Raw genomic sequence first — 144,179 nt, 5'->3', positions numbered from 1 at the left:
CCAATTATCATACGCTTTTTGGGATTTTTTTCACCAAAAATATGTAGCAGAATAAAAATTGGCCTAAACTGATAAAGAAATTTGATGTTTTACATTTTTTTTTTATTGGGAATGTTTTATAGCAGAAAGTAAAAAATATTATTTTATTTTTTTTTTTTTCAGAATTGTCATTTCTTTTTTTGTTTATAGCGCAAAAAAAAAAACGCAGAGGTGATCAAATACCATAAAATTTTATTTGGGCACAGCGACTTATAGCGGGACTGCGATAGTATGGCGGACAGTCTGACACTAACTGACACTTTGTGGGAACCAGTGACACTAATACAGTGATCAATGCTAAAAAAAATGCACTGTCACTGTACTAATGACACTGGCTGGGAAGGGGGTAACACCTAGGGTGATGTTAAATGCGCGCCTAGCCAGTGTTTTTTCTGTGTACAGTGTGTTCCTTTTACTAAGGAATGTGCTGGATTTTATTCCCTGCTTTGCAAGGAAACAAAATCCATCACATTCCCGCTGACAGGACAGAGCTTTGCATTGTTTACAGTGGGCAGTGGTAAGTGGGCAAAGCTCTGTCCGGTGTGTCTCCTCGCCGATCAGCAGGTGAGGGAGGTTATCTATTGGCCGACATTCACTGATCGGCTTGTGCTGTGTCTAATTACAGCACAGCCGGTGCGCCTCCTACCCGGTAGTGCCGGATCACAGACTAAGTATGTGACCTGGCACAGGAGAGCCACTTTGTTGCTGTAAAACGGCGTTATGCGGTTGGCACGTGGTTAACAATCGATTCAAATTTCAATGAGCGCTTTCTAGACCCATTCAATAACACTCTTTGGCCTGGAAAACTCTGTCTCTCTTGACAGGACTCAGGAGGTTCATTTACTAAAGGCAATTAGAGTGTTCATTTTGCAGGGAAAGATGCAATTTGCAAGCAACATTGCACTTTACATGGGAATTTTCCCAAGAGCTTAGTAAATGAAGTGAAGCACCGCTGACTTCCATCATCCAATCATGTGCAAGCAAAACTGCTGTTTTTTTTATTTCTCTTGTACGTGATTGGGTATTCTTTGCAAAGTGACCGCATTCACTAAGCTCTGGGGAAACTTCCCGTGCAAAGTGCAATTTCACTTGCAAAGTAAACAGCCTATTTGTCTTTTAGTATATCAACCCCTGTGGATCTGAACTACAAACTTATGCCATCCTTAGACCTCATAATGAAGGTCAGAAACAAAAAAAAGTAGCTTTTGCTAAAGACATTTTACATCTTTGTTATTTTATTTTGTTATATTATAATATTGTTTTTTTATTATTAATATTATTTTTATTTACTTTTTGTTATTGTTACAGTATACTATTCAGGAATGCAATTGTGTACAAGTGCTGATTCTCTCCTGTTCACCGTCACTGGGAGTGAGGGACAGATACTTGGGGGACGCTGAGAGAATGGTTTGGATGGCTTCAGATGAGAGAGTGATATTTGTCAACGGTGTCTCTCAAGAAATGTGGAGATTTGATCCCACTTTGCACTGTGAGACCTGTGGCCTGTTGCCATGGAGTCTGTGACACCTAGATGTGTATTCCATGTGTTTCAATATAGTAGACAGACAGACTGTCATTGGCAGACTTGTCCTATTGTCTATCTATTGAGCTGGGGTGTGGATTGTGTTAAGTCTGCCTGTCCCAATGTTAAATGTTAATGACCTCACATTGTTCTGTCCAGATGGCCAGATAATTAGTTCAGGTTAATTCTATTTCTGTATACAATTTCATCGGCATATGATAATGTAATCAGGTAACCCCTGACATGTTTAGTAATTTGATCAGGAGGGGGATGTGCTCATGTGTGTATAAATTGAGTGTGAAATAAAGGAGAAGGTTCCAAAACTTGTACGAGCTAAGTTGTTGGCTAGCTTTGCATGAGGGCGGCTGGGAAAATCTGGGATATATGTTCATGACTGCAAAGAAGCAGTATACTGACAGAAGACCACAAGTACAGTGTGGGTCGGAGGTTCCATTACAAAATCTATTCACACCTGAGCGTATTGTTTTCAGGCGTTTTTTGGGGCCGTTTTTCAGGCATTTTTAGGCGATTTTTCAGGCGTTTTTCAGGCGTTGTTTCTAGGTGTTTGGAGGAAAGCATTGACATCTAACAAAAATGTCTTGTAATCTGCCAAAAAATGAAGCTCATGTACTTTTTTGAGCTTCAGGCGTTTTGTTTCAAGCGACAAAACGCTCAGATGTGAACGGGGGCCATTGAAATGAATAGGATTTTGCTTGTTGGGTGCTTTGAGACTTCAGAGATGAGCGTTTTACGAGCTGAAAAACGCTCAGGTGTAAACAGGGCCTAAGCTGCTCTCCGGTTTATTTTGATAGTTTCGATATACTGTATATGATTACACCACTTTATGGTTTACCAATGTTTTTCACATTGTATAATATAATATAATTCAAAATATTCAAAGGAAAAATACAACCCAGTACAATCAATCTACCACCACTGTAAAGTAATCTATATTTAGTAAACTTAAATGTGATTGGCTGCTTTGGATTACTGCACAGTACAAGTCATCACTGCTCTTTGACCCACTTTACTCAGTGGGGTTAATTTCCTAATGGCAAATAGGCTGCACTTTGCAAGTGAATTTTCCACAGCGCCTAGCAAATAAACTGAAGTTCTGCTAAATTCTTTCTCCCAATAACGTCCTTGCATATGATTGGAAATTTTCTGCAAAGTGGATTGTGACAATATTTACTGAGCTGAGGGAAGACCCTCTTGCAAATTGCAAATTCCCTTGCAGAGTGAACAGCCTATTTGCCTTTACTAAATCAATCCCAATAGGGTTGATTTAGTAAAGGCATATAGACTCTTCACTTTGCAAGGGAATTTGCACTTTGCAAGGTTTTGTTTCCTTCCTTAGCTTTGTGAATGTGAGGAGGCTGTGTTGACTTACATCAGCCAATTATGTGCAAGCAAGAATACAGTTTTTTATGCTTTTTTGCATGTGATTGGGTTTTCTTTGTAAAGAAAATTGTTACCACATTCACTAAGCCTATGGAATATTCTCTTGCAATGTGCAAATTCCCTTACAAAGTGGAACAGCCTATTTGCCTTTAGTCAGTAAACCCCAGCGAGTCTAGATCAGTCTTTCTCAACTTTCTTCTAAACCCAAAGGAACCCTCAAAATAACTTTCTGGTTTCAGGAAACCCTTATTTGTAATTGCTATAGCTACAGCTCATAGTACATTAGTGTGATGGCCACTTAGAAGAATGCTAATTACATTTGTGGTCATTGGGAAGAATGTCCCTTCCATTGGTGTTTAGTTAGAAGAATGCTGCTTACATTGGTGGTCGGTGGGAAGAATGTTCCTTACATTGGTGGCCAGAGGAAAGAATGTCCCTTACATTGTTGGCCAGGGTGAAGAATGTCCCTTACATTGGTGGCCAGTGGGAAAAATGACCCTTATCTTGGTGTCCAGGGTGAAGAATATCCCTTACATTGGTGGTCAGCGGGAAGAATGTCCCTTACATTGGTGGCCAGTGGAAAGAATGTCCCTTACATTGGTGGCCAGTGGGAAGAATGCTCCTTACATTGGTGGCCAGGGTGAAGAATGTCCCTTACATTGGTGGCCAGGGTGAAGAATGTCCCTTATATTGGTGGTTAGTGGGAAGAATGTCCCATACATTGGTGGTCAGTAGGTAGAATGCTCCTTACATTGGTGGCCAGGGTGAAGAATGTCCCTTACATTGGTGGCCAGAGTGAAAAATGTCCCTTACATTGGTGGCCAGTGGGAAGAATGTCCCATACATTGGTGGTCAGTGGAAAGAATGTCCCTTACATTGGTGGTCAGTGGAAAGAATGTCCCATACATTGGTGGCCAGTAGAAAGAATGTCCCTTACATTGGTGGTCAGTGGGAAGAATGTCCCATACATTTGGTGGTCAGTAGGTAGAATGCTCCTTGCATTGGTGGCCAGGGTGAAGAATGTCCCTTACATTGGTGGCCAGTGGAAAGAATGTCCCATTCATTGGTGGCCAGTAGAAATAATGTCCCTTCCATTGGTGTTTAGTGAGAAGAATGCTGCTTACATTGGTGGTCGGTGGGAAGAATGTTCCTTACATTTATTGGCCAGTGGGAAGAATGCCTCTTACATTGGTGGTCAGTGGGAAGAATGTTCCTTACATTGGTGGCCAGGGTGAAGAATGTCCCTTACATTGGTGGCCAGTGGGAAAAATGACCCTTATCTTGGTGTCCAGGGTGAAGAATGTCCCTTACATTGGTGGTCAGCGGGAAGAATGTCCCTTACATTGGTGGCCAGTGGAAAGAATGTCCCTTACATTGGTGGCCAGTGGGAAGAATGCTCCTTACATTGGTGGCCAGGGTGAAGAATCTCCCTTACATTGGTGGCCAGGGTGAAGAATGTCCCTTATATTGGTGGTTAGTGGGAAGAATGTCCCATACATTGGTGGTCAGTAGGTAGAATGCTCCTTACATTGGTGGCCAGGGTGAAGAATGTCCCTTACATTGGTGGCCAGAGTGAAGAATGTCCCTTACATTGGTGGCCAGTGGGAAGAATGTCCCATACATTGGTGGTCAGTGGAAAGAATGTCCCTTACATTGGTGGTCAGTGGAAAGAATGTCCCATACATTGGTGGCCAGTAGAAAGAATGTCCCATACATTGGTGGTCAGTGGGAAGAATGTCCCATACATTGGTGGTCAGTAGGAAGAATGTCCTATACATTGGTGGTCAGTGGGAAGAAGGAGGAGGACACACCCAAAGAGCTCTCTGTGAGAACCAGCCCTTTTCAAGCCTGGGCCTTGCTTGCTAGCTTGGCCCAGGAACAATGCCTGATCCTGGGGGAGGCCCTGGGAGGGATCCCCCTGATGACACGGGGCCTAGTGAGGAGGAGGTGGAGGACCTGTCTGTGGGTCCAGGCCCTGGTGAGAATGCGGATGTCTTCAGCCAGAAGATTATCAATCGTTTTAGGGCGATTGGGAGAGCGGAAGAAAAACTTAAAGTTTTGAAGGCTGAACACAAATCCTTCAAAACCAAGTATTTCCAGGCCTGGAGTAAAAATCGCACAGCCATGAAGCCTGAGTTACAGGAATTGGAAGAAAGGGTAAAGGAACAAACTTTATTATTGGAAAGGCTGAAAGACAGAAGTGGAGCATTTAAAGAAAAATTTGACAATGAGAGGCGATTTACCAGCCAAGCATCAGCAAGTTCTGTGGATCAGCAGCCTCAGTTAATGGATGACCAGGCTCCATCTGCCTCTGCACCTCTCCCCCCATGCCAGAACTGGGAATCACCAGCGGCAACCAGCCAGGGGGTTGAGAGTGGACATGGATCCCTGACATTCATCCAGCAGATGGAGTCACCCCTGAAAGCAGACAGGTTTGTATTTTCTGATGATCCATCAGAAATCCCTGAGGATGGGCAGAGGAGATACAGGCCAGCAAAGCCAGTAATGGTGGAGAAATCCCAGTACACCATGCTGCCATCCAACATGTCTGCCCCATCTGCTGTAGTGGATGGTGTCCCAGGTGAGAAAGAGCTCTGCATACAGCTACCTATTGGAGTTACCGCTGTGGAGAAACCGAGTGCAGACATGCAAGCCCCGGACCATCAGACGAATGTGGATGGACCTGCATTAAACACCCCAGGCATGGATTTTGCTGGTCTGGCTGAGACCAGTAGTCCCACGGCAAGCAAAATGGCTGCCAGCTCCAAAGAGCCTGCTTCATGTTCACCTGAGCCTCCCAGTCTTCCAGTGCTGATTGCTGATGGGGGAGGGGATCAACATAGTTCTGGAAGTGGAATGGAAGTAGCAATGGAAATATCCTGCAATGCTTTACCTGCTGCTGTGTTAAAACAGAATGCTATTTCCACAGCTGAAAACCCTGTCCTAGTGGAAGAGAAGATGACAGCTGGAGTTCTTACCAGTGCAGCACCAACTATGGATTCTGCTGTGAAGACAACAGCAATAATAAATATCCCAGCAAGTATAAAAAATGACATTAATGTTAAAGCAATGAATGTGGTGGGTGGTGGTGAAGGGGTTAGTAATGCTGGGAAAAATAAAAATGACATTTCTCCTCCTGCTCAGCAGAGGAAAGATTCGATTGCACAGATCAATCCCGAATCTGTGCAATCGTTATCTGCTAAGTGTGTGTCAGATAATTTAAAAAAAACTGATGGATTTTCTGCTGGGAGGAATGTTGGAAGCTATGCTTCAGCTTTGGGGAGTCACACCAGGGTGGGTGGTGGGAATTCTGTTATTAGTAAAAATTCAGGGAGGTTTGGTGGGTATAGGAGGAGGAATGTGGTACAGTTGAGATGGGTGGGGGATGGAACTCCGCCAGTAAGGGGGAGGGTGGCTGAGTTGATTTTGGAAATGGGGTTTAAAGCTTGTGATATTTTTGCTTTAATTTGCCCGGTGGGGAGTTATGAATTTGATTTGTCGTTTGTAAAACCTGAAAGTTTGGATCTCTTCTGGGAGAGATTTAGGAGGTGCAAGGGCCTTCAGCAGTGGAGTGGTTTGGTGCCAAAAGTGATTTCAAGGCAGCCTCTGATAAAATCAGTGACCATTTTGGTGCGTAACGAATCCATACCAGAGGCTGATTTATTAGTATGGCTACGCCGATATGGCGAGGTCCTCACTCCACTGCGGAAGGTCCTTGATGAGCATGGGATATGGACAGGGGCCTGGACAGTGTCACTAAAATTGGGGGTGCTGGGCGATGTAGTTCAGCACCTTCCCTGCTCAGCCTTTCTGGGTAGGGATAGGCTGACCATTTTCTACCAAGGTCAGCCTAAGGTGTGCAATAAATGTGGTGATAAAGGCCACTTTGCATCGTCCTGCACCCACAAGAAGTGCTCACTGTGCCAGGATTTAGGCCATTTGGCCAGAGAATGCACCCAGATTCGGTGCAATTTGTGCCAGCAGCTGGGTCATCCATATAGCCAGTGCCCAGAGGCACTGCATAACTTGCCAGGATTGGAGACTGAGCTGCAGAGGCTTGATAAAGAAGATGAAGCAGCTGAAGTTAGAGAGGAAATTGTTGTTGCCCCTCCTGTGTCTGTTGTGTCAGATTCTGTTTCTCCTAGTGATGTGGTCCCTGAGTCTGTGTCTGTTGTGTCAGATTCTGTTTCCCCTAGTGATGTGGTCCCTGAGTCTGTCCCTCCTGTTGTTCCTACATCTACTGTGCGTAGATCCTCCAGACTAGCGGAAGCTGCTGGGGGGGCGGGTATAGTGGATCTTCCCCCTCGGCCTACTCCACCTCCAGTCCCTGTCTCTCGACACCGCAAACGCGGCCAAGAGGGTGCAGGGGTGCTGGATGGTGGTGGGGTCGATGGGGTTGAGGGAGGGGTGTCCATGTCCCATGTCTCACCCTCTGTTGTGGAGGATTCGGATGATGAGGGGTGGGAGAGGACAAAGAGGAAGAAAAAGAAGAAGAGGAAGACCAGTAAAGCGGTCACTTCTTCCTTACAGTTAGAGCCAGGAGGGGTTCCTCTTGGCAACACATTTTCGGTTTTATCAGGGGAGGAGTTAGTATCCGATTTATCTACTTTATCATCTATGGATGAGGGGGAGTCACATAGTGTAAAGAGAGCTGTTTCGGGTGATGAGAGTGTGGTGGAGGTTAAGAAACGACTACCCCAATCATCCTGATGGCAGTGCCCGCTCTGATAAAGGTGGCGACCATTAATGTCGCCAGCGTGAAATCTGCAAGAGCTCGTGATATTGCCTTATTTTTGCTCAGTGAGTTTGATGCTGAGATTTTATTTTTGCAAGAGACCTGGCTCAATACTTTGGCCGATGTCCATCTAGCAAAAAGGGAGTGGAGATGCGGTCCCTCCTTTTGGTCTCTTGCGGCTGAGCCTTGCAGCGGAGTTGCGGTTCTTTTTAAAACCGATATGGTAACGTGCCGGCGGATAATTGAGGTAGAAATGGGGAGATGCATGGTCTTAGACGTCTCTGTTAGGGGGCAGGACCTGCGCCTGATCAATATCTATGGACCGCAGTCAAAATGGGACAGGAAATGCCTCTTCACAAAGATCAAGCCCTTCCTTTTTACATCCCAGCAGGTTGTCTTTGGAGGTGACTTTAACACCATAATTAGGCCTGAAGACAGGGGGGTCTCCATAGACAGGCTGGGTTATGATAGCGTTTTTCTTAGAGATATGGTTAGACAAGCAGGCCTGGTAGATGTGCACATTAAGCACTGCCCTGGCAGCACGGGATTCACGTTTCAGAGAGGGAATAGTCAGAGTAGGATAGACAGGTTTTTTTTAAAGGAGAACTCTGCTTTCTCGGCTCCTGAGTTGAGGGCGGTGGAGTTCTCTGACCACTGTATGCTGTCTGTGACTCTGAATGCCTCGGACACTCCACCCAGGGGAAGGGGTACCTGGAAACTGAATTCGGCTCTCCTGGAAGATGTAGAGGTAAGACAATCCTTTGAGGATTTTTTTCAGGCACAGGTTTCTATTCTGGACTTTTGCAGCAGTAAGTCAGAGTGGTGGGAGCTTGTGAAACAAAGGGCGATTGGACTTTTCAAGGCCATAAGTAAGAAGAAGCAGCTTGGTATGTATATTGCCTACCAGCATTTGCGGAGGAAGCTTGATCGTCTTGTCTCGTATGGAGGAGATCCAGGGGAGATCTCGGAGGTAAAGCTTCTTCTTAGGAAGTGTCAATACGACCGGCATGCCTCCTTGGTTCTGGAGAGAGATTATGGGAAATATCACTCGCCTGATCCTTACCAGAACTGTAAGCAAGGCATAGCAGTTAAGACGGTCATAGGTCTGAGGGATAGTACGGGTTCCCTGGTGAAGTCCAGATCAGGGATCCTGGAGATCTTCAGGTCATATTACGCAGACCTTCTGGGAAGAAAGGACCTTAGTCGGGACAGGATGGAAAGCTTTCTGGATTCTACTCCAGGATTGGGAAATGATACATTGCCTTTGATGGATTTGACAGAACCAATTTCAGCGGATGAGGTAGTTCGTGCTATAGAGAAGCTGGCTACCAAAAAGTCGCCTGGGCCAGATGGGTTGACAGCTGAATTTTACAAGTGTTTTAAGTCCATTCTGGCTCCCTTTTTAGCGGAGGTTTATAACAGCTGTTTAGAAGAGGGTTCTCTCCCTCCCTCCATGAGGCAATCCGCTGTGATTCTTCTGTCAAAAGGTAAAGACCCCTCAATAATTGAGAACTGGCGCCCCATCAGTCTTCTCAATGTTGATAGAAAGATCTTGGCGAAGATTCTTTTTTGGCGCTTGTCGTCAGTAGCAGGCGATTTGTTGTCCAATCATCAGCACTGCTCGGTCCAGGGCAGAAGTACCTTTTCAGCAATTTTAGCTGTCCGGGAGGCTTTGGAGCGATGCAGGGCTGCTGGATGGAGAAAGTACTTGCTGGCATTGGATCAGGCGAAGGCTTTTGATCGAGTCAATCATGAGTACCTGTATTTGCTACTTGGTAGATACGGCCTGCAGGGGAGGTTTATTGATTGGCTGAAAACATTATATAAAGGGGCTGAGAGCTTCCCACTTGTTAATGGTTGGGTTGGACGGCCTTTTGAGGTTGGCTCTGGTGTGCGCCAGGGGTGTCCTTTGAGCCCCCTGCTATATGTATTCGCAATCGACCCCTTCATAAGAAGGTTAGAGAGTGGATCGTTGTGTGGGGTGCCTTTGGGCATTGCTGGTGTGCCGCCTTTGAAGGTCGTGGCCTATGCCGATGATGTGTCTGTTATTATCTCTGGGATGGAGGAGGCGCAGGAGGTGGTCTCTGTGATAGAGCAGTACACTGAGGCTTCTGGCTCTAAAATCAATCATGAAAAGAGTGAAGTTTTCTGGATGGGTGAGGAGGGTGAAAGCTTCGAACTTCCGGATGCCTTCCCAGAGCCCCAGCAGGAAATTAAAGTGTTGGGCATCAAATTTGGTCCTGGTGACTATGGTCATCGAAATTGGGAAAGCAGGTTGTTAAATGCCAATGCCAAGGTGGCAAGCTGGAAGAAATGGAAACTTTCCTTGAGGGAAAGGGTTGACTTGATTAAAACTTACCTGATCCCAATCTTTTTATATGTCAGCTTTGTCTGTATCTTGCCGGAATCTCTCTATGCAAGGGTGTACAGCTGCTTTTTCCAACTGTTATGGGGAAATAGGCTGAACCTGATCAAACGCAATGTAACTTACCTGTCCAGGCGGGAGGGTGGTCTAGGAATGGTCAACCCTATAGTTTTCTTTTCTCTGCTTTTTTTAAAGTATAATCTTGGTAATATGTTAGCAGAGACCCCGCCGGGATGGGTGGGTATTTTTCAATCTTGGTTTAGGCCTTTTCTGCGATGCTGGGAAGATGGCGGGCCAGTGAAAAGTCTGAGAGTCCGACATGGCAAGCTTCCGGCTTATGTTGCCCCGTGTCTGAAAATACTTAGGCAGTGGCAGGTGACAGTGGGGGATATCAAGTCCCTCCCCAGAAAGCTTCTGGAGAAGAGGATTTTGGGCTCTGCTTTCAGTGTGTCGCTGACCTTAAGGGATTGCCCAGGCCCCGTAATGAGGGAGGGGTTGCGTTTAATTAACTTAGGAAGAATCCCTTTGAAGTTTAGGGATCAAGCCTGGCTCGCTTTCCACGGAAGGCTCTATGTGAGAGGGAACCTGAAGCATCGCCCTGTGGATGATCGGGATTGTCCTAGAGCGGAGTGTGTTGGTAAAGTGGAGTCTATGGACCACTTTTTGCTCCAGTGTCCCTTTAACATAGAGGTGTATAAAAGGGTGGGGAGGGCTCTAGGCATCCCCTTTCTCTATCGCATGAGTTATGCGGAGTGGGTGTACGGGGCATTCCCGACTCGCTGGGATTTTGATTTGGATACACTTTTTCTAGTTAGTATAGTTGTCCGTTACTTCACGTGGAATGCACGGTGCCAGATTACCCTGCGGAAGAAAGTCCTCCCTGTCGAGGTGGTGGTGTACGATATTCTGGGTGAGGTTGGGAAGATTCGGGGTCTTGAGAAGGGCAGGGAGCCTCGAGCGGTCTGGATAAGGGCGTGGAGGAATATCAGACCTGCTTTTGGTGAACTGTCCATCTCTGGGTGAAAAGCTTTTTTCCTATGCTATTTCTTTCACGCCCTTAGCTTTTGTTAGTTAATATCTTCATTTTTGAAGAAGGGCTGCATGCATAATGGGAGTGGTTTTGTTTCTTGACCTCGCAGGTTTGATGTCTGGTGTGGTGGTGTGAGTCTTATTAAGATTATTTTTCCCGGTAATGATGTGTTTCATGATGTGAGTTTTGTTTTTGCTGTAAAGGCAGTCTTTATTTGAGAGCAGAATTTGCTATGTATTTTTTTTTTCCCCCCTTTTCATGTAAATATGTATATATTTATTTATGTATATTGATTTTATGCTTATTGATTGCAAGACTTTTAATAAACAAAATTGGGAAGAATGTCCCATGCATTGGTGGTCAGTAGGAAGAATGTCCCATACATTGGTGGTCAGTAGGAAGAATGCTCCTTTACATTAATTGTCCCAGAACATGGCAGGTTTACCTACTTTTTTCTGCACATTTATTTCTTCTGGGCCGAACTTTTGAGCAAAGGCGTATTCTGAGAACCCCCCATAGGGACCCTCTCCATGTGCTAAAGCAGAACTAAACCCTTTTATCCTTTACAGCCAACAAAGCTGTCATCTTAGCCTTAAAAGTGGCAAAAGTGGCGTTTTTGACGCCCAATGTGCACGAGGCCTTCATGAGTACTGAGCTGTTTTATGTTGTATAGTTTATATCTAACTAGAGTTCAGCTTTAAAATGATGCACAAAGGTTGCTCAAACCCATGACAACTAAGCAGAGGTTTCTTTTTAGTGTTATCCTTGTAAAAGAAATGGCAGTTTTAATGCATTCGGATGCCATGAATACAGCATTTTTCAATATTGCCATTTATATAATTGCATTGAAACGCCAACAGTCATGCTGTTATAAATCTATACTTCTATTTAACTTGCCAATAGCCGATCTTTATAAATTCTCCCTGCTATTTATGGTAACTCATTACCAAAGTGAAAAGATAAAGAGCAGATAATTGCTCTGAGATTGGAACGCTCTGGTTTTTATGTTCCACGTTTATTAGTTGGCCTCATAACTACGCTCATTGTTTGCTATAGTATAACTCATTATAGACTTGCATAGTTCTCATTCTTTAGTGCGCAGTTTAAACAAGAAAACGGCAATCAAATCGTCAAGCGTGGCTTACTAAAAGCTCACGGGTACAGAATTGTTGATGTAGCATATAGAGAGCCTCCAAAAATAGATAACATGCACCCATGTAGCATACCCTAAATACAAAGGGTAGAAAATCTATGACAGGTACATGTACAGAAAATCTGTATTTTATATATATATATATATATATATATATATATATATATATATATATATACACTCACTGGCCACTTTATTAGGTACACCCGTTCAATTGCTTGGTAACACAAATTGCTAATCAGCCAATCACGTGGCAGCAACTCAATGCATTTAGGCATCTAGATGTGCTGAAGACGACTTGCTGAAGTTCAAACGAAGCATCAGAATGGGGAAGAAAGGAGATGTAAGTGACTTTTGAACGTGGCCGTGCTGTTGGTGTCAGACGGGCTGGTCTGAGTATTTCAAAAGCTGCTGATCTACTGGGATTTTCACACACAACTATCTCTCGGGTTTACAGAGAATGATCCGAAAAATAGAAAATATCCAATGAGCGGCAGTTGTGTGGACGAAAGTGTCATGTTGATGTCAGAGAAGAATGGGCAGACTGATTCAAGATGATAGAAAGGCAACAGTAACTCAACCACTGTTTACAACCAAGGTATGCAGAATACCATCTCAAGGATAGGAACATTCAGGGGTATGAGAGATGATTACGGCCACAGACACCTACACAGGTTGAACTGGATGGACTATTGTCTTTATTCAACCTCACCTACTATGTAACTATGAATGCACAAAACACTGAACCCTGAAGCAGATGGGCTACAGCAGCAGAAGACCACACCGGGTGCCACTCATGTCAGTTAAGAACAGGAAACTGAGGCTAGAATTCGCACAGGCTCACCAAAATTGGACAATAGAAGATTAGAAAAATGTTGCCTGGTCTGATGAGTCTCAATTTCAGCTGCGACTTTCAGATGGAAGGGTCAGAATTTAGCGTAAACGACATGAAAGCACGGATCCATCCTGCCTTGTATCAATGGTTCAGGCTGGTGGTGTAATGGTGTGGTGGATATTTTTTTGGTACACTTTGGGTCCCTTAGTACTAATTGAGCCTACCTGAGTATTGTTGCTGACCATGTCCATCCCTTTATGACTACAGTGTACCCATCTTCTGATGGCTCCTTCCAGCAGGATAATGCACCATGGCACAAAGCTCAAATCATCTCACCACTGCTTTCTACAACATGACTATGAGATCACGGTACTCCAATGGCCTCCATAGTCACCAGATCTCATCCAATAGAGCACCTTTGGGATGTGATGGAACGGGAGATTCGCATCATGGATGTGCAGCTGACAAATCTGCAGCAAATGTGTGATGTTATCATGTCACTATGGAGCAAAATCTCTGAGGAATGTTTCCAACAGCAGAATTAAAGCAGTTCTGAAGGCAAAAGGGGGTCCAACCTGGTACTAGCAGGGTGTACTCAATAAAGTGGCAAGTAAGTATATACAGTGCTTTGCGAAAGTATTCGGCCCCCTTGAACTTTTTGACCTTTTGCCACATTTCAGGCTTCAAACATAAAGATATAAAACTGTAATTTTTTTTTGAAGAATCAACAACAAGTGGGACACAATCATGAAGTGGAACGAAATTTATTGGATATTTCAAACTTTTTAATAAAAAAATGAAAAATTGGGCGTGCAAAATTATTCAGCACCCTTAAGTTAATACTTTGTAGCGCCACCTTTTGCTGCGATTACAGCTGTAAGTCGCTTGGGGTATGTCTCTATCAGTTTTGCACATCGAGAGACTGAAAATTTTTGCCCATTCCTCCTTGCAAAACAGCTCAAGCTCAGTGAGGTTGGATGGAGAGCGTTTGTGAACAGCAGTTTTCAGTTCTTTCCACAGATTCTCGATTGGATTCAGGTCTTGACTTTGATTTGGCCATTCTAACACCTGGATATGTTTATTTGTGAACCATTCCATTGTAGATTTTGCTTTATGTTTTGGATCATTGTCTTGTTGGAAGACAAATCTCCATCCCAGTCTCAGGTCTTTTGCAGACTCCATCAGGTTTTCTTCCAGAATGGTGCTGTATTTGGCTCCATCCATCTTCCCATCAATTTTAACCATCTTCCCTATCCCTGCTGAAGAAAAGCATTCGCGTTTACTAATTATGAGAAAGATTTGTCATTTTTATTGTTTTTTTTTTTACTAGTAATGGCGGCGATCTGCGATTTTTAGCAGGACTGCGACATTGCGGCGAACAGATCGGACCCCTAACTGACATTTTTGACACTTTTGGGGGACCAGTGACATTGCTACAGTAATCAGTGCCAAAAATATTCACTGTGACTGTAATAATACTGGCAGGGAAGGGGTTAACCCTGTTAGTGATCAAGGGGTTAAATGTGAACCTAGGGGAGTGATTCTAACTGTGGGGGGGTTGGGCTTGTGAAATAATCACAGAGACCTGTGATCCTATATAGCAGGATCGCATGGTCTCTATGATCACTGCAGGCAGAAGGACGGACGGCTGTGTTTACATCAGCCGTCCGCCCTTCTCTGTCAGCAGGGAGAGAGATTGTATGGCTGAATTCGCATCAGATTCGGACACAACTTGCACAGGACCCTTTTTTGGATCCGCAGCAGAATCGGATCGCATGGGTGTTCACACCTATGCGATTCGATTCATGCCCGAACTGACAGTTCGCACTGCGATTTGTGAACTGATCTGGGGGTGTCGTTAACTTTGTATTGACACCCCCAGCGATTCACATATGGCAGTGTGAACTGCCTGCAAGCTGAGTGCGATGCGGGAACCCGCAGAGGATTTGCAGGGTTCCCGCATCGCATATGTGTGAACCGCCACTTCATTTTTTTTTTTCCCAAATATTTTATTTAGAAAGGCAGAAACAGTGAGAAAACATTCCAGCACTAAATTTACCATTGTTCAATAGGTGCAAAAAAATGTCTGGTGATTATGCCAGAAATCCAGTCAGCTGACAACTTCCTGTGCTCTTTGTCTGTGCTTCATGTTTATTTATTTTTTTCCTGTCTCTCTCTTCTAATGTTTTTCATCATGTTTTTAGACCATATTGTAGACCTGATGAAGAGGGCAAAGTGTGACCCGAAATGCGCTGGCTATCAAATTTATTGTTCAAGTTGTTTGGAAAAAACACTCTTTTTTGGATTTCAACTTTTTGGCGAATTCTGTGATTCCATTAGAAGTAATTAAGCCTTAAGGAATATCTCACCAAAAATAAAATTCCTTTTGCAGCTGATGCCTAAAATCTCACTTCTATCACATTAAGAGGAAGTAAACTTCCTCTGCAGACATTTACCTATAGGTATGCCTATGATACGGCTTATCTATAGGTAGTGTAAATATCTCTTAAACATGCACCGTTTAGGAGGTATTTACAAACCCAATTCCAAAAAAGTTGGGACACTGTACAAATTGTGAGTAAAGAAGGAATGGACTAATTTACAAATCTCATAAACTTATATTTTATTCCCAATATAATATAGATAACATATCAAATGTTGAAAGTGAGACATTTTGAAATGTCACGTCAATTATTGGCTCATTTTGGATTTCATGAGAGCTACACATTCCAAAAAAGTTGGGACAGATAGCAATAAGAGGCTGTAAAAGTTAAATGTACATATAAGGAAGAGCTGGAGGACCAATTTGCAACTTATTAGGTCAATTGGCAACATGATTGGGTATAAAAAGAGCCTCTCAGAGCAGCAGTGTCTCTCAGATGGGCAGAGGATCACCAATTCCAATAGTGGAGCAATATCAGAAAGGAGTTTCTCAGAGAAAAATTACAAAGAGTTTGAAGTTATCATCATCTACAGTGCATAATATCATCCAAAGATTCAGAGAATCTGGAACAATCTCTGTGCATAAGGAGGGTCAAGGCTGGAAAACCATATTGGATGCCCATGATCTTCGGGCCCTTAGACGGCACTGCATCACATACAGGAATGCTACTGTAATGGAAATCACAACATGGGCTCAGGAATATTAAAAAAGAATAGCGCGCAAATGCAAAAGAAATTACTACCAAATCTGAAGAGAGTCCATAAATAAAAATGGGGGTTTGGTCCCACCATATGGCCATATCGTGCTCAAGCCCACTACTGCGTCAAAGTACCCCATTATCAGTGGGTCCTACACTATCCATGAAAAAGAGATGAATCCAGCCTTTCTAACCCTTGGAGATAACACTCCTTGCTGGGAAAGATGTGCAAATGCACTACAGGGGACTCCTCCTATATCCACTTGATGGTGGACACTGATTGAGTACAGGTGTGTGTGGGGGGTGGGGAGGGCTGCTCAACCTCGATAGTCTGGTCAGACCGAATACATAATAAACAGGCAAAAAATTTGGGGGAGCATACCCATGTATTTCCAAAGCTGCTGCAGCTATGAACCAAAAGACATGTATATTAAAAAAGAATAGCGCGCAAATGCAAAAGAAATTACTACCAAATCTGAAGAGAGTCCATAAATAAAAATGGGGATTTGGTCCCACCATATGGCCATATCGTGCTCAAGCCCACTACTGCGTCAAAGTACCCCATTATCAGTGGGTCCTACACTATCCATGAAAAAGAGATGAATCCAGCCTTTTTTGCCTGTTTATTATGTATTCGGTCTGACCAGACTATCGAGGTTGAGCAGCCCTCCCCACCCCCCACACACACCTGTACTCAATCAGTGTCCACCATCAAGTGGATATAGGAGGAGTCCCCTGTAGTGCATTTGCACATCTTTCCCAGCAAGGAGTGTTATCTCCAAGGGTTAGAAAGGCTGGATTCATCTCTTTTTCATGGATAGTGTAGGACCCACTGATAATGGGGTACTTTGACGCAGTAGTGGGCTTGAGCACGATATGGCCATATGGTGGGACCAAACCCCCATTTTTATTTATGGACTCTCTTCAGATTTGGTAGTAATTTCTTTTGCATTTGCGCGCTATTCTTTTTTAATATACATGTCTTTTGGTTCATAGCTGCAGCAGCTTTGGAAATACATGGGTATGCTCCCCCAAATTTTTTGCCTGTTTATTATGGGCTCAGGAATACTTCCAGAAAACATTGTCGGTGAACACAATCCACCGTGCCATTCGCCGTTGCCTGCTAAAACTCTATAGGCCAAAAAAGAAGCCAAATCTAAACATGATCCAGAAGCACAGGCATTTTCTCTGGGCCAAGGCTCATTTTAAATGGTCTGTGGCAAAGTGGAAAACTGTTCTGTGGTCAGACGAATCAAAATTTGAAGTTCTTTTTGGAAAACTGGGACACCATTTCATCCGGACTAAAGAGGACAAGGACAACCCAAGTTGTTATCAGCGCTCAGTTCAGAGACCGGCATCTCTGATGGTATGGGGTTGCATGAGTGCATATGGCATGGGCAGCTTACACATCTGGAAAGGCACCATCAATGCTGAAAGGTATATCCAAGTTCTAGAACAACATATGCTCCCATCCAGACGTCGTCTCTTTCAGGGAAGACCTTGCATTTTCCAACATGACAATGCCAGACCACATACTGCATCAATTACAACATCATGGCTGTGTAGAAGAAGGGTCCGGGTACTGAAATGGCCAGCCTGCAGTCCAGATCTTTCACCCATAGAAAACATTTGGCGCATCATAAAGAGGAAGATGCAACAAAGAAGACCTAAGACAGTTGAGCAACTAGAAGCCTGTATTAGACAAGAATGGGACAACATTCCTATTCCTAAACTTAAGCAACTTGTCTCCTCAGTCCCCAGACATTTGCAGACTGTTATAAAAAGAAGAGGGGATGCCACACAGTGGTAAACATGGCCTTGTCCCAACTTTTTTGAGATGTGTTGATGCCATGAAATTTAAAATCAAATTATTTTCCCTTAAAATGAAACATTTTCTCAGTTTAAACATTTGATATGTCATCTATGTTGTATTCTGAATAAAATATTGAAATTTGAAACTTCCACATCATTACATTCTGTTTTTATTCACAATTTGTACAGTGTCCCAACTTTTTTGGAATCGGGTTTGTACACTGCATGCAGCCAGTGACATCACTGGCCCATTCGCTCTTAAGGAACAACCACGGGTGCTGTTCCATCCAAACCATATGCTGTGAACAGCACATGCGTAGGAGGGAAGTCATTGTGGCTCCAGCCGATCGCAGCGTCAGAGCACGCGAACCCGGAAGAAACTCTGGGGAAAATGTCAGTGGTGTGCGGGCGCCGCTGAAACAGCCTAGTTCTAAGTTAGGTATTACATAATGATGCGATGCATACTAGCTCATTTTGCCTTTGTCTTACAGGGTTTTTTTTTTTTTGCAGAGTTTACAACCTCTTCAAGGACCACCCATGCAGAATGTACTGTGGTGTGGACCTCATGCGCCCCCTCCACCTCCTATCCCCCACCCCACCCCCCCCCCCCCCGCCCTTCGGGGCTGACAGCAGATCCTGGCCAATGATTCTATTGTGTGTCCAATCACAGCTTATCAGGGATAAGAAACAAAGAGATCTTTAGTAAAAAGCAGCACATAATACACACATTACACATTGTTAGGCATACACCTAGCCCCCTGATCGTCCTATATGTAAACCCCTTCCTAGCCGGTGTGTAGCACCCTCCTAGGTAGGTGCTAGAGAGTGAGTATAGTTTTTTGCTCTGTCTGCCTATCAGAGGAGCAGCAGGTGAATTGTATATTGCACTCTGTTCAACAAGGAGCAGGATCTGTGAGTTAGGTCTGCTCAGTGTGCTCAGTGTGTGATTCATGTGGTCTGGGGGAGTGTCCCAACTTGGCCAAAGGGGATGCACGTTGGATAGTGGAGGAGGCCTGGCCAATGGGTACACAGGCTTTGATACAGCCCCAGTGATTGGCACAGACTGGTTGTCTCAGTGCATTGTGGGGTGTGGTATAAAAGCCAGGAGCACATGTGCTGCGAGGTCTTTGGCTGGTGAGCAGAGTCCTGGAAGGAGGGTGGTGCTGCCTCCTCTTCTGCAGCAGTTGGTGTATGGTCACAGGGAGTTGGCCTGGTGAGCCAGAAACGAGGAGCTGAACCCAGAGGTCAAGAAGAGCTGACTAGGAGGAGTTGAGACACTGGAGAACCTGGAAAGCAGTATCGCGAGTACAGGGGATCGTGTCTAAGGGCCTGACCAGGAGGGGGGCCACTCCAGAGTAGTGTAGTCAGAGGACGGGTGTCAGCTGGTGGAGTGAAAGGGGGTGCTAGGCGAGTACCCTGAAGATAAGTGCTAACCAAGTGTTTATTCAGGAACTTTACCTCAGATTCATCCAGTGGCAAGGTGAATCTACGGTCTTGCTGCATTCTCAGACAGAAGTCCTCAGCATTGTGAATAGTTCAAGTGTTGGAGTATCCCACTCATCCCTTCTCCCATCCCCATATAAAATAAAAACAACAAAAGCAACAACCCCTAGACTGATTATTGACTGAGCCGGGAAGTAAAGTGTTAAGTTTCTGCATGCAGTTGCTACCGGTAACCCGAAAAGGTGAGAAATCCAGAAACCCTCAAGGGGGCAGTGCTACAAGTGTGATTAGTACAGTGACAGTGTATAGTATGATCACTGTATTAGTGTAACTGATGAAGTCAGATGCAGTTATTCAGTCCCCCCCCCCAGCATCAGTTAGTGTCAGATTGATTTCCGCACTACCATTATAAGTTGTCGATCACCTCCAATAGTAGTATATAAAAAAAAAAAAAAAAAATATACCATAGTTTGTAGACACTATAACTTTCACACAAACCAATCAAAATACACTTATTGGGATTCTTTTTCTTTCACCAAAGACATGAAGCAAAATACATTTTGGCCAAAATTTAGAAATTTAGAAATTAGATTTTTTAACTTTTTTTATTGGACATGTTTTATAGCAGAAAGTAAAATTTATTTTTGGTACAGCATTGCATGACCACACAATTACCAGTTAAAACTGCACAATGCTAAATAGCAAAAAATGGGCTGGTCATGAATAGGGATGCACCGATCCAATATTAGGATCAGATATTGGCCTCAATACTGGCAAAATAGCTGGATCTGGGATCGGTAAAATTAACAGATCCACGGGCCGATCCGGTTTCGTCGCAGCAGAACCTACGTCAGGATTTTGCACTTTATATTTTTTACAGGTTTACTGTTTGATTACTATTGTATGTTCAAGCAATAAACTGTTTTTTTTTTTCTTTTGGCTACATTTTATTCTTTTTAATTTTGAGTTTGACATTGATTACATAATATTTTAAATTTTGAATGCACAATTGTATAACAAAACAAAAGTACCAGACCGGTATCGACAGATACGCAAAGCCAGGCATCGGTATCGGTACTAGAAAAGTCGGATCGGTGCACCCCTAGTCATGAAGGGGGTACAACCTTCTGGAGCTGAAGTGGTTATATTTCCAGCGCTGATCATAGATCTGATCCCAGCCCCTTACCACGTGATCAGCTAATGACAGCTGATCACGTGATGTAAACAGAGCCAGTAATCGGCTTTTTTTTGTTCCTTGCGCGAAAAAAAAAATCAGTCACCGGCTTTTGGTCCTGAAGACAGAAAGCCACTGCCTCATCTGTGCCCACCAGTGCCACCTACCAGTGCCCACCAGTGCCACCTACCAGTGCAAGTCAGTGCAACCTACCAGTGCCCACAATTGCCACCTATCAATGCCCACCAGTGCCACCTATCAATGCCTATCAGTGCTGCCAATCAATGCCTCATCATCAGTGCTGCCTATCAGTGTCACCTGCCAGTGCCGCCTATCAGTGTCACCTATCAGTGCCACCTATTAGTGCCCTTCAGTGCTACCTATCAGTGCCCTTCAACGCCACCCATCAGTACCACCTATCAGTGCTCACCAGTGCTGCTTCATCAGTGACTACCAGTGCTGCCTTATCAGTGCAGCCTATCAGTGCCCACCAGTGCCGCTTCATCAGTGACTATCAGTGCCGCCTTATCAGTGCCCATCAGTGCCGCCTCATTAGCGCACATCAATGAAGGAAAAAATTACCTGTTTGCAAAATTTTATAACAAACTATAAAAAATGTTTTTTTTTTTTTCAAAATTTTAAGCCTATTTTTTGTTCAGCAAAAAAATAAAAACCCCAGTGATGATTAAATACCACCAAAAGAAAGCTTTATTTGTGTGAACAAAATGATAAAAATGTAATTTGGGTACAGCATTGAATAACGGCACAATTGTGATTCAAAGTGCGACAGCACTGAAAGCTGAAAATTGACCTGGGTAGGAAGGGGGTTTAAGTGGTCAGTGGGCAAGTAGTTAAAGGGATTGTAAAGTCTCCTTTTAAAAAAAAAAAACATGTTATACTTACCTCCTCTGTGCAGTTGGTTTTGCACAGAGCAGCCCGGATCCTCCTCTTCTCGGGTCCCTCTTTGCTGCTCCTGGCCCCTCCCTCCTGTTGAGTGCCCCCACAGCAAGCAGCTTGCTATGGGGGCACCCACAGCTCCGTGTGTGCATTCAGACACAGGGCTGCCGTTCGGCCCCACCCCCTCTCTCTCCTGATTGACTAACTGACTGTGATTGACAGCCGCGGGAGGCAATGGCGCCGCGGCTGTTTCTCAGCCAATCAGGAGGGAGAGTCCTGGACGGCCGAGGGACTCATGGACATCGCTGGACAGAGAGGGGGCACAGGTAAGTATTGGGGGGGGGGTGCTGGGGAGGCTGCTAAACACATAAGGCTTTTTATCCTAATGCATATAAGATGGGCAAATACCAGCCGGAATGAAGATCCTGGTGGCGGCGAGGGACCTCACAGGTATCGGTCCATTGGAGCAGAGATGAGTTTTCGTGCCTTTATTTCTGCTTTAAAGGCAAGCTGATTGCCTCCCTGTAATATATTAAAAATAGAAACGGAAGATATTTGGAACCAAGGGTGATGTTATGATATAAATAAATAAATCAGTCTTTATTAAATGGTAATTATTCCCCACTAAGCATTACTCTAAATGCTAAACAAGAATAAATCAGACAACGTTGTCTAGACTAAGCTCTGCACAACCAACAGAAGAAAATCAACAGGGTAACAGCTGCATAAAACAATACCACATTAGGAACATACTGTGCCAGATAGATTTCAAGGAATAATAAACTGAAAAGATCTTTACAAGTCATAATAAAACAAATGTAACTGAGCAGTTGGTTAATAATAAATAATCCAGGACTTTGTTAAAAATTGAAATGATAAATCTTTTAAAGACACATATATCTTGTGCGCCTGCTGGCATGCAGGCCCGTTTACAGCAGAGGACAGGATTGGCCAGAATAACACATTTGTGAGAATAACATTTTTCTTTTTTTGAGAAGTTAAAACTTTGAAATCTTTGGCTCCCCCTGGTGTCCACTCTTGTGAACACAAATTTCTATAAAGGCCTCATGCACACTGTTTAACCACTTCTGGACCGGAAAATTTTCCCCTTTAATGACCAGTCCATATTTTGCGATTCGGCACTGCGTTATTTTAACGGACAATTGTGCGGTCGTGCGACACTGTACCCAAATAAAATTGATGTCCTTTTTTTCCCACAAATAGAGCTTTCTTTTGGTGGTATTTGATCACCTGTGCGATTTTTTTTTTTTTTGCGCTATAAACAGCAACAATTCTGAAAAAAAAGACAATTTTTTTTACATTTTGCTATATAACATTCCCAAAAAAAAAATAAAAAATTAAAAATCTAAATTTTTTAACATTTTAGGCCAATTTGTTTTCTGCTACACATTTTTGATAAAAAAAAAAAAAAAATCGCAATAAATGTATCTTGATTGGTTTGCGCAAAATTTATCGTGTCTACTAACTACGGAAAAGGTTTATGTCATTTTTATTGTTTTTTTTTTTTTGTTTGTTTTACTAGTAATGGCAGATCGGACACCTAACTGACATTTTTTACACTTTTGGGGGGACCAGTGACATTACTACAGTAATCAGTGCTAAAATCATGCACTGTTACTGTAATAATGACACTGGCAAGGAAGGGGTTAACACTGGGTGATCAATGTGAACCTAGGGGAGTGATTATAACTGTATGGGGGCGGGGCTTATGGAATTGCGATAGAGACCTGTGTTCCTATATAGAAGGATCACAGGTGCTCTGTGATTATTCCAGCGAAAAGAACGGTCAGCTGTGTTTACAATAGCTGACCGTCCTCTCTCAGCGGGGAGCGATCGCGGGTGTCAGGCGGCAATCGGAGCCACTTGCCCCGTGCATCAGAGTCCCCGCTGCCGAGTGGGGGCGGGAGCGCGCCGGCGGTGGTGTGCGCTCGCCCCCTAGCTGCCGGCAAGCGACCGACGTAGCCCTACGTCGGTTTGTGCAGGAGGGCCAGCCTGCCCCAGTATATATGCGGTGGGTGGTACAGTGGCGCTGCGCGCTCGCCCCCTAGCTGCCGGCACGCGACCGACATAGCCCTACGTCGGTTTGTGCAGGAGGGCCAGCCTGCCGCAGTATATATGCGGTGGGTGGTCCAGTGGCGCTGCGCGCTCGCCCCCTAGCTGCCAGCGCGCGACCGACGTAGCCCTACGTCCGTTTGTGCAGGAGGGCCAGCCTGCCGCAGTATATATGCGGTGGGTGGTCCAGTGGTGCTGCGCGCTCGCCCCCTAGCTGCCGGCGCGCGACCGACGTAGCCCTACATTGGTTTGTGCAGGAGGGCCAGCCTGCCGCAGTATATATGCGGTGGGTGGTCCAGTGGCGCTGCGCGCTCGCCCCCTAGCTGCCAGCGCGCAACCGACGTAGCCCTACATTGGTTTGTGCAGGAGGGCCAGTATATATGCGGTGGGTGGTCCGGAACCGGCTAACAGGCATTTGACTTTTTTTTTTTCTGCCTCTAAACACCCCTCCACGTTAGCCTAGGTGCCCATGCATGCATAGGTGCTTACATGAGTTTAGAGGCAGGAGCATTTAGAGGCTGAAAAAAAAAAAAAAACATTATGCAATCAAGAGAGAAGTGTTTTAGCTGAAAAGATGTGTGTAAACGAGCCTAGGCGTATTTAGCGTTTGAGCATTTATTTATTTCATAGTAATAGAAGCTATCTGCACTAAGTGTAAATATCTTATTGCTTATATAATCAATAGTAACGACAGCGGCATTCCCAGTATTGCACAAATCAATACTAAATAAATATATAAAAAGAAAAATGCTGCGCTGTCACTAAAAAAGTACTAAATTGAATTGAAAATTCCACTAAAATGGAGAGCTATCAAAAAAATCAGTAATCATAAAGTGCATAACATGCAAAGACAATAAATTTTAATTTAGCATGTGTAAATGATAAATAAATTCATCAAATCAACATAAAGTAAAGTTTCAGTTCATATAGTCTGTGTTATCATGCCAAGAGTAATGTGCAAAATCAAGAGATTAATTATGCCGATAATACACAGTTCCAACAAGATGATGATATAAAAGTAGTGCTCAACACATGCACTTCCTAATTTCTTAGTGCTGCAAGTGATCACCCAATAGTGCTCCACTCCGAAAATGTGCAAATTGGCCTCTTACCAGGAATTAGGACCCTACTGGGGTCTAGCCTAGCTTTAAAGAGAACACCCCTCACTATAGCTATGGAACACAATTCCCATCAAAAGGCCCATATGGCTCTCAGGATCTCTCTGCAAAATATTAATCCCTCAGTGCCGGTTCACATTTATGCGATGCGGGAACACTACGAATATACAGCGTGTTCCCGCATCGCATCCGCAGCACAGGCAGTTCACACTGCCATATGCGATACCCTGGGGGTGTCAATTCAAAGTTAACGACACCCCCAGATCAGATCGCATATCGCAGTGCGATCTGTAAGTTTGCACAGAATCGGATCGCACTAGTGTGAACCACCATGCGATCCCATTATGCTGCGGACCAAAAAAAGGGTCGTGTGCATGTTTTAGTGCGATTGCGGTGCGAATACAGTAATCAGTGCTAAAATCATGCACTGTTACTGTAATAATGACACTGGCAAGGAAGGGGTTAACACTGGGTGATCAATGTGAACCTAGGGGAGTGATTATAACTGTATGGGGGCGGGGCTTATGGAATTGCGATAGAGACCTGTGTTCCTATATAGAAGGATCACAGGTGCACAGCTTATCTAAATACTTCTTCACTGCATAGCCAAGGTGAAGCAGCGGCCTTGCCGCATTCAGTTATTCAGCAGTCCCAGAAAATTGTGCAAAGTTATGGGATAGTAGGCAGGATATTTAAATGTTATATTAAAATTAAAAAATTTGCATAAATCATAATACATTAATTAAATAAAAGCAGACCCCAATTTTGGAATAATTTGGCTGCGGCCATTTATTACTGGTTTAAAATCCAAGTTAAAATTATTTATTCAATAAATATCAATAAATAAACATACTTTAAAACAGCCCAGCCACTACGGCTCAGGCTTGATCAATAAATAAATCATCAAACTTCAATAAAAAATCCAACAACATAAAAATACCACTAGTCCCCTTTGTAAACAAAGGTGACCCATCATGTAAAAACAGCCATGACAATAGGGGAGGGGGGGTTGGGGAACACAACAGCTTGCTGCCGTCTGAGGCGAATGAGCCCCACTTTTTTTAGTCCAAGAAGCACACCGACCAATTCACGCTCCAGTCTAGGTCTCTTTTTTTTAAGTTCTTTGCAGGCCGTAAATAAATGTAGGTAGGAGAGTTTAAAGTAGAACTATATGCAAAACTTTTTTTTTCATTTTGGATAGAATAAGGAGGGTCATAGCCCCTGTCAGTTTATTTTTTACCATCTGTATCCCATTGGGGAGATTTCCCTTAACTTCCTGTCCCATAGCCAAAGAGGAAGTGAGAGGAAATTCCTGCAAATTAAGGCCCCTTTCACACAGGCGGACCGTTCAGATCCGCCTGTCCGTTTTTTTGGCGGATCTGAACGGTCCCCCCATGCATCCCTATGGGGCATCGGATGTCAGTGGAGACATGTCCGCTGACATCCAATCCGATCCATCAAATCTGGACGGATGGATACCCTATTTTCCATCTGTCGATCGGATCCGATCCGATTCCCCACTAACAAAGTGAAAGATTTTTGTCATTTTTGTTGTTTTTTTTTAACGCGTAATGGCGGCAATCTGCAATTTTTTTTGCGGTACTGCGACATTGGGGCGGACAGATCGGACCCTTGACTGATATTTTTGACACTTTTGGGGGTACCAGTGACATTACTACAGTAATCAGTGCTATAAATATGCACTGTTACTGTAAAATGACACTGGTAGTGAAGGGGTTAACTTTATTTGAAAGGAAGGGGCTGTGTGTGTCCCTAGGGGCGTGATTCTAACTGTGATTGGCTGTGGCTTGAGGTGTAGGAACAATGATCAACGGTCCTACATAGTAGAACCGTGTGATCACTGTTTCTACACTGGGGAGAATGACAGGCGGCTTGTTTACATTAGCCGCCTGCCTTTCTCCCGCTGTCACGGACGATCGTGAGTGAGCGGCGGACATCGGGTCCGCCGCTCACACGCGCTGGGGGGTCCGGCAAGTGGTTAAAGGATTTATTTCGTCTATTTATCAAGTCACCTGGCCAGCAAGGATGTTTTTCAAAAGAACCAGTTCTCTTCTATATGTATCAGTTTGCATAGATGAGACAAACCCTTAACCAATAACAGGGATGCTTACAATAATTAGTTTTATTTATTTATGAAAAACCTTTATTTTTAAGGGGAAAAACTGTTTGCTCTAACCAATTATAAAAACAAATAAAAATATAGACATGTGCTGTACAAAATGTAAACATTTCATAGAGTTTCAACAAGTACATTATATTAATGCAACCCCCCGCCAAACAAAAATCTGTCTGTCAGGAAGAGGTTAAACATCCTGACTAACTATGCTACAAATAACATTTGTACATATACAGTATATACATGAAATAGACAATAGATAACCTTTCAAAGGCATGAAGATTCCCCTGCAAGCCTGTAAAGAAAGAAGAGTGAGCATGTAGTAACTCTACATCCTAAATACTCGGAGTGAGACTGTCCTCTCCGCAGAGGCGACCTTCTCACCTGCAAAATCTCTAGCACTAACTTTCCCGTAGAGACTTCTGATGCATCCTTCCCCTAAGGGCTCGCTTGATTCGTCGTCCTGTTGTGTTCCTGTAATAGACAAACAGAACAACCTGCCAATCTAACTCACTAGACATTTCTGTACTTGTTCCATTTGGGAACCATATGACTGGCAATAGGCACAGTCCCTCTCAATCACCAGGGCACTGACTCTTTCCTATCCTAGTCAGACCCACAAGTTAGGATGAAGAAGTGAGGAGTCCACCCGATAAGTGTTCACAGTGTCCTTCTCTCTGTAACACCAAGACAACATCTCCTCCTGGCGGAAGGCTATTATTGCTGGAGCCTGAGCAAAACTTGCCTACTTGTATCTGTAAGAACTGTCCAAGTGATCCTTCACTCTGGCATCTCTCTGTGAAGAGCCAATGAGCCGATAACCCTTTGATTGCATCTGCCAAGCAGGAACACGGATCTCTATCTTCCCCCAATCAAAGCATCACACAATTAGAAGGCACTCCCTAGGAACACACTTAACCCTTTGATTGCATCTGATGTTAACCCCTTTCCAGCCAGGGTCATTAGTACAATGGCAGTGCATATTTTTTAGCACTGATCACTGTATTGGTGTCACTGGTCCCCAAAAAGTGTCACCAAAGCCCGATTGTCGGCCGTAAATATTCGGCCGATGACCGATCGGCCGATTGTAGGCTTGTTAGTATGATGCTTCCGACAGCGCATTTTCGGCCGAACAGAATCTGTCGTGCAAGCATTAAAATTTTTGTTGGCCAACACCAGAACGGCCGATTGTTCGCCAGTCAGTACAGATTTCGGCCGACAGACAGCAGATTTGCAAGACTGGGCATGCTCAGAAAAGAAAAAACACAGGGATAGTTAACCATCACATGACATCACTTCTGCAGTCGGCTGTTGTTGGCCGACAAAATTCGTGTGCAGTCTTTTGCAGTTTTCAACAGACACGACAGCCCTGGACAAAAGACGGCCGATCGTGACGGCTTTAGTGTCAGATTTGTCCACTGCTATGTCAAAGTCTTGCTAAAAATTGCTGTTCGCTGCCATTAATAGTAAAAAAAAATAAAAAATTCCATAAATGAATCCCATAGCTTGTAGACTCTCCAACTTTTGTGCAAACCAATCAATATACGCTTATTGGGATTTTTTTTTTTTTTTAACCAAAAAAAAAGCAGAATACATATTGGCCTAAATTTATGAAGAAATTTTGGGTGTGTTTTATAGCATAATATAAAAAAAAATATATATATATATTTTTTTTTTTTTCAAAATTGTCGGTCTGTTTTTTTCTAGTGCAAGAAATTAAAACCGTAAAGGTGATCAAATACCATTGAAAGAAAGCTCTATTTGTGGGGAAAAAAGAACATACATTTTATTTGGGTACAGCATCGCACCACCACGCAATTGTCAGTTAAAGCGGAGTTCCACCCAAAAGTAGTACTTCCGCTCATTTGCTCCCTCCCCCCACCTCCGGTGCCACATTTGGCACCTTTTTGGCAGAATGGGTACCTGTTTTTGACAGGTACCCTTCCCCACTTCTGGAAGACGGCCCTGTGACGCTGTCTCTTGGAAGTTTGGCACCCTCCTCCTTGCCCCACCGCCGAGCCAATCCGAATGTGCAGCGTGGTTCGCGCATGCGCATTAGGGACCCGCCCGTGAAGCCGCAAAGGCTACACTGCCGGATTCCCTTACCAGCAGTGGCGGCAGCACCCGACAGAAGCACCCGGTGCCGGCATCGCTGGACTCCAGGACAGGGAAGTGTCCTAATATTAAAAGTCAGCAGCTACAATATGTGTACAGTGTGTGTAGCTGCTGACTTTTAATTTTTGGAGGGGGAGGATGGAACAACTTTAAAGTAACGCAGTGCCATATAGCAAAAAATGGCCTGGTCATTAAGGGGGGTAAACCTTCTGGAGCTTAAGAGGTAAATATATATTTAAAATAAATAGATAGGTTACAGGGAGCCTATCAGTAAGTACAAGTCCATAGTTGCCAACATTTAAAAAAAATTTCCAGGGACACTTTGCAGCACAGCTATCAATTACCACACCCACTTCCCTGAAGCTCCACCCACTCTGCATAATTAACCACTTGCCGACTGCCGCACGACTATTTACGTCGGCAGTCAGCCCCTCACAGGCAGAGCGACGTAGGGATACTAGCCTGTAAGGGTGTGGGGGGCGAGTGCGCGCTGCCGGAGGCGCGCTCCCGCTCGGTCACGGACCCCCCCGCACGTGGGCACTCGCGATTGTCCGTGACAGCGGGAGAAAGGCAGACGGCTGATGTAAACAAAGCCGCCTGTCAGTTCTCCCCTGTGTAAGAATGGAGATCAAACGGTTCTGCTATGTAGGACCGTTGATCACTGTTCTTACACACACAGCCACAGCCAATCACAGTTAGAAGTACGCCCCTAGGACACACTTAACCCCTCCCTCTCCAATACAGTTAACTCCTTCACTGCCAGTGTCATTTTTACAGTAACAGTGCATATGTATAGCACTGATTACTGTAGTAATATCACTGGTACCCCCAAAAGTGTCAAAAATGTCAGTCAAGGGTCCGATCTGTCCGCCGCAATGTCGCAGTCCCGCAAAAAAAAAAATCGCAGATCGCCGCCATTACGCGTTAAAAAAAAACAACAACAAAAATGAAAAAAATCTTTCCCTTTGTTAGTAAACGCAATAACTTTTGCGCAAACCAATCAAAATACGCTTTTTGCGATTTTTTTTTACCAAACATATGGTAAAAAAAATTTGGCCTAAAATGTTAAAAAATTTTGATTTTTACATTTTTTTTGGGGGAATTTCATATAAAAAATGTGCAAAATATTGTTATTTTTGCAAAATTGACGCTCTTTTTTTGTTTATAACGCATGATCAAAAAATCGCACAGGTGATCAAATACCTGTTTGTGGGAAAAAAAGGACGCCAAATTCGTTTGGGTACAGCGTCGCACGACCGCCGTTAAAGTCACGCAGTGCCGAATTGCAAAATAGGCCCTGGTCAGGAAGGGGGTAAAATCTTCCGGGGCTTAAGTGGTTAATCTTGCCTACTTTTCAGATTATAGAGTCTACTCAATATAGAGAGAATTACAGTAAATTAAAAAAAGGGAATTTCAAACTTAAAGAGGTTGTAAACTCATACACACTTTTTTTTCGACCTGAAAGAGAAACACATAATGAGCTAGTATACATCGCATACTAGCTCATTATGCAATACTTACCTTAGAACGAGCCCCCGCCGTGCAGTCCGCTTACCTCTATGGGCATGTCGCCCGTCTTCCGGGATCGCGAGATCCGGCCATCTGATTGGCCCGGAGCCGCGGTGACGTCACTCCCGCGCACGCGCGCGGGAGCCGACGGTCACGGCATGGGGCTCTGAAGGAACGGCACGAGTGGCCGTTCCTTCAGAGCGCATGCAGCCAGTGACGTCACTGGCTGCATGTAAGGTAAATATCTCCTAAACAGTACATGTTTAGGAGATATTTACAGTACCTATAGGTAAGCCTTATCATAGGCTTAAAGCGGAGTTCCACCCAAAAGTGGAACTTCCGCTTTAGGGAGTCCTGACCCCCCCGACATGCCACATTTGGCATGTCATTTTTTGGGGGGGGGAGCGGGTACCTAGTTTTGATAGGTACCCGCTCCCACTTCCGCTCGGAGCGCCGCGGCGCCCTGAGCGGAAGTTCTCCTCTCCCCCTCCCTCCCTGCAATCTTCTGGGACACGTCAGAGGTCCCAGAAGATTGCCGGCCAATCACGGCGCGCAGCGCGACTCGCGCATGCGCAGTGGGTACCCGGCTGTGAAGCCGCAAACTGTAACAGCCGGGTGCCCACAGCAGTGATGCCGGCGCCGAGGGAGAGGATCGAGGCTTCTGGCGGCCGCATCGTTGGACCGTTGGACAGGTGAGTAAATGGCTGGAACTCCGCTTTAACTATAGGTAAAAGTGTCAGAGGAGGGTTTACTTCCTCTTTAAGAGGTAAATATATATTTAAAATAAATAGATAGGTTACAGGGAGCCTATCAGTAAGTACAAGTCTGCAGGGATTTAACAGGGACAGAACTCCATAGCCAAGGGCTGTCCCTGAATTCCATACAGGAAGTGTGATATTCAGCTGTGCCCAGCAATGCCAGGCGGAAACAAAGAATCGTTCCTATGTTCCCGGCCGGACGGATAAGCAGCGTGCACCCCACTAGAGGGCGCTGCGGGCTGTGTGGATAGAGATGGTGCTGTGGTCTCCAGTGATGGGCGCTCCTCTATAGGACATCCAGCGGAGGGATTGCCGTTCTCCCGGTGTGTTGAGGTGAAGGGCCGGTTACCGGGGGATTGTATTGTTCCTATGTCTGTTATCAGAGCGGTGCACATTGTATTCCTGCAGGAGGCAGCCCCCCCCCCCCCCCCATGGCATTGTGTGTGATGTCTGGGGGGAGGATGGGGTTTTCCTCTGCACATCACCCCAGTACAATGTGTTCCTCTATGTTCCATGTCAGCCTGGCTCATCCCTCTCTGTGTCATCATTGTATATCTTATACATTGTATGAGTTTTCTCCTCTGTATTCTCCTTTGTTGTATCTCCTGCTGATCTCCTGCAGCCTCTTTGTAGTCATTTCTGTCCCCAGACTGCACTCTGATTCTCAGGGGGGATTTCCAAGTTGTGATAACAGAGGACCGTGTTTGGTTAAAGCGGACCTCCGCTCAGGTTTTTTGCTTTCTCCATCCCTGCCCCCACATCCCCCCTTCCCCAGCATTGTCCCCTAGGGAGGAGGAAGGACACACAGGATCCTCCTGCAGACTCTGCTAAGTCGCCAAGAGTCCAGGGAGCATCGTGTTGTCAGGGGGCTGGGCAACATCAGTTTGTCATAGGGGCAGTCCTTTTGTTGGGGGGGCGGCCATTCTCACTTTGTTGCTGGGGGGGGGGACGCCCATTTTCACTTTGTTGCTGGGGGGGGGACGCCCATTTTCACTTTGTTGCTGGGGGGGGGGACGCCCATTCTCACTTTGTTGCTGGGGGGGACGCCCATTTTCACTTTTTTGCTGGGGGGGGGGGTCGCCCATTCTCACTTTGTTGCTGGGGGGGGACGCCCATTCTCAGTTTGTTGCTGGGGGGGGGGGGGGGGCGCCCATTCTCAGTTTGTTGCTGGGGGGGGGACGCCCATTCTCAGTTTGTTGCTGGGGGGGGGACGCCCATTCTCAGTTTGTTGCTGGGGGGGGAGACGCCCATTCTCAGTTTGTTGCTGGGGGGGAGACGCCCATTCTCAGTTTGTTGCTGGGGGGGGACGCCCATTCTCAGTTTGTTGCTGGGGGGGGACGCCCATTCTCAGTTTGTTGCTGGGGGGGGGACGCCCATTCTCAGTTTGTTGCTGGGGGGGGGACGCCCATTCTCAGTTTGTTGCTGGGGGGGGGGGGGGAACGCCCATTCTCAGTTTGTTGCTGGGGGGGAGACGCCCATTCTCAGTTTGTTGCTGGGGGGGAGACGCCCATTCTCAGTTTGTTGCTGGGGGGGAGACGCCCATTCTCAGTTTGTTGCTGGGGGGGGACGCCCATTCTCAGTTTGTTGCTGGGGGGGGGACGCCCATTCTCAGTTTGTTGCTGGGGGGGGACGCCCATTCTCAGTTTGTTGCTGGGGGGGGGAGACGCCCATTCTCAGTTTGTTGCTGGGGGGGGGGGGCCCATTCTCACTTTGTTATTGGGAGGAAAGCCCATCCTTTGTTGGTGGGAGGGGACGGCCCATTGTCACTTTGTTGGTGGGGGGACAGCCATTGTCATTTCTTCGGTAAGGGGGGGGGCAGCAATTGCTAGGTCCTTTGGGCTGAGCAGAAGGCAGCCTTTGTGGGTTTGTCAGGGGGGCTGGGCAGAGTCTGTTCATCACATGAGTGGTCGGCGCAATCCAAAATTAAATATTAATACGTGAATAAATTACTATAATAACCCAATGGTTACATACATTAAGGCTACGTTCACATGTTAGTGTAGCGGACCGCGGACAGAATCACTGCGATTCTGCCTGCGATCCGGAAATCATTGCAAATTGCGGGACGCCTGTGCGTTGCCGTTGATTTGCAATGGCACCCCAAACACTGTGCGATGTTGCCGTGATTTCCGCCTGCCGAATCGCGGTAACATCATGCAAACAAAACCGCGGGTCGCATGATGCCCCAAAGAAGCTACCCCCCCCCCATTGCGCAATTGTATTCCGATAGCAGGGAGACCCCCCTGGTTTTAGAATACCCAGATCAGCACTGCAGTCACTGATCAAAGAGGCTTTTATCTGGCGGGCGTTTGAACCGAAGTCGATCGGCTGATGGGCTTCTGTTCAACTGCAAGGCAGTTCCGGGACTAGGTCATCCAGCACCCAGGGTAAAGATGCCAAAATGTGCCCCCCCCCCCCTTCCCTTAGGGCTAGGTTCATGGCCCCCCCTATCCCTGCATTAAACCATTGTGCTCAGGGCAACCCCTTGTCCTGGCCCTGCTGCAAGGCCACACATAAATCGATATTTGGGTGGTCCCTGCTGAACTGGCTAAATTATCCTTCTTTGGCCACTTTTAGCATCCTTTTCAAGTTGTTAGTGCCCATTCACACTACCGCGACTTGTCAGGCGACTGGTCGCGGTCCATGCAGTGCTACGGGTACCGTTCTAGTAGGAGCGTCTCAAGTCGCTCCGACTTAGAAAGTAGGCGGGGCGTCATCGGAGCGACTTGCATTGACATTCATTATATGAAGTCCGTGCAAGTCGTGCCGAAGTCGTGGTGCATTCGACTTCACAGGTCGCCCCCCGAAGTCGTGCCGCGGTAGTGTGAACCAACACTAAATCAAATGTTAATATGTAGTAGCCAAGAGAGGAGACTTGCCACATTGTATCGTGTATGTATTGCTGACAGATGTCTTTTAGGCTTCCTTAACACTTGGGGGACTTTTCTTGCATCACAAGTCACACACCATGTTTTTCAGTGACAACCATTCAAATGTATGCAACTTAAAAAAGGCTCCTGCAATACTTTGGTCTGACTTTAATGTGATTCACGTGCCATAGACTGCAATGTAAACCCTCAAAAGTCACATCCAAATGTTATACATGCGACAGTTGTGTAACAGTTGTCCATTATCATTGGTCGAAGTCGCACCTATCCAAAGTTGCATCAAAGTTACACCCTAAAGTCGCACAAGTGTTAATGGAGCCTGAAGTAGTGAAGAGGATGTCCCTTTGTTTTTGGTCTCTGCAGTAATGGTTTTTATTTACTTTTTTTTGAGGCATTGGAGTGAGCGCTGTGTTAGGGTTGTATATTTTTGGGAGGATTTACCTTTAAAGTGGTTGTAAACCCTTACATATACCCATTATAATGACTGGCATCAGGTGGTGCACTGAGATGTAACAAATCCTCCATCATAACCTGTTTATCTGCAGTCTTCTCTACACCTGTTCAAAGTCCAGAATTTATTAAGCTTGTCTGAGACATCAGAAAAAAGGAGACAGAGCTGAAGCTACACACTTCAGAGAGCCCTGAGAGCTGATTGAAGGGAAGGGACCCCCCCCCCCCCATTCCCACTTCACACAGGAACAGAGCTGAGGCTGTCAATCACAGGTTGTGTGCTGCCGCCTCTCCTTTACCTTTTGCTCTTGGTGTCTGGAAAACTTGTCAGGAGTTACTCATGCTGATAGCAGAGGAACAAAGCATCAGACAGAAATGACACTTAGTGCTCTGGATTGAGAGAATTACACACTATAGAGGGGTATACTTTGTCTATATTTCATTTCTGGTGTTTACAACCAATTTTTTGTACAGCATTAACCGGTTGCCGACTGCCGCACGACTATATACTGCGGCGGTCAGCCCCGGCCAGGCAGAGTGACGTAGGGGGTACGTCACTCGCCTGTCACTGACTTGTGAGCCAATTGCGGGCGGGCGCGCCCGCCCCGGCTCATTCACTGACATGTCAGTGCGTGTGACCGGCGGACCAGATCATCCGCCGGTCACTCACGATCGCTCCGGTGAAGGGAGAAAGGCAGGCGGCTAATGTAAACAAGCCGCCTGTCATTCTCCCTGGTATAAAAATGGAGATCAGACGGTTCTACTATGTAGGACCGTTGATCTCTGTTTTTACACCTCAAGCCATGTCCCATCACAGTTAGAATCACGCCCCTAGGACACACTTAACCCCTCCCTCTCCAATACAGTTAACCCCTTCCCTGCCAGTGTCATTTTTGCAGTAACAGTGCATATGTATAGCACTGATTACTGCAGTAATGTCACTGGTACCCCCAAAAGTGTCAAAAATGTCAGTCCAGGGTCCAATCTGTCCGTCGCAGTACCGCAAAAAAAAAATCTCAGATCGCCGCCATTACGCGTTAAAAAAAAAAACACCAAAAATGACAGAAATCTTTCCCTTAGTTAGTAAACGCAATAACTTTTGCGCAAACCAATCAAAATACACTTATTGTGATTTTTTTTTTTTTTTTTTTTTTTTTCCCCCAGACATAGGTAGCATAAAACAAATTGGCCGAAAATGTTAAAAAATTTTGATTTTTACATTTTTTTTTGGGGAATTTCATATAAAAAAAATTTGAAAAATATTGTTATTTTTGCAAAATTTACGCTCTTTTTTTTGTTTATAGCGCATGATCAGAAAATCGCACAGGTGATCAAATGCCACCAAAAGAAAGCTCTGTTTGTGGGAAAAAAAAGGACGTCAAATTTGTTTAGGTACAGCATCGCACGACCACGCAATTGTCCGTTAAAGTCACGCAGTAAAAAATCGCAAAAAACCCCCTGGTCAGGAAGGGGGTAAAATCTTCAGGGGCTTAAGTGGTTAACATTTCTGTTATCTGTATTTCAGCTCCAGTGTTTCCCGATGGGTTCCAAAGGCCAGCCGGTTCGTGCGGAGGAGACAGCCGTGCAAGTGGCTGTCAGAGTTCGTCCTTTGCTTCCTAAAGAAGTGCTCCATGGACAGCAGACTTGTGTTCACATTGAGCCTGACCAGCAAAGCCTAACGCTGGGTACCAACAGACACTTCCACTTCCAGGATGTTCTGGATGAAGGGTGCAGCCAGGAGACGGTGTACAGCCACTGTGTCCAGCCTTTGCTGGAATCTTTCTTTCAAGGGTTCAATGTCACTGTAGTAGCCTATGGGCAGACGGGATCAGGGAAAACCTACACCATTGGAGAAGCAAGCATATGTGAGTATGTCTGAAGACACTTTATAGAACTATCCTTGAATCATTATTTATTATTTTTTGTAAGGGAAGCCTGTCCGTCCCATGTTTACTGAACTTCTACCCTCTCCATCAACTAAACCCCCCCCCCCCATAGTTACTACCCTATGCATTCCTTATATTACTTACACCTCCCTTTTAGATTGTAAGCTCTCAAGAGCAGGGCACGCATAGATGGTATTTTTTTTTTTTATTATTTTGTTCCTCCATCCACACCACAGAGGTAGATGAATGAAACACCCGCGCCCCCCCCCCCCCCTCCATGCTGGGACATGCCTTTGACAAAAGCACTCCCCGTTGTCAGAATAAAATAATCAGCGGTTGCAGTTGATTGGCTGCAGATGCTGATTGACAAAGGTTTTCAAGCGTGTCCGTGAATGGACTGCTCCTGACATCATCACGCACATAGACTGACTCTGGACATGATGACAACAGAAACCAACCACCGCTGGACATGGGGGGGGGCATGGTTTCCCAGAGGATCAAAGGATCAGGTAAGTATAATAGTTGCTGTGTATACTTTGGCACTAAAATCAAGTATTTTATGAAGGAAGAAAATGGTCGCACACCACCACGGAATCCAATGAAGAAAATTTCTTTATTCACATAAATGGTACAAGGTACAGCAGGGTAGAACATCACATAAGTGGTACAAGGTACAGCAGGGTAGGACATCACATAAGTGGTACAAGGTACACCAGGGTAGGACAGTAGACGCGTTTCACACGACTGCTACGTGCTTGTTCATTAGATAGTGAACAAACATGTAGCAGTCGTGTGAAACGCGTCTACTGTCCTCCCGTGCTGTACCTTGTACCACTCATGTGAATAAAGAACTTTTCTTCATTGGATTCTGTGGTGGTGTGCGACCATTTTCTTCTTTCATGCTTCTCCTGGTGGCGAGCTGAGGTTCAGCACCCCCCTTGAATCGTGGACTTTGACTAGCCTGAGCGGTGTTATCTCTCTTCATTTATCAAGTATTTTATACTTAGCACCATTTTCAGCTGAATGCCACATAGAAACAGAAAATAAACAAGTATCTAAGGATGCCCATACACAGTACAAATTTCTTTCTTGCAACCATGGATTGAAATTTGCTTGATTCTCCCATCAACACAGACAGTGCTGACAGGGGAATCAGCAATTGTCCTCGCCGGCAGAAGACAGTGAATATCGCTAGTGGCTATAGCAGGTCCTAGTGATAATCTGGCAGGCTGGTTGTACCCAAGTTGATCGATCAGTCAACCTGGTACATTTAGCTTGCCCATTAATGGTTCGAATTTCGGCCGGTTCCTGCTAAACTGGATTAGATTCAAACCATGTATGGCCGGCCATAAAGTTATCTGAGCAAAAGTATGGTTACAGGATGTATATACATCTATAGTACTGAAATTATGCCTAGTTTGTTCCTTTCCACATCATGCCAAAATTCCAGAAAGGCAAAGATATATGTGTACAGTATATTGTCCGCAGATACTTGGAAATGCTATTGGTGAGATTTACTAAAACTGGAGTACTCCAAATCGGGTGCAGCTGTGCATGGTAGCCAATCGGCTTCTAACTTCAGCTTGTTCAGTTAGGCCCCTTTCACACACTCCGTCCGTTGGACGGAGTCCGTTTATCTCAGCGGGGGATCGATCCGCCGATCCTCCGCTGAGCAGGAGGATGACAGCTGTGTCTCTGCGCTGTGTGCCCCATGCATCTCTATGGGATAAATCGGATGGGAACGGACCGTCCGTTCTCATCCGATCCCATCCAGATTTGACGGATCGGATCAGATGTCAGCGGACATGTCTCCACTGACATCCGATGCCCCATAGGGATGTATTGGGGGACCGTTCAGATCCGCCAAAAAGACGGACAGGCGGATCTGAACAGTCCGCCTGTGTGAAAGAGCCCTTAAGCTTTGACTATAAAACCTGGAAGCTGATTGGTTTCTATGCACCAGATTTTGAACTCTCTATTTTTAGTAAATCAACCCCTAAGTGTCATTGAACATCTTTCATCAACATTTCCCAGCAATTCAGATGCTTATTTCTATTTTCTTTCTTTAAATTACAATAGTTGGAAATGGTTATTTTTCCCCTTTGTGTACTGAATTGTTGTTATGCACAACAGTCTCATTCTTGGGATCTACTGAATAATATGCATGGCACTTGTTGGCGTCAGCGGTGACATTTCACATCTTCTGTGTTGATCAGCACTGCAAAAGATGCCGTTAATTCTTTCATTTCATTGACAAATGTTCTCCAACTAATGTTTGTTACTGTAATAATTTTTGTTTTGTTTCAGCGTCTATCTCAGAAGATGAGCAGGGTATCATTCCACGTGCTATGGCTGAAATCTTTAAACTGGTTGATGAAAACGATCTGATTGATTACACCATCCGAGTCTCCTATCTGGAGGTCTATAAAGAAGAATTCAGGGATCTCCTGGAGGTGCAGACCTCTAGTAAAGACATCCTGATCAGAGAGGATGACAAAGGCAGTGTAGGTAAGTCACAGTAATAGATTTGACCTGGTTTGATTTAGCATGGTTCAGTATGAGTTGTGAGCAGAACGTGCCTTGGGCTTCAGATACGCACTATAAAATCAGGTTGCGTTTGTATAATAAATTTCCTTTTTTTTTTTTTCTGTTTAGTTTAATAATTATATCTTTATGTTCTCCTGTATATTTCTCTTATTTAGAGGTAGCATTAAACACATCCCCTGAAGAAACAATGTCTGGTGAAACATGTCGGGATTGTTACTCTGTGACAATACCGCAAACAATCTATGTGACATTTGAAAAATGTATACAGGCGTTTTTTAACAATGTGGTCATTCTGTTATTTTGACATTTTTGATGAATGAAAATTTATATATTTTTTAGACAAATGTTATGACCAGAGTTATTTGGCACCTTAAAAATCCCTAGCTCTCCTACCCATGGCTTCTTTTCCTCTCTTGTATGTTACAATTGGGATGCCGTGCCCTTGAGCAATTTTTCCTAGCATCATTCTTATAAAATGTTTTTGATGTGTTATATGTTTAAAAGAAGGGAAAAAATTTAAAGGCATCATAGGCTAAGTTCACCTTTCAAAAAAAAAAAAAAATGCCTCCTGACCCCCCTGGTCTCATTTTCTTCCACTCCTGCCCACCCCAGGCAAGCATTCCCCATCTATTTCTTCTTTTTCCTTGAGTTATATATTGTTTTTTTTTGTTTTTTGCAATAATATTTCTTAAAGGGCTCTTTCACACTGTCCGCCTCCATAGGCGGATCCGTGCTGCTCAGCGGGGATCGATCCGCGATCCCCGCTGAGCCGGCGGATGACAGCTCCATCTCCGCTTGCAGTGCGGAGAGGGAGCTGTCACAGCCCCCGCTGCTCTCTATGGGGAATCGGATGAGAGCAGACCGCCTGTCCATTCTCATCCGATCCGATCCCCAGGACGGATGGAAAATAGGGTTTCCATCCGTCCGGATTTCACGGACAGGATCAGATGCGGGTGTCAGCGGACATGTCACCGCTGACATCCGCTGCCCCATAGGGATGCATGGGGGATCCGATCAGATCCGCCTAAAAAACTGACAGGCGGATCTGATCGTAACGCCCGTGTGAAAGAGCCCAAAAGTATTTTCTTTCCAAAAAGCGTTTTTAAAAAAAAACACTGCGCAAATACCATGTGCCAAAAAAATTGCAACAACTGCATTTTATTCTCTAGGGTCTCTGTTAGAAAAATATAAAATGTTTTTGGGGTTCAAAGTAATTTTCTAGCCAACAAAAGGCCTGGTCAGCAGGTGGTTTAAAGTTCAACTTAATTTAAAATACTCTGCAAAAACGAAACCAAAACCGCTTTCATTTTACGCAAGTATTATAATCTGCCTGCTGTGAGAGTGAACGATGACACTGTATGTAGGTTTTTGCTGTACTCGGCTATAGATGTTTTTAACTTCTTTTCTTTGTCTTATTCTCCTTCAGTGCTGTGCGGTGTGAAGGAGACGGAAGTGGAAGGACTGGATGAGGTGCTCAGTTTGTTAGAAGTGGGTAATGCTGCTAAACACACAGGTGCCACACAAGTCAATACCCATTCCAGCCGCTCACATACTATATTTACTGTTATTATGGAGCAGAGGAGAGGTGTTGGACGAGTCACCAGAATGACCGACGGGGAGAATGGTTCAACCCTTGCTTTTGGTCAGGTTCTGTCTTCCAAGTTCCACTTTGTAGATCTGGCAGGATCTGAACGTATATTGAAAACCGGCAACACTGGAGAGCGGCTGAAAGAAAGCATTCAGATTAACAGTGGACTTTTAGCACTGGGCAATGTTGTAAGTGCTCTGGGTGACCCAAAGAGGAAAAGCAGCCATATTCCTTACAGGGATTCCAAGATTACCAGGTAAAATTATGATGCAGGTTTTCTGCACTCCCACTCCTATCTCTACTGCTCCCCAATACAGCTTAAAGCCCATCTCTGGGCAAAAGAAAAAGTTTCCCCAAGCAGTGGGGCTGTGCCCGCACTGCACGGGTTAACTGCTCGTTTTTGTCAAGGGGAGAGGAGACCATCACAAGACTGGTTAGACACCCCTGCACTCCAGCTGTCTTGAGTTGTGGACTCTTCCTGATGTCATCAAGCCCAGAGCAGGCTCCATAGACCAGGAACAGTCCACCATTGGACCGAATGGGAGTGCTGGTGGAACGAAGGATCAGGTGAGTATATGCTTTCTCTTTACCTCTAGCCAAAATGAGCAGTGGACCCGTGGAGTGCGGGCACAGCCCGACTGCATGGGAAAACTTTTTTTTTTTTTTATGCCCAGAGTTGGGTTTTAATGCTAGGTCTGATTTATGTTGTAATCCTTACATTGATGATCCAGCTTGGACCACTGTAAATATGCATATCACATACCTGAGCGATCGCTGTGGAAGCTGCAAATCAGTGTAGTAGTTGGGGTTACTATAGTGTTAGCGGTAATCTTCTGGGTTCGTATCTATTTTAAAAAAAAAAAAAGGCGGCATATAAAAATAAAGTTTATTCTTTGGATTAAAAAAATAATAATTTTCTGGGTTCTGTGCCAAGTGGCTTCCCTTCTGTATATAAAAAACAGTGTAGCTCGCTTGGCACTGCCTTCATCCACAGGATTTCTTTATTTTTATTTTTTCAACGAATACAAGCCATTCTATGACTGATTGATCTGGAGATGGTCAAGCCTTTTCCCCGCCTCACCACATCATGCAGAAGAAGAGCAGCTTATCACAGGACCTGGAAGAGTGCTGCTATTGTTGTAGCGCTGACTGCTACAGTGATTTGTTACTTCCACAGTGATTGCTGAGGTAGGAGATAGGCATACTTTCATTGGTCCAAGCTAGACTAGAGTAACTGTGCAAATAAAATTATATGTAGAATTCAGCTTTAATTTCTTATTATTTGTTGACAGATTTTGCCTGCGCTGCAAGCTCTACTGCGATTGGAATTCAGATAGAGTAGCCTCTTCTCCATGCCAGTATGGCTCTTTGAGCATTGTTCAATCCAGATGTTGCATAGTGATGATATAAAAACATCACTTTTAATTAGGACGGAATAAAACAAACCTAGCTTGCAAATCATGGAGATTGTCTGTACACAATTGGCCCCTGGCATGTTTATCTCCCCCACTCCAAAAAGTGGCAAAAATGGATGATGGGGGGGACATAAAGCAGAACTTCCCCTTTAGGGTGCAGTTCCGCTTTAACTTTTTTTGAGTCGCAGAACCCAATGAAAGCTATGGACTCCCTCGCCATAAATATTCACATAAAACTCAACTTTGCTTGCAATGAATATATGTACGTTATTTTATTGAAATGTATTTGCTTAATACATATATGAACGCAATTTTATTTGGTGTTGGTGATGGGATATCCGTATCAAGATTCACCTTTCTGTTTTGGATTACTCCACTTGCACTTACCATTGTGAACTCTATATGGACTTCCTTGATTGTATTCAGTTACAGATTTTCACATTAAGAGCCGGTTCACACTGAGGCGATCCGACTTCGAGGGGCGACCTGTGAAGTCGCGGCGCGACTTGCAGGGACTTCACATAATGGAAGTCTATGCAAGTCGCTCCCAGGTCGCCCCAAAGTAGTACAGGACCCTTTTTCTAAGCCGGAGCGACTTGTGTCGCTCCTATTGGAACGGGTCCTGTACTACTCGATGGCGAGCGACCGACCGCGACTTGTCAGGCTGACAGGTCGCGCTAGTCTGAATGGGGTCTTACTGATCACATATGTAATTGTATTTGCTTGTATTGAGAACTGTTGCAGTTCCTCATCCATTAGCGCTGCACTTTTATTTTATTTTCCGTTGCATCAACCTTTTTGTCAGTTGTTTGTGTCAGCAGCTTATACACTTGATTGGTTAGCGCAGTTTATGCACCCCTTTTTTCCACTAATACATATATGACACACACAGTTTGAATAAAGTAAACCATCCTAACAAAAACTCAATCCTTTTCATACAAAAGTAATGGCCACTCATTACGAGAATGAAATACTGTCATTTTAGTTAAATGAAACAAAACCATTTTTAATTCTGCTCTAATGTACTACTACAACATTTTTCTTGTACTTCTACTAGAAAATGAGAATTGGCACAAAGATACAAATTTAAATTGTAAATGTGGACCAACAGCGAGTCAAGGATGCTTAGTGGTCGGCGCTATAAGCAGTGGCAGGGTGCATTTTCCTTCATTTTCTTCATAATGGGAAACCATTGGTTGGGACAAGGGGCAGGCTGTATAGTGAATGTAAATGTTATTTTTTAACTGACCCCCTGAAACCCATACATTGACATCTTAGGGGTCCGTGGACCCCAGGTTAAGAACCCCTGCCCTATTGAGTAAAAGAAGGCGTAAAAAATGTGTAGGCAGTGCCATTTCCTAACCACCCCATAGCATATATACTGCTACAGATTGGCCGTTCTGTGCGGAATCATGTGCATATAATATGTAATTCTGCACTTCCACCTAGGGGGCGTGACGCTTCTGCTGTGATTTACTCACAGCTGAAGCCTATCCGCTGGTGCCAGGCAGTGGAAGCCCGCCAATCATTGGGAAGAGAGACAGAACAGAGCTCTTCCTATGTAAACAAGGCAGTACTCTGTTATGACAGGGGGGGATGGATTGGGAATAAAATCTATTACATCCCTTAGTCAAAGCACCTCACACAGTACACAAAAACACTGGCTAGGCACACATTTAACCCTTTTTTCGCCCCTAGATGTTCAACCCCTTCCCAGCTAATGTCATTAGTACAGTGACAGTGCATACTTTTAGCACTGATCACTGTATTAGGCTGGGTTTCCACTAATGTGAAGTTGATATGGGTTTCCCCACATCCAATTCGCATGTCAAGAGATTGTGACCGACTCTCTATGGAATCGGTTCACATATCTCTGGAGCGGCTCTGGTGCGAATTGCACAGGACTCCAAAATTTTGGACTGAAATTAGACCTGAAACGGTGAGCAGTGTCGCACCGGACCCCTGCTGTAAGCCGCTCTGTGCAGCAGTGTGAACCCAGCCTTAGTGTCACTGGTTCCCACAAAGTGTCAAAAGTGTCAGTGCCCAATTGTCTGCCGCAATATTGCAGTCCGCTATAAGTCGCTGATCGCCACCTTTACCAGTCTAAAAAAAAAAAAAAAGTTCCTGTGTGTGTGTGTGTGTGTATGTATGTATGTGTATATATATATATATATATATATATATATATATATATATATATATATATATACCTTAGTTTGTACACACTATAACTTTTACGCAAACCAATCAATATACGCTTATTGCAATTTTTTTTTTTTTTTATATAAAAAATATGTAGCAGAATACATATTGGCCTAAACTTAAGAAGAAACTTGATTTCTCTATCGCTCATTGACAGACATAGTCTTCTTGATTCACAAGAACTGGGTTATGTTGTCTCCGCAGGAGTAGGACTAGGCAGAAAAGAAAAAAACGTTCTGGCTCCACCCTAGGGGCAGTCCCAGAGGGTATATCCTCCCTCTCTCTGCTACAAGGCATCAGTTTTTTTCTGTCTAGTCAGGAGTAAGGACCTAAGTTCCTTGCTGGGATCTCTGGTCCTGGCAAGATTTTTTTTTAGAAAAAATATTTTTTAGGTAGTTTTTCTCCAGTGTTTTTTCCTGTGAGATCTTCAAGCAAATACGCCGGACTGGGCGACACTAGTGGTCACCCCAGCCGGCCTACGAGCGCGCGCAGACCATTGCATTGCGCTTGGTCGGCCGCGACACATTCAAGTAAGTATGCGGGGCCGGGCGACGGGCTGGATGTTGAGATCCAGTGGTCACCCCGGTTTCTGCCTACGAGCGCGTGCAGACCAGAGCTCCGCGCTGGGTCGGCCGCGACGGAGTCCCATTGGAGGGACTGACCTTGCGAGTTAAAAGTCTCGCTTGGACGCCAGGAACCAGAGAGTCGAGGCGTCCGGAGTGGTCCACAACCCCCCACCCCGGTGGAGAGGGTATTGTGAAGAGAGGGTGCCTGTCGGTTCGGTATGGTGAGTAAACGTCCCCTTTTTTCCTCGTTATGAGGCAGTATGAATTATGGGCCCCTCCATACATGGTCAGTATCTGTCTGACACTAAAAGCGAAGTCATAAGGTCAGGGTACAAGATCGAGTTTCGATCTCTCCCACCGGCGCGATTCTTCCCTTCCAATATCCGACTATCCCCGAATCGTCTAGTAGATCTGCGGAGAGCAGTCACGGATTTACTACAACAAGGAGTGGTAGTCCACGTTCCTTGGACAGAACGCTTTCAGGGGTTTTATTCAAACCTATTTACAATACCCAGGAAAGAGGGCAAAGTGCGTCCAATTCTGGACTTAAGGGCACTCAATTCCTTTCTCAACATAAGAAAATTCAAGATGGAATCCATTCGCACAGTAGCAGCCTTTCTGCATCCAGGGGATGTCCTAGCGTCCATAGACATCAAGGACGCCTATCTTCACATTCCCATTTTCGCAGGACATCAGCGGTTTCTACGCTTTTCCGTAGAAGAGAACCACTATCAGTTTGTGGCGTTACCTTTCGGTCTCGCCACGGCTCCTCGGGTCTTCACGAAGGTGTTGGCCCCAATGTTGGCACTACTGCGCCAAAGAGGCATATCGATTCTAGGTTACCTAGACGATCTCCTGCTTCATGCAGAGTCTCCTCAGACCCTGCTACAAAACATAGAAATTACTATAATTTCTTTACAGGAATTCGGGTGGCTGGTGAACCAGCAAAAGTCATTTCTGGTTCCCACCCAGAGGCTTGAATATCTGGGTCTAATTCTAGACACAGTCAGGACAAGAGTTTTCCTTCAGGTAGGGAAACTCCAGAAGATTCAATCAGCAGTCCAGTTGTTACTATCCAACAGCTGGTCTTCTCTTCGAACTTGCATGAGGGTTCTGGGGTTGATGGTGGCTTCCTTCGAAGCAGTCCCATTTGCCCAGTCCCATACCCGAATTCTTCAGCAAGAGATTCTTCTCAGATGGAATCGGAATCCGGAATCCCTGGACAATCGGATCCGATTGAGCAAACAGACCAGAGAGTCTCTGGTCTGGTGGCTTCGCTCTCCGATGCTCAGCCAGGGAAAGTCATTTCTGCAAATATATTGGACGATAGTGACCACGGATGCCAGTCTATCCGGATGGGGAGGAATTCTCGGTCAGTTATCTGTCCAGGGACTTTGGTCCCCGGAAGAATCCAGGTTGCCGATAAATGTATTGGAACTGAGAGCGATCAGACTTTGTCTGATTCACTGGACCGAGCAGCTCCAGGGGAGCCCGGTTCGGATCCAGTCGGACAACGCCACGGCCGTGGCTTATGTCAATCACCAGGGGGTCACCAAGAGTGGCCGAGCGGCCAAGGAAGTGGCTTGCATTCTTCGCTGGGCGGAACGATTTGTTCCAGCGATCTCTGCGGTGTTCATTCCGGGGGTGGAAAATTGGCAGGCAGATTATCTCAGCCGTCAGACTCTGGATCAGGGGGAATGGTCCCTCCATCCAGAAGTTTTCCACCAGTTGTGCCTACGTTGGGGCACCCCGGATGTGGATCTGTTGGCATCACGATTCAACAGGAAAGTACAGAGATTCGTGGCTCGCTCCCGCGATCCTCTAGCAGAGACCGCAGACGCACTGATCGCCCCGTGAGGGCAATACCAGCTAATGTATGCCTTCCCTCCTCTCGGGTTACTGCCAAGACTTCTTCGCAGGATAGAGGAGGAAGGAATTCCAGTAATCCTGGTAGCTCCGGACTGGCCTCGCCGAGCTTGGTACGCCGACTTGGTCAGACTGGTGGCGGACGTCCCGTGGAGACTTCCTCTCAGGGAGGACCTACTGTCTCAGGGACCGATCTTCCATCCTGCTTTACGATCGTTGGCTTTAACGGCCTGGCTATTGAGACCCAGGTGCTGAAGGACAAGGGATTGTCAGCTTCAGTTATTCCTACTCTAGTTAAAGCAAGGAAAGCGACTTCCAGAAAGATTTATCATCGCACATGGAAGTCCTACATTGCATGGTGTGAACCTCTGGGGTTCCGTCCACGGTCTTTATTCGGTTAGTCGAATATTAGCTTTTCTGCGACAAGGGGTTGAGCAAAAACTGGCCTTGAGTTACTATCAAGGGTCAGGTCTCAGCATTAGCTATCTTCTTTCAGAAGCCTTTGGCTACTCATTCCTTGGTGCGGAATTTCATCCAGGGGGTGCGACATCTGGCTCCGCCAGTGCGCGCGCCGTTACCACCCTGGGATCTTAATTTAGTATTGTCGGTTCTTCAGAAACCTCCCTTTGAAGATATTAGGGAGATTCCTCTACCTACGTTGTCCCAGAAGGTGGACTTCTTGGTGGCTATTACTTCTGCACGCAGGGTGTCAGAACTGGCCGCTTTATCTTGTCGTTCCCCATATCTGGTGGTTCATAGAGATAAGGTGGTTCTTCGTCCGAACCCATCCTTCCTACCAAAAGTGGTTTCAGAATTTCATCTGAATGAAGAAATTGTATTACCTTCCCTGTGTCCTAAGCCCAGTCATCCTCGGGAGTTTGCTTTACACTCCTTGGATGTGGTCCGGGCGATCAGGGTATACTTGAAAACGACAGACTCGTTTCGCAAGATGGATTCACTTTTTGTGATCCCGGATGGACCCAAAAAGGGGTTGCCTGCATCTGCCGCGACTATTTCCAAATGGATCAGACAGACGGTGGTACAGGCTTATTCTATTAAGGGTCGGGAGCCCCCGTTCCCTGTTAAGGCGCACTCCACTCGGGCACTTAGTGCGTCATGGGCCTTTCGCCATCAGGCGTCAGTGGTCCAGGTGTGCAAGGCGGCTACCTGGTCGTCGGTGCATACCTTTACAAAACATTATAAAGTTGATGTAATGGCATCGTCTGATGCCTCGTTTGGCCGCAAGGTTTTGCAGGCCGCCATTTTGAGGAGACCAGTGGTCTACCTCGAGGGTTTTTTTCCGTTGGAATTTTTATTTGAGTCTCATTCTTTGTTTATAATGAAATAATGAACTTTAAAAACTTCTAGTTTGGCACCGGTTGGGCCTTCTAGATTGGATTTTGATTTCTGTCAATCCCACCCCTCATTTGTGGCACTGCTTCTGGATGTCCCAGTTCTTGTGAATCAAGAAGACTACGTCTGTCAATGAGCGACAGAGAAAATCGGATTTTTGTAAGATCTTACCGTAAAATCCTTTTCTCTTAGCTCATTGACAGACGTAGTACCCGCCCCTCTATCATTGAGTTGGGTTGGGTTAAATTCTCTGTTGCTGCTTTGTGAAAGAACTAATGCCTTGTAGCAGAGAGAGGGAGGATATACCCTCTGGGACTGCCCCTAGGGTGGAGCCAGAACGTTTTTTTTCTTTTCTGCCTAGTCCTACTCCTACGGAGACAACATAACCCAGTTCTTGTGAATCAAGAAGACTACGTCTGTCAATGAGCTAAGAGAAAAGGATTTTACGGTAAGATCTTACAAAAATCCGATTTTTTTTTTTTTAATAATTTATTTTTTTGGATATGTTTTATAGCAGAAAGTTAAAAAAAAATACTTTTTTGTTTTTTTTCAAAACTATAGGTCTTTTTTTGTTTATTGCACAAAAAATAAAAAACCCAGTGGTGATCAAATACCAATAAAAGGAAGCTCTATTTGTGGGGAAAAAATTACATACATTTTATTTGGGTACAGTGTCACTTGACTGCACAATTTTCATTTAAAGAGGAAGTAAACCCTCCTCTGCAAGTTGTACCTATAGGTAAGCCTATGATAAGGCTTACCTATAGGTACTGCAAATATATCCTAAACATGCACCGTTTAGGAGATATTTACCTTACATGCCGCCAGTGACATCACTGGCGCATGTGCTCTGAAGGAACAGCCGCTGGTGCCGTTCCTTCAGAGCCCCGTGCCGTGACCGTCGGCTCCCGCGCGCATGCGTGGGAGTGACATCACCGTGGCTCCGGCCAATCAGATGACCGGATGCCGCGATCCCGGAAGACGGGCGACTGGACATGTCGCCTGTCATCCAGCTAAGCGGGCGGCACGGCGGGGGCTCGTTCTAAGGTAAGTATTTCATAATGAGCTAGTATGCGATGCATACTACCTCATTATGTGTTTCTCTTGCAGGGTCAAAAAGAAAAAAAAGGGTTTACAACCTCTTTAAAGTAACGCAGTGCCGTATCGCAAAAAAATGTTTGTAAATCATCCAGGGTTCAATGGGTAAATTAAAAAAAAAAAATGTAAAACTGTCAATTTTGGTTTTTGGCCAAGTGCATCATTAATTTTCGGTTTTGGGACCGGTATTTTAATTTCAGTGCACCACTACTGTATTGTTATTGTAAATGTTATTTATCTGGACACCATGAAACCCATCAATGGACCCCTCTGCCCTATTGAGTAAAAAAAAAAAAAAATAAAAAAAGGCCTAATAAGCAGTGCCTTTTTATACATGACTCAAGCGGCTGCCGTAGGTGGACCTAGCTTTACATATATTTTGTTGCATGCATTTAGTACCTCCCACAGATATATTGTATGTCAAAATATATAGATCTTTTCATAATATGTATTGGTAATTATAATGTTTTGGATATTGCCAGTATATTTCCATTCTTTTGGAAATGTGTTTTTTTATTTGATAGATTTTTTGACTGTTTAATTTGCTGTTCTGTTTATAGGATTTTGAAGGATTCCTTAGGAGGAAATGCCAAGACTGTTATGATCTCTTGTATAAGCCCTTCAGCTTCCGACTTTGACGAAACCCTGAATACACTTAATTATGCCAACCGAGCACAGAACATAAAGAACAAAGCAACTATCAATTGCAAGAAAGAAGCGGAGCGAGTGGAAGACCTCCAGCAACAGATAAAGTCCCTGCAGCGAGCTCTAGAACAGAGACATCGTTCAGAAACTCGGATCCTCAACAGGTTTGACCCAGCCAAGTCTGTTCCCCGGAGATCTACAGAAGATCATGTGTCCAGGCTAATGGCTGAGTGTGCCCATTACAGGACATGTACAGACACGGGATATCTCCTTCTTATGGATCTTCTGTCAGAAGGAGGCCTCTCGCCTGCTCAGATGCAAAGAGTGAAGAATTGGATGTGTACTGTAGAAGAGGAGAGGAGTGAAGTTACATCAGCATCTGGTTTGGACAGTGGAATTGAAAGCTCCTCTGTTGAGGAATCCACTGCAGAGCTCAGCAGGAAGCAGACTAAAAGTAAGGTATGGATCAGAAAATAAAACTAAATTCTATTGCAGCAATAAATTATTGCTTTAACCCAGGGGTGCCTAACCGGGGGCCGCATGTGGCCCGCAGAGCCCTGTGATGTAGCCCACAACCTCCTACTCTGGGATGGCAGGTTGGACAAGCCCAGATTGTGGGTTGCCGACCCGCAATCCCAGAGCATCAGCGTTGTAAATGGAGCCAGCGGTAGAGGAAGCGAGTGGCCGCATAAGCCGATGCTTGCTGTTTAGCATTGACAAGCAGAGTGATACCAAATGCACTCTGCCTGGGGCAGCAACAGTCAGGGGGCGTGGCTAGTGAATTAACCACAGAGACATGCGATCCTATATAGCAGGATCACATAGCCTGTGAGCTTACTTCAGGGAGAATGACAGACGGCTGTGTTTACATCAGCCGTCTTTCTTCCTCTCCTGCGGGAGATTGCGAGTGGCCGGGGGCCAATGGAGCCGCCGGTCGCACGCGCTGGCTCCCCAGGGAACGAGCGGGAGCGTGCCGCCTGTGGCGCGCGCTCGCCCCCTACAGGCTCGTGGCCGAGCGACGTAGGTCTACAGAGTGCCGCAGTAAATCTACGGTCGTAAAGTGGTTACAATTTTATGTGATCACTTTCTGTAACTGCATTCTGCTTTCTTCTGGTTACAGAATTCTAGACATGTATTGAGGGTCATAAAGGCCTTCTAGAGGCCACCATGCCCCTGTGTCTTTTTAAATGATATTCTAAACAAGAATTATGTGTGTGTGTGTGTGTGTGTGTGTGTGTGTGTATGTATGTATGTATGTATGTGTGTGTGTGTATATATATATATATATATATATACACACACACACACACACCCATATAGTAGAGCTGCATGATTCTGGATAAAATGAGAATCCTAGTTTGTTTGCTTAGAATAAAGATCACGATTCTCAGCATAATATCTTTTACATTATACAAAAAAATTGGGCTAACTTTTTACTGTTTTTAATTTTTTTTTAATTCATTAAAGTGTATTTTTTTCACAAAAAACTGCATTTGAAAGACTTCTGCGCTAATACAGTGTGACATAAAAGATTGCAATGATCGCCATTATATTCTCTAGGGCAGTGATGGCGAACCTTGACACCCCAGATGTTTTGGAACTACATTTCCCATGATGCTCAACACACTGCAGAGTGCATGAGCATCATGGGAAATGTAGTTCCAAAACATCTGGGGTGCCAAGGTTTGCCATCACTGCTCTAGGGTCTCTGCTAAAGAAAAAAAACAAATATATAAAAAATATATATATATAATGTTTGGTGGTTCTAAGTCATTTTCTAGCAAAAAATACTGATTTTAACTTGTAAGCAACAAGTGTCAGAAAAAGGCTTAGTCTTTAAGTGCCGGTTCACATATGTGCGGCTGCGGAGATCGCATGTAATTCAGAAAGCGCACTGCTCCTTCATCACATGCGATCTCCTGTGCGGATGCAAATTCAGCCATACACTTTGTATGGCTGAAATTCGCACTGCACCCGCACCAAAGACTCACAGGAGGCATTTTTTCAGCCGCATCAGGATCGGATCGCACAGTGGTTCACACTTGTGCGATCCGATCCTGTGCGAACTGTCAGATCGCACTGCGATATGCGATCAAACTGGGGGTGTCGTTAACATTTAATTGGCAATGTGAATGGCAGTGTGAACTGCCTCTTGTGCGGATGCGATGCGGGAACAGGCTGCGTATTCGCAGCCTTCCCGCATCGCACAAGTGTGACCCGGCCCTAAGCCTCGGTTCACATTAATGCGATGCGGGAAGGCTGCGAATGCGCAGCCTGTTCCCGCTTCGCACACGCACCCCCGGCAGTTCACACTGCCATATGCGATACGCTGGGGGTGTCAATGTAATCTTAACGACACCCCCAGTTTGATCGCATATCGCAGTGCGATCGTGCAGTTCGCACAGGATCGGATCGCACAAGTGTGAACCGCTGTGCGATCCGATCCTGATGCGGCTAGAAAAAAGGGTCCCTGTGCGTATTTGGTGCGAATTTAGCCATACAAACTGTATGGCTAAACTCGCACCGCACAGCCGATCGCATGAAATGTCAGAGCAGTGCGCTCCGACATTACATGCGAACCCCGCACACGCACAAGTGTGAACCGGGGCTGAGAGGTTAAACTGCCCTCTCTTACAGATTCTTTTGATCTAAAAGAATGAAAAGATACATTGTAAAACATTGTTTATAGTTGTCTAGCAGCCTTAACAATGTTGATAAATATTTGCCAGAGGCTTTTTTTTTTGGACAGCTGTGAGTAAGACCAGCTCTGTAAGAATCGAGAACATGCTGTTTTAAGATCGTGAGGGGGTGAATTGAGATATATATATATATATATATATATATATATATATATAATGTCAAAATGGGTGGTGCGCTTTATCAATAAATGTGAATGCATTAACTGTGCATGAAACTGAATGTGCAAATCAATATACAGTAAAACCTTGGATTATTATATATTATAATTCGTTCCGGAAACATGTTTGTAATCCAAAGCACTCTTATATCAAAGCGAATTTCCCCATAAGAAATAATGGAAACTCAGATGATTCGTTCCACAACCATTTATTCATAAATCCTTCAGTTTATAGTCCATATAAAAAGATTATAGCATTGCGATAGGTTATATAACCATAAAATGTCCATCCACAAATAGCCGCTTCCACAAGGGGATTAGAAGCAAAATCCAGCAGGAGCCTACAGAGTATCAAAGAGAAGAGAGGCGCCTCTAAGTGTAGCAATATGGTTCCATTTAATGAAGGTACAACATTTAGCAACTCACATGGTTGATGAATAAAACAGGCACATCTAAGTATGCAGGCATCCGGGGTAAAGCTGTCCACATAGACTATCTTCTGCACCGCCGGCTGCCGGTCTGTAATCCTGACCGGGAAGACCACCCTGCAGTAAAGCGATCTGAAAGCGAAGGGCAGCATGGAAGGGATGACGTAGATGGCGGTGCGGAGGATGGTCTATGTGGACAGTTTTAGCCTGGATGCCTGCATCCTTAGATGTGCCTGTTCCAATCATCAACCATGTGAGTTGCTAAATGTTGAACCTTCATTAAATTTAACCATATTGCAACACTTAGAGGCGCCTCTCTTCTCTTTTATAGTCAGCTGTGACTTGAGCCTACTTGTATATCAAGACATCGCTTGTATATCAAGTCAAAATTTATTTGAAAATTTTGCTTGTCTTGCAAAGCGCTCTTAAACCAAGTTACTCTCAAACCAAGGTTTTACTGTACAAACATATATGGCACATATAATAAAATCAAAGTCCCAAAGATTTCTTGTTGAAAACAGGTGTGGCCATGGGAGCCAAATTCGCCCCAAGTTTAGCCAACCTGTTCATGGCTCTTTGGGAAGATCGCAACATATTTTCCAATCGAGCCAAGGAATTAGTCATTTGGAGGAGGTACATCGATGATGCACTGTTGGTATGGAAGGGTGACGTAGGCTCTCTTAAGAGTTTCATGGACAACTTGAATTGCAACAGTTGGGGCATCAGGTTTACCTACCAATACAGTAATACCTCCATTAATTTCTTGGACTTGGTCATCTATCGGAAAGATTCGGGCTTTGCCATCCGATCATTTTTCAAGCCCACAGATAGGAACGGCTTCATAGCCAAGGATAGTTGCCATCATCCCAACTGGCTTAAATCGGTACCGAGCAGCCAGTTTAGGAGGATTAGAATGAATTGTACAGAACAAGGAGATTTTCAACAACAAGTGGGCACTCTCAAACAGAGATTTGTTGAAAAAGGATACGATGTTTCAGAGTTGAATGAAGAAATTGAAAAGTCACTCCAATGGAGCAAAAGAGCCTTGTGGAGTATAAACAGAAAACTAAAGGGATCTCTCCACACTTTGAATATGCATTTACTACCAAATTTTCTAGTAATTACAAATGGCTCAACTATGTCTTCAAGAAATACTGGGGGGTCTTACAAGAGGACAGAATCTTGGGTCCAGCTTTGCCCACCCAACCAAAAATCATCTTTAGGAAGGGGACTAATCTGAAAGAACTAATAGCCCCAAACCCTGTCGAGAGACCGCTCAAGACAGATGTATTCCCGAATATGAAAGGCTTCTATCCTTTCAAAAGATGCAGGATATGTACTGAAGCAACTACAGTGAAAACAAAGAAATTCACCTCCACAGTAACAGGGAAGGAATATCCCATAAGAGAGTTTATCTCTTGTCATACTAAAGGGGTCATTTACCTGTTACAATGTGAATGTAACCTCCAATATGTAGGCAGAACCATAAGGACAGCGAGCATACGTGTTGGAGAGCATTTGACCAACAGTCATAATGGTTTCCCAGGGCACAGTGTGTCACAACACGATGCCAATTGTCACAATAAAGATTCCAGGAAACTTAAAATCACTGTTATTGAGAAACATGTCCCTCATTGGAGAGGCAGTAATTTAGAAAGGTCCATCTCGAGACGCGAGACTTTTTGGATTTACGAATTGAAATGCTTCAGGCCGAGAGGCCACAATAAAGAATGGGATATCAATTCGCATATCAATAACAGTTGAACACATAGCCAGTATATTCCCTCTATCACAATTCACATTGGATATCTAGTACCTTTATCCATTTTATTCCGTTTGTTGTCATTTTATATTAGATTTATATGGTGTTCACACATATTTTTATGGAACCTTATGTAATATATACCGGTCAATATATGTATCTCAGACCGTGTGGTCTATGTAGTACATTGAGAGACAAGCATTAAGCAAAACAGTTGTCCCCTTGGAAAGGAAGTAGAATGCTGGTCACTTCCGGTGTCACTGTGCTAAAACAGCTTGCATAGGATTTTACGCCATTTATTTTATCCATTGATAGAAGTTGGTAAGGTGGAAGTGGATATATTTGTCCCCCACATTTTTAAAGTTTTTATCACAATTTTAGCCATTACTTAAAATATATGCACACTAGCGGAAGTTAACAGGTGGCGACGATACAGGATGAGCAATCTTAATACTCCTTTTGCAGTTGAGAATAAATTGTCTCATAAGTAGGCGCTACCCCAATAATATACATCCGCATTTTGGAGAAGATAGAACGATTAGACAAGTTCTAAACTATGGAGAGCCGTGAGATACTTCCGGAGCTTCCATTGTTGACACCGGAAGTGACGCGGCTCCATTAAAAATAAAAGGACGGAAGTGACGGCGCGCGGGAACCTCCTATCTCTGAAGATAACCAATCGGTGGAAACGCGTTAGACAGGAGGCGTGCCGTCACGACGTCGCTCGGGATCTGAGCTACAGCCGGACCCCGGGCTCATTAGAATTCCTCATCGCTCCTCTACATTTATTTGCTGTGTCTAATCCGCATACTTGTAAGTGTATCTTTCTTTTAATAAAAAGTTTTTAAAAGGTAATGCACTATAGCGGTCATTCTCTTACATGCAATTGTTGGATGATACCATCTTCCTGCTGAGTCCTCCCTACGGTTGCTTGGACATTCTGAGAGACAGCCATTGTGGTCCAGGAGGTTGTGGCAAAGTGCTTTTTCCATACCGATCTGGTAAGGGGCCAAGCAGGCTTATAAGCATGCACGGTGGTGAGCACGGATCGTTTTTTTGGGCTTGAGCACAGACATCATATGTTTATATTTGTATAGAGGAGCACTTATTCTATCCGTCCGGTAAGGAGGAATTCACACAGGTGGAGGGAATCACTGTTACCTTTGATTTGTCACCATCTGTTTACATCAGTCACTGAATATTCATTTGGATTTTCAACAAGAAATCTTTGGGACTTTGATTTTATTATATGTGCCATATATGTTTGTATATTGATTTGCACATTCAGTTTCATGCACAGTTAATGCATTCACATTTATTGATAAAGCGCACCACCCATTTTGACATTTCACATTATTTTTCTGGTAGCAGCTTATCACAGACCTAGCGCACTTTCTTTTTTCACATATATATATATATATATATATATATATATATATATATGCAGTGCCTTGCGAAAGTATTCGGCCCCCTTGAACTTTGCGACCTTTTGCCACATTTCAGGCTTCAAACATAAAGATATAAAACTGTAATTTTTTGTGAAGAATCAACAACAAGTGGGACACAATCGTGAATTGGAACGAAATTAATTGGATATTTCAAACTTTGTTAACAAATAAAAAACTGAAAAATTGGGCGTGCAAAATGATTCAGCCCCTTTACTTTCAGTGCAGCAAACTCTCTCCAGAAGTTCAGTGAGGATCTCTGAATGATCCAATGTTGACCTAATTGACTAATGATGATAAATAGAATCCACCTGTGTGTAATCAAGTCTCCGTATAAATGCACCTGCACTGTGATAGTCTCAGAGGTCCGTGTAAAGCGCAGAGAGCATCATGAAGAACAAGGAACACACCAGGCAGGTCCGAGATACTGTTGTGGAGAAGTTTAAAGCCGGATTTGGATACAAAAAGATTTCCCAAGCTTTAAACATCCCAAGGAGCACTGTGCAAGCGATAATATTGAAATGGAAGGAGTATCAGACCACTGCAAATCTACGAAGACCTGGCCGTCCCTCTAAACTTTCAGCTCATACAAGGAGAAGACTGATCAGAGATGCAGCCAAGAGGCCCATGATCACTCTGGATGAACTGCAGAGATCTACAGCTGAGGTGGGAGACTCTGTCCATAGGACAACAATCAGTCGTATACTGCACAAATCTGCCCTTTATGGAAGAGTGGCAAGAAGAAAGCCATTTCTTAAAGATATCCATAAAAAGTGTCGTTTAAAGTTTGCCACAAGTCACCTGGGAGACACACCAAACATGTGGAAGAAGGTGCTCTGGTCAGATGAAACCAAAATCAAACTTTATGGCAACAATGCAAAACGTTTTGTCACATGCATGCCCCCGAATGCCTGACGAAGGGGCATGCATGCCTCGAACGCTAGCACCACCCCGCTTCCACCGGATTTGATGAGGGAGAAGCTGTGACGCCAACAGGACACCAGGAAGTGCCAGAAGCCACTGACACAGCCAGGACCCAGGGCTGTCTACACCTCTCCTGCCTCCCCTGCAGTGGATCGGATGACTTGCTGTAAAGCCTGCTTTCCTATCACTCATGTGAGTGCATTACCTTTTATGCCAATAAAGTATTGTTTTAATATCTTTATGTTTGAAGCCTGAAATGTGGCAAAAGTTCGCAAAGTTCAAGGGGGCCGAATACTTTCGCAAGGCACTGTAAATATACCCTTTAGAAAAAATGTTACAGTAATGCTACTTTTTACACTTTGGTGCTGTCCTTCTGGATGAAAGAAAACTTGTGAAGAGTACTGTGAGATCTGTGAAAAGTAATAAATACCTGATTACGGTATGTTACAGCCCAAATTTTTTGTACCCATGCAGTGAGGCTGTGCCTGTACTGCATGGGTTAGCTGCTCTTTTTGTCTAGTGTGAGCACAGAACCTATACTCGCCTGATCCTTCGATCCTCCGGAAAACGGCGCTCCCCCATGTCCGGCAGTGGATTATTCCTAATGTCTTTAGTTCCAGAGCCAGTTTATGGCCCCTTTGACACTGGTGGAGTCCACCAGCAGATCTGCCCGCTCAGCAAAGAATCTATCTGCTAATCCCAGCTGAGAAGGCAGATGACAGGTCCATGCCCACTCTGCAACCAGTCCACTGTCCTCTATGGGTTGTCGGATGGAAAAGGACCGCCTGTCCATTTCTTTTCGAATGTCATTCCATCAGTTCTGCCGGACACATGTCCGCTGACATCGGCTGCTCCTTAGATAGCAATAAATGGTCTGATTGGGTCCGCCTGAAAAACTGACAGGTGGACCCGATTGGTCCATCAGTGTGAAAGGGGCCTTTGGGCATAATGCAGCAGCAGGAACAGTCCAGCGCACAAGACCACCGAACTGCAGGGAGGCAGAAGCCAAAGGGGGGACTATCTTATGCTGGGAGGATCGGAGGTTTAAGCGAGATATCTCGGCTTTCTAGAACCCTTAAACAAAGATGAGCCCCACTGCATTGGGGGAAAAAAATTCTGTAGTTGTTCGCTTTTAGGCTTCCACATTATTTAGTATGCATACCATGCACATAAAAAAAAAATCTGAGTTGAAAGAGTTATTTTCATCATTTGATGCTTTTGCTAATTTAGACCCCCTGAATGCAAATTTGAACTTACCTCTGAAACCAGGTTTGGAGATACGTTCAAGGCCAGCTTCAACCAGATTAAAAAAATGATCCCTTGTGCCCACACCGCAAGGGTTAATAGCTCATTTTGGACAGGGAAGAGGAGAAACCTTTCCCCAGGTTGGGTGTGCTCCCCCCACGATGCGGCATTGGACTGTCCTTCAGTGTCTTAATGTCCAGGGCTATTGCTATGGACTGTGCTATGGTCTTGACGTTTGGACACTAGAGAACAGCGGTTAAAAGCTGCTGGGACCTGTCAAGCTGCAAGGGGGAGAAGAGGTTCAGATAAGTTTATCTCTTCTTAGGCCTGTTTCACACGGGCTTCAACTTGTATAATAGCAGTGTAAACAGCAAGCTATGACAAAGCATATGCGCAGCTTTCAGAGGGTTTTGAAGCTTTTAAAGTACCATTCAGCTCCAGTTTGTAAACACTGAACACAAATCCTAATGGGAGTTCTGGTTGCCCCTTTAAAAAAGCTGATGGCAGGCTTCAGCACTTTTTATGCTTGCTAACAGCTTGCTTAACCGCTTGCCGACCGCCGCACGACTATTTACTGCGGCGGTCAGCCCCTCACAGGCAGAGCGACGTAGTACTACGTCGCTAGCCTGTGAGGGTCTAGGGAGCGAGCGTCCCTGGAAACCCCCCCCCCCCGCGCGTGTGACCGGCGGACCCGATGTCCGCCGGTCACTCGGCGATCGTCGGTGCAGAGGGAGAAAGGCAGGCGGCTTGTGTAAACAAGCCGCCTGTCATTCTCCCCTGTGTAGGAATAGTGATTATACGGTTCTACTATGTAGGACCGTTGATCAGTGTTCCTACACCTCAAGCCACAGCCAATCACAGTTAGAATCACGCCCCTAGCGACACACTTAACCCCTCCCTCTCAAAAAAAGTTAACCCCTTCACTGCCAGTGTAATTTTACAGTAACAGTGCATATGTATAGCACTGATTACTGTAGAAATGTCACTGGTAACCCCAAAAGTGTCACAAATGTCAGTCAAGGGTCCGATCTGTCCGCCCCAATGTCGCAGATCACCGCCATTACGCATTAAAAAAAAAAACCACAAAAATGACAAAAATCTTTCCCTTTGTTAGCAAACGCGATAACTTTTGCGCAAACCAATTTTTAAAATACGCTTTTTGCGATATATTTTTTTTTTTTTTTTTACCAAACATATGTAGCATAAAACAAATTGGCCGAAAATGTTAAAAAAATTTTGATTTTTACATTTTTTTGGGGGGAATTTCATATAAAAAAAAATGTGAAAAATATTGTTATTTTTGCAAAATTGACGCTCTTTTTTTGTTTATAGTGCATGATCAAAAAATCGCACAGGTGATCAAATACCACCAAAAGAAAGCTCTGTGGGAAAAAAAGGACGTCAAATTTGTTTTAGGTACAGCGTCGCACGACTGCGCAATTGTCCGTTAAAGTCACGCAGTGCCGAATCGCAAACAAAACCCTGGTCGCAATGGGGGTAAAATCTTCTGGGGCTTAAGTGGTTATAGTGGCGATCAACACTCTCTCATTAGGATGTGTTCAATATTTACAAACTGATATTTGAAAAGCTTCAATAAAGCTCTGCAAGGCAGTCATGTCAAAGATTGCTGTTCAGTGTTTTATTACAAGCTGAACCTGTGTGATACAGGCCTTATTGTTCCCCTAGACCAGTGATGGCGAACCTTGGCACCCCAGATGTTTTGGAACTACATTTCCCATGATGCTCATGCACTCTACAGTGTAGTTGAGAATCATGGGAAATGTAGTTCCAAAACATCTGGGGTGCCAAGGTTCGCCATCACTGCCCTAGACCTAAACGAGCAATTAACCTTTGCAGTGCTGGCACAGCCCCAGTACAAGAGAGATTTTTTTTTATTTGCACAGAGTTTGGCTTTAATTTGCTTTTTTGAAAATTCTTTCCATCACTACTGCTCTTGCTTGTGAGAGTGTTAAAAGCACATGTTGGACTGACATATCATACTTTTTGGTGGCTCCCAAATAAACAGGGGAAGAGAGAGGAAGTAGATTTTAATTGAAAATATTCATTAGGAAAAAAACTTTACATGCAAGGAACCAGAAAAAAAATACATTAGTTTGAATTTTGTGTCAAGAAGATATGTATAAATTATTAGAAGAGCATACAGCATACAAACATATGTATGTGCAGTTAGTGCCAGCTGCATATGTCACTTGTAATTCCTAAACATTAACATAATGGATCGACCGATATCATTTTTTCAGGGCTACTACCAATTTTTCTGGCCTCCCTTCAGGCTGATAGCCGATTATTTTGTACATTTAAAGTTTTTTTTTTTTTTTTTTTTTTTTTTTTACACTGTCCTTCTTTTTTTTTTTTTTTAATCACTTTATTGCTGTCACAAGGAATGTAAACCTCCCTTGTGACAGTACTAGGCAGTGATAGGTACTCTTTATGGAGCCCAAATCCCTCCTCTGCACTTAAAAGCATTCAAAACACCAAGTTTGGCTGTTTTTGAATACTGTCATTTTTTTTTTGTTAAATTCTGGCACCTTTAGGGCTCAAGTACCCGGAAGCGATGTCATGACATCGCTTCCAGGTTACTACATTGGAGACCTGATCAGAGCCGATTCCGGTGGGACGGGAGACCCGGGTGGAGCAAGGGAAGGCAGCGGGGGGAGGGGGATGTCCCCTCCCACTGCTTGTAATAACGGCCGAGCGGCTGATTAGCAGCATCGGTTGTTATTACAAGAAAGCCAACCGTCGATTGTCATAAACGGTATTGGGGTGATACCTCTAGCTGCAGGCATCACTCTGAAGCAATATCGGCAAATTTCTGACCGATACTTAAAAAAGAAAAAAAAAGTAAATATCGGCCCCACCAATAATCGGTCGATCCCTACTTAAAATGCATTCATTCTTTATACTCATTGGATGCCTCTGTGGCATAGTTTGTTTTCCTGACTACATGAATGTGTAGAGCAGGGGTATCAAACTAAATTTCAGGAGTGACCTATGCACATAGTGCACAGTTCAGGAGTGCAGTACGTACACAGTGTAGAGTACAGGCGTGTACCACATACAGAGTGTAGGGTTGAGAAGTGTGCTACATACAGAGTGCAGGGTTTTGGGTTGAGCTACATACAGAGCGCAGGGTTTAGGGGTGTGCTACATACCAAGCGCAGGTTTTAGGGTTGTTCTACATACCAAGCGCAGGTTTTAGGGTTGTGCTACATACCAAGCGCAGGGTTTAGGGGTGTGCTACATACCGAGCGCAGGGTTTAGGGGTGCGCTACATACTGAGTGCAGGGTTTAGGGGTGTGCTACATACTGAGCGCAGGGTTCAGGGGTGCGCTACATACCGAGCACAGGGTTTAGGGGTGCGTTACATACCGAGTACAGGGTTTAGGGGTGCGTTACATACCGAGCGCAGGGTTTAGGGGTGTGCTACATACTGAGCGCAGGGTTCAGGGGTGCGCTACATACCGAGCACAGGGTTTAGGGGTGCGTTACATACCGAGTACAGGGTTTAGGGGTGCGTTACATACCGAGTGCAGGGTTTAGGGGTGTGCTACATACTGAGTGCAGGGTTTAGGGGCACTGATAAGCTGCACTGACATGTGGCACTGATGGGCACTGATAGGGGACGCTGGTGAGGCTGCGCTGATGGGCACTGATAGGCACATAGGTAGCCTGAACCTTTGAGAAAGCCCATTGGGTGCTACGCGTAAGGTGGGTGGTAACGTAATCACGCTGGGGCTAGGTGGAGCTGTGTATGCAGAGGATTGTATTGTGAAATGCTTGTTTTTTTACTGCTGAAATGTCAGTGGATTTTTATATGGAAATGAATACTTTTTATTAGCGATTTGCACTATGGTTCTTTCCTCTTGCCTCCTATATGGTTGACATGCTGCTGAGAGGCACGGATTTCGCATGTACAACCAGTGGGAGCGGTGCCACTTATAAAACTGCAAAGAGCATATAGACCGCCTTTTAATTAGTGAGGTCCATTCAAGCAGGTGAGAAGACACCCAAAAGTGGGGTGACGGGCACTGTGGTGATCAGAGGCAATTACTGAAAAGGTTTCTGATGTATGGGACTGTAACCTTTTTTTTCACGGACATTGAATCATTTAAAATATATATATATATATATATTTTTTTTTTTTCAAAAGGAAATATATACAGTAGATTTTTACACTGTTTAAGGATATTTATTTATGCACTATAATTTGAATGCACTTTTATGTGACTACTGATAGGCACAGATGAAGTGGCACTGATAGACGGCACTCCCCGTCCACTCAGCAGCAGTAAGGAAAGGTTGACCTATCAAGCCCAGCTGTCAACCTGGGAAGATGATGTGGGAGGTGGGCGGACAGTGAGAGCAAGCCGTGCTCATCACAGTACCGTCCACCAGAGGGCGCCAGTTTGCACATAGAAGCGTGTATCCCACTTCAGCAGGCCACAAAGCCGCTGCCCCAATTATCAGCCAGCCCGCGCACCCGTGAGAGGGCCACATGTGGGGATCCCAACCAATGCTGCGGTGAAACCCAGCCGCCAGGATGCGATTTCCAGTCGCTATTGCAACCTGGCACCTGGGTTTTGTTGAGCCCTGCATTACGAGGAGGTTTATAGGTTAAATCTCAGATTGCAGTAATATACAGTTTAAAACATTTATCGGGTGTGCTGTATCACCCACTGTTTTGCTCTTGGACAAAATTACAGCCTCTCAGAATAACGGCTCCCCCTAGAAGAAGTTTTAATACAGCAACCAGTAGGGGGGTGGTTAAGAAACCATGATCTAGGGGTATGTGCTAAGATGCCTACAGACATGCAAATCATCGATCAGCACCTTCCCCCAAAAAACTAGAGGTGCACCGAAATTTTGGGGCTGAAAACGCAGGATGCACTTTTGCGTAAAACCAAAAATTACAGTTTTAAAAAAATATATAATTTTTTATATATGATTGTGTTATATTTAACTTTTATATTAATATCATGAATTTAAATGAATATGAATTTATTGTTGGCCAATATTGGCACCTTTAGCACAAGAAAAGCTCCAGTAAAATGCATCCCTTCAAATTCTATGTATGTCCGTTGCGCTTCTGTTGTGGTGTTAAAAATCATGCTTGCTGCAATTTTGTTCCGTTATAAAAAAAAAAACGCACCAAAAATGCACCTTCTGGTTTGAAATGCATTCAAAATGCAGCAAGAACATATAAATGACGCACCTGTGTTAGGTTTTTGATGTGGTTTTTGAGTCATGTGACCTATGAAAAACACACCATAAGCACAATAGAGTCGGCGCCATTATCGGCACCTTTTTCTCTTATCGACAAAATGCAGATAACACCATTTTGGGCTAATATGTTTCAGGGGCCGAAATTTGGTGCATCTCTAATAAAAAAAAAAAAAAAAAAACATATTAGTCAGCAGTCATCCAATATCTAAAGCAGTGGTTCTTAACCTTGTTGGAGGTACTGAACCCCACCAGTTTCATATGCGCATTCACCGAACCCTTCTTAATTGGAAAAATAAAATATGATTTTTTCAAATTCAAAACATAGGTATATATTTAGGTATATATTTATTATACATAGGTGCACAAAATGAACAAAACCATTAAGAACAAAGAACAAAACCATTAAAACTTGATTTTCACACAAAAACAAAAACATAATAATGAATATTTACTGCAAATCAGTGTGACAGTGCGGCATACCATGGGGTGTCAGGAGGGCACACACTGGGGGGAGGTGTCAGGAGGGCACACACTGGGGGAGGGGGGATTGGGAGGGCATACCATGGGGTGTCAGGAGGGAACACACTGGGGGGAGGTGTCAGGAGGGCACACACTGGGGGAGGGGGGGTTGGGAGGGCATACCATGGGGTGTCAGGAGGGCACACACTGGGAGAGAGGTGTTGGGAGGGCATACCATGGGGTATCAGGAGGGAACACACTGGGGGGAGGTGTCAGGAGGGCACACACTGGGGGAGGGGGGGGTTGGGAGGGCATACCATGGGGTGTCAGGAGGGAACACACTGGGGGGAGGTGTCAGGAGGGCACACTGGGGGAGGGGGGGTTGGGAGGGCATACCATGGGGTGTCGGGAGGGCACACACTGGGGAGGAGGTGTTGGGAGGGCATACCATGGGGTATCAGGAGGGAACACACTGGGGGGAGGTGTCAGGAGGGCACACACTGGGGGAGGGGGGGTTGGGAGGGCATACCATGGGGTGTCAGGAGGGCACACACTGGGGGGAGGTGTTGGGAGGGCATACCATGGGGTATCAGGAGGGCACACACTGGGGGGGAGGTGTTGGGAGGGCATACCATGGGGTATCAGGAGGGCACACACTGGGGGGGAGGTGTTGGGAGGGCATACCATGGGGTATCAGGAGGGAACACACTGGGGGGAGGTGTCAGGAGGGCACACACTGGGGGAGGGGGGGTTGGGAGGGCATACCATGGGGTGTCAGGAGGGCACACACTGGGGGGAGGTGTTGGGAGGGCATACCATGGGGTATCAGGAGGGCACACACTGGGGGGGAGGTGTTGGGAGGGCATACCATGGGGTATCAGGAGGGCCCACACCAGGGGGCATTCACAATGCTTTATTGAGCTAAATGAAAAGGACATGCATTTCCATTTGTCAGCTAACAGCACCTCCATGCTAAGCTGCAGTAACTCAGCAGACTTAGCATAGAGGTGCTTGTAAACGAATCCACCATGTACAGCTAGCTGAGCTAACCTCCAGGAACATTCACTCGGCTCCCTCTGCTCAGCTGCTCACACTTCCCTCTTCCAGGCGGGCGCCATCTCTGTGGTCAGGTACATCCCCATCCAGCCCACTCAAGCAGCCTGCAGGAGATAGGCTGGAAACCTGCTGGGGGAGGTACAGGGGCGGAGCGTCAAGCGTCTATGTGTAATGGCTGTAAGTTGTCCCGACCGCAGCTCTGATTTCCCGGAGTGCGCTCGGCCTCACAATCAGTAATATTTTCTCGGGGGGATGAGCGGGGCATGTCATCACGAATCATATGAATCGGGTGTGTGTCTTGACCTCCGCCGAACCCGCGAGACGGAACCCAGGTTAAGAACCACTGATCTAAAAGTATCCTGATTTATTTATTTTGGGATGCAATGGGATGGATTTACTAAAACTGGAGAGTTCAAAATCTGATGAAGCTCTGCATAGAGACCAATCGGTTTCCTTTTTTTTTTTTTTATCAAAACTAAATGGAACAAGCTGAAGTTAGATGCTGATTGGCTACTATGCACAGCTGCACCAGATTTTGCACTCGCCGGTTTTAGTAAATCAGCCCCATTGTTTGTAATTTCCAAGGTCAGAGATTGACCAACACATTTCTATAGTAGTATTGTAATTTCTTTGCTTGTTAACCTGCTGTTTATCCTAATGGTAGGGATCACTGAGCTTTGAGTGCCCAGGTGGAATAGAGAAAGACAAATGCATTGAAGATCTGAGAAGTAAAATTCAGAAGCTGGAAGATGAAAATCGAGATTTCCTGTCTGCTTTGGAAGATGCCATGGAGCAGTACAAGTTGCAGGTAATCCTCTGCAATCATTATGTAACGATTATTTCTTTTATGTTTTTCTTTCTAATTTTTGGGTACTTCTGTATGAAGAATGTGTGTTTCTAATAGCAGCCTATACACATTTTTGGGTAATTTTCAAAGCTGGACAGCAGAAATGACAATTGGAATCTGATTGGTTGCTATGGACACAATCTTTGTACATTTTATTCTCTTTTGCATTTGTGCTCATTATATTATTGATATGTATGAGAATGTACGGGTAATGTAATGCAGTTGCAGGCACTTGTGGAGCATGTCCCTCTCCCATACCTTTCACACAGTCATGGAGAACTAAACTTTCCCACACGTTAAAGGGTCACTCTAATAATTTTCATTTATAGATAATAAAACAATGGTATGTCACTAGCTTTCCATTACTAACATATACAATAAGTTTATAGTGCAATATCTCAGTAGGCGATCGTTTTAGGGGCCATTCAGGGTCCCTTTCTCAAGGCGACACGGTGACCACACATCCCTTTACCGTGACACACATTATAGTCACTACAAGCACCCATCTGTTACCAAGTTCGAACACCAAAAGGAGGCGGTCCTCATCCTTTGATTTGCGGGAGAGTTCATTATAGATCTCAACCCAAGATTAAACTGGAACTTTCTTTTGAAAGATTGAAAGTGTTCCTAGCTGTGGGTAACATAGTTTAGCATTGAATCACCTTTAATCTGGTTTCCTGCAATACTCTGGACCAGCCTTCTTCAACCAGGGTGCCTTGAGGTTTTGTTGGATAGCGTGATGGTGTCCTCAACCTGGTATGGCTTACGCGTTTCGAGGGAGGACCCTCTTCCTCAGAGCCAAAATTGAGTGGCAATTTTGGCTCTGAGGAAGAGGGTCCTCCCTCGAAACGTGTAAGCCATACCAAGTATTGAGGACGTCATCATGCTATACAGCAGTAGAGAAGTGTTCTGGAAGCAAGCGGTTTCCATTTCCTACATGCTTGTACATATCCTATGTTTGTGAGTATATTGTACGCTACCCTTCTTGATTTTAATAAACTTTTTAGTGGTAATGCACAAGGTCGGTGCGCCCTTCTCTTGACGTTTTCTTGTAGTGCTCTTTGGATAGCCTCGGTCCTGAGAAGGGGCAGCAAGACCACTTCATTTGTGCCAAAAAACACCTAGAACACTTACCTTCCCGCATACCACTCGAGCGCAGGAGAGATACTGTCTTTTGCCTTGAGGTTTCTTCAGGGGTGCCTTGGCAAAATGCCTAAAAATTGTATACAAGCCAGCAGATGGAGCAAGCCTGCCTTTTGTTTAGACAAAACCACAGGTTTTTATTGTGCACCAATACAACCTTCTAGCTGCCGGTGTCCTAATGACAAATGGCATCAAGGAGGATGTCAGTTGCCTGTATAGCATCCTTGTTTGACCCTCCCCTACCCCTCTTCATCAGTGTTGGGGTCATATTAGCTGAGTGATGGAGAAAAACTGAGGAAGAAGAGAAACATTGGACTACTAGTCAGTACCAGTTTGCAAAAGTGTATTTGCTTTGGAACAATAAATCACCTTTAAAGTTGGGTGTCCTACTTGGACTCGTGCATGTTGCTGCATTATATAAATCTATTAGAATAGCTTTTATGATTTAGAATAGGGTGCCTCAAAACTCTGTCCATCATTTTTAAAGGGTGCCTCGAGACTGTCCATTTTTAACCACTTTACCACCGGAGGATTTTGCTGTCTTACGTCCAGGCCACTTTTTGCGATTCGGCACTGTGCGACTTTAACTGACAATTGCGCAGTCATGCGATGCCGTACCCAAACGAAATTTACGTCATTTTTTCCCCCACAAACAGAGCTTTCTTTTGGTGGTATTCGATCACCTGTGCGATTTTTACTTTTTGCGCTATAAACAAAAAAAAGCGTACATTTTGAAAAAATAATAATATTTTTCACTTTTTTTTATATGAAATTCCCCCCAAAAAAATGTGAAAATCAAAATTTTTTAAAATTTTTGGCCAATTTGTTTTCTGCTACATATGTTTGGTAAAAAAAAAATCACAATAAGCGTATTTTGATTGGTTTCCGTAAAAGTTATTGAGTTTACTAACTAAGGGAAAGATTTCTGTCATTTTTGGTGGGTTTTTTTTTTTTAACGAGTAATGGCGGCGATCTGCGATTTTTTTTTTTTTTTTTTTTTTTTTTTTTATTGCGGTACTGCGACATTGCGTCGGACAGATCGGACCCTTGACTGACATTTTTGACACTTTTGGGGGTACCAGTGACATTACTGCAGTAATCAGTGCTATAAATATGCACTGTTACTGTAAAAATGACACTGGCAGGGAAGGGGTTAATTTTATTGGAGAGGGAGGGGTTAATGCATGCCTGGTGCTTACTAACGTGTGTGGGGGGAGGTGACTGAGTGACACAGGGACAGATCGCATGTTCAGCTATGCTGAACCCTGCAATCTGACCCTGTCTGGCACTTAGGAGATCCGCCCGCTTTGTGTACACAGCAGGCGGATCTCCAAACTAGATTCCCCAACGATCGGGGAAGAGAAGCGGCGATCGCCGCTGCTCCTCCCCTGGCCCGACTCCCGCTGTGACTGAATACAGCGGGAGCGAGCCTCCGGTGGCGCGTGAGCGCCGCCCACAAGGGGAGGAGTCCAGCGACGTAGGTCTACGTCGCTGGACAGGAACGAGCCACTTTGCCGCAGTAGAGGCACAGTGAGCAGGGCTAAAGTGGTTAAAGGGTGCCTTGACTGAAAAAGGTTGGGAGACACTGCTCTAGACCACCATGGAGTCCTCCAATTCTTTTTATTGCATTCTCTGTATTTTAAAATAAACATAAAATGTAACAAAAAGAATGGACCACCAATACAGCCACTGTAAAATTGTTCAACTCGTCAGCACTTAACAAACATGAAATTGCCTTTTCAGGTGATTCCATCGCTTGCTGGTTTATCAGTTTTGGGTGGACAGGATTCCATCCTTTGGCAGAGGCTTTTGCTTCCCTATAAGTCGGTGGTCTCCAAATTATTCAGTAAGAGGGCCACATATAGTTCTACATATTCGCGGGTTGAAAAAAAAAAAAAAAATCGGTTTCATAAATTAATGATTAAACATATTTCAAGAAATAACTTCTCAGCAAAAGCCCCCCCCCCCCTTCACACGAGTATTCCCACCTTACATCAGGGTCCCTCTCTTACATCAGGGTCCCCTTCAAGAGTCCCTCTCTTACATCAGGGTCCCCATCAGAGTCCCTCTCTTACATCAGGGTCCCCTTCAAGAGTCCCTCTCTTACCTCAGGGTCCCCGTCGGAGTCCCTCTCTTACCTCAGGGTCCCCGTCGGAGTCCCTCTCTTACCTCAGGGTCCCCGTCGGAGTCCCTCTCTTACCTCAGGGTCCCCGTCGGAGTCCCTCTCTTACCTCAGGGTCCCCGTCGGAGTCCCTCTCTGACCTCAGGGTCCCCGTCAGAGTCCCTCTCTGACATCAGGGTCCCCGTCCGAGTCCCTCTCTGACATCAGGGTCCCCGTCAGAGTCCCTCTCTGACATCAGGGTCCCCATCAGAGTCCCTCTCTGACATCAGGGTCCCCATCAGAGTCCCTCTCTTACATCAGGGTCCCCATCAGAGTCCCTCTCTGACATCAGGGTCCCCATCAGAGTCCCTCTCTTACATCAGGGTCCCCATCGGCAATCCCATCAGAGCCAACCTTGCATCAGAATAATCAATGAGGTTTGAGGGGTAGAAGCAGAGACCAACTGATCTAAATCCTTAGTCTGTTCACAGAGTATGAGGATGTGCCACTGACACTAGCTGTGAGCTGGATAAAATGTCTTAGGCTGGGCATACATATATGCAAATTGGATGCGTTTTTTTACCGCATCCAATTCGCAAAACATGTGATTCGAACCGGCTTTCAATGGAGCCGATTCCTACATGTCCAGGATGGCTGCGGGACACTTTTAAAAAAGCGTCCTGTTTGATTTTGGGTGCGGTTTAGGTGCGAAGTCAGGTGAGTCGCGACCTAAACTGGTGAACAAAACCACCCTGGGCTCCGGACTGCGAACCGCATCTGGACGTGTGTCAACCCAGCCTTAAGGCCCGAACACACGATAAGAAAATCTGTAGAGAAATTTCGTCCGACGACCGATCTGTCGATTTTCGGATTGTTAGTATGTCACCAGACATTCCCCTCTCTCGGCGGCGCGCGCATGCCGCCGGAGGCTCGCTCCCGCTGTTTTCAGTCACAGCGGGAGTCGGGCCAGGGGAGGAGCGGCGGCAATCGCCGCTGCTCTTCCCCGATCGTCGGGGAATCTAGTTTGGAGATCCGCCCGCCTGTGTAAACAGAGCGGGCGGATCTCCTAAGTGACAGGCAGGGTCAGATTGCAGGGTTCAGCATAGCTGAACCCTCGATCTGTCCTTGTGTCACTCAGTCACCTGATTACTGTAGTAATGTCACTGGTACCCCCAAAAGTGTCAAAAATGTCAGTCAAGGGTCCGATCTGTCCGCCGCAATGTCGCAGTCCCGTAAAAAAAAATTGCAGATCGCCGCCATTACTCGTAAAAAAAAAAACACCAAAAATGGCAGAAATCTTTCCCTTTGTTAGTAAACGCAATAACTTTTGCGCAAACCAATCAAAATACGCTTATTGTGGTTTTTTTTACCAAACATAGGTAGCAGAAAACAAATTGGCCAAAAATGTAAAAAAAAATTGATTTTTACCTTTTTTTGTGGGAGGAATTTCATATAAAAAAATGTTAAAAATATTGTTATTTTTTTAAAATAAACGCTCTTTTTTTGTTTATAGTGCAAAAAGTAAAAATCGTATAGGTGATCAAATACCACCAAAAGAAAGCTCTGTTTGTGGGAAAAAAAGGACGTAAATTTTGTTTGGGTACAGCATCGCACCAAAGCGCAATTGTGAGTTAAAGTCGCACAGCGCCGAATCGTAAAAAGTGGCCCAGACGTAAGACAGCAAAATCCTCCGGTGGTAAAGTGGTTAAAATGCCAGTTTAATAGGAAATATATTCTATGTACTCCTGTGTTCCCAATGTACTATTTGTAAATCCCAGTGTGATCCTGCTCCTACTTCTTGTACCTACCTGGATGTTAGGGCTAAATGCTAGGCAAGGAGTAAACTGGCTGCAGGTCCTTTTTGCTATTGCTGTATTATTTCATTAATAGTTTATAAGTAAAGTAACTATCCACTCTTTTATTTATACAGAGTGATAAGTTGCAAGAACAGCAAGATGAAATTTCTAGATTGCAAACCCACGTGGAGCATCAGAAGAGAGATTTGTCTGTGACAGCCCTACTGGAAGATGTGCACTTGTTAAACATTGGGGGCCGACCAAATACAGCTCCTCTGATTAAAAAGCATTCACATACTGTTGATCAGAGCAAACTCTTACCCTTGAAGTACCCCAACCAAAGAAAGGTAATAATGAAACGTTGGAGAGATGGTGTACGGTGGTATTACTTAATAAACCCAGCATTTCATATTCCTGATATGAGCCTGCTGTACCATGTACTTGTATGAGAAACTCTTCTGTTCTCTTTCTATTGCTTCCTTTGTGTGAAATCCCTGGTGATCCTGCCAGTCCCTCTGGCTTTCCTATTAAAAACGGACTACACTAAGAATGAAAACGGAGCGTGGTCAGTTTTCTGGCAGCCATTCACTGGGAAGACTAGTGTGCTGCTGTTTCTCCTCCCCAAGCTCTTATGCAGCTAAGAACAGAGGGTATGTGATCACTTAAAAAAAAAAAAAGTATTTACAATTTTTTTTTTAAATCTATAAACAAATGTTTTGCCTTTCATTTCTATTTTTTACAAGGTGATCATTTACATATACTTTAAAGGATAAGTTCATCTTTGGGAACATGTTAGATGTTCCACCTGTTTTTAGGGTGTAACGTAACCTGTTCCCACTGCTGCAGCCGCTCGCTGTTCATTTTAAACAAAAGTAATGAAGAATACTGAGCTAAAACCAAGTATTTTTAGTGGAATGCTGACTTATCAGTGTGCTACTTCTTGATTGTTCAGCGATCAAGTTGAGGATAGGTTGGTGATCATGATTGTATTTCACAATTTTGGTGAGGGCCACACCTGTGCAATGTGACAGATGTGTAAATCTCAGAGCTAGCCTAATAGAAATTGTACATCATTTGACAGGTAAAGCAGTATATATATATATATATATATATACACTCACCAACCACTTTATTAGGTACACCTTGCTAGTTGCGGGGTTGGACCCCCTTTTGCCGTGTCATGGAACTGTCCCTCCATGTCTGTATGTATCCTCTAATACAGACATGGAGGGACAGTTTCATGACACGGCTTTGGTGAGTGGATTACACATGGAGCCTTATTACGAGTTGGATCCGGATTGCAGCTGATTTGATGTTCAATCATTTGGGATCTGTCTGAGATATTTAAAGGCTTGATCTTTGCAGCAGTCTGGTGAGTGTCCATTTTGACAGGTAGCACGTTTGGATGGTGGAGGTTTTGGGGTGTTTCTCAGGAACCCTCTCACACCCTTCCATTGACATTCATTCTGGACTGTTAAATTATTTCTCAGCTGGGACTGTGGCTACATGCATGCGGATTTTTACTCACATTTATTTTGTTTTATGTATATGCAATTAAGTTGTGATATGCACAATATAGCGCTGATAGTGTTTTAGATTTATTTATATATTTTAGAATGAATCTATTGCACCTATATATTATATTGAAATACATGATTAGAAAACAGCCAAAAATTGTCAATATATTTTATCTTGTCCATATCTGGCAATCATAGAGGCTCTACGCGTTTCCTGGACATGGTCCACTTCCTCAGGAGCCAATGATAACAGTTTGTACAGCATACAATCTAAATGAAATGACAAAATACATTTTATGTTTTAAAAATTTATACATAATTAATTTTAACACCATCAATACTTGTGCGGCTCCAAAGTTATTTTAATACAGGGTTTATATAGCATAGACAGTTAACGCAGCGCTTTACAAATTGAGGTTAGACAGTACAACTACAATACCCTTTAATACAGTAGGAATCAGAGGGCCCTGCTCGGTAGAGTCTTCAATCAAAGTTGTACGTTTTCATTGCGACTTTGATGTATCTTTGGATGGGTGCGACTTTGGCTTTGTTGCACAACTGTCGCATTGATGACATTAACCACTTAAGTCCCGGAAGATTTTACCCCCATTCCGACCAGGGGGTTTTTTGCGATTCGGCACTGCGTGATTTTAACGGACAATGCGTTGCGTGCGACGCTGTACCTAAACTAATTTTACGTCCTTTTTTTCCCACAAACAGAGCTTTCATTTGGTGGTATTTGATCACCTGTGCGTTTTTTTTTTTGATCATGCGCTATAAACAAAAAAAGAGCGTAAATTTTGCAAAAATAGCAATATTTTTCACATTTTTTTTTATATGAAATTCCCCAAAAAAAATGTAAAAGTCAAAATTTTTTTAACACTTTTGGCTAATTTGTTTTCTGCTACATATATTTGGTAAAAAAAAAATCGCAAAAAGCGTATTTTGATTGGTTTGCGCAAAAGTTATTGCGTTTACCAACTAAGGGAAAGATTTCTGTAATTTTTGGTGTTTTTGTTTTTTTTAACGCGCAATGGCGGCGATGATTTTTTTTTTTTTTTTTGCGGTACTGCGACATTGCGGCGGACAGATCGGACCCTTGACTGACATTTTTGACACTTTTGGGGTTACCAGTGACATTACTGCAGTAATCAGTGCTATACATATGCACTGTTACTGCAAAATGACACTGGCAGGGAAGGGGTTAACTTTATTGGGGAAGGAGGGGTTAAGTGTGTCCCTAGGGGCGTGCTTCTTACTGCGATTGGACATGGCTACTGGTGTAGGAACAGTGATCAACGGTCCTACATAGTAGAACCGTATGATCACCATTCTTACACAGGGGAGAATGACAGGCGGCTTGTTTCCATCAGCCGCCTGCCTTTCTCCCTTCACGGCGGACGATCGCGAGTGACCGGCGGACATCGGGTCCGCCGGTCACACTTATGCACTTCCCAGGGAACGAGCCGGGGCGGGCTCACAAGGAAGTGACAGGCTAGTGACGTACCGGTACGTCACTTTGCCTGGCCGGGGCTGACCGCCACAGTATATGTACTTGCGGCGGTCGGCAACCGGTTAATATGCGACTTTTGAGAGTTTGCATTGCAGCCTATAACACTCAAGTCGCATAAAAGTTGCATCATAGTTGCGCAGGAACCTTTTTTATAGCCGCATAGATTTGAACGACTTCCATTGAAATACATGAGCTGCGACTTGTTATGCGACTGTGTCAAGTCACATGACACATTGCATAAGTGTGAATGGAGCCTTTATATGCAGTTTTTTTTTTGTTTTTGTTTTTGGGGGGGTGTCCCTTTTTAAAATATTTTGCGTAATATAGTTTTTCATTATTTTTATATGAATATTGCATATCTGTTTTCCAGATTTCAGACAGTGTTGTATCCTTGTCTAAGGCACTCAAAAAGAACTTTCAGAGCGGTACACAGAAGCTGGTCTCCAGTCTGGAAGAGGCGGACAGTGTGCTCTACAGACATTTCAGTGAAGATTCTGATCTCACAGCAGACTCTGATGAAGACCGGAACAAAGAGAATGATGAGTTTGAGAGAGAATCCAACAAATCTCGCCCATCACACAGGTAAATGTATCCTATTTCCGGCATGTGCTTAACATGGCCTTTTCTGGAACATTATAAATTGTTTTACATAAGAGTCTATTTCTCTTTCGTTCATTGACGGACACAGCTCCTGATTTTCTTAACCATTGGGTTATACCATTGGGGAGTAGGACACTAGGCAGTAAAAAAAGTCTGACTACGCCTATGGGCAGTCCCAGGGGGCATACACCCTCTTTCTGCTATAGGTACTCAGTTTTTTTTTTTTGTCTAGTCAGGAGTAAGGACCTAGTTTCTTGCTGGGATCTCTGGTTCTGGCAAATTTTTTCTTTGTAGATAGATTTTTTTTCTCCTGGATTTTTCCTGTGAGATCTAGAATCAACTGCCAGACCGGGCGACGGGCTGGATAATCTAGATCCAGTGGTCCCCCCAGCCAGCGAGCGCATGCAGACCTCAGCTCTGCGCTAGGTCGGTCGCGACATAGCCCCATCGGAGGTGGCCGGCCTGCAAGTTAAATGTCTCGCGAGGTCGCATGCGACCAGGTCTTGGCCCGAGTCGCAGCGTTCCTCCTGACCGACAGCTCCCCCAGTTCGATGGCGAAGGGTTCCGTCTGGAACGGTGCTCGCCTGGTTTCTGGTATGGTGAGTAGCTGTCCACCCTCTCCCTCTGGAGAGTTTTGGGGTGGACGTGGGCCCCTTCATTGGAAGGTCAGACCCCCAGGTTCCACTCCTTCATGTCAGGCTCCCCCTTTTTTCTGTCCCCCCATCCAATCACCCCCTCCACTTATGCTGGTGCTGTGTGGGTGGTCTGGTCCACCTAGGGTGGGGACAGGGCGCTATGTTGGCAATGGGGGCGGGGGAAGTGCGCGCCAGTGACGGGCGATCGGCTGTGGGGGGGGGGGGGCTGTACCTAGTGGGGGCTGTTGCCTGGGCCTTTCCTAGAGGTCCAGGGACCCCTCCTGGGAGCCTCTTGGTGCTGCCATTTTGTTGTAGCCTTGTGCTGCAATGCACAGCGGCCATGTTTGTGTAGCCCGTTGGCATTTTACAGTGGTCTGCCATAGAAAACAGTGACGGCCATGTCTGTGGAGCCTTCTGGGCGGCGTTTTCAGCGGTGGGAGCCCCTCCTCATCCCCTGGTGCTGACTCCTGGATCCTTTAATTTCCTGATCGCCGCTCGTGCAGTGCAGATTCCTGGTGGCTGGAGGTGCCTGGTTTCTGCAGGTCGGTGAGTCTGTTGTGGTCCTCTCCCTCTCTGCTGAGGTGCTCTGTGCTCTGGTGCTCTGAGCGCTGGGGGTTGCCCCTTAGCAGTGTTTTACACTTTTTGTGGGGTCCCCCTGGTAACTCATTGATTCTTTGGAGCAAATCTCCCCACCTGAGGCTACAGGTTCAGATCCTGAATCTGATTCGGCCACCACGGACGTGGTGGGTTATCCTGCTGGGTCTGCTACCATGGGCCCTAAATTCTTAGATAGTGAAGAGGATTCCTCCACTTCTGCAACCACGCACGAAAAGGCGCTCATGGACGCACTGATTGTATCTGTGCTTGAGACTTAAGGATGAAGGACGCAGCTGCGGCTGCGACAGAGGCGCAGGTTCCCTTTTGGCACTCACAAGCCATCCAGAGTGGCTATTGTCACTAAAGAGTGGGGTCAACCAAAGTGTGTCCTTGGGGTCCCTAAGTGAGTTGCTAGGCAATACCCCTATGAGCAGTCCCTTCTTAAGAAGTAGACTGTTCCACCGGTGGTGGACCCCCTGGTTTCCAGATTAAACAATGCAACCATGATTCCAGTTGAAGAGTCCCCTGCCTTTAAGGACCCGGCTGACAGGCAGGCGGATGCTGTGGCCCACAATATGTACACCCTGGCTGGTTCGGCACTGAGGCCGATATTCACCATTGCCCTGGTGTCGCAGACTCTGATAGAATGGGCTTAGCTTTTGCACCATGACCTGGAGAAGAGTAGCTCCCCCCTGTCATTGCTGAACTGGCGGACCAGCTGGTCCCGGGGCTGCAGTTTATCTGTGTTCCCTTTTTAGATGCGGCTCTCTTGATGGCTCGGCTCTCTGTTTCGGCAGTTGTCCTTCGGCATGTCTTTTGGCTTAAATGCTGGTCTGCAGACCAGATTTCTAAAAAGGCCGTGACTGATCTTCCCTTTAAAGGAGACCATCTGTTTGGTGCCCTGGATGACATTATTAAAGGTCACACGGGGGGGGGAGAGTATCTTTCTTCCGCAGGCTACTAAGGGCAAAGACCCTTGTTGTAGACGGGGGGCCCTTCTTCTCGGCTCATAAGAAGTTTTTTTGTCCCTCAGGGTTGACTGTCTTGGTCTGCAAATCAAGAGCGGGTTTCTCTAGATCCGCAGACAAGTCTCCTTCAGCAGGAAGGAGCGCCCTCACCTGTATCTGGGGTGGGGGGACATCTTTGCTGGTTCCTGAGCCCGTGGACTTCCCTGGTACAAGACAAGTGGGTCCACGGTGTCATTTGGTCCGCCTACAGGATCGAGTTTCGTTCTTACCCTCCGGTAAGGTTCTTCCTTCCCACATGCAACTGTCCCCGTTCCGCTTACAGGCTCTCTTTGGGGCGGCTGGTCCCGGTTCTGACTTCGGAACATTTTTAGGGGTTTTTACTCGAACCTGTTTACAGTCCCCAGGAAGGAAGGCAAGGTGCATCCAATTCTGGACCTCAAGGCGCTGAACTGCTTTTGCGGGTGCAGAAGTTCAGAATGGAGTCCACCGGTGGTGGCTTCCCTGCACCAGGGAGATTTTCTTGCCTCCATCGACATTAAGGATGCTTACCTTCACATTCCAATACATGTCGGTCACCAGCACTTACTCCGCTTTACTGTGGGAAAGGAGCATTATCAGTTTGTGGCATTACCCTTTGCTCTCACCTCCGCTCCACGGGTCTTCACAAAAGTTTTGACCCCGGTGTTAGCATTGTTACGCCAATGGGGGATCGCGGTGCTGGGCTACATGGATGACCTCCTTCTGCGAGCAGAGTCTCCTACTGCTCAGGTGGAAAACCTGGAAACCGCCATACGAACTTTGAGGGAGTTTGGCTGGATTCTGAATTTTCAGAAGTCTGCTCTGGTTCCATCCACAAAGCTGGACTATCTGGGTCTGACTCTGGACTCGGCTTTAGCCAGAGTGCTCCTTCCTCTGGACAAACTCCAGAAACTGCAGGCTGCAATTCGTCTCCTGCTGTCCAGCAGATGGTCATCCCTCTGAACTTGCATGCGGGTGCTGGGCCTAATGGTGTCTACCTTCGAGGCAGTTCCATTTGCACAGTTCCATACGAGGTCCCTGCAAGGGAGATTCTGGCCAAATGGGACAAGAATCCGCCGTCTCTGGACAATCCGATCCGGTGCTTCGGCTGGCCAAATACTTCCTCCCCTTGTATTGAATAGTTGTCACCACAGATGCCCGCCTGTCCGGCTGGGGAGGCGTCCTCTGCAAAAATTCTGCTCAGGGGATCTGGACACTGGAAGAGTCCAGACTACCGATCACTGTCTTGGAACTCCAAGCGATCAGACTGTGCCTGGAACATTGGACAGATTGTCTTCAGGGATGTCCAGTGCGCATTCAATTGGACAATGCCACGGCCCTGGCTTATGTCAGTCACCATGGGGGAACAAGGAGTGTCCTGGCAGCTCTGGAGGTTGCCGGCATTCTAAGGTGGGAAGAACGATTCGTTCCAGCCCTATCCGCCGTACCAGGGGTGGAAAACTGGCAGGGGGATTACCAAGGGGGGTGGTCCCTTCATCCGGAGGTGTTTTTCATCAGTTATGTCTCCGGTTGGCATCCCCACGGTGGATCTATTGGTGTCTCGGCTCAACAGAAAGGTGCAGAGGTTTATGGCTCTGTCACGGAATCCTCTGGCGGATGCCACAGATGCACTGGTGGCCCCGTGGGGGTCAGTATTTTCTGTTTTACGCCTTCCCTCCTCTCAAGCTTCTGCCAAGACTTCTAAGCAGGATTGAGGCAGAAGGGATTCTGTTCATCTTAGTGGCCCCGGAATGGCCTCGCTTGGCTTGGTACGCCGATCTGGTGCGGCTGGTCACTTGGATGTTGAACACTGGGTGCTGATGGATAGAGGTTTTGTCTGAGTCGGTGATTCCAATGCTCTTAAAAGCTAGGAAATCTACTTCTAGGAAGATCTACCATCGTTGCGTGATGTGAGTCTCTTGGGGTTCATCCTCACACTTTTTTAGTGGACTCAAACTGGCCTTGCGTACTATCAAGGGTCAGGTGTCGGCCTTAGCGTTCTTTTTTTAATGGTCCTTGGCAAATACTCCCTGGTACATACTTTTCTTCAGGGAGTTAGGCACTGACCCCTCCAGTGCGGTCTCTGTTGCCGCCTTGGGACCTCAATTTGGTGCTCTGTCTTCCAGAAGCCTCCTTTTGAGAATCTTTGGGAGATTCCTCTGCTTACGCTGTCCCAGAAGGGGGCCTTTTTGGTGGCTATCAGTTCTGCAAGCAGGGTGTCTGAATTGGTGGCCTTAATCTGTCTTTCAGCTTACTTGGTGGTTCACAGAGATAAGGTGGTTCTTCGCCTCTGTCCATCATTTCTTCCTCAGGTTGTCTATGATTTTCATTTGAATGAAGACATTGTGTTGCCTTCCGTGTCCCAAGCCAAAACATCCGAAGGAAATTGCTTTCCATGCCTTGGAGGTGGTCCCGCAAATTAGGGTGGAACTGGCAGCTACAGAGTCTTTTAGGAAGTCAGTCTCACTATTTGTGCTCACGGATGGGCCTCGGAAAGGGTTGTCTGCTTCCTCTGCGACCATTTCCAGATGGATCAGACAGGCGGTGGTTCAGGTCTATTCCATCAAGGGTCAGGTTCCTCCTTTACTTGTCAAAGGGCATTCTGCCTCCTGGGTCTTCCGTCATCAGGCGTCAGTGACGCAGGTTTTCAAGGCGGCCATCTGGTCATCGGCGCACACTTTCACAAAGTTCTATAAAATGGATGTGTTGGCATCTGCGGATGCTTCCTTTTGGTCGCAAGGTTTTTCAGGCTGCTGTTTTTTTCAGGTGAGCTCAAGTTATTTTGGTTGAGCTCCTGTTTACCTGGTTGGCTATAGTTAGCCTTGGGAGTTTCTTTTTCGCTGTTCCCACCCCTCATGTTTAACGTTTCTTTGGGACATCCCAATGATTAAGAAGATCAGGAGCTGTGTCCGTAAATGAACGAAAGAAAAAATGTGATTTTTGACTTATCGTAAAATCCATTTCTCTGATGTTCATTGACGGACACAGCACCCACCCCTCTGTGGAGTTGTAATTCTTCTGACACTGCTTGTAACAAAACGGAGTACCTTTAGCAGAGAAAAAGAATATACCCCCCCCGGGACTGTCCGTAGGCGTAGCCAGACTTTTTGTTCTGCCTAGTGTCCTACTCTTGTAGGGAGCAGTATAACCCAATGGTTAAGAAGATCAGGAGCTGTGTCCGTCAATAAACATCAGAGAAATGGATTTTACTGTAAGTCAAAAATCCCATTTTTGCTTAACTTTCCTTCAATCAGTTCCTACAATGTGTTTTCAATTACAAAATGTTGAGGTCATCTGATGTGATTTTCAATATGAATTTCTCTGTTAGTGTAGTCATCGAGTGTTTCTTCTTATTTTAGAAGCATGTTCTTTATTATATATGACAGGTAAATACATTTTACGGTATCTGTTATAGGAGTAAAAAACTTTCCAGACCTCAAAGTGGAAATTGTCCTTCATCTCCCCAGAACAGTGAGGAGGACGAAGAAACTATGTTGGACATAGATACAAATGAAGGTAAGTCGAATTTCATGTAGCTGATTCATGCTTCTAACAACTTTTGTAGTTTACTCTCTTGTTCCTAACCCTTTCCCGTCTGCCACAATGTCCATTTAAGTCCTGAACAACTGGGGGGGGCAGGAAGGATTTGCTGCCACAGTTGTTACATGATCAGGAGCCAGTTCGTACTCGCTGCTGTAAGCGTGCTCTCAGTACAGAGACATTGGCTGCCAAGTGACACATACACTATATTGTCAAAAGTATTGGGACGCTTGCCTTTACACGTACATGAACTTTAATGGCTTCACAGTCTTAGTCCATAGGGTTCAATATTGAGTTGGCCCACCCTTCGCAGCTATAACAGATTCAGGCCACTCAAGTTCCTCCACCCCAAACTCGTTCATCCATGTCTTTATGGACCTTGCTTTGTACACTGGTCCAAATCATTTGGTGCAGGGGGATTATGGTGTGGGGTTGTTTTTCAGGGGTCGGGCTTGGCTCCTTTGTTCCAGTGAAGGGAACTCTTAAGGCGTCAGAATACTGAGACATTTTGGGCAATTTAATGCTCCCAACTATGTGGGAACAGTTAGGGGATGGGCCCCTTCCTGTTCCAACAAAGCAAGGTCTATAAAGACATGGACGAGCAAGTTTGGGGTGGAGGAACTTGACTGGCCTGCACCTCAACCTGATAGAACAACTTTGGGATGAATTTGAGTGGAGACTGTGAGCCAGGGCTTCTCGTCCAACATCAGTGCCTGACCTAACAAATGCATTTTTTTGAAGAATGGTCAAACAGTCCCAGAGACACACTTCTAAACCTTGTGGCCGGCCTTCCCAAAAGAGTTGAAGCTGTTATAGCTGCAAAGGGTGGGCCAACTCAATATTGAACTTTACAGACTAAGATTGGGATGCCATTAAAGGAGATGTACAGCCAAAGCTCGTTTGGCTGTACATCTCCTATGGATCACAGGAGTGCAGTTGTTCTGCTCTCTGCTAACGACACAGATGTCAGTCCAGGCCCCGTGTCATCATGACCACGGAGTCAGGATCCGCCAGGTGCCTGGACTGACACCCAACTCAGCGAGCCACTGAGAGCCTGAGCCAGCCGCTCCCCACCCCTCCACAGCTCAGCGCTCCAATGAGCGAGGAGAAGACAGAGAGGAGCTGTCAGGACCGAGCGATCGGCAGTGTTCAGGCGCCATGGGACAGATGCAGCATCGGACCTGCAAAGCAAGAACTCTGTGTCTCTGCAAAGCAAGAACATGAATCCATGACTTCCTCTAGTAAAAGCACCTCCCACACTGTAATAAAACACTGGCTAGGCACACATTTAACCCTTTGATCGCCCCTGATGTTAAACCCTTCCCAGGCAATGTCATTAGTTTTGTGACCGTGTATATTTTTAGCACTGATCACTGTATTAGTGTCACCGATTCCTAAAAAATTGTCAGTCAGTGTCCAATTTTGGGACTGCGCAATATCGCAGTCCCAATATAGGTTGCTGACCACCACCATTACTAGTAAAAAATAAACACAAATTCCATATATATATCCCATAGTTTGTAGACGCTATAACTTTTGTGCAAACCAATCAATATACACTTATTGTTTTTTTTTTTTTTACCAAAAATATTGTCCCAAACTGATGAAGAAATTTAGATTTTTTTTTTAAATAGATATGTTTGATAGCAGAAAGTAAAAAAAATATTTGTTTTGTTTTTTTCAAAACTGTCGCTCTTTTTTTGTTTATTGTGCAAAAAATAAAAACCGCATAGGTCATCAAATACCACCAAAAGAAAGCTCTATTTGTGGAGGAAAAGGACATTACAGTGTCGCACAACTGCGCAATAGTCAGTCAAAGTAACACAGTGCTGTATCGCAAAAAAAAGGTCTAGGCGTGAAGAGGAATAAATCTTCCAGAGCTGAAGTGGTTAAAAATCTGTCCCCTGTCTGTGCAGCGAATAGTGCAAATTGCATCAGATTCATGTAACTGTCAAGTGTAGGATTGCCTGAGACGCAATACTTACACGTGCCACACAATTTACTCCACAATGGAAGATGTCCTATTTTCTGCCACTTTCTTTATCACCGATATGGCTGTATTTTTTTTAAATGAATTTGTTGCAGCCTTAATGGCAGAATGTAAAAAGTTTCGCACATAAGAACCACTTAAATTTATTGCACGTGTGAAAAAGCAAGAAAGCTGTTGATGTGGCCAAAACAACAAAAAAAGCAAGCAAATACGTTATTGATAAACATAAAGTGCAAAAAATACTTGCAGCGCAGTCAAATTGTGAATAACATTACTTGAAAAATATCAACTCTAACAAAGTGCAATAAAAAAAGTTCCCTGTATAAGAACTCCACCACAGTGTAAACCTAAAGTGACAGTTCATACTTTTCTTTTCTTTTTTTTTTTTTTTTTCTTTTCTTTTTTCTTCCAATGTGTTTGGTGCCCACCACCTTCATAAAAAGTGCCTGCTTACCTCCAGTATTTGACCCCACTACAGAGTCATCTTGGCCTTCGTGAAGTCCACACTAGATGGTATTGGAACACTACTTCTACTATCGCCCCTGAGTCCTGCTACTCAACTCCTTCGTTCCCGATCATCGATAAAACATGTCATAGAATATAAATAGAGAAACCATAGGGCTCTCTGCTTCCAAATATTTATTAAAAATGAACAAGGGATTAAAAACACCCACATGAATATATATATATATATATATATATATATATATATATATATATATATATATATATATAAATAAATAAAGCAAGCATATATTCAGCTTACCATGCTGACACAAATGGCAAATAGAGAAACCATAGGGCTCTCTGCTTCCAATTATTTCACACATGTATCGTATTATGATGGTGGAGAGAGGAGTGTGAGGAGGCGACCACCCTATTCCCTTCAGTGTGTCAGCGACACTGCGGATCTGGCCATTTTTTACCTGAAGCACCTTTATACAGAGGGAGGACAGGAGGAAGTTACCTATCCACACCTACTAGCACCTGTGTGTGCAAAAAGCAGGTTTGGCTCATTATAATTGTGAGCCAAACCAGGAGGTGAGCGGCCAGCGTTACCATTTATGCACCAAGGCACTTTTTAGTTATTCAAGCACCAGCACTTGGTCTTTTGATACTAACACAGCTTAGAAAATATCACCCATTTTTTATGGACTTCTGTGCACCTATTTCTATTTCACACTAGTGGATGCATATGCGTGACTTTTTATTTGCACGGGCACTCGTTGTGACAATAGTCATTTATTATAACCATTGTTTTATCCACTGATATAGTTTGTATCACCTGAAATAATTGTTTTATCACGTTAATTAAGAGCACTTGCACTTTGATTGTGATACATTTTTATATGTATTTATTCATTCACAGACATATATATTTTTGTTAATTGACACATTTTGTGTATATTGAATGTATTTATCCTTTGGCGCTACATAATTTTATATATTTTTGAATCATTTTTGGTGTTGGGTGAATGCACTTTTATGTTGGCAGCCATTGGTCCCCTTATCTGGCTATTTAGCTATTAATTGGGGTTCTAGTTTTTTTCATTGGTTAGCGCTGAATAATCACTTTTTATCAAATAAAAAAAAGTTCCCTGTGTAAGAACTCCACCACAGTGTAAACATAAAGTGACAGGTCATACTTTTTTTTTTTTTTTCCCTTTTTGTTTTTTTTCTTCCAATGTGTTTGGTGCCCACCACCTTCATATACATTGCCTGCTTACCTCCAGTACCTGATCCCACTACAGAGTCATCTTGGCCTTCGTGAAGTCCACACTAGATGGTATTGAACACTACTTCTACTATCGCCCCTGAGTCCTGCTACTCAACTCCTTCATTCCCGATCATCGATAAAACATGTCATAGAATATAAATAGAGAAACCATAGGGCTCTCTGCTTCCAAATATTTATTAAAAATGAACAAGGGATTAAAAACACCCACATGAATATATATATATATATATATATATATATATATATATATATATATATATATATATATATATATATATATATATATATATATATATATATATAAATAAATAAATAAATAAAACAAGCATATATTCAGCTTACCATGCTGACACAAATGGCAAATAATGACGTCATGGACTCCCTCCACCTATACGCGTTACACCCTCCTCATGGGCTTCTTCAGCAGGACCTGGGAGAGGTCATTTTGTTCACACAACTAGAGGTTTCTTTTGGTGGTATTTAATCGCCACTGGCTTTTTTACTGTTTGCTACATAAACGAAAAAAGATTAAAAATTTGGGGGGGGGGGGGGGACACGTTCTTGGTTTGCTTTAAAATTTTGCAAATAAATGTTCTTCATAAATTTAGGTCAAAGTGTATTCTGCTCCATTTTTTGTGATGGAGGGCGGGAGTTGCAAGATAGTGATTGGTTGCTAGGACTGCCCTTCATCCTTGGGATGCATGTGAGTGCATGTGATTAGCACAGGGCCAATCCATACTTTCCAGACAGAGGGTCAGGGGTCCTACAGCCTTATAGAACAGTCAGAGGAGAATGAAGACTGCTCTAACTACTGGAGAAAAAAAGATATTTAAAAGTTTATAATTACTAAAACGATTGCATTTCCATGTTCTGCGTACTGTGAGAGTCCAGTTCTAGTGAATGCTGGCTCCTGGGTTTAGTAACACTTTAAGAACTGGTTTAAATGTAAAATATTTTTCCCACACAGCTAAGCATATAAAGAGAGAACAACTTATTCTGAGGGACAGCCCTACCCATGAAAGAGACTCTAAATGGAGGTTGCGTCAGGCTGAGCAGAAGATCCGGGAACTCGCTATCAACATCCGAATGAAGGAAGAGCTTATTAAAGAGCTAGTTAAAACTGGTGAGGCTCAGGATGTTTTTATCTCACAGCTGTCATTTGCATAGTAAGAAGAATTGCCTATATATGTGTGCTTAAAGAGGAGCTCCAGTCATTTTTGTGTTTATTAAATGTCAGCAGCTGCAAAAACTTTGGCTGCGGACTTTTAATAAACGCACACTCACCTGACCCCCACCCCCCCGTCTAGTGTACCAGAGTTCGACTTTAATCTAACCAAAAATGTACAAATAAAAGATAGACTATGTATGTATTCTTAAAGCAGAGTTCTACCCAAAAGTGGAAGTTGCTTATCTGCTTCCTCCTCCCCTCCAGGTGCCATATTTGGCATCTTTTTTTGGGGGGGGGGGGGGGGTTGTACCTGTTTTTGTTTCCTTCGAAAGTTCGGCCCCCCTCCTCTCTCTGCCGCAGGGCCAGTTAGAAAGCGCATCCCGTTTCGCGCATGCACAGTAGGTAACTGATAGCCGATCTGAATAATGTCTTGGGTGCTGACATTGTGGAATACTAAGTTTTCTAATATTAAAAGTCAGCAGCTACAGTATTTGAAGCTGCTGACTTTTATTTTTTTCATGGGGGGGGGGGCAAAACTCCACTTAAAAGAATATATAAACACATCATGTTATATTCCTGATATGTGCCTGTTGTACTTTTGTGAAAAAAAGTATCTTGTTGTCTTTGTATTGCTTCCGTTGTGTGAAATAACAGGTGATCCTGCCATTCCCTGTGCCTTGGATCACACTAGGCATGAGAACACACCGTGTTCAGCTTTCCCCCAATGATCAGACTTGTTCTGACAGGACACCTGTCCCAAAACCAGGTACCCCCCCTAAAAAAAAAGTGCCGTTTGGGGAAGAGGAAGGGCGAGGTGGCCTTAAAGCTGAACTTCCCTTTTTGGGTGGTGCTCCGCTTAAGAGAAGTATGGGATTGCTTGTTTTTTTTTTAAATCATATTTGTCTAGCTGGATGCTGCATCTGTCCCCTGCCAACTCTAACACTGAGAACTGAGCGATCAAATCCCACTGATCGCTCATTTCTCACAGAGACTCCCTGCTGTGCACCCCCGCACTCACTGGAGCACTGGGCTATGGAGGCAGGAGCGGCTGGCTCAGGCTCTCAGCGGAGGCTTGCTGAGAGGCTGAGCTGGATGCTAGTCCAGGCATGTGGGTGGATCCTGACCATATGGTCGCAATTTATTCCTGAGCTCAGACCTCAGCTCTGTGACATCAGCCAACAGCGGACAAAACGGGTCACAGGAGTGCAAAACGAACTGCACTCCTGTGATCCACAGAAGAAGTAACAAGCTTTGACTGTACTTCTCCTTTTAACATCTTTAAGTATATGCAAGCCCTCAGCTTGTAAAACAACCCATTCAGTTTAAGATAGAAATGAAAGGCAAAACATTTGTGTATATGGGTGATATAAAAAACAATGTAAAGACCAGAACAAGTCTGATCATTGGGGGAAAGCTGGCCACAGTGTGTTCTCATGCCTTGTGTGATCAGGAAGGTACAGGGAGTGGCAGGATCACCTGGTATTTCACACAGAGGAAGCAATACAAAGACAACGAGATACTTTTTAAAGAGGTAGTATACCGTTTTTTTTTACTTTTAACTACAGGTAAGCCTATAATAAGGCTTACCTGTAGGTACAATTGATATCTCCTAAACCTGCACGGTTTAGGAGATATTTGCACCTCATGCAGCCGCTGACGCGAGCGGCGCATGCGCTCTGAAAGTCCAGCGGACCTTCAGCTTTCCTTGCCGGGAGCTTGCCGGAAAATGCCGGCCAATCACAGCGCCGGAGCTTCCACAACGGTGTCAAGGGGTCCGTGTCGGGAAGTGCCGGAAAATGACTTCCGCGCGCAAGAGCGGGAGTGACGTCATCGCGGCTCCGGCCTCTCACAGCGCCGGAGCCTCCGAACCCGGAAGAGACGCCGAGGGATCATGTCAGCTCCCACAGTGGTGTCCGGGGGTCCGTGTCGGGGCTTCGTTCTAAGGTAAGTATTTCATAATGAGCTAGTATGCGATGCATATTAGCTCATTATGCCTTTGTTTTGCAGGGTTTTTTTTTTTTAATTTTTTTTAAGCATACTAGCGCTTTAATAAAAGTACAACAGGCACATATCAGGAATATGAAATGTTGAGTTTACATATTCTTTAAGAATACATAGTCTGTCCTTTCTTTTTACATTTTATATTATTTTTGATAGATTGAAGTCCACCTCTGGTGCAATATGCTTACTATACTGTGGGTCTGAGCTGTACTTACATCTGTATGTAAACAAAATGATTTCCAGAATCAAAGTGTACATTAAGGCAAGTGGCTTGTGAGGAAATGGAATGCTCACAGCATTTAAAACTAGCTTATTGTGCCTAGAGTTGGGCTTTTTTTTTTTTATTTTTTTTTTATTTTTTTTTATAAATTTTGGGCTTTCAACTGTGGGTACAGATCTAAAGAAACAAAACCATACGTTTAACCACTTAAGGACCAGGCCTATTTCTGACACTTGTTTAAAATCAGTATTTTTTGCTAGAAAATTACTTAGAACCCCCAAACATTATATACATTTTTTGAAGACTTTGGAGAATAAAATGGCGGTCGTTGCAATTTTTTTTTTGTCACGCAGTATTTCTGCAGCGGTCTTTCAAATGCAATTTTTTTAAAAAAAAAAAAAATTTCACTGAATTAAAAAAAACTAAACCTTAAAGTTAGCCCAATTTTTTTTCTATATTGTGAAAGGTTATGCAACGCCGAGTAAATAGATACCTAACCTGTGTTACGATTTAAAATGGTGCAAACTCGTGGAATGGCGACACGATATGGTACTTGAAAATATCAATAAGGGCGACACTCTAAAACTTTTTAATGGTTACCAGTTTAGAGTTAGAGGAGGTCTTTTGCTAGAATTATTGCTTAAGCTCTTGCGATTGCAGTGATACCTCACGTGTGATTTGATCACCGTTTACATTTGCGGGCACGACTTATGTATGCGTTTTTCTTTGCTGTGCAAGCTCACGGTGATGGGGGCGCTTTGAAAAAAAAATGTTTCTCTTACGTCCTCCGACAGTCGCCGCCTCTTCATATTCGTCACATATGGGGTATTAGACTTTGCTCCGAAGGAGTAGCTAGGCAACAGAATATGTTAACATTAAAGCTTTTAACATATCCCACCCTCAAGGGGTGGTCCCCTCAGTCAATACCCTCCTACTTCCTGCAACCATATCTCAGTTTTAATGTCTAGCTTGTACTTCGGCTCGCAGAGTGTCGGAGCTGGCAGCTTTGTCCTGCAAGTCTCCGTACCTGGTTGTTCATTTGGATAAGGTGGTCTTGCGACCTAATCCTTCTTTTCTTCCGAAACGAGTTTCGGAATTCCATCTTAATGAGGATATTGTCTTACCTTCGCTGTGCGCGAAGCCTAATCATCCAAAGGAGGTGAGATTGCATTCTCTGGATGTTGTTCGGGCGATAAGGGTTTACCTTAAATCGACTGAGTCTTTTCGAAAGACGGACTCCTTGTTTGTTCTTCCAGAGGGTCCTCGGAAGGGCATGGCGGCTTCGGCCTCTACCATCGCCAAATGGATCAGGCAGACCATTGAACAGGCCTATGCTTTGCAGGGGAAGGTTCCCCCTGTGCCTGTGATGGCGCACTCTACTAGATCTTTGAGTACGTCTTGGGCCTGTCGTCATGGGGCTTCTGTAGCCCAGGTGTGTAAGGCGGCGACCTGGTCGACCGTACACACGTTCACAAGATTCTACAAAGTAGATGTTCAGGCATCGGCGGATGCTTCCTTTGGCCGCAAGGTTCTTAGTGCGGCAGTTCCCTAGGGTCCCTTGTTGGGGATCTCTGGCTGTTGGGATAAGTTTTATATCCCCTGGTTTTTTGTCTTTTCCTGGGTTGTTGCTCCTGTTGAGCACTTGTTTTTTTTTTTTTTTCTGTTGCCCAGCTGGTTTCCTTCCTTTGGTAAGGTTCCTTTCTTTGATGCGGAGACTGCGTTGCCTTTTTGGCGCGGATGCGTTTCCCACCCCTCATGTTTGCACTGCTTTGGGACGTCCCCATATGTGACGAATATGAAGAGGCGGCGACTGTCGGAGGACGTAAGAGAAAACGGAATTTTTGTAAAATCTTACCTGTAAAATTCCTTTCTCTGAGTCCTCCGACAGTCGCCGCCCCCGCCCCTCTTTTGGGGTTTGGTTGTATACTCTACTGCTATTTCACTGAAACTGAGATATGGTTGCAGGAAGTAGGAGGGTATTGACTGAGGGGACCACCCCTTGAGGGTGGGATATGTTAAAAGCTTTAATGTTAACATATTCTGTTGCCTAGCTACTCCTTCGGAGCAAAGTCTAATACCCCATATGTGACGAATATGAAGAGGCGGCGACTGTCGGAGGACTCAGAGAAAGGAATTTTACAGGTAAGATTTTACAAAAATTCAGTTTTTTCCCTATTTATATTATTTTATTTTTAACACTGTTTTAAATAAATCTGATCACTTTTATTGCTGTCGCAAGGAATGTAAACATCCCTTGTGACAGTAATAGGCAGTGAAACGTACTCTTTATGGAGAGATCTGGGGTCTAAAAGACCCCAGACCCGACCCCTCCACTGCACTTCAAAGTATTCAAAACACCAAAATCTGCATTTTTGAATACTGACACTTTTTTTTTTAAATCGGCCATTGGCAGCCGAGTAAACCTGAAGTGGCGTTGCTTCCGGGATACATGATCGGAGGCCCGATCGAAACCGATTCCGGCTTCTTTTGGGACTCTAACCAGCTAGGGGATGTGTCAGCTTGTTACTCGGGTCTCCCTGTGGGACGGAAGAATCGGGCAGAGAGGCGGGGGGGGGGGGGGACACCCCGGGGGGACACCCCCTCTCACTCGGATAATGGTTGAGCGGCTGCATCGGTTGTTATCTCCAGAAAGCCGACCACCGGCTCTAAAAACTGGTACCGGGGTGATGCCTCTAGCTGCAGGCATCACCCCAGGACAACTATTTCTTCAAGCCGACGTACAGGTACGTTGGTTTGCGGGAAGTGGTTAGAGCATAAATACAACATTGCTATGCGACAAATATGCTGTTCTCTATGGAGAAGTTGGATGGAAGCGGACCACCTGTCCTTTTCCATCCGATCTGCCGGACAAATGGCGAACGTTTCCCCATACGTCTGTTTTTAGTGGATCCGATGCTGGTGGGTGTCAGCGAACACATGTCCTCTGACATCTGCCACTCCATAGAGAGCGATCGATGGCCAGATCAGATCAGCCTGAGAAACAGAGCAATAACAGAACAGCTAACATCCCCTTGAGTTTTGTGCATGTGTTGTGACACATTGGGTTATGATTGGCACCATCTAGCTAACCACTTACATGTAGAGATGGGGAACCAAATATAGTATATGGAATGCAAAGTTCATGCCCCATATTGAAGACTGTTGGCTATGCTTTGTTGCATTGGAGACCTGATTACTACCCAAAGGGGGAAAAGACCCTTCTAATCTTGAATCTGTTTACCGTTTTAACCGATGAGGAGGGATCATTGAAGTATACATTTTTTTTTTTTGCAACACCAGAGTAAACATTCGCACTCCATTCTTAAAGTAGAACTATAGGCAAAACATTTTTTTTTTTTTTTCAGAGCAAGGAAGGGTTATAACCCCTGTCAGATTTTTTATTTTTTTTGCCTTTTTTGTCCTATTCCAGAGATTTACCTTCACTTCCTGTCCCATAGCAACACAGGAATGTAATGGAATTCTTTGGGAATCCCCAGGTTACCAGAACTAGTATACCCATTGGAAGATTTCCCCTCTATTACTTTTCTGGGGAAAACCCAAAATTTGGGGATTTCTTTTAACTTTCAATGATAACCTCAAACAGGACAAATAGAGAGGATGAATCTCCCTAACAGGGACGCAGACAGCAGTAAAAAACTGACCGGTGTTCTAATCCCTCTGAACTCCATCAATACTATATAAAAAGTTTTTTGCCTTTAGGCCCCTTTCACACTTGTGCGACTTGTCCTGCGATTTGGGACTGCAAAGTCGCATGACAAATCGTACTCCATGATTTCCAATGAGTACCGTTCATATCTGTACGACTTCAAGTCACAACGACTTCAAAGTAGTCCCTGCAGTATTTTGGGACAATTTTAATGCGTTTTGAGGTCCATAGACATAGGCATTGCTTCAAGTCCAGTGAAAATTGTGGTAAAATTGCGGCTGTAAAATCGCGTGACTTTGAGGTCGCATAAGTGTAAATGGGGCCTTAGTTATACTTTAATAAATCTACTTGGAGGAATGTTTGATGTACTGTTGGCACTCTGGTGAGTAGTTCCCCCAATAAAAACTGGTAAGCCTGTGCTAGTTCTCAGGTCAGAGAATCTAATATGGGATTATGCCTGTATTTCAGATGTTTTGCAATAACTACAAAGAGCTACAAAGATTTATGCAATAACTACAAATTGTTGACTGATCTGAATGTTTATCAACTGATATAATCAATATTGTGTGCTAGGAAGGGAAGCGCAAGCCATGAATAAACAGTACTGTCTGAAGATCTCTGAATTGGAGACGGAGGCAGAACAGGTACGGATGGAGGTCAGTGAGAACCGGCGCCATCTGCAGGAGTTGGAAGGAAAAGACACACGGGATCCAGTGGAAAAATCCAGGCTGCAGGAATACCGCAAGAAGATAGCAGCCGCTGAGAGTAAAGTGCAGGTGTGTTGGGCGGGTTCACTGCAAGGGTAGTTATAACAATTCCAGAGCTTTAAATAACTGCATTTGTAATCACACTTCAACATTCTCTTTCTGCTGTATAATATTATGGTGCTTTTTTTTAATCACTTGCTACCAAATCACGTACCTGGTACATCATTTGAGTTCAAGTGGTTGTAGCGGGATGATGCCTGCAGCTGGAGGCATCACCCTGGTACCGATTTTTAGAGCCGATGATCGGCTCTTTTGTTATAGCAATTGGAGTGGCTAACTAGCCATTTGATTACTATTCCAAGCAGCGGGAGGGAATGCCCCCCCCCTTCCGTGGCTCTCTTATCCCACCAGGAGACCCGAACTACTAGCCAACATGTCCGCCAGGTAGTCGGAGACCCATACAATGCCGGAATCGGCTTTGATCTGGTCTCTGCAATGTTAATCCGAAAGTGATGACATGACTTCTGGGTTGCCTGGCTGTCAAAAAACAACGCCATTTTTTTAAAAATCAAAAGTATTCAAAAACACCAATCTTAGTGTTTTAAATGCTTTCAAGTGCAAAGGGGGGATTTGGGGTCTTATTGACCCCGGGTCCTTCCATAAAGAGTATGTGTCACGTGCCTATTGCTGTCACAAGGATGTTTACATTCCTTGTGACAGCAATAAAAGTGATTTAATAAAAATTGAAAGCGACAGTGTAAAAAAAAAAAAAAATTAAACATTTGTGCAAAAAGCGCAAAAATGGCTTTGGCAGAAAAAGGGTTGAACATTTGTTATGTTTTCTATATGAATAAAATAAGGGTTTATAACATTTTGCAAATCATTGCTTTCTGCTTTTATGTAGATTGTACACAGCTCCCCAACATTTTTGGAATTGGGGTTGTTTATTACTCCCTCCACATGCAGCATAATACACTCTACACTGCCTTCCAACTATTGTCTCTGCTCCCTGTGAACACCAAATACCTTATCCCTTTCCTGGCACAGCATGCCACATTGACACATCTACTATACTTCTCTTTAATTTTAAAGTCAAGATAAGTAACCAGGTTAACTACTTGCGGACCGCCCCCGCCCGCAATGTACTGCAGACAGGAGGCCTGTATAGACAAGGCAAAGTATAGGTACATCACTGCCTGTTCCCAGGTTTAGGACGCTTGCCAATGATTCATGGCTGGAACCCCGCTGACTGACTGACTGTCCAATCACAGCCCAGAGCCCTGTGTTGATTATCAACACAGGGCTCGGTACAGAGAGAACGATCTCTGCTTCTTATGTCTGCAAAGCAGGGAAAGAAACAAATTTGATTTGTAGTAAAAAGCATCACACATTACATAAATTAACACTTGTTAGGCACACATTTAACCTCTTGATTACCCAAGATGTTAACACCTTCCCACCCAGTGTTGTCAGTACAGTAACCGTTTATAGTATTATCACTGATCACTGTATTCTTGTCACTGGTGAGGTCTGTGGCAGTCAGTTCCCACCCAGTGTAAGTAAGTGTCAGATTATCCACCGCACTATCACAGTCCCATTATACCATTATACACCACCATTAGTGGTATAAAAAAAAAATTCCATTTTATATACCATAGTTTGTAGTAGGCTTGTGACGGTATCAGATTTTCATGCTGCGATTAATTGATTAAGGTTTTGCCACGGTATACGGTATTATCACGGTATTCTATTAAATTTAAATTATTAAATTTCCACCTCACTTCAATTTCATTGCTGAATTTAGGGGCTTTGGTTCACTTATGCACATTATTATATAGTCAGTCAGTACAGACTCTGTGAACCAGGCCTAAAATAGGTCATCAAGCAGTGTCTGGCCTAACTGGTGATAACTGGTCCTGGCGCTCGGCTCCGATCCGATGGCCTGGTCATTAAGAGGGAAAATCCTTGTGGTCAAGAAGTGGTTAAACCTGAAGGAGGTGTTGTTTATAAATGACTTTACTATTGCTTTAGGCCTGGTTCACATGTATGCGGGTTGGGGGCCCACATTTGCACAGGCATAGCAGCCCATTGATGTGAATGGGCTTGAGCTGCTATACCTGCGTTTTCAGCTGAAAAAAGGTGCATGCAGAATTTAAAAAAATGCAGTGGCCATGAAATCCATCCTTCTTTTGCACCATGCGACTTACCTGCCGTTGCTGCACACGCAAACTGTTTTTAAATGCCGTGCCCACGTATACAAAAAATGCAGAAAGCTTGCCAGAGCAGGAACTGCAGGTTAGTCGCATGGTGCAAAAGCAGGATGGATTTCAAGGCCACTGAATTTTAAAAAAATGCTGCATGCACCTTTTTTCTGCGGAAAATGAGGGCATAGCAGCCCGTTCAAATCAATGGGCTGCTATGCCTGTGCAAATGTGGGCCGCCAACCCGCATACATGTGAACCGCCAACCCGCATACATGTGAACCGCCAACCCGCATACATGTGAACCACCAACCCGCATACATGTGAACCGCCAACCCGCATACATGTGAACCGCCAACCCGCATACATGTGAACCAGGCCTAAAGCAATAGTAAAGTCATTAATAGATAAAAACACCGGTCCTCCTGCAGGTTTAACCACTTCTGGATCACAAGGATTTGCCCCTTTAAAGACCAGGCCATCGGATCAGAGCGCCAGGACCAGTCATCACCAGGTAGGCCAGACACTGCTTGATGGCTATATAATAATGTAATGTGGGCTGCTATGCGTGTGTGTGTGTATATTAGACCTGCACGATTCTGGCCAAAATGAGAATCACGATTTTTTAGCTTGGAATAAAGATCACGATTCTGTCACGATTCTCTGTGTAACAAAAAAAAAAAAAAAATTGGGATAACTTTACTGTTACGTTTTTTTTTTTTTTATTCATTAAAGTCTATTAATTGCGTTTGAAAGACTGCTGCGCAAATACAGTGTGACATAAAATATTACAACAATCGCCATTTTTTTTCTGTAGGGTCTCTGCTAAAAAAATATATAAAATGTTTGGGGGTTCTAAGTACTTTTCTAGCAAAAAAAAACTGATTTTAACTTGCAAGCAACAAGTGTCAGAAAAAGGTCCAGTCTTTAAGAGGTTAAACTTCCTTTCTCCCTGGCAGAGGGAAGGAAAAGATACAATGTAAACATTTTTGTTTATAGTTACTGGGAGAGCTGAGTGAGTGAATGAGTCATCCAGCTCACTGAAATGTATCAATTCTAAAGTCAGGCAGACTTGACAGAGAAACTCGGTATTTTAAAAATGCCACAATAACAATACCGTGGCTATGCAATACCGCGATATATCGAATTACCGAAAACCGGCATATGTCTAGTTTGTAGGCACTATAACTTTCACACAAACCAATCAACATACACTTAATTGGGATTTTTTTTTTTTTTACCAAAGATGTAGCAAAATACATTTTGGCCTAAACTTATGAAGGAATTGTATTTTTTTTATTGGATGTTTTATAGCAGAAAGTAATAATAATAATAGTGATATTTGTTTTTTTTTTTTTTTATTTCAACATTTTTGGTCTTTTTTTTTTTTGGTTTAAATAATAAAAACCCAGTGGTGATCAAATACCACCAAAAGAAAGCTCTATTTGTGTGAAAAAAAATAATATTCATATTCATTTTGTTTGGGTACAGTGTTGCATGACCGTGAAATTACCAGTTAAGGTAGTGCAGTGCTGAATAGCAAAAAAGTGGGTAAAACTTTCTGCAGCTGAGGTGGCTAAACCTTGTATGGTCACCTTAACCTCTCCATGACCGCGCTATAGCTTAATGACGGCTACAGTGCTCATTGCCGAGGGGGCGGGCATCTGTCCTTTGGACACAGCTAATCACAAATCAGGAGGTTAAGAGCCAATCGCAGTTGCTCTTTACCACATGTTCAGCTATGTCCAATCACAGCTGATCACAGTGTAAACAGGTTCAGGTTTTGCCAGTTATCTGCATTTCTCTCCTCACGCTGACAGCGTTAGGAGAGGGGAGCCGATAACTGGCAAATCCACACAGGGGTCATCTACACTGATAATCAAAGCACTGATCATCAGTGCAGCTTGTCAGTGCCCATCAGCGAAAGAGAAAAAAAATGTGGTCTTTTTTTTGTTTAGCAAAAAAAATAAAAAGCCCAGTGGTGATTATATACCACCAAAAGAAATCTCTATCTGTCTCCAAACAATGATACAATCTTTGTTTGGGTACAGTGTTGCATGACCGCGCAATTGTCAATCAAAGTGCGACAGCTGAAAATTGTCCTGGGCAGGAAGAGGGTAAAAGTGCCCATTATACAAGTGGTTAAAAATCTTTTTTATACAGTCGAGAGGGAAGGGAGGCAGCAGGGGTGGCTTAGTGATTAACATTATGACATTGCAGTGCTATGATTTTGCCTCACGCTACGGTAATTTACATTTGAGTTGTCATCTACTACTTAAATTGGCCTTTGTGTTTTTGCATGGTTGCACAGTGGGTATTAGATTGTGTGGTTCTGTGTACTCTGTGCAGGGTTGCAGAATATATAGGCTGTCTGTAAATAAATGAAAATGCAGCGATCTATAGTGGCCATGGCTCCCTTCTAGTGTTTTGAAAAAACAAGATTTCATGCATATACCCAAATAATTTTTTATAGCAATCTCTTGTCATCTTTTACATACCAAGATTCTAAGAGTGAGGTGCATCTCTGGGAGATAATCAAGCTCTGCTGCATGTATGTGTGGTGGTGAAAGAGAATATGCTGACGGAGGAAAGAGTACAGTGAACAGACATCACTGTGTTGATGCTCAGTTCCATTGTCCAGTCAGTAGGCTGCAGCAGAGAGGTGACACCTCCTGTATTTATTAACTTAAAGGCGAAGTTCACTTTTAAGAAAGAAATATTAAACACATTTTTGCAGGAAATAAATGTACATGTATTATATTTTTGCAAAATAAGCCTTTAAGGCTTATTCACTGTGATCAGTGAATTGTGGGTGCAATGTCAGGCTCCTGCAAAGTTCATTCTGCTCTTTGCCCATTCCTCCGTAAGACATTCATTTAGAAAGCTAGAGAAAGTGTCAATAGACCAAAAGTTTACTGATTACCACTTTCGTGGGAAGATCAGAGCAGAAAAACCACTGCACGCCCTGCCTGATCCTGATAATACAGGTATGTATGGCATCCTCAGTCAACATTGCTCTGCAAACCACGCCCTCGGACACGTTTTGCCCCACCCATCGGGGCTTAGTCATAGAGGCCTTTATGACTAAGCCCCGATAGGCAGGGGAAACGCGTCAGAGGGACGTGGTTTGCGCGGCAGCGTTGACTGAGACTGTCCTACATACATGTATTCTCAGGTTTGGGCTGGGCGTGCAGCGTTTTTTCTGATCTGATCTTCCCACACCTTTTGGATGAGAGGTACCTCACATTGGCTCCCCAGTTCCTGAGGACCACTGGGACAGAACATCTCTGCTTAGAGCGGCACCACTAAGCCAATGCAGATTACCACATTTGTAGTCTATTGAGAACTACAAGTCTGCCTGCCATGGTGTCAGAAGGGACTTGTAGTTTGTTTGTTTACTGGTACTAATATTTATTTAAAGAATAAAGTTTAATTTGATTTTGAACAAAGCCGACACATTGACTCGAAAGTAAAAAAGGAATTCCAGAAAAAGAAAGCACTTCTGTACATACAAATAAATCCACAGTACAAATTATGTACAGAAGTAGTACTTGCATCATAGGTTGGTCTGGGCACAAGATATCACAATTGGTCAAGTCAATTTACTAACTGGGCTAAAACCCAAGTGCATAAGAAACCAATGCCTAGAAGAGGAGAATAAGTAAAAGAAGATAGAATAGTAGGAGAAATTCCCAACCAGGAGATTACCAGAGCTGCCAGCAGCACAGTGGAAGTTCTGCGGACTGTTCTAGGAAAGTTGAAGTTTAGATGAGGTAGAAAAGTCCATCCTCTACCCATTCTCTATTTTGGAAATAGTACTCTTCTTCTATTGTCTAGGAATGAGTGCACGCCCTCCTAACCGAAGAAAATGGAGGATACCTTTTTTAATCTTTGCAATTGACCCAGGTATGACAGGGAGAAGCCCCATTTCTGGGGTTCCCAGCCACACACAGCCTCTTACCAGAATCAGAGACCTTAAATTATAGGTGGTCTATACCAACGGTGTGTGGACCTTGCATCAAATGATCTTCACAACCAGAGAAACCACAGAGCGTGCTCACAGGGAATAAGGCTGTGTATCTCCTCCACGCAAATGGTAACAAGCCAGCAATTGAAACAGATGATAGCATCCAATAGTGTAAAACCACAATGTTTATTTGATAACAAATTATATATCTACTTGCAATGTTTTCATTATAATGCGCATATCAATTCAACAACCTGGTACCAGCTCCAGCATGCATGATGACCTCAGCACAGGCTCGGCCCCTGTTAGAACAGCTTAAAGATGGAATTTCAAAAGGGCCAAAAGCAAGAGCAGGCCCAACATGTTTTGTAAAGTACCCTCTGATTCTCCACACCTCCAGCACCGGTTAGATATTGATGGGATAATCTTGCGTAATGTGGTTGGAGTTCTATACCATCTGGTGAGAAGTTCTTCTTTTGGGTTTGGCTAGCTATGCTCGTTGGGAAAGGATTTATCCCAGTTCCCTCTCCCAGTCTCGAGGAAAAAAGTGGGGTTTTCTAAAAGGATTGGAATAAGAGTATATCGTAAAGCAGAGATACTATGTGAGGATAATGCAAGTCATGTATGCATAATACCTTCAAAGGGCCTCAGGTCTCTGTGTAGTCACAGGTCCAATTTTTAAAAGTGACAGTGGCTGCAGGGGAGAGGAACCCAGGGCCGATCCTAGGGTCACAGGTGCCTGGGTGCAGAAATTTTTCTGGCGCGTGGGCGTAGTCATCTTACTAACTCCTCCCCTTTACAAATGTTTCTATGGCAATGGCTCAAACACAGAGATGCTCCCCTAAGACGTCTTCCTTACCGCGGGACCCTCCCACGATCTCTTAACAATAAACAAATTACAGTAAGAGAAGCAGAGTACTCTAATGGGAACTGGAGGGGGGGTCTCTCTAATGGACACAGAGAGGGCATCTGTTAGAGAGTCTGTTAGACAGAGCCCCCAAACAGGAGATAAGAGACTGCAGACTTGATACAAGAGATCAATGCATCAATGCAGACTGATCAGTGCCCGCCAAATGCAACCTCATCAGTGCCCACCAAATGCAGCTTACCAGTGCCCACCAAATGCAGCCTACCAGTGCCAACCAAATGCAGCCTACCAGTGCCAACCAAATGCAGCCTACCAGTGCCAACCAAATGCAGCCTACCAATGCCCACCAAATGCAGCCTTATCAGTGCCCACCAAATGCAGCCTTATCAGTGCCCACCAAATGCAGCCTTATCAGTGCCCACCAAATGCAGCCTTATCAGTGCCCACCAAATGCAGCCTTATCAGTGCCCACCAAATGCAGCCTTATCAGTGCCCACCAAATGCAGCCTTATCAGTGCCCACCAAATGGACATGGTACAGGGGGAGATGGTTTGAGGCTGCGGACATGGTACAGGGGGAGACGTCTGAGGCTGCAGGCATGTTACAGGGGGAGATGTCTGAGGCTGCAGGCATGTTACAGGGGGAGATGTCTGAGGCTGCGGACATGGTACAGGGGGAGATGTCTGAGGCTGTGGACATGGTACAGGGGGAGACGTCTGAGGCTGTGGACATGGTACAGGGGGAGATGTCTGAGGCTGTGGACATGGTACAGGGGGAGACGTCTGAGGCTGTGGACATGGTACAGGGGGAGATGTCTGAGGCTGCGGACATGGTACAGGGGGAGATGTCTGAGGCTGCGGACATGGTACAGTGGGGGAGATGTCTGAGGCTGCGGGCATGGTACAGGGGGGAGATGTCTGAGGCTGCAGACATGGTACAGGGGGAGATGTCTGAGGCTGCGGACATGGTACAGTGGGGGAGATGTCTGAGGCTGCGGGCATGGTACAGGGGGGAGATGTCTGAGGCTGCAGACATGGTACAGGGGGGAGATGTCTGAGGCTGCAGACATGGTACAGTGGGGAAGATGTCTGAGGCTGCGGGCATGGTACAGGGGGGAGATGTCTGAGGCTGCGGGCATGGTACAGGGGGGAGATGTCTGAGGCTGCGGGCATGGTACAGGGGGAGATGTCTGAGGCTGTGGGCATGGTACAGGGGGAGGTGGTCAGAAGCTGTGGAGGGGTCTTACCTGGCCGTGATGAGAGGCGCGCGCCACTGCTGGGCCACTGCAGTTTACTTCAGATTTAAAAATGGCGCCTCGCCGGCGCCATTACATCACTGCTGACAGAGAGGACAGGAGGCGGGACTGCTGATTACTTAGCTGAGAGGAGACAGGACGGAGAGGAGGTGGGGCGGAGGCGGGACGAAGTTCTTAGCTGGGAGGAGGCGGGATGGAGAGAAGACAACCTCGGGTCTGAGAGGAGGTGGGGCGGAGGCAGGACGAACTGCTTAGCTGGGAGGAGGCGGGATGGAGGTTGGGCATAATTGTAATAATGCAGAGCTTGCTGATTAAATTTTTTCTCTACCTCCGTCCCGTCTCCTCCCAGCTAAGCAATCCGTCCCGCCTCCTCTCAGACCCGAGAATGTCTTCTCTCCATCCCGCCTCCTCCCAGCTAAGCAACGCAACCAGTCCTGCTGCCTCCTCTCTGTCAGCTGTGTATTAAATTTTAGAACACCGGCCCTGTCACTGGAGCTTCGGCGCCCCTCCTCCGCCTCAGCTTGCGGCGCCTGGGTGCGATGCACCCCGTGCACCCGCCTCGGACCGGCCCTGGAGGAACCTCTGCACTCTGTCACAAGAAGGGGGTGGGGGAAGCAGGTGATTAGGAACGTGTCTCACCTTTAAAAATGGCTGTAACCTGTAATGGGTTCTTAAAGGTGAACTTGGCCTTTGGTCATTTTTTAGTTTGCACCCCATGGCTATTACACAGCCATTCATTTTTCAATACCAGTCATGGATGGGAGCAGGTTGGGAGAGGATCGGGCCACCTCCAAGTCCACCTGTTTCCCATCCATCCATTAGCAGTCATGTGCTTCAATTGTGGAGACACTCAGGTTGAGTAGTGTTAGGACTGCAAGATACACAGGGTGCCGTGGAGAGGCCTTGCAGCTTACACATGCGTTTGCCAATGTGTGTTAACCAAACCCCTGTTTTTAACCTACATTGTTAGACAGGTTTATTTGGTTTGTTAGCAGACTGGTGGGTGAGTATATCAAGCTTGTGCCGGCTGTTTTCCACACACCTCCTTTTAGTCCCCTTTTTCTTCAGTTTTTTGTAACTTGTAATGTGTGCCTAAAAAAAACACAGAAGTGCTATCATCCTTTGGGCCTTTAATCTTTAAACCTTATGAACTAAAGGGTGACTGGCATTATTCATTTATAAAAACAATGGCCAGCAGTGTTGTCCCTTGTCGAAGGATTCTTTTCAATATCAATCGTGTAACATGAACCATTTTCCCAAAGTGCCTTGAGATATTGTTCTCCGCAGGTTTTAAAAGAGAAGAAACAAGCCACAGAAAAGCTGGCTTCTCTTTCTATCCAGAGTGAGCGACGGGTTCAAGATCTGGAGAAGAATATCTTGCAGATGAAACAACAGCAAGGGCAGCTACAGAAGAAGCTTAAAGAGGAGACTGAACAGAAACGGAGACTGGAGACTGAAATGCAGAAAAGGAGACACAGAGTGAAGGTGACTGGGACAACTTTGTGCAGATTAAAGAAATGTCTTTTTCTAATGGTGTTCATTCAGCCAAGGAACATATGTATATAACAGACATGAAAACCACAGCCTAATCTGCTAAACATTATGCTTCAGACACATGCAATGCAAAAGACATTTTGTTGGAATTAATCATTAAAAAATGCAAAGTTGCCCTTTTTTGTTTTGTTTTTTTTTTATTCAAAGGCTTTAGTTGCCTTATTGTGATATGAAATGCAAAGTGAGCCTGGAGGAACTCAGCAGGTGGCAAGGTAGTAAGGAGACCAATTAACAAAAGATTTCCTGGCTTGCCTTTAGGAGCTTGAGTTAAAGCATGAACAGCAACAAAAGATACTGAGGATCAAAACTGAGGAAATAGCAGCTTTTCAAAGGAAGAGGAGAAGTGGGAGCAATGGATCAGTTATCAGTCTGGAGCAGCAGCAGGTAAGCTTCATGGATTTCACAGCATCTTCTAGTATACAACTGTTTGATGAAAACCGGTTGTAAAATTGTTCTTTCATCACCAGCCAAACCAGTTTGCTGCTGTTATCTGTTTAGCTGTGTTTTGTGCTTTTTGTGTAGATATAAAGTAAAATAAGCAATTTGACTTTCATAAAAATGAGTTGGCAAATCCCCCTGTTTAGCATAGCAGTCACTCCGAGCGTGTATAATCTATCTGCATGCGTCTTTTATTTGCTAGAAAATTGAAGAGCAGAAGAAATGGCTGGACAGTGAGATTGATAAAGTCCTGGAACAGCGCCGTGCCTTGGGCGAGTTAGAAGAGGAACTCAAGAAAAGGGAAGGTATATTGATTAAGAAAGAAGCACTTCTACAGGAGAAGAATGATTTGGAGATCAAGAGGCTTCGATCCAGCCAGGTGAGTGTGTGGGTTTTAATACCATACTAAATGAGATTTGCCAATAGAGACTGAAATAAATTAAGGCTAATCGCTATCCATTTGAATATATGCATTAGCAAGTTGTTAAGAATTCTAAAAGTGTTATATGAAGGCAGTTGTGCGTATGAGGATTTATCTTGTACCTTTATTCCCACCATCTGGAGGTCTCAAGCACTTCTCCTCCCAATAAACATTGTATTTCTAATCCTTACGTTAGGTTAAAGTTGTAGGCTTTGGATGTGTTTGCAGGGCTGCATCGATGGAGATGCTCATTCTAGTGATGGATTCCAGCTGCAAGCACTGGATGGAACATCATGACTTCCTGTACATGTAGAGCAGTAGTGTTGTTGTAACGTAAGTGTGTAGGAATGCTTACAGTGAAGGTTGCCTTTATTAACTGAAAAGGTTCTGTTCATGGGATACAACCTACTAAAGTTTGGGAAACAAAATTATTGAAATGTGTTTGGGACCAGACACTGGGCTGGAGGAGAGCATTTGAAGGATATGCCCTCAATGGGAATTGAAGGTGTTTGATCAGGGTCAACTTGGGTGAGTTTCTTAAACTGATATTAAACCTTCGGGTTTTTTTTTTTAAACTAAGAAACATGTCAATGGTTTTGCACAGAGCAGCCCCGCTCCTCCCTTTCTGGAGCCCCCCGCTGGTGCTCCAGGCTCCTCCACTTTTGCGAGTGACCCCAGGGAAAGCCATCATCCCTGGGGGCACCCATGCATGCTCGCTCCTAAGCCTCCCAGTCTGCGTCTATTGACATAGACTCTAGGCCCTGCTTCCTCGTCACAGCTTTTGATTTTACAGCAGCGAGAGCCGAGGGAGACAGTGGCGAAAAGCCGCTGCTCTCATGCACATCGATTGATCAGATCAGCCTCAGGTAAGAATGGGGTGGGGTCTGGGGGGCTTCTGCAGCACAGAAGTTTTTTGTACCCTAAAGCAGTGGTCCTCAACTCCGGTCCTCGGGGCCCACTAACAGGCCAGATTTTAAGTATTACCTTGGGGGAGATGCAGACTAGAATACTGCAATCACTGAGCAGCAAATGAGATCACTTGTGGTGTAATTTAGTTATCTTGCAAACCTGGCCTGTTAGTGGGCCCCGAGGACCGGAGTTGAGGACCACTGCCCTAAAGCATAAAAACCTTGAGGCTTTAGAACCACTTTAAAACACTGGTGAAGAGCAAAAACAAAACATATATTTAGGTACCTTTATGACTTTGCGAAGTAACGCATATGGAAAACCAGAATAAAGGGGAACTACTGGTAAAATGAATTTTAGATATCAATTGTATTGCCCAGTTATTAGTCGTATCCTAATCTTATAGCTGCGGGTTTCCTCTTCGTGAACAGTTTGACATGCCCTCTCTCCTTCCCCAACATCATAATAATTGTACTTACTCATGTGCTGGCTCAGGTTAAGCTGGCCGTAGCTGGATCGAAATTCGGTCAGTTCAGCAAAGACCGACCAAATTTCAATCCATGTGTGACTACTCTCGCTCGTAACGACTTCTGTTAAATGGTGTTGTTAAAAAAATCTCTTGATCAATGGCTGCAGCAGCTGATTAGTGTATTCTGACAGCAGAGAGCCCCTGCTGTCAGAATACAGTGGCACAGAGGGGATTCCTCTGTCCATCTTGTTTGTTTTTTTTTCGATCAGGCTGCTAGCTAATTAAAAGAAAAATGAGTCCTCTATGGCCAGCCTTCGTCAACTCTCCTGCCACATCATGTGATCAGACCATAAAGGAGCTGCAGCACTTTGATGGTCATCTCTGAGCTCACTTGAAGCAATATTAACTGAAAAGGCTACCCTCCTTTTCCTAATTTGCTATGCAGGAGATTGATTTTTAAGAGATTCTGGTACAAATTCTAGCTCTGTGTGAAATATATATTTGTTTTCTTTTTCATAAACTTGTAAGGCCCTAGTCACACTAGCGCGACTTGTCAGGCGACTTGGTCGCCTGACAAGTCGCGGTGGGTCGCTCGCCATTGATTAGCACAGGACCCGTTCTAATAGGAGCAACACAAGTCGCTCCGACTTAGAAAAAGGGTCCTGTACTACTTTGGGGCGACCTGGAGGCGACTTGCATTGACTTCAATGATATGAAGTCCGTGCAAGTCGCGCAGAGGTCGCGGTGCACGCTGTGCACTGCAACTTCACAGGTCGCCCCTGTCTGAACGGGGTCTAAATGACTTGGTGTTTTTGTTGTGTTTTTTATTTATTTATTTTATTTTTTATACATTCGCCTGGAGATTTATTTTGAATTTACAAAGATTTTCTTTTTCAGCTTTATGTTCATGGCCATAATTCTGAGGCTGACTATTCATAAAATCGAATTCTATTTTATTCTTTAGGCTCTGAGTAATGATATTGTCAGGGTGTCCAGCCGCATTGAGGATTTGGAGAAGGAGCTGACTGAGAAGAATGGACAACTCCGCCAGGGCAGTGGAAATGACCAACAGCGAATACGAGATGAAATTAATAACCTGAGACAAGAGAAGGATTTGCTGTTAAAGCAGAGGGTGGACATAGATGAGAAACTACGACAGGGAAACCTTCTTTCTGCTGAGGTAAATTGTTATTATTGTGTAGTACAAGAAACAAGAATTGATTCATAAGCTGGCCATAGACGAGTCGCAAACCAAAACTTCCGTTAAAACGAAAAACGAAAATGGTACATACAATTGTACCATCATTTGTTTAGTTTTTCCAAAAAGAAAAATCCAGCATGTTGGATCAGTTACTTTCCATTGCGACTCGAAAATCACATGTTGCAGCTGTCACCGGAATGATGCGAAAACCGAACGACCTGTCAAGCGACAAGAATTTTTTTCAAAATTGCCACTCATCTTTGGACTGCTTTACACCATTGGCTATTTGCCTCTAAGTGATTGGACACTGGCAAAAGCCTTGTTGGAACCACCCTGTATGTTTAACATATTTAAAACTATAAAACTATTGGTTTTGTTTAAAGCCCAGAATCATGTTATCTTCTGCATTTGGAGCCTATTTTGTCATTAGAGTTTTCTTTATTACTGCTGGGTGTAGCCAGTTTCTCTGCCCTTTCATTTGAGGTTCTCATTACAGTCATGCAAGCATTTATTGCACAAATCGCCCATTTATTTGCGGGCTCTGACTGGAGAGACCAAAAGTTTGATGCTGAACCTTCTCTGCAGATTCTCTATCTAACTTACCCTCGGCTGCCCGTGACTACTTCTGAGCTAATGGCTGCAGAAACTCTGCCTGAATCTAAATAGTTTTAGTGTTATTCTGATGAGCTTGCCCTTGAGTCTACTGTTAACACTCCCAAACTGAAAAAGACTGCTTCAGTACTCTAAAACTGGCCATAGACGGAGCGATTTTGGTTGCAGGAAAGAAAATCACTTGATTCCCCCTCAGCACAGTTGGTGTTGATGGGGGAATCGCTCCAGATGAGCCATTGTGTTCTATCGGCGGGAGAAGCCGTCCCCACAGTGAAAACATTGATTATTGCTAGCAGCTAGCTATTATCGCATTTAAAATCGGACCGGCTGGTTTTGCCCAAGTTGATCAATTGATCAGCTTGGGGAACATTCAGCCTGCACATACATGGTTCGAATCTCAGCTGGTTGAACCTGCCCAATTTCGAATTGTCTATGGCTGGCTTAAAACTACTAGAGAATTAGGCTGTTGCTTCTACCATACAATTTCCAGTCTTGGATCCTTTAAAGTTTCTAAGGCCGCAGCGACTTATCCATTGCACCAGCTTTTGGAGAAGAAAGTAAATGGGGAATTTTGTACTTGGCGTAAAATCCTTTACTTGGAGACTTGGAGTCCAAAACTGAGATATTCTGGTAGTAGGAATATTCAGGGCTAGCCTCCAGTTTTTTGGGGATTTTTTTTTTTTGCTTACTTGTGTACAATCCTTTAGTTGGCAGTATGACCCAAAGATGAAAGACTTGTGTCCCGAAGTGGACTCCATGAAAAGTATTTTACAGAGATTTCAAAAATCTTAATATTTTGCGTTGCACTGCCATTTTTAATTTTTAGATCGAGTTACTTTTGCTTTGTGTGCAATTCATTTTTTTTAAACTTTTTGTGCCGTCTATTTTTTTTTTTTTTTCAATTTATTAACTATTTTTCAGTAGACTTACTGATTACAATAGACATATGATCCACATGCAAGAGCTGATTGAAGGTTATAATAAAATGCTAAACATGGATATAAGAAGGCATAATACATATTCAACTCGTATAGCAAACTGCAACTCACAGATATCAATTATGCTTGGTCTAGTCCGTGGTAAGATAGCAGATGTACTGGCCTGTTAGGGGGATGCATTCCTGCCAACGTGGTAAAAAACCCTCCCCCATACCCCCCCCCCCCCTCCATGTTCCTATATAAAGAAACGCATGAGTAGTAGAGGGCTGCAAGTTGTGGGGTAGAGAGTGTAAATAGAAGGAATAGAGAAAAAAAAAAAGAAATTATATCTAGTAGTATCTAACACAGGAGAGGAGGGAAGGGAGCAAGAGGAGAGCAAGAAGAGAGAATGAATAGATAGATTCAGGGCCAAAAGCCACTCAAAACCACACACTGTCTGTTCATTTGGTTAACTCTTACTAGCCATAGGATATGGTAAAATGTATGTTGTAAATTCAGAGGACATTATAAAGTGAGACCATACAGTCCAGTTTATTAACGTTTTTGTTTTTCTTTATATATTTCCCCTATCTTTTACTAAAGATATTTCTTTGAGGAACAGTGTGGACAGTATTTTTTTATTTTTTTTTTTTAACGGAGGTTGTAGTTTTAGTTTAAGGAGGTTGAATACAAATGTGGGAATATTGAATTGGGAAGTATGTCTTCAATCTTTGACTGTCTTCAGCATATCTGCAGTCTCTGATAATCTACTTCTGAATGTCTGCAGTCTCTATCATTCTCCTGCAGCATTGCGTGCAGCCTGTCCCCTACAGCATTGCCTGCGGCCTGTCCCCTGCAGCATTGCCTGCCGCCTGTCTCCTGCAGCATGGCCTGCCCTCTGTCCCCTACAGCATTGCCTGCCGCCTGTCTCCTGCAGCATGGCCTGCCCTCTGTCTCCTGCAGCATGGCCTGCCGTCTGTCTCCTGCAGCATGGCCTGCCGTCTGTCTCCTGCAGCATGGCCTGCCGTCTGTCTCCTGCAGCATGGCCTGCCGTCTGTCTCCTGCAGCATGGCCTGCCGTCTGTCTCCTGCAGCATGGCCTGCCGTCTGTCTCCTGCAGCATGGCCTGCCGTCTGTCTCCTGCAGCATGGCCTGCCGTCTGTCTCCTGCAGCATGGCCTGCCGTCTGTCTCCTGCAGCATGGCCTGCCGTCTGTCTCCTGCAGCATGGCCTGCCGTCTGTCTCCTGCAGCATGGCCTGCCGTCTGTCTCCTGCAGCATGGCCTGCCGTCTGTCTCCTGCAGCATGGCCTGCCGTCTGTCTCCTGCAGCATGGCCTGCCGTCTGTCTCCTGCAGCATGGCCTGCCATCTCTTTCTCCTGCAGCATGGCCTGCCATCTCTTTCTCCTGCAGCATTGCCTGCCATCTCTTTCTCCTGCAGCATTGCCTGCCATCTCTCTTTCTCCTGCAGCATTGCCTGCCATCTCTCTTTCTCCTGCAGCATGGCCTGCCATCCGTCTCCTGCAGCATGGCCTGCCGTCTGTCTCCTGCAGCATGGCCTGCCGTCTGTCTCCTGCAGCATGGCCTGCCATCTCTTTCTCCTGCAGCATGGCCTGCCGTCCTTCTCCTGCAGCATGGCCTGCCATCTCTTTCTCCTGCAGCATTGCCTGCCATCTCTCTTTCTCCTGCAGCATGGCCTGCCATCTCTCTTTCTCCTGCAGCATGGCCTGCCATCTCTCTTTCTCCTGCAGCATGGCCTGCCATCTCTCTTTCTCCTGCAGCATGGCCTGCCATCTCTCTTTCTCCTGCAGCATGGCTTGCCATCTCTCTTTCTCCTGCAGCATTCCTGCAGTCTCTGTCTCCTGCCAGTGTTAATATTGACGTCAAATTTTGATTATTACGTTTTTATAACTAAAACCAAGTTTCCTAAACAAACAAAAATATTGCTTTTTGAAAAGCAGAAGTACAACTTGAAAATAATAACCCCAAAAAACTGTAAACTCTGTTTGTAATACCATTGCACATATTACCCGAATATATTACGAACATTAAATATTGAAAAAATATAAGCTTTTCTTAATAAAGAAAAACCTTTTTTCTTATTTTTTTTTCTTTCAGCAGCTTGGTAGGTGACCCCTACATATTATGTGGTAGTGCAGTGTTAATTTTGACGTCAAATTTAAATTTAGTTTTAGTCAGTCTTTTATCAGAGTTAGAGTGTTTTTCCAGCTGAAAAACTCCTCTTCAAACCCACTAGTTCTGGGTTTTTTCCCAGCAAGAAAACGCCCCCTGTCAAAAACTTCTGATAACAGCCTATGTGTGCATGGACACATAGGATAATATGCCGGGGAGTTTACTGGTTGCAGAAAAAAAACATCCGACGCCAGAAAAAGCCGCTGTAAAAATGTCCAGTGTGCATGAGGTCTAAGGGTTGGCTTTGGCAGCATGTCGCCAGTCTCCAGCTGTCTTCACTGCTGTATTTACATTTTAAGTGGAACACGCACAAAAATAAGTGTGAATCACATCTACTAGAGCTGCACGATTAATTGTTAAAAAAAAAAAAAACACAATCTTGATTCACCCCCCCCCCCCCCCCTCTCACAATCTTAAAACGGCATGTCCTTGATTCATACAGAGCAGAGCTGATCTCTGCTCACTCACAGCTGTCAAACATATGCCAGAGGCTTTTTTTTTTTTTTATCAACATTGTTAAGGCTGCTAGATAACTATAAACAAAATGCTTTACAATGTATCAGTTCCTTCTTTTAGATCAAAGGAATGAACTTCGGTCTGTAAGTTGCGGTTCACATATATGCGATGCGGGACCCCAGCTGCGGGTTCCTGCATCGCATTCAAATCACAGGCAGTTCCCACTGCCATATGCGAATCGCTGGGGGTGTCAATACAAAGTTAATGACACCCCCAGATCATTTCTCATAACGCAGTGCAAACTGTCAGTTCGGACATGAATTGGATCGCATAGGTGTGAACACCCATGCAATCCAATTCTGGTGCGGACCCAAAAAAAGGGTTCTGTGTAAGTTGTGTCCGAATGCGATGCAAATTCAGCCATACAATCTGTATGGCTGAATTTGCACTGCACAGACATCGCATGTGATTTGCAGAGCGGTGTGCTCCGATTTACATGCAATGCCTGTCATCGTATATGTGAACTGGCACTTACTGAGGGCAGTTTACCCTCTTAAAGACTAAGCCTTTTTCTGACACTTGTTGCTTAAAAGTTAAAATCAGTGTTTTTTTCTAGAAAATTACTTAGAACCCCCAAACATTATATATACAGTAAACCCCCCTCTATTGCGGGGGTTACGTCCTGGACCCAGCCGCGAAAAGTGAAAATCCGCAAAATAGAAAAACCCTATTAAAATGCATTGTAGGCATGATTTTTTTACTTTCACTGTACGTGTAAAAGCATTTTAAGGTCTTTAAACACACTTTTAAAACAATAGAAACTCATTTAAACACATAAAAGATACTGAGAGACATAGCAAGAGCTATGAAAAACACAAAAATATTTCATTTTTAACCACTTTACCACCGGAGGATTTTGCTGTCTTACGTCTGGGCCACTTTTTGCGATTCGGCGCTGTGTGACTTTAACTGATAATTGCGCGGTCGTGCAACGCCGTACCCAAGCGAAATTTACGTCCTTTTTTTCCCACAAACAGAGCTTTCTTTTGGTGGTATTTGATCACCTGTGCTATTTTTACTTTTTGCGCTATAAACAAAAAAAGAGCGTTTATTTTGAAAAAATACAAATGTTTTTAACATTTTTTTTATATGAAATTCCCCCCCAAAAAAATGTAAAAATCAAATTTTTTTAAAATTATTGGCCAGTTTGTTTTCTGCTACATATGTTTGGTAAAAAAAAATCACAATAAGTGTATTTTGATTAGTTTGCGCAAAAGTTATTGCGTTTACTAACTAAGGGAAAGATTTCTGTCATTTTTGGTGTTTTTTTTTTTTAACGAGTAATGGCGGCGATCTGCGTTTTTTTTTTTTTTTTTTTTTTTTGCGGGACTGCGACATTGCGGCGGACAGATCGGACCCTTGACTGACATTTTTGACACTTTTGGGGGTACCAGTGACATTACTGCAATAATCAGTGCTATATATATGCACTGTTACTGTAAAAATGACAATGGCAGTGAAGGGGTTAATTTTATTGGAGAGGGAGGGGTTAATGTATGCCTGGTGCTTACTGACGTGTGGGGGGGGAGGTGACTGAGAGACAGAAGGACAGATCGGATGTCCAGCTATGCTGAACACTCCGATCTGTCAGTCCCTGTCACTAAGGAGATCCGCCCGCTCTGTTTACACAAGCGGGCGGATCTCCTCACTCGATTCCCCGGCGATCGGGGCAGAGCAGCGGCGATCGCCGCCGCTCCTCCCCTGGCCCGACTCCCGCTGTGAATGAAAACAGCGGGAGCACGCCTCCGGCGGCGCGCGAGCGCCGCCTACAGGGGGAGGAGTCCAGCGACGTAGGTCTACGTCGCTGGACGGGAACGAGCCACTGTGCCGCAGTAGCAGCACAGTGGCTGGGGGTAAAGTGGTTAATGATTTATATAGTAAAAAAACATTACAAAAAAAACCCGCAATATACCGGGACCGCAAAAACTGAACCGCGATGCAGCGGGGGTTTACTGAGTGTGTGTGTATGTGTGTATGTGTGTATGTATGTATGTATATATATATATATATATATATATATATATATATATATATATTTAAATTTTTTTGTATAATGTAAAAGATGTTACGCAGAGAATTGTGATCTTTATTCTAAGCAAAAAAATTGTGATTCTCATTTTATCCAGAATCGTTCAGCTCTTATATCTACCTAACTGTGTGCAAGTACTTTTACATGCTTTCTCACAGTTTAGCGTTTGATGCCTGACTGCTGTTATAGGTAAGTCCTTAGCTTGTGTAATCTTTGTGTATGATCCCAAGTTAGACAGCGATTTTAGGGGGACAGGGCTCTGCCAGGTAAAAAGAGCAGTGAAGAGGCATTCAGGGTTATAGGCCCCAGACTATGCTTGCTATACAGTTAAACTCTTACTTTGCTGTAAATAGCCAGACAGTGGCAGAATTAGGTTGCTTTAGGTATGGTCATTTGTCTCCATCTGCACAGTGACATCAATATATTAAAGACTTGTCATGGAGCAACATCTATGGTTAAACGATGACTAAATCTGGGTTAAAAATCAGTTTCAGCTTTGAGTTATAAATATTATTAATATAATAATTTTTTTTCCCTTTTCAGGAAGAGAGGATCCTGTTCCAGTTGGATGAGGCAATAGAAGCTCTTGATGCAGCAATTGAATACAAGAATGAATCTATAACACGCAGGCAGCGAGTTCTTCGAGCCTCAGCTAGTCTGCTCTCCCAGTGTGAAATGAACCTCATGGCAAAGCTGAGTTATCTGTCCTCCTCCGAAACCCGGGCTCTCCTCTGTAAATATTTTGACAAGGTAAATGTTCCGCTGAATAGGCTACAGCCAAGGCTGCTCCATGGAATAGTACGTCAAAGAATGCCGAGAATGGAGTGTATATATGTATGGCCCTGCCGCAGACTGTACTGAATACAATTTAATTGAGGTTAGAACTGTGTTGAATTAGCATTTAACCACTTCAATACCGGGCACTTTTACCCCCTTCCTGCCCAGGCCAATTTTCAGCTTTCAGCGCTGTTGCACTTTGAATGACAATTGCGCGGTCATGCAACACTGTAACCAAACTAAATTTTTATCATTTTGTTCACACAAATGAAGCTTTCTTTTGATGGTATTTATTCACCACTGGGTTTTTTATTCTTTGGTAAATAAATGAAAAAAGACTGAAAATCTTGGAAAAAACAAGTTTTTCTTTGTTTCTGTCATAAAATTAAGCAAATAATTGTTCTTCATGAATTTAGCCCAAAATGTATTCTACTACGTTTCTTTGGTAAAATAAACCAAATCAGTGTAAATTATTTAGTATTCAGAGAAAGTTAATCAATCCTTATGTACTGATGAAATCTCATTTCTTGTTGCCCTAAAATGCCAGGACAGTAGAAATTAGCCCCCAAATTACCCCTTTTTGGAAAGTTGACCGTCCATTGTATTTAGTAAGAGGCATGGCTGGTTTTATAAAGTTGTAATTTGTCATAATGTTTTGGAAAATTAAGAAATTTAATTTTTTTATTTTTTTTTACATACTGTCACCAGTGCAGTACAGCGTCATCTCCTAACTGGTGTGGCAGTGATCAGGGACACTGACTGGTGATCGTATGGAAAAAAAAAAATTATAATTTTCTCTTTCGTTCATTGACGGACACCGCTCCTGATCTTCATAACCCTGCCCCCCTACAGGAGTAGGACACTTGGCAGAAAAAAAATCTGGCTACGCCTATGGGCAGTTCCAGGGGGCATACTCCCTCGCCCTGCTATAGGTACTATAGGTTTTTTTTCTGCCTAGTCAGGAGTAAAGACTTAGTTCCTTGCTGGGATCTCTGGTCCTGGCAAATTTTTTTAGATAGAGATTTTTGTATCCTTTTTTTTTTCCTGTGAAATCTACAATCAACTGACGGAATGCGCGACGGGCTGGATAATATAGATCCAGTGGTCACCCCTGTCTAGCCAGAGAGGGCGCGCAGCCCTCAGCTCCATGCTAGGTTGGCCGTGACATAGCCCCACTGGACAGGGGCTGGCCTGCAAGTTTAACGCCTCGTGAGGTCGCATACGACCGGGTCTCGGCCTAAGTCGCATCGTTCCTCCTGGCCAACAGCCCCCCATTTCGATGGCAAAGGTTTCTGTCTGGAGGGGTGCGCCCACCTGGTTCTTGGTATGGTGAGTAGCTGTTTTCCCTCTTCCCCTGGAGGGTTTTGGGATGGACGTTGGGACCCCCATCCTTGGGACGGTTGGACCCTTGGTTTCCCCTCCTTCCGTCAGGCACCCCCCTTTCATCTGTCCCCCATCCTACCCCCCCCCCCCCACTCCACTTATGCTGGGGCTGTGTGGGTGGTCTGGTCCAGGGCGTTGTGCTGGTGATGGGGGCAGAGGGGCTGCGCTGCTGGCAGGCGGAGGATCGTCTATGCGGGGGGGGGGGGGGGGTTGTACCTGGTGGAGGCTCCTGCCAGGGCCCCCGGTGCTGCCTGGTCTGTCCATGAGTGGAGTGCTGACTATCATGGTGGCTGCAGGTGTCTGTTTCTGCTGGGTGGGGAATCTGGTGGGGTTCTGTCCCTCTCTGCTGGGGATAACTTAGTGCTTTTGCCTGGGGACCAGGTGGTGCTGCCAGCGCAGTGGGGGTTGTCCCTTTGTAGTGTGTTACACTTTTTGTGGGATCCCCTTGGAGACTCATGGAGTCTTTGGCGCACATCTCCCCAACTGACCCCCTCTCTATGGCTGCGGGGCCCTCCGGGTCCCAACCAACCATCGATGCACTGACGTTGGTCCTGGAGTCCTTTGTGTTCCGGGTGGAGGTGGTTTTCAGGCGGCGGGCATGCAAAAAGCCCCCCCTGCCTCATCAGATCCTAAATCAGATTTGGCTGCCGTGGACGTGGGTTACCCTGCCGGGTCTGCGACCACGCGCCCGGAATCCTCAGATAATGAGGATTATTCCTCCACATTTGCAACCGCAAAAAAGGCGCTGGTGGACATGTATCTGTGCATGAGACCTTGAAGATGGACGCAGCTGCGATGGAGGCCACTCACAAGCCATCCAGAGCGGCAAAGGTGTTTCCTTTCCCCGCCTATTTTGACAGAATTGTCGCTAAAGATTGGGGACAACCAAAGCATTCCCTTGGGGATTCCGAAGCGATTTACTAGGCGTTACATAGTTGGTGAGGTTGAATAAAGACAATAGTCCATCCAGTTCAACCTGTGTAGGTGTGTGTGACTGTAATACTCTAACATAGCCTTTAATCTCCTGATCCTTGAGATGCAAGTCTAAGAGTCTTTTGAAAGTCACCATACTACCTGCAGAAACCACCTCTTGTGGTAGACAATTCCACAATCTTGTAGCCCTAACAGTAAAGAACCCCCCACGTTGCCTGAGGTTAAAACGCTTCTCCTCTAATTGCATTGTATGTCCTCGAGTCCTCATGCAATTCCTTCGAATGAACAGCTTTTTTTCTAAGCTGAGATCCCCATTAAGATATTTATAAATTGCTATCATGTCCCCTCTCAGACGTCTCTTCTCCAGGGAGAATAAATCAAGCGATTGCAGATGCTCCTCATAATCAAGGTCCTCCAATCCCCTAATTAGTTTAGTTGCCCTTCTCTGGACTTTCTCCAGCTCCAACACATCCCTCCTGAGGACTGGCGACCAGAACTGGACAGAATACTCCAGATGCGGTCGGACCAGAGTTTTATAAAGTGGAAGGATTATAGTCTTATCTCTGGAATACATCCCTTTCTTTATGCATGCTAATATTCTGTTGGCTTTGGAAGCTGCCGCTTGACATTGCATGCTGTTGCCTAATCTATCATCAACCAAGACTCCCAGATCCCAAGGGTTCCCCTCCTAACGTGTATTGTGTTTTTATGTTTTTAGTCCCCAAGTGCAAAACCTTACACTTCTCCACGTTAAACCTCATTTCCCATGTCGTTGCCCACTCCGTAATTTTGTCCAGGTCATTCTGTAGGATATCTGCTTCATGCTGTGTAGTTATTGCCCTGGCCAATTTTGTGTCATCTGCAAAAACTGATAACGAACTACTGATCCCGTCCTCAATGCTGTTTATGAATAAATTGAACAAGGTTGGTCCCAAGACTGAGCCTTGGGGGACCCCGCTTACCACCTCAGACCAGTCTGAGTATGCGCTGTTACTCCTATGAGGAGTCCTTTATTAAGAAGTGGACTGTTCCACTGGTGGTGGACCCTCCAATTTCTAGATTGAACAAGGCAACCATAATTCCGGTTGAAGAGTCCCCGGCCTTTATGGATCCAGCTGACAGGAGGGCGAAGGCTGTGGCCCACAATATGTACACTTTGGCTGGTTCGGCACCGAGCCCGGTATTCACCGTTGCCCTAGTGTCGCAAACTCTGACCGAGTTGTCTAAGCTTTTAAGCCGTGACCTAGAGGGAGAACAGCTCCCCCCTTCCTTTGCTGAGCTGGCAGACCAGCTGGTCCAGGGGCTGCAGTTTATCTGTGATGCATCTTTGGATACGGCTCCCCTAGTGACTCGGTTCTCTGTTTCCACAACGGTCCTTCGGTGTGTCTTTAGGCTTAAATGCTGGTCTGCGGATTAGACTTCTAAAAAGGCCTTGGCTGATCTCCCCTTTCAAGGGGATCGCCTGTTTGGGGCTACCCTGGATGACATCATTAAAGGTCTCACAATGGGAAAGAGTACTTTTCTTCTGCAGGCTACTAAGGGCAAGGAACCTCGTCGTAGACGTAGGCCCTCCTCGGCTCATAAGAAGTTTTTTCATCCTTCAGGGTCGACTGACAAGGGCTCGAAGCCTTTCAGGGCCTCTTCTGGAGGATCCAAACAAACTTGGTCTGGCAAGTCAAGAGCGGGCTTCTCAAGACCCACAGACAAGGCTCCTAAAGCATCCGTATCGGGGGTGGGGGGACGTCTTTGTTGGTTCCTGGATCTGTGGACTTCCCTGGTACAAGACAAGTGGGTCCACAAAGTTGTTCGCTCCGGCTACAAGATCGAGTTTCACACTTGTCCCCTGGCAAGGTTCTTTCCTTCCAACTTGTGTCGGTTCCCGGACAATTTACAGGGTCTGTTTGGGGCTGTACAAGGCCTGGAACGTTTTTAGGGTTTTCACTCAAACCTGTTTACTGTTCCCAAGAAGGAAGGCAAGGTGCGTCCAATCCTGGACCTCAAGGCTCTGAACTGTTTTGTGTGGGTGCAGTAGTTCAGGATGGAGTCAAATCGCACTGTTGTGGCATCCCTGCATCAAGATTTTCTTACTTCTATCAACATTGAGGATGCTTACTTCACATTCCAATATATGCCGTTCACTGGCGCTTCCTCTGCTTTGCTGTGGGAGAGGAGCATTATCCGTTTGTGGCCTTTGGTCTTGCCTCAGCTCCTCGGGTCTTAACTAAAGTGTTAGCCCCTGTGCTACGTGGACAACCTCCTGCTGCAAGCGTAGTTCCCTACTGCTCTGGTAGAAAACCTGGAAATCGCCAGACAAACTCTGAAGGAGTTCGGCTTGATTCTGAATTTTCAGAAGTCTGGTTTTGTTCAGTCCACAAAGCTGGACTATCTGGATCTGACTCTAACTCTGTACTCGGCCTTAGCCAGAGTGCTCCTTCCTCTGGACCAACTCCAGAAATTGAAGGATGCAATTGGTCTCCTGCTGTCCAGCAGATGGTCATGCCTCTGGACAATCAGCTCCTGCTGAGCCGGGGAATGAAGGAGTCCCTGATATGGTGGCTTCATTCTCTAGCGTTTCGGCTAGCAAATCCTTCCTCCCCTTGTATTGGACAGTGGTCACCATGAAGCCAGCCTGTCCAGCTGGGGAGGCGTACTCCACAAAAAATTCTGCTCAGGGGATCTGAACGATGGAAGAGTCCAGACTACCGATAAATGTCTTGGAACTCCGAGCGATCAGACTGTTCCTGGACCATTGGACAGGTCGTCTTAAGGGATGTCCAGTGCACATTCAATTGGACAATGCCACGGCCGTGGCTTATGTCCATCACCAAGGGGGCACAAAAAGTGTCCTCTCTGCCGTATACATTCTCGGGGTGGAAAACTGGCAGGCAGATTACCTCAGTCATTAGGCGTTGGACCAAGGGGAGTGGTCCCTTCATCCGGAGGTGTTTCATCAGTTGTGTCTTCGGTGGGGCATCAGAAAGGTGTCTCGGCTCAATAGAAAGGTGCAGAGGCTTGTGGCTCGGTCACGGGATCCTCTGGCAGACTCCACAGATGCTCTGGTGCCCCTTTGGGGTCAGTATCGTCTGATTTACGCCTTCCCTCCTCTCAAGCTTCTGCCAAGACTTCTACGCAGGATTGAGTTAGTAGGGATTCCGGTCACCTGGTAAGAACAGAAATTGGCCTCGAGTACCATCAAGGGCCAGTTGTCGGCTTTGGGGGTCTTCTTCCAATGACCCTTGGCCACACACTCTCTGGTGCATACCTTTCTTTAGGTTCTCAGACATTTGGTTTCTCCAGTCCGGTTCCCATTGCTGCCTTGGGACCTCAATTTGGTGCTTTTGGTCCTCAAGAAGCCTCCTTTTGAGAATCTTCACTAGATTCCCTTGCTTACGCTGTCTCAGAAGGTGGCATGTTTGGTGGCTATCACTTCTGTGCGCATGGTACTGGAATTGGCAGCGGTATCCTGTCGCTCACCTTACTTGGTGATTCACAGAGATAAGTTGGTTCTTCGCCCCTGTCCGTCATTCCTCCCAAAAGTTGTCTCTGATTTTTATTTGAATGACGACATTGTGTTGCCTTCCCTGTGTCCCAGGCCGAAACATCCGAAGGAAATTGCCTTGCATGCCTTCGATGTGGTCCGGGAAATTAGGGTGTACCTTGCAACTACAGAGTCTTTTTCAGGAATTTAGACTAATTTGTGCTCACGGATGGGCCTTGGAAAGGGTTGTCTGCTTCCTCTGCAACCATTTCCAGATGGATCAGACCGACTGTGATTCAGGCCTTTTCCATCAAGGGTCAGGTTCCTCCTTTCCCTGTCAAGGAACACTCGGGCACTCAGTGCCTCCTGGGCCTTCCGTCATCAGGCGTCAGTGACGCAGGTTTTCAAGGCGGCCATCTGGTCATCTGTGCACACTTTCACAAAGTTCTATAAAGTGGATGTGTTGGTATTTCCGGATGCTTCTTTTGTCTGCAATTTTTGCAGGCTGCTGTTTAGAGGACTTGATCCTCTTTGAGGGTGTATTTTTTTTATTCAGGTGGGCTCCAGTTGTTTTGGTTGAGCTCCTGTTGCCTGGTTGGCTCATGTTTTACCTGGGTAATTTTTTTGCTGTTCCCACCCCTCATGTTTAACACTGCTTTGGGACATCCCAATGGTTATGAAGATCAGGAGCTGTGTCCGTCAATGAACGAAAGAGAAAATGGGATTTCTCTATCGCTCATTGACAGACGTAGTCCTCGGTGATATAGCACCTTCGGGTTATGTTGCCTCCACAGGAGTAGGACTAGACAGGAAATAAAATGCTCTGGCCACACCCTAGGGGCAGTCCCCGAGGGTATATCCTCTCTCTCTCTGCCACAGCAAATCAGTTTTTTTTCTGTCTAGTCAGGAGTAAGGACCTAGATACCTTGCTGGGATCTTCGGTCCTGGCAGGATTTTTTTCTTAAAAAGATTTTTTTTAGACCGCTTTTTTCTCCAGTGTTCCTGTGAGATCTTCAAGCAAGAAAGCTGAACTGGGCGACGGGCTGGATGTTGAGATCCGGTGGTTACCCCAGTTCAGCCTACGAGCGCCTGCAGGCCATAGCTCCGCGCGGGGTCGGCCGCGACATAGTCCCACTGGAGGGACTGACCCCGCGAGTTAAACGTCTCGCTGAAACGCCAAGGACCATGAGTCACGGCGTCCGTATTGGTCGACAGCCCTCCCGCCCCGGTGGAGAGGGGTACTGTCAGGAGTTGGTGCCCGCCTGGTTCCGGTATGGTGAGTAGCATGTTCCCCCTTTTCCCCTGACGGGTCTTGTGGTGAACGCGGGCCCCTCTCTGTATGGTAAGGATGAGTTCCCCTCTATCCTATAACATGGCACAGATCCCCCTACTTTGAGTGTGATTTTATGTGCAAAAAGCCAGGAGGCTTGGTTTGGGAGCTGACAATCTAATTGTAAACATGTTAAAAAAGATTGTAATTAGTGGCAGTATGGGTATCTTACTGTGATAATATAAGTATCCTACCAGTCAGTAGCCACGGACATGTAGACTGCTTTCCTAGTCAAGTCTCCAGCGATAGCAGGCCTTCCGAACGGCCATGCGGTCCGCCAGGGCCGGTACCGCTGACCAGGCTAAATCCCCATGTAGAGAAGGTGTTGTGATGCTCTGCAGTCACGCCGCTATTCGGTACTAACCGCCGCCATTGTTTGCTAGTTCGCACGAGGCCGCCATTTTGGCGTAGCCTCGTGTCTCCAGCATGGGGGCGGCCATGTTTGAGGTGATCCAAACACCTCGTGGAGCTAGGGGAGGCGCCGGAAGGCGTGCAAAGGGGCGGAGCCGCCTCCCTTCTTCCTGGGCAGCCAGCCAAAAGACTTCCTGTTTGTGAACACAGCGCTGTAACCTGTTGCAGTGAACTCTGAGCATCAAGTGGTGAGCCTGGGGGTCTATCTCTCTCTCTCTCTCTCTCGATTGATAGGGATCCCTAGCAGGTAACACTGAGGGGCTTTTGTGGCGCTGGGGGTCTGAAAAAAAAAAAAAAAAGTTTTTTATTTAAATTTGAATTGTATTTTCCGGGAAATTACTGGAATAATCATGGACCCTGCCACACAAATACCCCCACCTGTTTCCCTCGAGGGGGCCACGGGACCCGCCGGTGCACAGAGTATGGATGCATTTACAGCAGTTTTGGAGTCTTTGGTGGCTCGGGTGGAGGCAGCCTGTCAGGGACGGGGGTCAAGAAAGCGACCCCCACCTACCCCTATATTATCTGACACCTCTGACTCAGATTCAGAGATGGTCACTGCAGCTGCAGGTCCCTCTGCAAGGGCTGTTATCTCAGGTAAAGCTCCCTCAGACAGTGAGGAGGACGTTCTTTCTCCCGCTATAATTCAGGAAGAAGCATTGGTGGACGCACTAGTTGTGGCGGTGCGGGAAACCTTAAGACTTGAGGTTTCACCAGCAGAGGCAACTGAAACAGAGATTCCCTTTGGTACTAACAAGCCCATTAAAACGGTCAAGGTTTTTCCTGTACCCAAGTGTTTTGGTAATAAAATTAAAGGAGAATGGGAGCATTCTAAGCGTACCTTTACTATTTCCAAGCGTATTGCTAGACGCTATCCGTTTGAGGAATCCATCATTAAGAAATGGACGGTACCACCAGTGGTGGATCCACCTATTTCCAGGCTGAATAAAGCCACGGTTATCCCAGTGGAGGACGCTTCGTCCTTTAAGGATCCGGTGGATCGAAAGATGGAAGCGGAGTCCCGCACTATCTTCTCCCTGATAGGGTCAGCATTTAGACCAGTAATTGTTATTGGTCTAGTTTCCCAGACACTAACGGAATGGGCGAGATTGGTACGCCAAGACCTAAGGGGAAAAGATATCCCCCAGGGAACATCTGATTTGATGGAACAGATTATACAAGGGCTACAGTTTGTCTGTGACGCAGCCTTGGATGCTACCCCCCTATTAGGGCATGCATCTATGTCAGCGGTAATCCTCAGACGTGTGCTGTGGTTAAAATGCTGGTCAGCTGACCTAGGTTCCAAAAAGACCTTGACGAATCTCCCCTTTCAGGGGAATCGCCTATTTGGGGCCACCCTAGATGAAATTATTAAGGACGCCACTGGGGGCAAGAGCACTTTCTTGCCACAGGCTGCTAAAGCTAAGGGACCTCGCAACAAGCGAGGACCTTTCTTTACCGCCCATTAAGGGTTCGTACGCCCGGCTGGAACAAGCGGGAAAGGCAAGACTCCTCCAGGAGGGTTCAAGAAAGGCTGGTCGGACAAACAGAGGACCGACTCAGCCAAACCCGAAGCAAAGGATTACACAGCCTGAAGGTGCGCCCCCACCCGGGTTGAGGGTGGGGGGACGTTTTCACCGGTATTCAGGACATTAGATCGAGCATCGACTACTACTACCGGTGCTATTCTTCCCTTCCAACATTTAAGTACTACAGGGAGCGGTAGTCACCGTTCCCTGAATAGATCTTTTCCTTTACCTTTTCCTAAGATTAGTCTCTATTCCCCACAGGAATCGGATCTGGTTGACCAGACAGACCAAGAAGCCTCTAGCCGGGTGACTTCGGTCCCTGAGGTTCAACCAGAAAAGATCACCGTTCCTAATAGGAATCAGGTATCTGATAAATGTGTGGGAACAGAAAACGACCAGACTTTCTCGGATGGTCGGGGCCAGATAGCTCTAGGGACGCCTGGTTCAGATCCAGTCAGCGCCAGTGGTCCTAGAAATTCTAGGCTGGCCTCGTCAAGCCGGCCTGGCCGACTTGGACATGCTAGTCGCAGACGTTCCGTGGGAACTTCGTCTCAGGGAGTGTCTGTGGTCTCAAGGACCAATCTACCATCGTGCTTTACAGTCGCTGGTTTTAAGGGCCTGGCCATTGAGACCCAAGTACTGAAGGACAGAGGGTTGTCAGCTTCAGTCATTCCTACCCTTATTAAAGCAAGGAAAGCGACTTCCAGCAAGGTCTATTATCACACATGGAAGACTTATATTGCGTGGTGCGAATCTTTAGGATTTCCTCCACGTACCTATTCGGTGACTCGAATATTGGCCTTTTTGCAAAAAGGGGTTGAGCAGAAACTAGCCTTGAGCACCATCAAGGGTCAAGTTTCAGCATTAGCAATCTTCTTTCAGAAACCTTTAGCTACCAAGTCCTTGGTGCGGAATTTTATCCAGGGGGTGTGGCACCTGGCTCCACCAGTCCGCGCGCCCTTACCGCCCTGGGATCTTAATTTAGTTTTGTGGGTTCTACAGAAACCTCCCTTTGAAAACATCAGGGAGATTCCCTTGCTTACTTTATCCCAGAAGGTGGCCTTCTTGGTGGCTATCACTTCTGCTCGCAGGGTGTCAGAACTGGCTGCATTATCATGCCAGTCCCCATACCTAGTGATTCATAGGGATAAGGTAGTACTTCATCCTAAGCCATCCTTTCTTCCTAAGGTGGTTTCAGATTTTCATCTGAATGAAGATATTGTACTACCTTCCTTGTGTCCTCAGCCCAATCATCATCGGGAACATGCGTTGCATTCCTTGGATGTGGTTCGGGCAATCAGGGTATACCTGAAAGCTACGGAATCATTCCGTAAGACGGATTCACTTTTTGTGATCACGGATGGCCCCAGAAAGGGGTTGCCTGCATCTGCCGCGACTATTGCCAAATGGATTAGACAGACGGTGGTACAGGCTTATTCTATTAAGGGTCAGAGTCCTCCGTTCCCTGTTAGGGCGCACTCCACTCGAGCGCTCAGTACTTCCTGGGCCTTTCGCCATCAGGCGTCAGTGGTCCAGGTATGTAAGGCGGCCACCTGGTCGTCGGTACATACCTTTACAAAATTTTATAAAATTGATGTGATGGCATCGGCGGATGCCTCTTTTGGCCGCAAAGTGCTGCAGGCCGCAATTTGAGGAGACCGGTGGTCTACCTCGAGGGTTTTTTTCTGTTGAAAATTTTTTTTTGTTGAGTCTCATCATTAAGGATGAGCATTGTAAACTTCTAGTTGGCACCGGTTGGGCCTTCTAGATTTGGATTTGATTTCCATTTTCCCACCCCTCATTTGTGATACTGCTCTGGGACGTCCCGAAGGTGCTGTATCACCGAGGACTACGTCTGTCAATGAGCGATAGAGAAAAATGGATTTTTGTAAAATCTTACCGTAAAATCCTTTTCTCTTAGCTCATTGACAGACGTAGTACCCGCCCCTCTGTTTTTGAGTTGGGTTGGGTTAAATTCTCTAAACACTGCTTTTGTGACATAACTGATTTGCTGTGGCAGAGAGAGAAAGAGGATATACCCTCGGGGACTGCCCCTAGGGTGTGGCCAGAGCATTTTATTTCCTGTCTAGTCCTACTCCTGTGGAGGCAACATAACCCGAAGGTGCTGTATCACCGAGGACTACGTCTGTCAATGAGCTAAGAGAAAAGGATTTTACGGTAAGATTTTACAAAAATCCATTTTTTTTACTTACCGTAAAATCCATTTCTCTGATGTTCATTGACAGACACAGCACCCACCTCTCTGTGGAGTTGTAATTCTTCTGACACTGCTTGTAACAAAACTACCTATATAGCAGGGAGAGGGAGTATACCCCTGGGTCTGCCCATAGGCGTAACCAGATCCTTTTTGTGCCTAGTGTCCTACTCATGTAGGGGGCAGTAACATTCAATGGTTATGAAGATCAGGAGCTGTGTCCATCAATGAAAATCAGAGAAATGGATTTTACGTTAAGTCAAAAATCCAATTTTTTCTTTTTTTTTTTTACATTAATTTTATTTACAGTTTTTTTTTTTTTTTTTTTCTTAACACACTGGGACCAGAGTAATATAATGTTACCATGGTTACATTGCAGTGCTCGAAGTTATCTGGATTTTTTTTTTTTTTTTGCACATTGTCTGATAACACTGAACTCCCAACTAGAATTGTAAGCCCTGCCCAGTTCTTCTATTCTGGGTGACATAACACTCCCCTCTCTCCTCATCTCAATAATGTAAGGAGGAGGTGTTTTTGTAGAATATAGCCAGGCAAGCCAAAAACTGATTAGAATGTCAGTGTCTGTCCGACATTAGAAGCTTGCTGGACTTCTTGCAGATCATCGGGTATTTTTATATTCTTGTAGCAATTTTGTAAAGCGACAAAGATTTTATGTGCATGTAATGCATCTAACTTACCCTTGGCTATGCATCTATCATATGTGCATGTATTGCAGAGATGTGCCTGGTAGAAATATGTTAGGTGGTGTTTAGGCCTCTTTCTGAAAATGCTGGTTGACAATTTTATATTTTTCTCAGTACAGTTTCTCTTGAAATTAAATACTGTATTTTCTGGCGTATAAGACTACTTTTGAACCTCAAAAAAATCCTCCAAAAATGGGGAGTCGTCTTATAGGCCGAGTATAATATCTCCAAGGTACCTCAAGTATAAGTAATACCGGTAGATGTAATCTCTCAAGACACTGACTGTGTGGGAATCCTGTACCGGAATACCGTATGTACCGTAGCTTCGGCTACATACAGTATACCGTGCTGAGCCAATCACAGGGAGCGATGTATTCTATTATTGAATGCAAAGCCTGCTCGGATTGGCAGAGTAACATCAGCCCGCCTCTCTGACTCTGCAAATCTGAGCAGGCTTTGCATTAAATAATAGAATGATTGGCTCAGCACGGTACACTGCCAAGGTACATACCGTATACCGGTACAGGATTCCCACACAGCCAGCGTCTTGAAATTACATCTACCGGTAATACTTATACTTAGGATACCTTGGAGATATTATGAGAGAATACATGTATTACAGTACTTGGGGTACCTTGAAGATCTATGAGAAATCTGATGTTTTTCGTTGGTGTTGCCTTGCTTCGGAAGGGAGGTAGTCTTATACAGCGAGTATAGCCCAAAACCTATGTTTTAACTTGAAAATTAGGGATAGTCTTCTACGCCAAGTCGTCTTATACGCCGGAAAATACGGTATATCCGAGGTTCAGGTTTTATGAATTTGTGTATATTTTATTTGAAGGGTAATGGTGTAAGGATATAATATTGTAGATGTACTTTTCTGTGAAAGGAATCCATGGATTTTTGATTAGAATGTCTGAAAAGCAATGTTGTGTGAATGAGGAGCTTTGACAATGACATAAAGTGATATCCCTTCAGTGATTGGGGATTATTTGTCAAGGAAAAACAGACATTGGGATTCTTTAGAAACGAGTTTGGATAAAACATTGCTAAAATGGACACTCCATTTAGAACTGGACACAAAAGAAGAAAGAAAAGGTGGTATTTTTTGTGTTCTTAGGAATGAAATCACGTCTTAAAATATTAGATAAAAATATATTTTATTGTGTACAAAATGTTAAAATTATATATTTTTTTGACACTAATTATGTTGAGAATATTAACATTTATGCATCCCCTAGTATCCTAGGGTCTCATGAAGAAGCGATCTACCATGAAACACGTTGGAACATTCGGGACCTTCATGTACAGCTCAGATGCAGAACCTTCAACTATTGAGCCTTCTTATACTTCTCATGTTATTCAATATATACACTATATGGAATTGACATGATGTAACGATATTGAATTCTGGTCTGAGAGAGGAAAACATACAGTGGGGAAAATAATTATTTGATGCCCTGCAGATTTTCTAGGTTTTCCCACTTGCAAAGAAATGAAAGGTCTATAATTTTTTATCATAGATGTATTTGAAATGATAGAGACAGAATATCAACCAAATACCCAGAAAAAACACATGATACAAATGTTAGAAATTGTGTTGCAATTCAGTGAGTAAAATAAGTGCTTGATCCCAACCTAAACATGACTTAGTACTTGGTGGAGAAACCCTTGTTGATTAGATATTTCTTGTAGTTGGTTACCAGGTTTGCATACATCTCGGGAAGGTTTTTGGTCCGCTCCTCTTTTCAGATCTTCTCTAAATCCCTAAAGCAGAACTTTAGGCAAAACTTTTTTTTTTTTTCATTTTGGATAGGTAAGCAAGGGTTCTTATCCTTTTCGGAATTTTTTTTCGCCATCTGTGTCCCATTGCAGAGATTTCCCTTCACTTCCTGTCCAATAACAGGAAATGAGCATAAATCCCTGCAAATTAACCACTTAAGCCCCGGAAGATTTTACCCCCTTCCTGACCAGGGGTTTTTTTGCGATTTTTTTACTGTGTGACTTTAACGGACAATTGCGCGGTCGTGCCATGCTGTACCTAAACGAATTTGACGTCCTTTTTTTCCCACAAACAGAGCTTTCTTTTGGTGGTATTTGATCACCTGTGCGATTTTTTTTTTTTTTTTTTTTTTTTTTTTTTTTTTTTTTTTTTTTTTTGATCATGCGCTATAAACAAAAAAAGAGCATAAATTTTGCAAAAATAACAATATTTTTCACATTTTTTTATATGAAATTCCCAAAAAAAAATGTAAAAAATCAAAATTTGTTTTATGCTACATATGTTTGGTAAAAAAAAAAACGCAAAAAGTGTATTTTAATTGGTTTGCGCAAAAGTTATCGCGTTTACTAACAAAGGGAAAGATTTTTGTCATTTTTGGTGGTTTTTTTTTTTAATGAGTAATGGCAGCGATCTGCGATTTTTTTTTTTTTTTTTTTTATTTATTTTTTTTTTTTTTTTTGCGGTACTGCGACATTGCGGCGGACGGATCGGACCCTTGACTGACATTTTTGACACTTTTGGGGTTACCAATGACATTACTGCAGTAATCAGTGCTATACATATGCACTGTTACTGTAAAAATGACACTGGCAGGGAAGGGGTTAACTGTATTGGAGAGGGAGGGGTTAAGTGTGTCCTAGGGGCGTGTTTCTAACTGTGATGGGACATGGCTACTAGTGTAAAAACAGAGATCAACGGTTCTACATAGTCTGATCCGTCTGATCTCCATTTTTACACAGGGGAGAATGACAGGCGGCTTGTTTACATTAGCCGCTCCGACCTTTCTCACTTCCCGGCGAACGATCGCGAGTGACCGGCGGACATCGGGTCCGCCGGTCACACGCACTGACTTGTTAGGGAACGAGCCGGGGCGGGCGCGCTCGCCCGCTATTGGCTCACAAGCCAGTGACAGGCTAGTGACGTACCAGTACGTCACTTTGCCTGGCCGGGGCTGACCGCCGCAGTATATGTACTTGCGGCGGTCGGCAAGTGGTTAAGGGAATTCCCTGGGGACCTCCAGGTTACCAGAACTAGTGACCCTATTGGAAGATTTCCCCTCTATTACTTTTCTGTGGACAACCCAAAATATGGGGTTTTCTTTTACTTTCATTTTCAATGATAATGGTAAACAGGACAAATGTAGAGGGTGAACCCCCCTAAGTGTTCTAATCAATCTCCACTCTATCCAAAACTAAAAAAAAAAAAAAGTTTTGCCTTTAGTTATACTTTGTTTCCGGGCTGTCACTTGGCAATTCGAAGTTTCAGCTCTCTCCATAAATTTTCTATAGGATTAAGGTCTGGAGGCTGGCTAAGCCACTCCATGAACTTAATGTGCTTCTTCTTCAGCCACTCTTTTGTTGCCTTGGCAGTATGTTTTGTGTCATTATCGTGCTAGAAGACCCATCCACAAACCATCTTCAGTGTTCCAGCTGAGGGAATAAGGTTCTCATCCAAGTTTTTACAATACATGGTCCTGTCCATTGGCCCCTCAATGCAGCAAAGTGGGCCTTTACCTTTATCAGAGAAACAGCCCCCAAAGCATCATGTTTTCACCTCTGTGTTTGACTGTAGGGATGGTGTTTTCCGGGGCATAGTCAGCATTTCTCTTCCTCCAAACACAGCGAGTCAAGGTAATGCCAAAGAGCTCCGTTTTGGTCTCATCTGTCCACAGCACTTTCTCTCAATCCTCCTCTGAATCATTTAAATGTTCATTGGCAAACTTTAGACGGGCCTGTACATGTGTCTTCTTGAGGAGGGGGACCTTGCGGGTGCTGCAGGATTTCAATCCATGGCGTCATATTAAGTTACCAATGGTTTGTTTGGTGGCTGTGGTCCCAACTGCCTTGAGATCATTCACAAGCTCCTCCCGTGTAGTTCTGGGCTGATCCCTCACTTTCTCATGATCGTCCTTGTCACATGAGGCGAAATCTTGCATGATGCCCCAGACCGAGGGCGATTGATGGTATATTTCTTCCAATTGCGAATAATCGCTCCAACAATTGTCTCCTCAAGCTTCTTCCTGATGGTCCTGTAGCCCATTCAAGCCTTGTGCAGGTCTACACTCTTGTCCCTGACATCCTTTGACAGCTCTTTGGTCTTGCCCATGATGGTGAGGTTTGCATGGAAGAAAGAGATTCTGTTGTCAGGGGTCTTTTATACATATAACGAGTTGTCATTAGGAGCACCTTCCTAAATTGACAGGACTAATATGTGTACCACATGAGCACATACTGTAGCCAGCCTTTGGAAGCCAGAATTATTGTTGGTTGGTAGGGGATCATTTCCTTTTTTTACTCACTGAACCGCAACTCCGTTTATAACATTTGTCTCATGTGTTTTTTCTGGATTTTTGATTGATATTCTGTCTCTATCATTTAAAATGCAACTATGATAAAAATGATAGAACCTTCATTTCTTGGTGAATTTACATAATCTGCAGGGGATCAAATAATTATTTTCCCCCACTGTATAGAACGGGATCTAAACATATATGGAAATTGTGAATTCATATGTGACTGCTGACTTTTTAAAGCAGAGCTGTACTCTCCTTCAGTCCAGAGATGGGATGTCCTGGAGCTCCATGCTGGCCACTATCCCTGAGCTGCCTGGTGATTGATACCTGGAAGCCTGTCACCCAAAGATGTTAGCAGCCGGCAGGGAGCTTTCATTGGCCAGTCTGATATAAGGTCACTCCTGCACATGTGCAAGAGTTCAGTCAGCTTCGGCATTGCCAAATTTCTACAATGAGCTGCTCATACAAGGGCGGACAGACAGGTAGATAACTTTAATGCAGAAGAAAAAAAAAGCATGTCTCTTCTGCAATGAAAATCCTGCCTGTTCACCTATTTTTTTTTTTTTTTTCCACTTCAAGATGATTTTAACATTTTGTACACAATAGAATATAATATTTTTATCAAATATTTCAAGTTGTGGTTTTATTCCTGAGAATTTGGCACCAAAATAAATCCCACTTTCTTTCTTTTGTGTCTGTATTTAACCACTTGCCGACCGCATATACTGCGGCGGTCAGCCCCGGCCAGGCAAAGTGACGTATGGGTACGTCACTAGCCTGTCACTGGCTTGTGAGCCAATAGCGGGCGAGCGCGCGCCCGCCACGGCTCGTTCACGGAGGAGTGCGTGCGTGTGACCGGCGGACCCGATGTCCGCCGGTCACTCGGCGATCGTCGGTAGAGAGGGAGAAAGGCAGGCGGCTAATGTAAACAAGCCGCCTGTCATTCTCCCCTGTGTAAAAATGGAGATCAGGCGGTTCTACTATGTAGAACCGTTGATCTCTGTTTTTACAATAGTAGACATGTCCCATCACAGTTAGAAACACGCCCCTAGGACACACTTAACCCCTCCCTCTCCAATACAGTTAACCCCTTCCCTGCCAGTGTCATTTTTACAGTAACAGTGCATATGTATAGCACTGATTACTGCAGTAATGTCACTGGTAACCCCAAAAGTGTCAAAAATGTCAGTCAAGGGTCCGATCTGTCCGCCGCAATGTCGCAGTCCCGCAAAAAAAATCGCAGATCGCTGCCATTACTCGTTAAAAAAAAACACCAAAAATGACAAAAATCTTTCCCTTTGTTAGTAAACGAGATAACTTTTGCGCAAACCAATCAAAATATGCTTTTTGCGATTTTTTTTTTTTTTTTTCCAAACATAGGTAGCATAAAACAAAATGGCCGAAAATGTTAAAAAATTTTGATTTTTACATTTTTTTGGGGGGGAATTCCATATAAAAAAATGTGAAAAATATTGTTATTTTTGCAAAATTTATGCTCTTTTTTTTTTGTTTATAGTGCATGATCAAAAAATCGCACAGGTGATCAAATACCACCAAAAGAAAGCTCTGTTTGTTTAGGTACAGCGTCGCACGACCGCGCAATTGTCCGTTAAAGTCACGCAGTAAAAAAATCGCAAAAAAACCCCTGGTCAGGAAGGGGGTAAAATCTTCCGGGGCTTAAGTGGTTAAAATTAGGGGTGTGGTGCAATTATTACCAAAGCGCATTTCTATGAGATTCTACACTATATTATATATCAGAACTGAAGATTAAAGCTGATATACTGTACATACTGGAAGCAAAGCATAGTTGTACTCAATAATTATGTTTTAATCCATTTACATTGTTGTGTACCAGCCCACCCTTTTAGTAATCTATTAGTTTGAGAACCCAACTTGTATTTGAGAAAATCATTTTCCAAACACACCTACTGCAGGCTCCTTTTACTTGCAATTCATGTAGAGATTTTTGGACGGGTTATTCATGTACATTCTTTGAATGGACAAATGTCGTTCGAAAATGTCACTTGCTTTTAACATTCAATTTTAACCTCTTCCCGCCTGGCTTATTGAAAATGACGACCAGCCTGGAGCACTGTTATTCTGGTAGGACGTCCCACAGGTCGCGCTTTGGAGCGATCTGTCACCCCCTATGTCCATCGGACATGGAAGATGACCGATCACTGTACCGGTGTTCCGTGAGAATTACCTACCCGTGAGAAAAACCTACCCTTCGTCACTTCCGGTTCTCGGCACTGTATGTAAAGCAGCGGTTACATTAAAACAGCTGTGCTGAAATACGAGTCATCTCCGCTCCTGTGCCTGTCACTTCCCTGATCTCGAATAGTAAATATAAAAGCGGCGGCGGGTGTATGAAAACATTAATCACGGAGCCGAGAGACGCTTTTATATTTACTTGCCGAGAGCAGGGAAGTGACAGGCACAGGAGCGGAGATGACTCGTATTGCCGCACAGCTGTTTCATGTAACCGCCGCGTCGGTAGGTTTTTTTCACGGTACACCGTGATCGTTTCATGCTAGTGCGCATGCGCACTAGTAAGCTCCTCAGTTCTTCTATTAGGTATCCGGGGCTCTGAGCATGCGCACAGCTGCGCTGCTCAGCTGTTTCTGCCCGGAAGTGACGAGGGGTAGGTTTTTCTCACGGGGTAGGTAATTCTCACGTTACACCGGCCTGCTGCCGGTACCATGTGACCGCTGTGGCCAATCACAGCAGATCACATGACAGTTGTACACAATGAGAGACTTTGATTCATGCCTTTTCATTGTGTGCTATTGTGATGAGCTCTGTGATTGGTCACAGTCATCACATGGAACACACAGGTCCAGTAACAGCCCATCTGTGCCATGTGAATAACTGTGGCTAATCACAATAATAAATGAATAGTTTTCATTCAGAAAAAATGTTGCTTTTAACTCTAAAATTCAGTTCTAAACAACTGTAGTGTGTATAAAGGAAAAAAAAATCCTGATTACCTCCCCAGAGTAATATTGTAGTAGCACTTTCTTGCTGCTCTGGTCACTGTATGTAAAAAAAAGAAAACAAATGTAATAAATAATATTGAAAAAAAAAAACTATATATATATATATATATATATATATATATATATATATATATATATATATATATATATATATATATATATATATATATATATATATATTTTTTTTTTTTTTTTTTTTTTCTTTTCTTTTTTTTTTTTTTTTTTTTTTTTTTTTTTTTTTTTTTTTTTTTACATACGGTCACCAGCCAGTGTCCCTGATCACTGACACACCAGTTATATGATGATGCTTTACTGCACTGATAACAGTATGTAAAAAAACATTTACATTTTTTATTTTTTTTTCATTTCCAATAAAAATTATAACTTAAAAAAACTCATCATGCCACTTTCTAAATACCTTGGACTGCCTACTTTCCAAAAAGGAGTAATTTCGGGGATATTTGTACTGTCCTGGAATTTTCAGGCCTCAAGAAATCAGAAAGAATGACAGTACATCAGGATTGGTTAAAATGTAGATGGTGCTGCGCAATTCCTAAAGTAAATGCATGTGACACGTGCGCTCCAAATCAATAGAACAATTATAGCGTCAAACCTGAATCAATCCATGTTACATAAAATCTTAAGTGCACCAATATAAAACAAGTGTTGGTATTTGCTAAAAAATAATAAGGCAGTCCCAATGTGATGAAATCAATATACACAAAGTTCACTTAAGTCAGGCATGTCCAAAGTCCGGCCCGCGGGCCAATTGCGGCCCCCAGGCTGCTTTAATACGGCCCCACAGGTAATTTGAAAAAAATACATTGGCATCATTCATGACTTTTTTTGCTGCCATCATTAATCATCATCAGTGGGTTCATATAGCGCTTATATGTGGTTAACCCTTGTGTGACAGATTAGGGAACACGCATGCTCCGGATTGAGATGAATACATTGTAAAATCTTAGTTAATGTCAGTTGGTCTAAATCAGTTATCAATATACTTGGACACAACATGTCTACTTTATGTTCCTTTTCATATTTTTTTTAACTTAAATGTTGACAGACAACCTTTATTACCAATAATATGTAATGTACTTTACAATGTTCCCGACATATATTTCAGCTTCCTGGATTTTTTTTTCATCTGGCCTTCAGATATGAAAGGCAGAGTGATTTAACACCTGTTTAGATTTGTCATCCATGTGACGAAATGAAAAGTATGCCGTATGCAATTAATTTTGCATAAAATAGGTAATTTGGATTTAATTTTAATGGTCCAAAGAATGTCAGGCAAAATGGTCGGCCCTCACGCATGTTCACTTCATTAAATCTGTCCCTCTTTGAAAAAAGTTTGGACACCCCTGACTTAAGTGATATGCTCTCCTTTTTCTGTGGGGGGGGGGGGGACACTATGCTTCCACCCAAACACCTCGGTGCTCACAGAACTCTCACCTTACTCCTAATTACTCCCCAATTTTTGCTCTTGCTGTAAGCCTGATTTCAGCTTTCATCTGGAGAGTGGGGGTTTTTGGTAGTTGCATCTGATCAGCTGAGAAATAACTTCCTGGCTTTTCTATTTTGGGACATTGTATGTCATCAAACTTTCTGCCCCTTTGATGAAGTGAAGTGTAAACAGGCCTTTACTCCTAAGATGGACATTATTTCTGTGGTTTACCCATATATTGCTTCATCTTAAAGGAGTTGTAAAGTCAGAAGGTTTTTTTTTTATCTTAATGCATTAAGATAAAAAGCCTTCTGTGTGTAGCAGCTTCCCCAGCACCCCCTAATACTTACCTGTGCCCCCTCTCTGTTCAGCCATGTCCCTCTGCAGTTCGAGACTCTCCCTCCTGATTGGCTGAGAAACCGCAGCGGCACCATTGGCTCTCATGGCTGTCAATCAAAGTCAGCCAATCAGGAGAGAGAGGGCGTGCCCGAACGGTAGCCCCGTGTTGGAATGGACATGGAGCTGCAGCTTGGCTCAGGTGCCCCCATAGCAAGCTGCTGGCTGTGGGGGCACTTGTCAGGAGGGAGGGGCCAGAAGCAGCGAAGAGGAGAATCCGGGCTGCTCTGTGCAAAACCAACTGCACAGAGGAGGGAAGTGTAACATGTTTATTTATTTTTTTTTTTTGCAAACAGTACTTTACAATCACTTTAATTCTGCCATATGTAACTTTTTTATAGGTAGTTACACTGCGTGAGGAGGAGCACAAACTGCAGATCGCCTTCTCAGAGCTGGAAATGAATCTGGAGGAGCAGCAGCAGCTGGTGTACTGTTTGGAGGTGGCACTAGAACGGCAGCGCTTGGAAATGGATCGCCAGCTCACTATGCAGCAGAAGGAACATGAACTAAACATACAACTCCTGCTGAAGCAATGCCAAGGTATGCTTTTGTCTTTATATACTTTGTATGTGATAAACAATATGGGTAATATTAATTAGAATATGAGCTGTGTTCTTATATTGACCGTATTGTACTCATTTCTGCTCTTTCTGACTGTTGCGTTAAAGTCGAACTATATGCAAAACTTTTCTTGGGATAGTGTAAGGGAGGGTTATAACCCCTGTCAGATTTTTTTCACTATCTGTATTCCATTGTGGAGATTTCCTTTCACTTCCTGTCCCATAGCCAAACAGGAAGTGATGGGAAAGCCCTGCAAATTAGGGGGAATTCTTTGGGGACCCCCAAGTCACCAGAACTAATGTCCCCCTTTGAAAGATTTCCCCTGTATTACTTTTCTGGGGACATCCTAAACTTTGTGATTTTTTTCTTTTACTTTCACTTTCAATGATAATGGTAAACAGGACAAATAGAGAGGGGAATTTTAACGGGAGCACAGACGGCAATAACAACTGACAGGAGTTCTAATCCCTCTCCACGCTATCCAAAACTTTAAAATAATGTTTTGCCTTTTAGTTCTACTTTGAGGCTGATTTTTAGGCTCTTCACACCTAGGCTATTTGAATCGCGGGCAGAATGACCACATTTCTCTCCGCGATTCTAAATCGCAGCAAAATGTGGGATGCAGTTGCGATGCCATTACTTCTTAACCACTTAAGCCCCGGAAGATTTTACCCCCTTCCTGACCAGGGGGTATTTTGCGATTCGGCACTGCGTGACTTTAACGGACAATTGCGCGGTCGTGCGACGCTGTACCTAAACGAATGTGACGTCCTTTTTTTCCCACAAACAGAGCTTTCTTTTGGTGGTATTTGATCACCTGTGCGATTTTTTGATCATGCGCTATAAACAATAAAAGAGCGTAAATTTTGCAAAAATAACAATATTTTTCACATTTTTTTTATATGAAATTCCCCAAAAAAATGTAAAAATCAAAATTTTTTAACATTTTCGGCCAATTTATTTTATGCTACCTATGTTTGGTAAAAAAAAATCGCAAAAAGCGTATTTTGATTGGTTTGCGCAAAAGTTATCGCGTTTACTAACAAAGGGAAAGATTTTTGTCATTTTTTTTTTTTTTTTTTAACGCGGTACTGCGACATTGCGGCGGACAGATCGGACCCTTGACTGACATTTTTGACACTTTTGGGGTTACCAGTGACATTTCTACAGTAATCAGTGCTATACATATGCACTGTTACTGTAAAATTACACTGGCAGGGAAGGGGTTAACTTTATTTGAGAGGGAGGGGCTGTGTGTGTCCCTAGGGGCGTGATTCTAACTCTGATTGGCTGTGGCTTGAGCTGTAGGAACAGTGATCAACGGTCCTACATAGTAGAACCGTATGATCACTGTTTCTACACAGGGGAGAATGACAGGCGGCTTGTTTACATCAGCAGCCTGCCTTTCTCCCGCTGCACCGACGATCGCCGAGTGACCGGCGGACATCGGGTCCGCCGGTCACACGCGCGGGGGGGTCCGTGACCGCGCCACGGGCGGCGCGCGCTCGCTCCCCAGAGCCTCACAGGCTACTGACGTATATATACACGTCACTTTTCCTGTGAGGGGCTGACCGCCGCAGTATATGTACTTGCGGCGGTCGGCAAGTGGTTAATGGCACCCCAATAAATCGTGGCAACATACAAAGCTTGTCGCCTGAAAAGGAGCAGGAGCTTCTTTTGGGTGAAAGCCTCGCACATTGCCATTTGCCGCGATTGCAGTGCCATTAAGAAGCAATTTAAATTGTGAATGGAGCCTAATGGGAACACACTTATGCTGTGGAGTTGATTAAGACCCCTTTCACACTGAGGCGCTTTTCAGGCGTCTCTGCGCTTAAAAAAAAAAAGTGCCTGAAAAGCTCACAAAATGATTTTCATTAAAATCAATGAATGCTTTCACACTGGGATGGGGCGCCGGCAAAGCGGTAAAAAAAGCACCTCAAAAGCGCCCCCCCTCCATTAAAATAATTGAGAAGCACCTCAAAATGGTACTTTTGAGTCACCACTAATGCTTGAAAAGTGCCGCAAAAGCGCCCTGAGTTTTATGGGCAGTTTTCAAGGGCCTCAGTGTGAAAGGGGCCTAACTAACTAGAGAGTGCAAAATCTGGTGCAGCTTTGCATGGTAGCCAATCAGCTTTTAACTTCAGCTTGTTCAATTAGGCCCTGACAGATAAAATAAAAACTGGAAGCTGATTGGTTTCTATGCAGAGCTGCACCAGATTTTGTACTCTCCAGTTTTAGTAAATCATCCGTGTGTGTCTGGTTATCATAGCGTTCCACTCTGAATTCAGTAGAACCAACACATAAAAGCAGAAGATTTTATCAGCGGAAAGGTAGAAGAACATCACAGAAACCAGTGCGCTGAATCTTTACATTGATGCAACATACTTTATAGACACTTCTGCCAAAATTCAAGCCATGAGAGGCTTTGGCTGTTGGCGCCATTCAGACTCAAAAAAGTTGTTTTTTTCAATTGACATTAACATTGTTTAACCACTTGCCGACCGCCGCAAGTACATATACTGCGGCGGTCAGCCCCTCACAGGGAGATTCCTCTGTCTGCGCTGTTTAGCGTGAATAGAGAAATCCATTCGATTTATTTTATTCAGCCTGTGCATGGCTAGCCTAAAGTGTTTGTAAACCCTTTCATATACCCAATGAAGTGACTTGCCTCAGGTGATACACAGAGATGAAACAAGTTCTCCTAAAAGAGTTGTACCTGTTTATCTACAGACGTCTTTCTTCTACAGCTATTCAAAGTGCAGAATTTACACAGGATCTCTCCGCTCTGAAAAGCAGGGGGCGGAGAGCTGAAGTTATACCAGTGAGGAGAGCTGATTGGAGGGAATATCCCCAATCACACAGCACACACAAACAGTTTAGGCTGTCGATCAGCTGGAGGTCCCTCCCCTGTGACCATTTTTTCTCTTGCGGTCAGGAAAACTTGTCAGAAGGGATTTATGGTTATAGCAGAGGAACAAGGCAGCGGACAGAAATGACACTTAGTGCTCCTATTTGAGACAAGTAAACATTAAAGAGGGATATGCTTTGTTCATATTTCATGCCTGAAATTTGCAACTGGGGAGCGCGCCGCCGCTCCCCAGAGCCTCACAGGCTAGTGACGTACCGATACGTCACTCTGCCTGTGAGAGGCTGACCACTGCAGTATATGTACTTGCGGCGGTCGGCAAGTGGTTAAAGCGGTAGTATCCCCTGAGTACACAAAAAAAAAAAAAACCTGCTAGACAATGGCATAATGTGCTAGTATGCATCGCATAATAGCACATTATGAAATACTTATCTAAGAAGGAAGCCCCCACACGGTCGCCCAGACACCGCTAAGGGAGCTGTCATGTTCCCTCAGCATCTCTTTGGGGTTCTGCGGCTCCGGCGCTGTGAGTGGCCGGAGCTGCGAGGATGTCACTCCCGCGCATGCGCGCAGGAGTTCACTTTGCGGCAAAGAGCTCTGAAGGTTCGTCGGACCCTCAGTACATTCGCCGCTGGTGTCAGTGGCTGCATGCAGGGTGAATATCTCCTAAACCGTGCAGGGTTAGGAGATATTAATTTTACCTACAGGTACGCCTTATTATAGGCTTACCTGTAGGTAAAAGTTAAAAAGCGGAGTTCTCTTTTGTGTGTGTCCCTTCTGTTTCCGGGTGCTCCCCCCCGCCTGTTTGTGGTGGTCGGGGATGCCCGAGGGACACTGGTCGGGGTTGCCGCACCAGGGGAGGTCTGATGGAGGCTGTTTCTCCCCTCCCCCTGCGGTGGGCCCCGACCTGAAGCTCCCTTGGGTGGCGTTGACATCCTTTTAGGACTCACTGCATTTGGAGCTGCCTGACGTGCACAATACCCGGCAGGCCACCCCTTACTTTATTTTTGTTGAATGCTGGTATATTGCACTATTATCTGTTGATAGATGTTGCTCCTTTTTCTATTGTTACCTGTACCACAATGCACTTATATGCCCCCAGGAGTATGGCACTGTTTGGCCATTACCCCTCCCCTGCACTTTTGTTGTTCTTGTCAATTTTCTTGTATTCCTGTTAACTAAATAAAGATTCTTTAAAAAAAAAAAAAGGCTGTAGGGCACATGCTATAGTCTTTTCGGTTTCACTGAACCATTATTGACCATGGTCTGACTAGGATCAGTGTGATAAATCTCTACAAGGGTTTTACAATTTTAGGTTTTGAGTTGTGTGACGGTTCTCTTTCTAGAAATGGTTTGGGCTTTTGGTCTAAATTTGTTGACTTTTTTGTCTTTCAGACCAAATGGGTGAAGGATTAGCGGGAAGCAAAAGACAGTACGAAGGCAGGATCCATATGCTTGAGAAGGAGCTTAACTGGTACATGTGGGCTTATCAGGAGCTTAGTCAGAGACTGAACAAAATGGCCGTCCCTCCTCTGAATGCTGCCGGAATCCAAGTGAAAGGTATGAGTTTTAGGAGTCCTTGCAAGTAGCAGTTATTGTCTGCAGTTTGTTAATTCTATTTTTATTTATTATTTTCTCTTTTAAAGCTCCTCAAGGAGATGGCAGAGTTCATAATACTGACAGACACGTCTCCTTAGCTGGGTGTGCCGAAGAAAATAATAACTTGAACAGTCAACCACTTGCTGCAGAGCGCAACCTGAGACCTAGAGAGGAGTTGATGCATGTGCCATTACCACCCACATGGAGGCGCTCTTCCCTCCCTTCTGAAGAACAGGCAGGACTGGAAGAGCTAAGACATCGGGACACTATGAATGAACCACTGAATAATAGATTGATGCAACCAAATGATGGTGTTGGTCAAAGACCTGTTATGTACTTGCCCAAATCCCGGCGAGATGTTCGTAGATGTAATATAAGTGTCATGCCATTGATGTCTAACATGGAGATGATTGACGTACGAAGAAACCCACTGTAAGAACAGTTCTCACCCTGTTTTTGTCTCCAGCTAGGATGTTTCTAAAATGCACCAATCAGCCAAACACATAATGACCACCCACCATAACCTGCCAAGGCATTAACTCCACTAGACCTCTGAAGGTATCCTGTGGTATCTGGCACCAAACAGTAGCAGGTCCTTTAAGTTGGGAAGTAGGACCTCCATGGGTTGAACTTGTTTTTTCAGCACATCCCACAAATGTTCGATTGGAATGTGAGCTGGAGAATGTGGAGGCCAAGTCAACACCTCAAACCCATTGCTGTGCTCCTCAAACCATTCTTGAATTCATCAGACCAGGCCCCCTTCTTCCATTACAAGAAAACAAAAAGAGAAGGGTGCACTGACCTTGTGCATTACCACGTAAAAGTTTATTAAAAGCAAAGAAGGGTAGCGTACAATATACTCACAAACGTAGCATATGAACAAGCATATAGGAAATGGGCACCGCTCGCTTCCAGGACACTTCTCTACTGCTGGATAGCGTGATGGTGTCCTCAAAACCTGATGTGGCTAACGCGTTTCAAGGGAGGACCCTCTTCCTCAGATCCAAAATCGCCCTTCTTCCATTGCTCCATGGTCCAGTTCTGAAGCTCACCAGCCCATTGCAGGTACTTTTGGCTGTGGACACGGGTCAGCATGGGCACCCTGATCAGTCTGTGGCTCTGCAGCCCTATACCCAGCACACTGTTATGCACTGCGTGTTCTGACACCTTTCAATCTGGACTAGCATTTACTTTTTCAGCAATTTCAGCTCCAGTAGTTCTTCTGTTGGATCAGACTACACAGGCCAGCCTTCATTCCTCAAGTGCATCTGCTTTCAACACATCAACTTCAGGGACTACATGTTCACTTGCTGCCTAAAATATCCAACCCACTTTCAGGTGCCATTGTAATGAGATAACCAGTCTTATTCACTTTACCTGTCAGTGGTCATAATGTTGTGGCTGGTCGGTGTATCAGTACAATTGTAACCAGTCTAATTATCCATTGGGGGTGATTTACTAAAACTAAAGAGTGTAAAATCTGATGCAGCTGTGCATAGAAACCAAAAAACGAAAGAGCATAAAATCTGATGCAGCTGTGCATAGAAACCAATCCGCTTCAAGGTTTTATCGTCAAAGCTTAATGGAACAAGCTGAAGTAAGAATCTGATTGGCTACCATGTACAGCTGCACCAGATTTTGTATTCTCCAGTTTTAGTAAATCAACCCCATTGTGACTAATTCAAATGTATGTGTTTGAGCCCTGGTTCAAACTGATGCGTTGTGGGAAAGGCCTTAAATCCTGTGTATTTCCTACATCGCAATCACACTGTTTTCTGCGATCTGCTGTGGGTGTCAATTAAAATTTACGGACACCCCAAAAGCAGGTTGCAAGCGCAGTGCGTTTGCCTGAACCGGATGCATAAACACCCATGTGATCCGATTCCAGTGTGGCTATAAAAAAAAAAAAAAAGGTGCCTGCACCTTTTTGATGCAGATGCGGTGTGATTTGAGCCATCAAAAATGGTTGGGCTCAAATCGCACTGCACAGAATCGCATGTGATTTGCACAGGAATACAGATTAGATTCCAGGGGTGCGATTCCTGTGCGATTCACATGCAGTTCCCAGTGTGAAACTAGGTTAAAGTGACTTTCACTTTAAAAAAAGGAAAACCCTGCTTGTATATATAAAGTCCAGGCAAATAAGGATGTTTTAGCACTTTCAAGTAGTATGAGAGTTTGCCCGCTCCCTTCCATTCCTCATGATTCTTATTGTCCCATTACTATCGTAGGCTGCCTAATGCCTCGTACACACGCATCGATTATTGGCCGGTAATTTTCAACCAACGTCCGATCGGCCGATTTTCGGCTTGTTAGTATGATGCTTCTGACAACCGACTCCGACTTTTCGTCCGAAAAAAATCTGGTGTGCAGGCTATAAAATTTTTGTTGGCCGTCAACACAACGGCCGATTTTCCGTCAGTCAGTACAGATTTCGGCAGACAAAAATCTGATGAGCAAGACTGGGCATGCTCAGAGAAGAAAAAACACAAAGAAAGCAATCCAACACATGACATCACTTCTGAAGTAGATTTTTGTTGGCCGAGAAAATTTGTGTGCAGTCTAGAGCACATTCCAACCAACAAAACACCACTGGACAAAAGACGGACGATCGGTCGGCCGATAATCGTTGCGTGTGTACGAGGCATTAGTTCCTGCTAAACACGGTTCCTGCTAAACCGGCTGAGATTTGAACCATTAACCAGTTCTGGACCGGAAGGATTTGCCCCCTTAGCGACCAGGCCATTTTTTGCAATTCGGCACCGTGTTACTTTAACGCAGGAAAATTGCACGGTCGTGCGAAGCTCTACCGAAATAAATTCAATGTCCTTTTTTTCCCACAAATAGAGCTTTCTTTTGGTGGTATTTGATCATCTCCGCGATTTTTATTTTTTGGGCGATAAACCAAAAAAAGAAAGACCATTTTGAAAAAAAAAAATATATATTTTTTGCACATTTGAAAAAAAAATTTAAAATCTAAAATTTTCATCCTTTTAGGCCAATTTGTATTCTGCTACATATTTTTGGTAAAAAAAACAATCACAATACGCATATTTTGATTGGTTTGAACAAAAGTTATCACGTCTACAAACTAGGGGAAAGATTTATGTCATTTTTATTTTTTACTAGTAATGGCGGCAATCTGCGATTTTTAGCGGGACTGCGACATTGCGGAAGACAGATTGGACCCCTAACTGACGTTTTTGACACTTTTGGGGGGACCAGTGACATTAATACAGTAATCATTGCTAAAAATATGCACTGTTACTGTAATAATGACACTGGCAGGGAAGGGGTTATCAAAGGGTTAATTGTGAGCCTAGGGGAGTGATTCTAACTGTGGGGGGAGGGGCTTGTGAAATTATCATAGAGACCTGTGATCCTATATAGAAGGATCACAGGCGCTCTGTGATGTGATCATTTCAGAGAGAACAACGGTCTGCTGTGTTTACAACATCTGTCCGTCCTTCTCTCTCAGCAGGGAACGATCGCCAGTCCCGTGGATCTGCATCCCCGCTGCCTAGTGGGGGCGGGAGCACGCCGCCAGCGACGCGTGCTCACCCCCCAGCACTACTTCTGCGAACTGACATACCCCTACGTCGGTTTGCGCCGCCTGAGCCTGCCTACCACAGTATAACTGCGGCGGACGGTCGGCAATTGGTAATGGGCCGGCTGAATGTACCAAATTGATCATTGGATAAACTTTGGTACAACCAGCCTAGCGGATTCTCTTGCAACTATTGCTAGCAGCTACTATAGCCGCTAGTGATAACCACTGTCTTCTCCCAGTGCGGGCGGCTTGACAATGGCCTGGCAGGAGGGATCCCCGCATTAGCACTGTCTGTGTTGATGGGGGAAGCAAGCTAATTTATTTCCTGATGCAGGAAAGAAATGCGCTCTGTGTATGGCCGACCTTACAGGCCCGTAGAAATATGTGGGTGGGGGTAAGCAAGCCCCCATATCCAGAAGTGTCAGAGCTTCTGCCCAATCAGAATGACCTGGATTTTGAGCATATTGGGGACAATAAACGCTGGTAAATGGATATGTAGGCACTTTGGTGGTCCCTACGCTCTATACCTGCGAGCTAAATGATTGTTTTTATAGGTGATTCAGTTACTTCAAAGAGACCCTGTAAACAACTTAAAGGATAGATTCACCTTTAGTAACAAGTTACACACCACTCCCATATTCGGGGTGTAACATGTATTATGTTACAAATGCACCAGTCTCTGCACCACAACCCCCCATCGTCGTAAGAGCTGAGCAGTTTGGCTGCGGGTTATTGTGGGTACGGGAACAGGTGTGATTCCTGCACCCGTACACTGCGGGCAAGTGTGACCCCGAGTCTTATGCCTCGTACACACGCATCGATTATTGGCCGTGAATTTTCGGCCAACGTCCGATTGGCCGATTTTCGGCTTGTTAGTATGATGCTTCCGACAACCAACTCCGACTTTTCGGCCGAAAAAAATCTGATGAGCAAGACTGGGCATGCTCAGAGAAGAAAAAACACACGGAAAGTAAACCAACACATGACATCACTTCTGAAGTAGATTTTTGTTGGCCGAGAAAATTTGTGTGCAGTCTAGGCACATTCCAACCAACAAAACACTACTCTGGACAAAAGTCGGCCGATCGGTCGGCCGATTATCGTTGCGTGTGTACGAGGTATTACTTGCTCGTTTTGTTCTTTTCACTTGTGTGATCACTTTGTGGAAAATTAAACCTGGCCTCAGAGAAGTACAAACCTTCATTAGAGATAATTTTTAGCCCCGAGTCACACTAAATGTGGCTTTGAAATTGCGCTACTTCAGCGCTATTTCAAAGCTGCAGGTCAATGCGATTTCATGTGCAGCTTGCCAATATCTGGGCAACTTCATGCACAAATAATGCAAATCACATTTAAAATCACCAAAAATATTGCAGGAACCTTTTCAAAATCGGGGAAAGTCAGAGTAGCACCGATTTTGAATGGTTCCATTGGCACAAAGAGGGTGCTACTTGGCATGCAGTTTTAAACTTTTAAATCGCATTACAAGTCGCACACTGCAGCCCCCCTAAATACTTACTTTAGCCGATCTTAGTACATCGCTGTCCACCTCTCCCTTCTCCTCCCTCCCTCCGCTGAACTCTGCGGCTCCCGCTGCTGTCAGTGAAATTCATTGACGAGGGAGCGGGGGAGGGCAGGGCAGAACCCTAGCGGCTTGCTAGGGATGTACTCGAAGGAGGAAAGGGCCTGGAGTGCCAGTGAGGGACCCGAGAAGAGGAGAACCAACTGCACAAAGTAACTGTAGCCGGTTTGTAAAAGAATAAAAAATGAACCTTCAATATTGCTCTTCCTGCCGACGTGGCGATATATATGCGGCCTCTCGGCGCATGGGCTTTAATGTAAACCCTTTCAGTACCCCAGTGGGGACCGGAAAGCTTGCGATGCATACATGTGATGGAGAGCTTTCCGATCATGTTACCACTGTGATAGCCAATCACAGTGATCACATGACCCGAATGCCCTCCCATTTCTTAAAGGGCTGGGAGGTGGTGACAGAAAGGGGTGAAGTCCACTACATGCCTGTTACAAAGTTTGTGCCTAGAAAGTGTGGAGGTGATGTTTCTTTTTTTTTATTAGCTAACTAAATTAGTTTTTAGGGGCTATTTTAGTACCCCATGGCAACCAGTCTGAAATTAAATTTGTTAGCAAACCACTCAGTCCAGTTTGCACTGCCTCAGAAAACTAGCCAATAGGATTGCACATATCTCAAAGCAACTT

General features: G+C 44.6%; 1 protein-coding gene across 2 annotated transcripts; it reads left to right on the top strand.

Annotated features, from left to right (window-relative positions):
• Positions 1-31,493: 31,493 nt before the first annotated feature.
• KIF7 (kinesin family member 7) lies at positions 31,494-139,110 on the top strand. 2 transcript variants are annotated; one of them, XM_082253215.1, is made up of 19 exons: positions 31,494-31,589; positions 36,120-36,459; positions 38,788-38,988; positions 40,454-40,871; positions 49,676-50,219; positions 65,845-65,988; positions 71,202-71,414; positions 74,498-74,679; positions 80,331-80,431; positions 85,151-85,306; positions 91,813-92,015; positions 101,525-101,722; positions 102,050-102,175; positions 102,432-102,608; positions 104,990-105,205; positions 112,033-112,239; positions 133,728-133,926; positions 138,209-138,373; positions 138,460-139,110. In XM_082253215.1, exons 2-19 carry the CDS (start codon positions 36,135-36,137, stop codon positions 138,846-138,848), a joined length of 4,164 nt encoding a protein of 1,387 aa, XP_082109341.1. In that variant the 5' UTR covers positions 31,494-31,589; positions 36,120-36,134; the 3' UTR covers positions 138,849-139,110. The 2 variants fall into 2 exon arrangements, with proteins under 2 accessions (XP_082109341.1, XP_082109340.1); XM_082253214.1 differs by having other exon boundaries at positions 74,468-74,679.
• The last annotated feature ends 5,069 nt before the right edge of the window (positions 139,111-144,179 follow it).

This window comes from Pelophylax lessonae (assembly GCF_965119305.1).
Source record: "Pelophylax lessonae genome assembly, chromosome: 4".
Lineage (NCBI taxonomy): Eukaryota > Metazoa > Chordata > Amphibia > Anura > Ranidae > Pelophylax > Pelophylax lessonae.
The sequence above is the reverse complement of the archived record's forward strand: the minus strand, read 5'-3'. Positions and strand labels throughout refer to the sequence as shown.

Bases quoted from the DNA above. Each gene is read 5' to 3' on its own strand.
- KIF7 (XM_082253214.1), top strand. From the start codon at position 36,135: ATGGGTTCCAAAGGCCAGCCGGTTCGTGCGGAGGAGACAGCCGTGCAA. The intron at 102,609-104,989 runs GTGAGTGTGTGG...TTTATTCTTTAG, and splicing joins AGAGGCTTCGATCCAGCCAG to GCTCTGAGTAATGATATTGT. The intron at 112,240-133,727 runs GTAAATGTTCCG...ACTTTTTTATAG, and splicing joins TCTGTAAATATTTTGACAAG to GTAGTTACACTGCGTGAGGA.